At 41.4% G+C, this 144,179-nt stretch overlaps 1 protein-coding gene across 1 annotated transcript; it reads right to left on the minus strand.

The window, feature by feature from the left end:
* Positions 1-21,435: 21,435 nt before the first annotated feature.
* NOXY38 (tetratricopeptide repeat (TPR)-containing protein) lies at positions 21,436-73,790 on the minus strand. The gene is made up of 28 exons (XM_087662425.1): positions 73,445-73,790; positions 72,899-73,271; positions 72,730-72,791; positions 72,394-72,583; positions 71,997-72,128; positions 70,724-70,883; positions 29,240-29,433; positions 29,029-29,130; positions 28,800-28,935; positions 28,441-28,569; positions 27,540-28,017; positions 27,104-27,208; positions 26,897-27,015; positions 26,551-26,659; positions 26,314-26,454; positions 26,056-26,226; positions 25,871-25,957; positions 25,444-25,662; positions 25,226-25,330; positions 25,029-25,097; positions 24,753-24,911; positions 24,327-24,383; positions 24,184-24,224; positions 23,979-24,098; positions 23,557-23,866; positions 23,113-23,220; positions 22,977-23,033; positions 21,436-22,891 (listed from the first exon to the last, which is right to left on the minus strand). The coding sequence occupies exons 2-28, from the start codon at positions 73,191-73,193 to the stop codon at positions 22,355-22,357; spliced, it is 4,392 nt and encodes a 1,463-aa protein (XP_087518551.1). The 5' UTR covers positions 73,194-73,271; positions 73,445-73,790; the 3' UTR covers positions 21,436-22,354.
* Positions 73,791-144,179: the final 70,389 nt, after the last annotated feature.

The following is a 144,179-nucleotide window of genomic DNA, read 5'->3' on the forward strand; positions in this document are numbered from 1 at the left end:
AAAAATAGATATTCATAATAAAATTCATAGTAATATTGTATCCATATCTATTTATTAAATAATTTTTTTCTTTTTCAAAAATAAAAATTCCATGAAAAATTCTTTGCTCTCATTGGTCTAGAGCTCTCTCTCTCTCTCTCTCTCTCTCTCTCTCTCTCTCTCTCTCTCTCTCTCTCTCTCTCTCTCTCTCTCTCTCTCTCTCTCTCTCTCTCTCTCTCTCTCTCTCTCTCTCCATCCTAAAAGGCATTTTTGAGGCCTCAAAAGTCCCCTAATTTGACCTATTTATTTGATCATGTCCATAAGCCCATGATATGAAGCACAATCCATTCATGCCTTCTTTCTTTTCTTGAAATAACTTGACCTTTCATTAAATATCTATCTTTCACATCTTCAACAATGTTAATCACCTATCAAAATGAGGGAATTGTAGCCATAATAGGGACTTCCAAAGAAAGGCCCTTTCATGGGCAGTACAAGGAACATAGACAGAAAATCACAACAAATTATTATTGGTCCTTAAAGTGGGTACCACACATCTATTGTCTATATCCAAACTAATGTTAATTAGCAAAGCTTTCAATGTCACTAATGTCTATAATTGCACCCCCACTATCTATAACTGCACCCCAACTTCTATGATTATGCATGGTGAAGCTCCATGTAAATGTGGATTGTATTACTTTGAGATTTTGAACCAGACTATCCCCAAAGATGTTAACCTCTTGTAGATTATGTTGGGGACTATCGAGAGATCCTTCACCCAACCCTTTTTTATTCTAGGTCTATTAGAGCCTGTTAACACTTTATAATTAAGGTAGGTTATTTTGATTATATTAATTATTAGTATTATGTCTTCTTAGATTTGTACTTTCTCGCACTCTCCTTAATCTTAGAGAATGGGTTGGTATCACACTCTCCAACTTTGGAGAATCTTATTTTGGCAATCTTGTTAGACTGATCTACTTAATCTTTTTGGGGGTTAATAAACATTCCAAGGTTTTGATATTAATTAGCCTCTTCTTTAGTTTCATTTAGATCTTCTATTAAGACATCATCACAATTTTCATTCAAATCAAGATTAGATTTTTCCTTTGTCAAAACATGTTCCACCAAAAATGTTTATTTTTTTAGTCCAAAAGGGTGTCACCCTCTTTGAAGTTCCCCTAGGTAGGTCTCTGACCAGCTATTTCATTAGGGACTTCCATAAAGAGAGGTGAATATCTATTACTATTACTCTTCTTCTTTTTTCATACCTTGATCGTTAGTAGAGTTATTGTTCTTTTTACCTTTTTTCTACACTAGTTGGAAGCCATCATTAGGAGTTTTTGTGTATTCTTAGTGGACAATAGACTCCTTTGACCTCATCTCAAAGCAATATCTGATAAAGTGCTCTATTTTCATACATTTAAAGCATGCATTGGATAAGTTCTTGTAAGTAAACAGTTGTTGTGATTGTATTACCTTCAATATTCCTAATCAATAGAAAGTCAAAAAAATTTCTTGCTTAGATCCATTTCTATCATAACTTAAGGAAACCATCTAGGGTTGATAACACTAGTTGGTTGTTTGCCTAGAAGCTTTCCTAGTGGTGCTACTAATGATTGGAAAAATGCAAGTAAATCTCTTTGTAAGTCCAAAAATCCAATCTAGACAATAATCTTTGCTGGTTTATTTGTTCTAGGGTCAAATTTAGGGGTCCATTTGAATAGGGTCAAAAGAGAATTCTTGATCATCCATTGGCCTATGCCTAGGATAGTTGGAATAATTTCCTCACTTTCAAATAGGAAAAAGAAGAAATCATTTTCCATGTAATTTATTTCTGTGATTCTACATCCTAATAGCTCCCAATGATTTTTAATCCATACATGCATGAACTTAGTTGGGGAATGGGGCGGTAGGTGGCATAAACGAATGAGAGCCCTTCTTTCAAATTTGATGTTCCACTTTTTTAAGCTATTGGTAGATACTATAACACGAATTATCAATTCTTTCTCACACTCTTGGCTTGGGTTCATTTATTGATGGCTTACAATCAACAATGATATTGCTTCATTCTCTTCTAAGCCGACTTTGCCACTACCTCGCTGATTTCTAGGAGGCATTGAGTGTCCATGGTTGCAATGGCCCTCCTTGGGTTATTTATCCAATCCAAGATTTTTGGTTCTGTTGCGTAGAACTTCTTGGGGTTGACAACCTTTTCAATAGGTTGCCTAATCACTGTTGCCTCCATTCTCTAGGACAGAGGTCTACCAGATACTCTGACTCAAACTATTAGCATTGTGATAAACATTTGTGTTAAAAAGAGGGGGAGGCATTGAGTATCCATGGTCACAGTGTCCCTCCTTGGGGTTAATTATCCAATCCAAGAGTTTTAGTTCGATTGTGTAGAGCTTCTTGGGGTCGACAACCTTTTCAATAGGTCGCCTAGTCATTGTTGCCTCCATTCTCTAGGACAAAGGTCTACCGAATACTCTAATTCAAATTGTTAGCATTGTGATAAAAAATTGTGTTAAAAAGTGGGTTAAAAGAAGCACACAAAGATTCAACTATTCCTTGCCCTTCATGTGGAAATTCGTGCCTATTGATGTCATGATTAAGGCCATCATGGTGGCAAATTGTGGTGTACAAACAAATATAAGATTTGTCATGATGCCAAAAAGTGGGGTTCTACTTTCCTCTCCCCCCCCCCGAAGGGAAGAGACTAAGTTATGTTCTATATGACTTGAGCTTTGAGTTTTAAGCCAAACCGTGACAAGAGAGGGAGGGGTAACCAAGTCTTTGCATGCAAAAGAGACAAGAAGGAGATTTGAAATGGGAAAGATTCTTGTTACACTCTCAATTCTCCATGCAATTTTCTTCTCTCTGAGTCTATTCTTCCCAAATGATGTTGTGTACGAAACCTATGAGAGATTTCACCTTGTTCTCTATCACATTATTTTGATTGTGGCTAAGGGAGATCCCAAACCTCTAAAGGGTTCTCAAACCTCTAGCATGTATCCAAACTTCTCAAAATTTAAATTAAAATAACTAGACTTGAGCTAGCTCACACACTCTCTCTGATGGAACCATCAAACTCTCTGTCTCTTTGTTAATGGTCCTTGAAAGATCTCCCTTTTCCTTATTAGAAGTTATTGAAATTTCATAATTGTAATTGGTTACACAAAACATTGAGAGATTTCACATTTTTCTCTATCACATTATTTTGACTCTGGCTAAGGGAGATCAAAAACCTCTAAAAGACCTCTCGAACCTCTAGCATATATCCAAACTTCTCAAAATTTAAATTAAAATAACTAGACTTGATCCAACTTACACACGCTCTCATTGAACCACCAAAATCTTCGTCTCTTCATTAATGGTTCCTGAAAGATCTCTCTTTGCCTTATTAGAAGTTGTTGAAATTTCATAACTATAATTGCTCTATCTCTCTCTCTCTCTCTCTCTCTCTCTCTCTCTCTCTCTCTCTCTCTCTCTCTCTCTCTCTCTCTCTCTCTCTCTCTCTCTCTCTCTCTCTCTCTCTCTCTCTCTCTCTCTCTCTCTCTCTCTCTCTCCGAATAGGTTTTGGGCAATCATGTTGAGCACGAGTTGTTGGGGGTAAAGGCGCCTCTGCCTAGCGGCTCGTGTATTACTACACTGACAGTCACCGCCACTGCACACTGCAGGTGGCGGGCGTCCGTCACCGTCACTTCATTCTTTATTCTTTTAGTGACAGTTTGAATAAAGGAAGGCTTGGTCACACATTGTGGCTGTTGGAGTTCCCATTTCTTGTCTCTCTCTTTCTTGCTCTTGCTCTCCCGCCATAGCTCTGGAGTCCAAGCTTCGATTAGTCTCTCCCTTTCAACTGGTATTAGAGCTCGGCTTCCCGACTCTTGAGCTTGGTTCGTGGCATTCTCAGCTTCCCATTGACTCCCCACTCGCATTGGGTCTCCTTCCCAGCATCCATATTCGACTCCTTCGAGCTCCCGTCACTCCCCAGCTTCCCGAGCTTCTTCCCGGTCTATTGAGGCACCCTCAGGGCATTCAAGCAAAGGTATTTGATCATTTTCTTCAAGGTTTACTTCAGTTCTCTGGTCACACAGGTTGTGAACAGCTTGGGCAGCCACCATTGAAGCTCCATTGCTTCATATCTTCATTGCCCCATGCTCAAGAACCCTTGAGGCTTGGTGTGTGCCCCCTTGGGCACCTACTTGAGCTCCTACTCCACCCCAGTAGTGCCACATGGGTTGTAGGCCCCCCAAGATAGTAGCACACTATTTGCGCCTATTTCTAGGCTGATCTACATCTGCTTTACACCGGTCCTCCTCAAGCTCCAGGCCATTGGGCACTTCCACAAGCTTCATCTAAGGCATTTGCATATGCTTTGATGCTTGGTATTGAAGGTTGAGCATTGACACCGCTTTTGGCCTGATTTAGCACTATTTTGGGACTGCCATAACAGTCCACAAATAGTTTATAACAATGCTACAGTAAGATTTGATGGTTATGCTTGCCCGGCATTGTCATTTGATGCTCGGTTGGTCACGTATGATGCCTACATGTTAAGGGAATGTATGCCTATTTTTTGGCAACCATTTGGCATTGATTTGGGACTGAAATTACTCAGTTTTTGATAGTCATTTCATGCTGTAATAAAAGCGGGCTGAAGCTATTCTACATGCTTTGGGTTATGCCTATTGGTTTCGGCCTATGTCTTGGATATATGCCATGAATATTGATCTTTGGGGTACGACTTCGAGCTTGGATTTCATTCCGGATGCTTTTGGAAGAGCTTTGACATTACGTACTCATTGACATGGTTCATGCTTGACAGTGGTATATGCTTTTGGAAGAGCTTTGACATTACGCACTCATTGACATGGTTCGTGCTTGACAGTGGTATATGCTTTGACAATGATGTTCCTTGGGTTTATGCATATCCATTGCCTATTGCTTGATGCTCATGTCACGGTTGATTACCCTATGCATACGTTGAGCTTGAGTGCTCATTGAAGCTCTACCTTGGATGCATTTTGGATTATCTGGAGTTGTCTTGGATGTTACTTGGCTTGTCAAAGTTTGGATTGGGATATATTTGATGTCTTACATGCTTATGGATGCTACATACGGATGCTCTACCGCCTACATGTTCGGGATGTACTATTGATGTATTGTCTTGGACTTATGTCATTGGCACTGTGTCTTGCCTTGGCTTGAGCTCTTGAGCTCGTACATATGGCTTTTGTGCCAGTGGGAGCATTCTTGAATGCTTATCAGACATTGAGCAGGCGGTACAGCAGTTACATGCTATTGAGTAGTTACAGACATTTGAGACTTTGGGATTTCTTACCCTTTGGGATGATACATTATATGTCTTGGTTCACTGTATGCTTATGAGCTAAGTCTCAGTTTTGGATCCGTATCTTTGTGAAGTGACACCTACTTGTGTCAAGTTTTGGTAGTGGTAGGAACACTTTGCCTCGTTGAGTGGGGGGTGTGCCTACTCACTGGCAGATGTTTGTATGACATACTTGGGTATTGGATTCATGCTTATCGACCATCATATGCTTATGCTATGCCCGCATGATGGCGGCTTGGTCTTGGAAGTATCTGATTGCCTTGGGATCCGATTTTGGCACTGTTAGCTCTCTTTTACTGAAATTTGTAATTTATTACAGCAAGCATATATGTATGGACTGACGTGGATTTTTCATGCTGAAACACTCTAAAATGATGTACTTTCACTAATACTTGGTGGGCAGCAGCTTTGGTTCCACTTTTCTTATCATTTTCCCTTGATTTTGGTGATTTTTTTGTCATTTCTGCAATAAACAGCAAGCAGTTTTGAACTGTCTACAGTCTTCTAGCCTGCATTATGGCGAGTTCGTCCACTAATCATGTTATTTTCAACATCACTAAGCTTGATGGTACGAATTACTCTTATTGGAAGAGCCAGATTTGGCAGGTGTTAGTGTAGAAATCGCAAATCAAACCTTTGAGGTTGAGCGGGCATCCGCCTGCAACTATGCTAGATGAGGAATGGCTTGAGCTTGATGAGTTATGCAAGTCCACTATTGTCTTATCTCTCACAGAACAGGTTTATTACAATGTCTTTGAGGAAGAACAGAGTGCATGGCAATTGTGGGATAAGATCAAGAATCTCTATGACAAGAAAAGTCCAATGAGTCAGATGTATTGGCTGAAGCAGCTTATGGATCTGCGCATGAAGGAGAATGTGACTATGTCTGCTCACTTGAGCCAGTTCCATGCTATACTCAAGAGCTTGACTTCACAGGACATCACTTTTGCAGAGGATGTCACTCCTCTTTTCTTGCTTGGTACTCTTAATGAGTCATGGGATGTATTCTGCACTGCATTATGTGCCTCTACTGCTACCTTGAAATTATCTTATGTTGAGAGTGCTCTTCTGCAGGAAGATGTTAACCGTAAGAATTTGGATGCCTCTCGTGTGTCGCATGCTATGACAGTTAGAGGTAGGAATGATGGATATGGAAAGCATGGCAGTGGTAGTGGCCGTGGACGGGATTCTTAGAAATCTCGGTCCAAGTCTCGTGGGGAGTCACGTAGCAAATCCCGTGGCAGGAATGCAAATGTTACTTGTCACCATTGTGGGAAAAAGGGCCATATTAGGCCACAATGCCATGAACTGTGCAATGAAAGGCGCAAAGATAAGGGGAAAGACAAAGTGCAAGATAAGTCTTCTGATCGCAGCATAGTGCCTGCAAAGTCTAGTGTTAAAATTGAAGAGATCAATGTTATGCAGCCTGAGGATATTGATGATGATGATTATATCCTAGCAGCTTCTTCTAGTGCTTCCTAGATGACAGAGATACACTCTATGTATGCATAGTGTTGGCTCTTGCACTCAGGTGTGTCCTTTCATGTGACACCTTGTCGAGAGTGGTTTCATTCATACCATACTGTTTCGGGTTCTGTGCGCTTGGGTGATGACAGCTCTCTTGATATTGTGGGCATTGGTGATGTTAGGATGTAGTTTCCTTCTAGCAGCAATTTTGTTATGCAGGATGTACGTCATGTACCTGCTTTGACAAGCAATCTCATGTCAGCTGGACAACTTGATGATGCAGGATATCATGTATGTTTTGGAGACTCTGCATGGAAGATCACTCGTGGCAGACTTGTGATTGCGAGAGGTGCCAAGGCTGGCAGCCTCTATCCCTTGGTTATATCAGCTTCTTCCCTTGATCATGTTTTGTCTATGGGTTCTATCCCACATGTATCTCTTTGGCATGCTCGTTTGGGCCATATGTCTTTGAAGGGAATGAAAATGCTTTCTAGTTTGCAGTACTTACCGCCCCTTGATTATGCATGTTTTGACTCATGTAAGCATTGTCTTTATGGCAGGCAGACTAGGTCTACGCATAAGAAGTCTGGTAGGCCACTCATGAGTGAGCCCTTGGCATTGGTACATTCGGATGTCTGTGGGCCCATGCCTTGTCAGTCTATGGGTGTGGTGCAAAGTATTTTGTTACATTCAGAGATGATTTTTCACGAAAAGTTTGGCCTTATCCCATTAAGCTGAAATCCGATGTCTTGCCTGTGTTTCAGAGATGGCTTGCATTGGTTGAGAACCAGTCTGGGTCTAGGCTAAAATGCCTACGAACAAATAATGGGGGTGAGTATGTCTCACATACTTTTGAGCAGTTATGTGATGAGAGGGGTATTAAGCATCAGTTGACCACCCCCTACACCCCACCCCAAAATGGTTTGGCTGAGCGTATGAATAGAACCATCCAGGAGCGTGTCCGTAGTATGCTTAGCCATGCATGCCTATCACAGAGCTTTTGGGCTGAGGCAGTGAGTACAGCTGTGCATGTCATAAACAGATCACTCTCTAGTGGTTTGGATTTCCAGGTTGCAGAGGAGGTATGGACTGGAAAACCTCCCTCTTATGCGCATCTCCGTGTCTTTGGATGTGAAGCATTTTGCCATGTGTCCAGGGACAAGAGAAGTAAGCTGGATCCTAGGAGTGTCAAATGCATTTTCCTTGGTTATGGGGATGCAGGCGAGATGGGTTATTGTCTCTGGGATCCATAGGCGCACGGAAAGTCATCCACAGTCATGATGTAGTCTTCCATGAAGACAAGATGCATAGGCAGCCTGAGAGAGTTGTTGAGATCTGCAAGATCATGTTTCAGGAAGAGCCGAGAGCTCCAGCACAGCCAGTTGGACAGCCTACAACTACAGCAGATGCTCATGCTCAGGGCATTGGACAGGCAGCTGGGTAGGCAGCAAAGCCGGTCTACTAGAGACAGACGTCCACTTGATAAATTTCAGCCCTCGATGCATTATGTCTTGGTTACAGATGCAAGAGAGCCTTTCACTTATGATGAGGCTATGCGCAAGGGTGACAGTCACTCCTGGGAGAGGGCTATGCAGTTTGAGATAGACTCCTTGCATAAGAATGACACTTGGGATTTGGTTTCCTTGCCTGAGGCAAAGAAGGCTTTGCCATGCAAGTGGGTGTACAAGCTAAAAAGTACCCCTGGACACCCCAAGCCGGCATACAAGGCTAGATTGGTAGCAAAGGGTTTTAAGCAAGAACATGGTGTGGACTTTGATGAGGTCTTTTCTCCTGTGGTTAAGATGACCACCCTGCACTTAGTCTTGGCTTTGGTTGCTCAGCTTGACTTGGATTTATACTAGATGGATGTCAAGGCGGCTTTCTTACATGGGGACTTGCATGATAAGATTTATATGGAGCAGGCTAAGGGCTTTGCAGAACTTGGCAGGGAGCACCTAGTGTGCAAATTGAAGAAAAGTCTTTATGGCTTGAAACAGGCACCTAGGGAGTAGTATCATAAGTTTGATGCCTTTATGCAGTCATAGGGTTATAGCAGGAGTGCTATGGATCCATGTCTTTACACGAAGAAAGCCGTGATGGTTCTTTATTGATTTTGGTACTCTATGTGGATGATATGCTGATAGCAGGGAAAGCTCATGATGAGCTAGATGCTCTTAAGGCTCAGCTCAAGAAAAGCTTTGAGATGAAAGATCTGGAACAGGCCGCTCACATACTTGGTATACGCATTAGACGCGACAGGCATCATGGACTCCTCTACTTATCACAGAGGGAGTACATTCATAAAGTCCTTGAGCGCTTCCGCATGCAGGACGTAAAGCCTATTGGTTGTCCGTTGCCTTCTTATGTGAAGGTATCACAGGCTGATTGTCCGCAAACAGATGAGCAAAGGACCAAGATGGCCAAGATTCCCTATGCATCGCCAGTGAGCAGTCTTATGTATGCCATGTTAGCCACTCATCCAGATATTGCCTTTGTAGTTGGTGTTGTGGCACACTATATGGCTACACATGGCAAGAAGCATTGGGATGCCATGAAGGGTATCATGAGGTACCTGAAGGGCACTACAGATATGTGCATATGCTATGGCAGCCAGGATACAGGAGTCGTGGGGTACACTGACTCTGATTATGCAGGACATGCAGATAGTAGAAAGTCCACTTCCGGCTATGTATTCACATATGCTAGAGGTGTTGTTTCTTGGATGTCCAGGGTGCAGAAATGTATGACCCTTTCTACTACAGAGGCCGAGTATGTTGCAGCCACTAAGGCTTGCAAGGAGGCCATTTGGTTGGGTCGTTTGGTTTTTCTGACCTTGGTATTGATGCTATCCCTACACTGCATTCGGATTCTATGAGTGCTATTCAGTTAGCCAAGAATCCGGTCTTCCATGCGAAGACGAAACACATTGAGGTGAGGTATCACTTCATACGTGGGGTCGTTGAGGACAAGTCTGTTGATCTTGTCAAGATCTCGACTAACCAGAATCCTGCAGATCTGCTCACGAAAAGCCTCTCTACAGAGCGCTTTGCCTTCCTCGGGAGGTTGATGGGCGTGGGATGATATGACGTCTTTCCTCATCCTGTTGTACATGTGTACATGTTGTACTGTCTTTTTTCTTTTTCTTTTCACTCCTCACTAGGGCAGATTCGCCTTTAAGTGGGAGGTTGTTGGGGGTAAAGGCGCCTCTGCCTAGCCGCCCGTGTATTACTACACTAATAGTCACCGCCACTACACACTGCAGTTGGCGGGCGTCAATCACCGTCACTTTATTATTTATTCTTTTAGTGACAGTTTGAATAAAGGAAGGCCCGATCACACATTGTGACTGTTGGAGTTCCCATTTCTTGTCTCTCTCTTTCTTGCTCTTTCTCTCCCGCCATAGCTCTCGAGTCCAAGCTTCGATCTGTCTCTCCCTTTCACGAGCTAGCCTGATTAGGTACAAGTGGTGTCATGTGTAAAGATTAGCACAAATGCAAGTGCCTTATCAAGTGAGGCTAAGTTGTTGGGCATGATTATGCCTAGAGTAGGTGAGGCAATGTGCTTGGCTATGTGCTTAATGGTAGGAAGGGGCAACAACAATTTCATAATTGTAATTGGTCCCCCCCTCTCTCTCTCCCTTTTTATCACAAGAGAAGACAACCATGTTCACAGTCTCCATGATGGACCAAAGAGTAATTTTTGTGACAGATATGGGAGCATATGGAGCAACCATTAGTCATGATATTATGCGAACAAAGAGCTCAATTCCACATGATGTCATTAGAGTAATGATGGGGGCAACACCTATGGTGATTGAGGCCCTCCTCCGGGTCATGAATTTCTTGCATAGGTTATGGGAGTTGCCTAGAAGAGATACACATAACTAGCACTTGCTTTATCTAGATAGTTAGTAGTGAAGGGTGACAAACATTCAACGTATGTTCAAATGGGTATATGGATGAGTTTGCATGGTCTGTAGATTGACAAATCACCCCCTATGATTAGAATGTGGATTTCCCTACACTTGAGCTTAGTCGGTCATTGCTAAACCATGTGATCATAGCAAACATATTGAGATTAGATACAAAGATGACTTAGGTTAGACTCATTTTCTTAGATGACATGAGGATGGTATAGTATCGATCTATTTCCAACTCTCTAAAGATGGTTTCATCACCCAACCAACCTATATGGATACTTACTACCACATGGGTTACGTACAGTATTAGGCAAATCCACACCTCAACACGTCACTTAAGGATTAAGACAAGTATATGGGAGGGTATGGAAATTGAGTACCACATGTGCCAACTTTGTGGCAAAGAGCTAGAGAGACTAAGGAGCATTACACCCATCGATGCACAATATATTATGATATTCGAGGTAGATACCATTGTTTGTTTTGAGAGGTTTATTGCTCTTTGTGTGAAAGGTGATGCAATTTGAGGATCAAAGATTCTGGGATTTTTTATTTTGGACCTTCAAAGGTGCAAAGTTGCTATTCTATGGAATAGAAACCCACACACCAAGCATGATTAGACAAAGGACTTTCATTGATAGATAGCCAATGAGGCCAATTCATAGAGAAGCTTCACTTTTATGGGGGTATTTCCTTGGATAGAGCACCGTCACTTAATTAAGGGAGACACTCATGCCCACCTAGAAGGAGGCCCAAACACCCTTATCTTAGACAAATCAGAGTTGTCATTGAGCACCATAGAAGACATATATCAAGGCACCTCGACCATAGAGAGCTACATTTCTACTTGAGGGAGGTAATTCATTGAGGAACAAAACATTTCTATATTTCTTTTTCTTCTTTCTTGGTAGTATCACTACATCTGCACCATAGATATATTCTTACAATGTATATCACCTAGCATCTAATCTCATAGACATAGCTTTTTATCTTTTAAGATGAGAGATACATTTCTTTGTATGTTTTGTTGTAGCCTCATAGGTCACATTGGCCTCTTAGAGACATTAATACTCTCTCTCTCTCTCTCTCTCTCTCTCTCTCTCTCTCTCTCTCTCTCTCTCTCTCTCTCTCTCTCTCTCTCTCTCTCTCTCTCTCTCTCTCTCTCTCAACAAGTGGACAAGTAGTCAATAAGGCAAGTAGAGAAGCTAGTAAGTGAGAAAACCAATTGGCAACCAAAGTCATTGTAGGATAGCAAAATTGGAAAAGGAAAGCAAGGTCAATTGTCATATCTAAGATGGCATATGTGTTGATGGAGTCAAGCTTAGCAACATTAGTTGTCAAAGTCAAGGTACAGTAGGAGAATCTCTCTATGATGGGAGATAAGGTTAAGGATGTGTGTGTGTGTGTGTGTGTGTGTGTGTGTGTGTGTGTGTGTGTGTGTGTATGTGTGTGTGTGTGTGTGTGTGTGTGTGTGTGTGTGTGTGTGTGTGTGTGTGTGTGTGTGTGTGTGTGTGTGTGTGTGTGTGTGTGTGTGTGTGTGTGTGTGTGTGTGTGTGTGTGTGTGTGTGTGTGTGTGTGTGTGTGTGTGTGTGTGTGTGTGTGTGTGTGTGTGTGTGTGTGTGTGTGTGTGTGTGTGTGTGTGTGTGTGTGTGTGTGTGTGTGTGTGTGTGTGTGTGTGTGTGTGTGTGTGTGTGTGTGTGTGTGTGTGTTAGCTACAAGGTTTGGAAAGGGTCTACCACACCCTACAAGGCTAGGCCTATTTGTCATATGACCTAGCATTTAGACATGCTAGGTGGCAAGAACTAGTCATGAAGTTGGAGAAATTCATTTGGATAGGGTAAGCATGCAAGATTGTTTAATCGACGTTTTAGGCATAGAGAGGTTCAAAAAACTTTTTGCATGAGAAAAATATGACCACAATTACCCAACGTTGAAATTCTAAGACTTCCAAAAAGTGAGGGAGATAGCATTTGAACCATCGATCTCTCAAATATCAAGCAAGTTGCTTCCTAGCAATCCAATCATTTATTGACAAATAGCATTTGCACCATTGATCTCTAAGATATCAAGCAAGTTGCTTCCTAGAAATCCAGAAAGTGAGGGAGAGAACATTTAAACCATCGATCTTTGAGATCTCAAGCAGGTTGCTTCCTAGCAATCCAATCATTTATTGACATATGGCAAAGGCATTTCAAATAATATTAACTATGTCCAGACATGTCTAAAAGGTTGATAATCCTTATCTTTTGAAGAATGGCCTCCTCTTTTGGAGGAGTGTATAACCGGCCTAAAAGGCTAATAAATATTATATTTTGAAGAATGGCTTGCCGTCCAAAGGAATGTATGATTGGCTTATTATTATTCTTTAAGATGCTTGATTCTTCACATGTAATCTTCTTTGCAATCTTGTAATTACCACCTTCCCCTTTATAGAGAGAGATATATATAGGCAGTCTAGCAATCTACTAAAAGGGCAAAAGGTAGGAGGGATGAAGTTGCCAATATAGAGCGATGGGAGTACATGTATGGTACACAAGAGATGGAAATATCTTTTTGCCTTCCACGAAACATTTTGTTAATTTTTCATAGGTTGAAGCATGAATCCTGCTGTCAATCAACATAACTCACCCAACCATGGATAGTTGCACATCATGCCAACTCCTCCTCTCACCACACATGCCCCTGCCCTATGAAGGTCTAAATTAAGCATCATGTGCTTGAGCTATGGGGGGGGGGGGGGGGGGGAGAGAGAGAGAGAGAGAGAGAGAGAGAGAGAGAGAGAGAGAGAGAGAGAGAGAGAGAGAGAGAGAGAGAGAGAGAGAGAGAGAGAGAGAGAGAGAGAGAGAGAGAGAGAGAGAGAGAATAAGGGTGGTGGCCAGTTCTCTCAATACTATAATATGAATATCTAATGAATATCAATTAAATGAATTTTTGGTAGTCCATCAAGAGGTGATCAATGTAACTTTTGTTCAGAACTCCCTTGGAATAATCAAACTCTGTAATGTACACCTTCTTGAGCCTACTTACAAGAGAAGCTCCACCTCAACTACACAAGGATAGACCTGAAAAGTGACCTAAATTATTAGTATAGTCTTTTATCAACATTTTCTAGCGTTAGCTTGAGGCAACCACTCTACTATCACCCCTCAAATTGACACAAACCATTCCCACACTTGGTTTAAAGAGAGTGAGAAACAAAAGGGAGTGATACATGTCAACCCCTCTACCCATATGGTATAATCTAGATTTCAATCCCCCTAGAATGGCATTTATCATGATCTAGGATGACATGTTAGGATAGTTACTTTTCAACCCTTCCTAACTTATCCTAATCTAGTGTTTCAATTTTTTATGGAAGCCTCTTAGCTAATCAAGACCACCCTACCATAGGAAAGATTCGTCTAGAATCTCACATCCCATTTCCCTCAAGGAGTAGTTTTAGTTTTGAAATTATCCTAACACATTTTAATTTGACATATAATGCTAACTTTATTAATTAACCCATGAAATAGTATTGCTTCACATAAGTTTAAGCATTCACACCAATACAAGTGAAAATAGTCATTTTCAAAAATAAAATATTTATTTAGATTTATTATCTTTATTCTTGATTACAATAATTTTTCAATCCATCCATGTTAGGACTCTGTCAAAAGGCTTTAAAAACCACCTAGCTTGTTCTCAACTAGCATTGGGATGTTCAAGAGATCCATCCCAAACTCCTAGGAAGTAAGTTGATCCTAGAACACCTAAGGAATTAAAGCCATAGCCCCTTGGCTCCTTGGTGCCTTCTACCTAATGACAAGTCTCTACGAAGAGACCTCTTGTGTCTAGTGCGGGTCCATAGCATCTGGAGTAGTAATCCTACTCCTTGGTGAAGAGCTAGCATAACTAACCTTAGAGGGGGTCTAATGTGCACATCCAAGAATTAATTCATGATAGATAAGTTGTTTCTTAGAATCCATAAACAATTCAAACATTTGTTTCCATGTGATAAGCATTATGATAAGTACACATATACATGAGTGTTACTCTAAGCCCTGAGCCGACAAGCATAAGTTTTGGTTGTCTTAAGTCATGGTTTTGATATTGGATCTTAAGCTTGTTGATGAGACACCTTTCATTAATCTATTTTATCTCCAATCTAAGTAACAAGAGATGACACTTCTATTTCAAACATTGAAAGGCTTCCTTAAAAGACTTAAGTATAACCTAGTATCTTTTTGTTTCAATTTTGTCGAGATTCATTTTCTATCTAAGAATAAAATTCTCACCGAGATACTTTGCTAGATAGTTTGCAAGAGTCTATGTTTTTCTAACCCTTGCTAGCTTAATAGATCAATCTCTATCTACTAATTAACTTCATGAGATAATTAGGATAGTTACGAACCAATGTCCCTATTTAACTTTCTTTGAGTTTTTATCGAATGAAGAATTCCTTTCAAAGGATGGGAGTTAACTCTAATTTTTGCAAATTCTCTTATACTTTACCTAATCAATCATTTAACCATTGCAATATAAACATCCAACTTATTTAGAATTTTCTAACCATGGACTAGGTACTATCATGGGAGGGGTTATTCCTATAGGGACTTTCCTCCTAAGAGCCTTTGTTTTTGTCCACCTACTTAGACTCTCTCTTAAGTTGTCCACAAGGATCCTCGAACTCAAGTAGTTGTGTCCTAGTTCATTATCGTTTTCTAACCAATATTTCTATACATTTTATTTCTCGTCTAGCTTTGACATTCCTTTGTATTGGGACCATCTTGCACACATTAATTCTCCTACCACGTTGCTTGACTTGCTTCTCCTATGGGTCTTTGTTGGTCTTCTTAAGCTTGTATATCATGAGTCACATCTTATTGAGGCAAGAGGATAAGCTCAAAGGAAATATAGACTTGGTTAAGAAGAGAGTCTTGGCTTATAGGGAGTGAGCTTCGGCTAAGAAGAGAGTCTTGGCTTATAAGAGGTGATGCTAGATCAAAGATTTATCTGTCCTTGGGTAGATTTTGAGATGTGACAAGGGTAGGAATGGAGAGGGAGTTGGTATAGATAGTTGGGAAGTTATAAGGATTAATTTGAAAGTAGATGAATGGAGTAAGGACAATGATTTTGTGGAGGTGAGGAGATCCGCAAGTAAGTCAATCCTCTAAGATTTGGATACCAACCTCTTCTCCTCTCTCTCTCTCTCACTCTCTCTCTCTCTCTCTCTCTCTCTCTCTCTCTCTCTCTCTCTCTCTCTCTCTCTCTCTCTCTCTCTCTCTCTCTCTCTCTCTCTCTCTCTCTCTCTCTCTCTCTCTCTCTCTCTCTCTCTCTCTCTCTCTCTCATCATATAAAAATTGTGTAGCACAACAAAGAGAATCTGGGCAAGGAGTAGGAAATACATAGCAAATAGAATAAAAACTTCTTTAATTCCAAACAAAGGGATATAAAGATGGCTCTATCCACCCATGCACTTCCACTTTGAAGCTTAGATGGCGATCTAGAAAGATAATCGGCGAAGAGCTTAAGGCTGGCTAAAAGAGCTCACATTGGGTAAAAGATAGATTGATGATGGCTTTGGAGGTCTCTTCCTTATATAGCCTAAGAAGATAGTTTGGTTGGCCAATTCAACTATATTATGAATCTTCTCTAGTTGGTTGGGGAATATTTCCTTTACCATTGGGCTAAGGGCTATGCCCTCGGCATTGGACCCCCATCAGGGGGGCCGCTGCCCTTCCTAACACCCCCCAACTAGAGGTTTCCTGTGATGTCCCTAGACCCCGAAAATAGGGGTCCTTGATAACTCCCACACCTTGCAAATCGATACATTATGCCTCATGTTGCCACCAACATAACTACTCTATCTAACCCAAAGTCTAGGTCCACAAAGTTCACATTTTTGCCACCTGGATACATAGAGCTCACCTTACACATATGTTAGAATCCAATCAATTTGGGCTCACACACGGCTTCTCCTCATAATGGGAGTTTTACAACTTAGAGCACCATGGATCACCGATGGCAACTTATGAGGGTAGGACATTAAGTATATGTAACAACCCCCCCTCAATGTCCACCTACAAGTGAACTACATTCTTGGCCCAATGCAGAGTCTTTAAAGATGGACTCAAAGAAAATCCGTTGTAAAAGATTTGGTGAATATATATGCTCCATTCTCCTCCGTTTGGATAGTAGACAAAGTTCTACTATCCTTTCCTTGATCAAAATCACGTACATAGTGATATTGGATTTCAATGTGTTTGGTACATGCATGAAACACTAGATTTTTGGCAATGGCAATGCAACTCTAATCATCACAACTAAGCACTATTGAATCTTCATCTTGCACTCCTATATGCCACAAGATCCTCCTTAAACAGATGCTTCATATGCAACAAAACAAGCTACTCTACTTTGGTAGAAGATAATGCTTCTATTGGTTATAACATACTAATCCAAGAGAAGATTCCTAAATCCAAAGAGAAACAATATCAACAAATTTATTTCTTGGAATCACTGTCATCTGTCCAATTTAAGTCACAATTCCCTTCAAAGATTTGAGCACCTAGATCTTAGCTTTACACTAACTTTCTCAGGGTTTGTTTGAGAACCCACTCAAAACACCAACATAAAAACTAATATCTAGCCTAGTGTTGCACAAATAATGAGACTACTAAGCAACCTCCTATATCTCCCAAAGTCTGCTAGTGCTGATGCATCCTCAATGGATGACTTCCCATTTACCTCCATAGGTGTAGCTATCTCCTTGCATTCGGTCATGCTAAATGCTTTCAATATCTCCCTATTCTTATGAGTGGACCCTACAAGTATTGTGAGAATATTGGTCATTCTAGCAATTGGAGCAAATGATTCTTGAAAATCAAATCATTCAACCTGTGAAATTTTTGTTGCAACTAATTTAGCTTTGTACTTTTCTAAGCTACCATCAGCCTTGTACTTACATTCAAAACCCAATTGGTGCCAATAATCTTACTAATTTTTACCAAACCACTAGCTCCCAAGTGTCATTCTTCATTCTGTTAACATACTCAGCTTCCATAGCTACTCTTCATGCAAGATCACCAAGTGCTTCTTCCAAGTCCACTAGCTCCTTTCCTTCTCTCAATAATCTTAGCCACATCAAGGTCGCCTTATGTGAGCAGAAGTCTTTCTTTGCTCCTCTATTATTTGAGACCTTCTTGGTCCATCTGCCATTTCCTCAACACTTGTAGGCATAAGATTACTATGATCATAGAGTTGCTTCGCCCGTCCTGGCAATGGCTTTTTCGGTGGCATGATTATAGATTGGTGAACTTTCTCCTTATCATCCAAAGACTATTTTTCCTCCTCCTTAAGGATAGGGATAGCTCTTAAGGCAGGTTCACAATGGACCGCTTCTTTGCTTGATGATAAAGTGGAAGAACTTGCATTCTTCTCCTCCACTATATGTGGGTCCTTGAACACTACATCATGGCTCACTGTGATCTTCTTTGCCTCTTGGTCATACAATTTGTAAGCCTTTTGCTTATCACTATAACCCAAGAAGATAGATTTGGTGTTTTTTTGTTTTAATTTTTTCATCTTATCCTTTGGAGCATGTGTATAGCATTCACATCCAAAAGTTATAGACCTCATGAGAAGTTTTGCCATTAAGGATCTTTTTCTAACTTTGATTGAGAATATAAACTGCAATCTAAATAGCTTTCATCCAAAATTGCTTAGGCAATCCCTTGCCCTTAAGCATGCACCTTTCCATTTCCACAACAGTGCGATTTTGGCATTCAACAACACCATTCTACTAAGTTGTATAAGGCACTTAATTTCTTTGCTCTTGCAAAAATCTTCAAACTCATTTGAGTTAAAATCATCACCACTATCAATTCTAAACTTTTTCATACTTTTCCCTTATTCTCAACAAGTTTTAGTCATTCTTTAAACTTACCAAAAACTTGAGCCTTTTCACAAAGAAAGTACGCTCACATTTTCTTATTGTAGTTGCCGACAATAATTGAGCATTATCACAAAGGAAGTACACCCACATCTTCCTACTATAGTTGTCAACATTTAACATAAAATAAGATCCCCCCAAGAATTGTGTTGGCATTTTACTGCACAAGTCAACGTACACCCAATAGTCTATATTGATTGTAGGCGATGTGTCCTTTTATTCACATGAGCTACTCCCCATGCTAGTCTCCATGGCCACTATAGCTTTGTTGACCATAAGGTCTAGAGCTTTTGTTCTTCTATAGCCTCAACTTCTTCTTTTGCCTTATCCAGTGGTAAAGACTTTGGGTCAGGGGCATCTTTCAGCAACCCTCCCACCTACTCTTGAGCACTCACTATAAACTAGAGGGAGATCCTCACCTTCACTAAGCACCAACACAAAGGTAGCCATCCAAGAGAGAAAGTCAATGTCATGTTGATCAATTTTGTATACCCTCACCTACCCAACAATGAGCTTCTTAAAATAGGTGGGGGTGAGAGTTTTACAATGATGGCATGGTCATTTGCAAAAGGCCACCATGATGTTGATGTATTTAAGTCACAGGGCACCCAATCCTTGTTAGGATCCTCAAAGACCATAGTGTAATCTCAAAGGTAGGTAATCATGTATTCAATAGAGTGTTGCGAGTGTGAAACATGCCACAAGATGGTATCATAATAAATGATGTTGGGACAAAAGACCTAGTACATATCAAATTTCCCTACGAAGGCTGTGCCTTGGAGAAATTGGATGAAGTTGGCAAAGTATGATCCATTGAGAGGCGGAATAGGAGGCAAGTGGAATGAGTGTTTAGAATAGTAGTGGTTAGAGAGTCAGATAGGAAAAATGAGGTACCTTACAAAATGGTTGAGAATGCTTCAAAGATTATCAAAGATTAAAGAGTATCTACTAAGAATAGAGCAATTTGTGTAATTTAGACATCAAATAGGGACCAAACTGAATTTCCAAATTTGCCTCTTGAGTTGAAATAGATGCATACACAAATTGGGTCTTTTACACTTGCATGGAAGTCACTCTGGTAGATGAGCAACCCTTCTCAAATCTACTATAATTTCTTAGATTTCCAACAAATCCCCTTATTGCATGGTTGAGATTCGATAGCACACATGCACTAAAAGGAAGCTAGGGCTTGTGATATGATATCACAAAGACACACGAACAAAAGATGAGCAATGAAGTGTTGAACCATCAACATGAGACAGAATACAAGAGTATAAGGCACAATGCTCTCCAATGTGGCCTCCATACAATGCTTTGAGAGAGAGAGAGAGAGAGAGAGAGAGAGAGAGAGAGAGATGTCACTAAGCATTGAAAGGGAGTTTGCTTTCGCTTAGTGAGAGATGGTGAAGTGAGTTAATGAAATCTTCAATGTTTAGTGAGAATTAAGGGAACTCCCAAGGTAGGAGCAAATTGTTAAAGTCAAATCTCATGTTCATGTCACATGGCTTATTTTCACAAGCCAGAGACTGTCAATTATGTTCATGAAAAGAAAACCAAACCCATCTTAACTTTATCATAGTCCATCACACTTTCTAGTACTTTGGAAAAAGTCATGGTCAGATTCCTCAAGTTTAAAATATAACTATTGTTGCTTTATGAGTTGTTCTTTGGAGATGATTCTCCATGAGAAGATTACAAACATATCTAAGCCTTAACAATTAAGGCCTCCATGGCATAGATCATTAAGGCTACCATGGTAACTCTAATACTTTTGGATTTGTCTTTTAAAACCATGGACATAATAATGGGACTTTTGTGTATTGAACTCTTTTACAATGGCTTCATCAAAGTTTCACAAACGATCGTTTTAGGCTTATTTCCTACATCTTAGATTTATTACTCTACATTCTTATCTACATAACAAATGGATAGAATAAGGTACCTCATTATACAAGATGGTTCTACCCAAAGTGCATTCCTCAAGTCTTAAATCCCACCTCTGGATGCTAAGTCTATGTTAAAAGGGGCCTCCACCAATGAAGTTCAAACTTATTTGGTGACCCATCTTCTAGATATGTATGATTGAAGACATGGTTGGTTAATTTTTGGCTCGGCAATTCAATGATGCTACCTTACAGATGAGGATACAGACAATAGCTGATGTTGGAGGATGAAGCCCGACAATTACAGTAAACTATAACTGATGTTGGGATGATCTAGTATCATGCTACATCTGAGGATGTTGTACTTATTTTACTATTTTCTTGATTGAAATTTATCTCACATTACAACAAAAATACAATAAACAATACTGCATTAAGAAACAGAAAGCAATAGCAGCCGGCACAAAACTATTGTACTAGATATTTAGCTACATTTTCATTAGTGTTCACTTGTGCAGAACCACTTCAGCAGTTGGTTTCACAAGAGTCCTTCAAAATTCACTAAAATAGAGTCATTCAAAATTTTCACCAGGTTTTAGAGCTGTTCCTTTAACATTAGGAATGGACGCAACAAAATCAAGGTCAATGTAAGCATAGCTAAAGTATTGCTTAATAATACCCAACCAAAAACAAAATCATTCTATTTGCAAAAGTTTTTGCAAGAAAACCTGAGCCTCTTACACTGTCTGTAAAAGATGGCTTTTCGTAGCTCTTGCTAGGTTTCAGATAGCATTCCTAACATAATAGAAGGCTGTGGCACGACTATTAGCATAGTAGAAGGTTTCAGATAGCTGGTACTCCTGGACTTTTATGAGTTCTTCCTCCATATATAATATCCAAGTAGGAAAAGCACCAATACAAATACAAATCACCCTTCCAGTTCCAAGTGCACTTGTTCCAAGATTGATGCAATGTAAAGTAGAAATGCACCCGGACGTAGGAGTACAGATCATCCTTTGCAGTGCATGTTCTTATGCAAAGTAGATAGGCCATGCAAATCCAAAGAACGCTAAACATGATTTAAACTGGTTTTACAATCATTAGCTCAGTCATGAGACAGCTAAGCCTTTGATGAGAATTCCTTAAAAGCCACCATAGAGAATCCATCCCCCAGGATCCCAAGCTAGATAATAGAACAAATCAGTCTGGCTCAGCCTTTGTTGCACTCCTATTATCTTGGATCTATTATGTAGTCCACTACATACAATGAAGCAAAACACTATGTAATAAAGATTGAAATGAAACTGGAAAGAGTGAGTTTGCTAAAGAATAAAACAAATAGGTGAGGTCTTCGCAGAACTGCAGAAACTCAAATCTAAAACGGATACTTTTGCTCAATGGATAGAGAGATGCAGACTCTGGAAAAGAGTAACATTGATGATGCAGTGCAGTGTGAATATCCAATGCCAGGTTACATCTTCTACATCCCCGACTAGGTTTCACCATCTACAGACTTCACAACTACAAGTTCCCCATTTCCTATATTTTTCTGGAGCTTATGTATTATTCCGGCAGGGCCAGTCTTTCAATGGCACACCCAAGAAAAATAAGTGGAAAAAAAATGATGTACAAGGGAGGAAAACCTGCAAATTGCAGATCCCTTTCACTACTGTATTTTCTGCAAAAATGATGGAAGCCTAGTCCTTGCACCAGCTTCCTTGGAATGATCTACCAGAGGCTATCATGTTCCCAATCAAACAGTTCCAAAACTCTTTGACTCAAGGCTGCCTCGGATAATCCCACATGAAACTGCCATATACTTACTGAGAAGCACTTGGTGTTTTGACCTTTTGCTTCAACTTTCTTGCTCCTAGGCCTGTACCAAGCCCTTCAGGTGTCTGTTCTTTGGGCTCACTCTCACTCCTAGTTTCCACCACACCATTATTCACAACCACAGCCTCAGAGGAGGTTACACCGCCCATTTCATCTGGAGCTTTTGTCTCACTGCTAACAGTGGGTTCCTGTGCATCAATTTCAGAGCCTTTTGAAGGCCTGCTGGTGGCAACTTGATCTGCAGAGGCTTTACTTGTTACATTGTTGATTAAAGCAAGTAACTCCAGTCCAGTAGGTATTGCCTGGGCCTGTGTAGAACTTCCCTGAGAACGTGACTTGGCAGCTGCCCTTTTCCGGACCTCAGCAGCAGCACGAGCCCCACGTTCGTCCATACCTCTTGACCTAGGTAAACTCTCTCTCTCCCCAACTAGGGCAGCAGCAGCAGCAGCCTTATTGAGAGCACCTCGGGAAACACCACCACCACCAGCAGCTGCCTGAAATGCTTGTAGAAGATCTGGACGAGCCTACAACCAGGAGAAACCCTAAAATAATGAAGCATACTTGAGAGTTGAACTGTGAGTGGTCCCATCAAAATGCTAAGTCACAAACCTTCAAAACATCTGCTGCTTTTTGAGCTGCTGCCAAATTCACTGCTTGCTGTCCTTTCTGCTTTTTTGCCAAACATTTAGGAACAAAAAAAAAAAGCAAAATATTATGCTTGAAAAGTAAGTATTTGACATACAACCTCCATCTCACGCGTTTGAAATGTCTTCAGCCAGTTTGCTGAATCACGTGTCCTTGTATCCTCCTCACCCAATTGTTTGGCAAGTATGTTGTACGTACTTCGCTCATGCTGCTCAAGCATGAAACCTTTCATAAGTTCAAGCTTACAAAGCTGAACCAGTGACAATTACAGAAATGGAACCCTCTTTATCCAAATCAGGACTCATCTCCTTTCCTAATCTCTAACACAAACCTCTAATAGCATATGATAAGTTTGACAGAAACAAAAAACAATTCCATTATTGGCCCACCCTAGACTCATGTAAATATCTGTGTGGACGTTTGAGAAAAACAAAGAACAGAAGAAACCACAAACAAATGAGATAGGAGGTTGAAAGAATTACAAAAAATAACAACAGTGAAGACCCTGACTGTTAAAGCAGATGTGCTCATTCAGAAAGATCACCTGCAGAGATAGCTTGAATGCTCCGATGCAATTGAAGGCAATGGCAAGGGCATGATAACAAACAGCAGTCTGAATGTGGTCCTCCCCAAGAAGCCGCAAATTCTTTTGCAAAGCTTCTTGAAGGTATCTTAAAGCTACATTCATATTCCCAATATCCTGGTACATCATAGCTATGTTTATAAATGTTGCAGCAACATCTGGATGGTCCGGTCCACTGGATACATTAAGTAGCAACAGTGTGCGTGCCATGTGACGCAAGGCAAGCTCTGTCTGATTCAAACCGTGGTAGAACAGAGCCATGTTGCCATAGCTGCAAAGGTCCAACAAAGACACAGTTTTAATTTGAAAATGTGCGAAGAATACTCCCTGATCTTATGCAACTACACTATGAAACCTCAGAAAAAGTGGCGTTGTAAGGACACCTGTGTGCTGTGTCTGGATGATCCAAACCAAGACAACGTTCATTAATGATCAGTTCTTTATGTTGTTGCATGATGGCACCAGCCATATCTCCAGCATGGTAAAGTACCATGGCCAAGTACCTAAAGAATCAAGCCACACAACATATAGGGCAAACTGAAACTAAACCAAACACCAATAAAGTATTGTTCATAGTGATGCATTCACCTGCAGCAATTTGCAACTTCCCTGTGCATAGGCCCACACACCTGTATGGCTTGTTGCGTATGGTTAGTATAGTCTATGGAAATTTGTGTAAAGTAAATTGAAAGCTGTGCATGTCAAACAGTGGAAGACCTTATAAAGAATACCTGTTGAAGGATGCTGAAACCCTCTGTGAAGAGCTCATAGGCTTCATTAAGCTTGGCCTAAAATAAAATCAAGAAGTGAGCTCCTAACATAGTTCAAACATGGCACACCCACACAACCTCTTGTAAACACTTCTTCCAGAAGTTGAACCCATTACTATCTTGTTTCAAAACTTTATCAAAAATTAAGGGAAAGTATTATGAATCATATACATGTTTGACAGAATTTTTACTTAAGAACCCCACCTCAAAAGAGCAATACTTACCAAACAGGACAAACTGATTACTACCGTATATTGAGCAACCCAAAAGTTTTCAATCTCCTTAAAACTCAAGGTAGACCAGCCATCACACTCCCTCCCATAAACTAGCACCCTTCTGAAGGTTTGAGTGATGTTTTATGCACTAAAGCTAGAAAGATAGCAATACCTCTGCAAGCCTCAGTTTTCCACTCTCCAACAGATCACGAGCATCTGCACACATTGGTGCTGAGTGCTTCACAACTGCATGTAGATCCAGTATATCACTTATCTGAAAAGGAGCAGACTTGCTTAACTCATAGCTTCTAGCAGCAATTGTTACTCCAACCTGATTCGCACAGAACCTAGAGTTAGCTTTCACTGCCAACCTTCAAATCCAGAGAATTTTGGCAACCCACATACATCCAACACTTCTATAGATCATAAACAACAAACCCATTACCACCTTTTGACACAAGTTTCTAATGGTCGATATTTTACAAACTTTTGCCTTTACATCATCAGTCAGCTCAAACTGCACATGAGAATAGGATAACTGCATCAGGGTACAGCAAAAGCCTGGATGATCAATCAATGCTATTGCAGTCCAAAAGAAAACATGCATACTCAAGCTGAGCAAAACTGAAAAAATGTTCACTGTACCTGATATTTGAACTTTACTCCATCATGAATATCCTTCCACACCAAGTCAGAAGTGATGCAAAGATAAGAAGGACGACTTGCATCATCCTTTCCACCTCCAAGCTTCTAGAAAAGGCATCCAAGATCAATCAAATCAAGAAGTCGTGACAAAAATAGTAATGCCAGAGATCCTGCGAACTTCAACTGACAGATTAATGAATAAATATTTCAAGCCTTACTATGTCAGGACTTTCAGCAGATTTCTTGCCGTGTCCTTTATTCTTTTTCTTGCTCTTTTCTGAAGAGCCTGCTTTGGCAGAAGCTTTTGTGTTAGAATCTTCACCAGCCTTTTCCAGTTGTTCACCTGATCCTGCTGCTGAGTCCTGACCAATATAGCAGTTGAGGAAATGGGCAATGGCACCTCCTACATCATGATCTTGAGTCTCTCTAAGGATACCCTGCAAAGTGACATGATACAATTACCTAAGAATAGCTGTGTATCACATAGCATAGGCACAGTGAGGAGAAAGGAGTACCTCCAACCTCTAAAAACATGCCATGTACTCAAACTAAGACAGGTGGAAATTTCATTAGGAGGACAAGAGAGGGTACTACAAAATGAGACCTAACAGTCTGTTAAGCTTCACCCTACACTTACTCTCTCACCTTCAAAACATGCTTTGCAGTTCGTGTGACCATTTCCAAAACACAAAGGTCCCATATGTGTGGCAGTTTCTTAGATAGACTTGCCACCTACAAAATACAGATAATTCTTCAATGAGTAATGTCAGGCATAAAGCAGTTACTACACTCAATCACTAACTAAATAACAGTCAACTTATATCACTTACTTTGCCTAAGTATCTCATGTTTATCCCATGAGCATGCAGTGCCTCTGTCAAAGTCTGTCCATCCATAGGAGACACCTCCAGACTGCTGAGGTCTTGAACAAACTTGGGAAGGACAACATCAATCAAATACTTTCCAGCTCTTCTTACAGCTTCTTCATCAGCAGCTATTTCCTAAAAAAGTGGAAGCCCTTTTGTTAACCAAAAAGGAACTCCTCTGCCAGTCCATGCAAGAGCATATACACATATAAACATGAATACCTGAGGGTCACCAGCAAGTTTGAAATCCGTTAGGGCATTGGGGTTAAGGCGTATTGAAAGCAGCTCTTCTTGTAGGAGGCTCTTGTGATCGCCTTCCTCTTTCTCATCCACCTTCTCTTTCACTCTTCCTAATGCTTCTGTCTGCATGATTGTCACTACAGGAAGGCAGGTGAGGGACTGCTTTATGAGTCCAAAGACTTGTATATCCTTGTCGCAAAAGCAAGAACATCAACTCACTTGGCAGAACGCAGCTACCAGCTCAGGTCGCAGGACAGCATGCCTAGAACCTGGCCCTGTATAGTTCGAATCTCGAGGAGTTGTTCTCATGAGGTCTAAAATATAATGCCTGCAAGGACCACATACTCAGTGACAGACATAGCTTGACATTCAAAGATTTCCTAAAAAGATTATCAACCTAACAAGTCACATGTCATATGTCACAAACAGCAAGTTCAGTAAGCAGCATAGCTGCCGCCAGTAACCCAGGCATATGACTCTGCAACTAGAACTCCGATCTTAATTATAAGAACATCTTTCACTCAGCTGATCCACATGGTTACGGCACGTACGATGTCAGAGTTACCTGTCATCACTTCCAACAATACCCTTGCACTCTACAGGAGCAGCCATCTTCACCATATTTCCAGAACCATCAACAACTGTATGTTCTTTTACATGGAGTAGCTTCGAAGCTTCTAAAACCTGACAAATGCTCCAACAGTCAGGAACTAGACCTAACTAGAAGGCAGCAATACGGCACCATTTTGTCCAATTATAAACAGGTGATCACCTTCTCATGAAATTTGTCATTCCAAAATATTTTCTTGCCATTGTCAACAGATCCATACAATAAAGAGTCAGACTTGTCGCCTTGAAGAATACCGGGAATAATACTCTGAAGCAGGCCAAGAAGAATTTAAGATCTTCGCAATGAAGTTCAACATCGTTATCAACTTTCAAGAGAGGCTTTACAAATCGCATAAGTCAAGTAACAGGACAAGCATCATATCTGTGTTCAGATCTCATTCCTAATGGTCAAAAAGCTGGGCAAATATCAAAGTTTTTTCAAGGTCTCATGCCAAAATAGGAGTTCCCACCATGCACAGAGTACATGGTAACTAAGGCTTTTTTAAGAAACACTTACGGCACAATGGAACTTTGCAATTTTAGAAAATAAATATACTCACACCTACATCAATTGAAGACTTTGCAGATTTTCACTTCACCTGAGCAACAATTCTGTGACCCCTGTAATCCACAATAGCCATTGCCAGAGTATAAAGCCCTGTTATATCTGCATTATTGTAAGCCTTCGTCCCTTTCAGATCATTGTTGGCAGAAGCATACGTAGCTTGCTCACTTTCTACAACTTGGAGGGATGCACTTTCATCAATTGTTGAATCTTCACCACCTTTAGAAGACTCTTTAGGTTGATCCAGTTTATTGTCGAGAGAACTCAGCCCTGATACAGCAGCATCACATGCATCTTTGTCCCCCTCCACAGGCTCCTGAGCTCCGCTTTCAACAGACTGTTCTATTGATCCTGCTTCCAACACAGGTTTCGGTTCCAACTCAGACACAGGTTGGCCATTACTTTTCCCATCATTGCTTTCAGTCGGCTTGGCTCCTTGCTCATGCATTTGTTGCATCAGTGTGAGGTCCCCATCAACAGCAAAACTGAAAAAGATGTTGTTGTGGACATACCTTTAAAGCAGACATGAGAAATAAAAGTAAGTCTTTTGAATTATCAATGGAGTACTTGAAACTGTCAATACAGGTGTAGAATGAAAAGAATCATTCAAGGACTAGAAGAGGTGTGCAGAAGCAGCAGGCAGAGTCCCATTAAATAGCTTTAAAAACTTAAAAAGAACCACAGTGAAGCTCCTACCTACCTTCCAGGCACATACAACATGACAATATCCTCTGAACCATACATGATCCATATGATATGTGCCTTATGGCCTTAATAGAAGTACAGACCTTACAGAAAAACACCTCACCTTGATGCACCAGTTAAAAAGAATATTCCACACTTTAAACCTGAATCCATAGCAATCTCTCTTTCATCATCACTCAAAAAGGCACCTACGCTTATGGCACAAATGCCTTGTGAGAAATGGGCATTACATGTGAAATCGCTCTGGATCAGTCGGATTTATTGGAGGGATACATCGTCCAATCACTCCCTTTGCACCCTTCACTGCAGCATCTACAAAGTCACAGTTCACCTTGTAAAGTGCTCGATCGCGCATAATCCTATGAAGAAAAACACAAGCGTGGACAAACGAATGATTAGAAGAGGCAGAAATCATACACTTAGTCAAGGTTTTACAGGAGAACTTGCATCACTTCAAGTACTCATGGTCCACCCAATCGACCTTTGCTTCAAATAAAGAGACCAGATGCATTCAGGGATATTCATTGTTTGACAAAATAAAAATCTCAAAGTTTCCAGACATAAGACAATTTATTCTCCAGGACAATACCTGTCCTGTAGAGTTTTTCGAGGAAACTCCCTGCAGGATTGCAATTCTTCATTCCAATCCCTTTGCATACCTATGGTCTCTGTCCCATAGGGGAGCATTAAAGCATCCTCAGCTCGTGCAACATCCCTCTTATGAGCTAGCACAAACATAGTGCATAGGTTGTAAAAGTTTCCATGACCATTTGAATATCAGATTCCCACTATACCACAGAAGTGCTTTAAAAACTTACGAGGAGGAGGATATGGCCCCAGCCATGGATTTAATGGTAAAAGCCCAGGAACGTTTTCAAAAGGATGCCCTTGGGCTTTGCGCTCTAGTACATCTGAGAAACCTGCACGCATAAATTTTCACATATGATTCTGGGTCATATTGATATTGATAAGCTTGGCATATGCAAAACAAAAGAGACTACAGTAGAGCAAGAATGTTCAACCAAAGACCTTTGGAGAACTTTTCACTGAGTTGATGCAGAAGGCCCACTAAAGTCGTGGCTTGCCGCAAAGAATTGGACATGCGAGGGTCAAGTATGCTGCCAGAACTTGCATTGACAAAGAATCCTTTGGTATGAGCAGTCACACAGAAGTTTTTGCCTTCCAAAGTATGGATGTCAAGATATATTAGATCTCCAAGCAGCCTGTATATCAGTGTGCAAACAAATCCAAATCAAATAGCAACAGAAATAAGACTGAAGTTGATCTATTCAGCTATTAAGTGAATGACATGAAGACTGAAGTGCATCTTTCTCGAAGGAAGGACCAGAATGTGAAGATTTAAGGTTCAGTGTGCAAACAAATCCAAATCAAATAGCAACAGAAATAAGACTGAAGTTGATCTATTCAGCTACTAAGTGAATGACATGAAGACTGAGGTGCATCTTTCTCAAAGGAAGGATGAGAATGTGAAGATTTAAGGTCAATGTACAATCAATCAAGGTGTGCTTATCTATCCAAACAAAGTCAACAGAGTAATGAAAATTTTGGGGGCTCAATACAGGACAGCTTGACTGATCACATTTACTATCCTGTCAAGTTTTCCTTAAAGAAGGAAATACATGTACATGGATGAAGAATGTTTATTAAACTAGCTGGCCAAGCCTTCAAACCAAGATATGCTTATTGATCCACATAAGCATTCAAACTTCAAAAGAGTGTGTGATTAATCAAACTCCCACCTGCAGAAAAGTTTTGGGTTCAATTGTTGGACAATTCCTGGTTGATCACATTTCCTATTCTGTCAAGTTTCTTTTAAAAAGGGAGATTAATGTATCCGGAAGAAGAATCTGCATTCAATAGCTGGTTAAACCTTCAAACCACGATATGCTCATTGATCCAAATAAACATTCAACGAATGTGTGACTGTTGAAGTCCCCCATCCCCAACACTGTTGCTTGCTGCCAATGCCATCTCACATCCTGTGCCCCCTGTCCTTAAACATCGTTTCAGGAAATGATGAAACAGACCGAAACGTTTCAGTCCCAAAAACAGCCATTTCAGGATAGTTTCCACCTGTTCTCCTCAGGTCTTCATGCTCTTTTACTTTCTGCTCACTCTCTTTAGCTATTGTTCACTTCTCTTGCTGCAAATCTACTGCCGTCTACAGTCCTTAAACCCTGAATCCCTCATCCTTCAACTCCCTAATCTTTTTCTCTGCCTATCCACAGTATCCATAGCTGTTTCCCCTCAGATTTGCAATCATTTTTCATTTTTTGCAGCAAGCTATCGCTCTCCTCTCTTCACCGTTCATTGTCCACACCCATTTAGAGCTAGTTTTCCCCTCTTTTGCTGCTGTTCCTCTATATTTCCAGCAAGGTACAGCCATGGTGGTGGACACTCTTTTTAAGTCTATATGACATAATACAAGTCTATGACTATTGACATCATCATTCCATGGTGCAAAGGTTCAAGTTACACACAATATTACCCCTTCATATATGTATAATATTAAACATTCCTAGAAATTGACATAAAATCTGTTTCCTTGTTTCACCATTTCAGACTCAGGCTGAAACTCGATTTCGCGACTCCAAAACCTGTTTCCATTTTCCCACTCGCAAACTCTAGGCAACTATGCCCCTAGCACTGCCCTCACACCCCCCCTGCAACCCTCTGCACCCCCTATGCCTCCTACCCCACCTTGCACCATTGCTGCCCACCTGCTTGCTACCTGCTTTTTGCTGCCAGCCTTGCCAGACGCCCAGCTGCCGCCTGCCTGCCTGACTGCTCGCCGCAGCCTGCTTACCTGGCATGCTGCTGTCCTGTGCTCACTGTGCCTGGCTCAGGGCATGCTGTCAGTAGCCTGCTGCCAGCAGCTGACACAGCCACACCCCTCCTCTCCTACCTGCTGCCCCCCTTTCGTTAGTCTCTTCTGCTGCTCCCTTCCTTTGCAGCAACATTCCACCAGATTCAATTGGCCAGCAGCTTGCACAAGTGGTCCAACAAGAAATGCACACAATGGCAACCTCTGATGACTGATCCAACAAGGGCAAAGCCACTGATATCACCCAGTCATGCACCTTGCACATGGTCTTATGCAAGGAACAGCTTCAAACAGTTCATGCCATGGAGGAGTTGGAGGAGACATTGATCTTTGGACAGGTTGTAGGCAACTCCCCTTTCCAAACATAGCTATGAGATTGGCTATTCTGATAGGCATGATATCCTTAAGGCTCACCTCTGAACTCCATGGATGCTGCGCAACAGCTCATCACCAGTTCTGCTGCAATGTCTGTGAAGTGGGTTATCTATGGTGCCATGGTACAGCAGCCTTACTCTCTCTACCTTTGGATCTCATCGCAGGTTCCCGTGGCATCCTATCACAATCCTCTTTCCAAGCCCGGCCATAGGGTTGCCCACTGCCGGAGAACTTCAACCCTGTTTGGCACTGTCCTTCCAGCATCTTTCACAAACGCAGTGACAGGTATGGGAGTACCACAGGTTTGTGTTGCAAATGTCAAGAAAAAAGCCCAAACGTATTCAAGACTGAAGATGGGAAATCGGTCATTAACCAACAGATCAACATAGGGCAGCATGGATGGTGCCTCATGCTAGGGTGGATGGTCTGAGACACGTTGGTGGTCGTCCACAACTAAGTGACAAAGCATGTTCCCTAGTGGCTAGCAGGTTGGGGTGGGGTTGTTCTTAGAGTAGTGGCCCAAGTGCATGATGGGCATTAATTGGAGGTCTAGTGCAAAGTTTCCTCACCTAAGCATTCACCACACAGCAGTGGTGTCTGCCCTTAGAGATGAAGGAGTGGCTGCGCTCAACAGGCTGTTCAATACTACCTGTTGACTGAGGCTTGATTCACTGCTTGGCTGCTGAAGACACGCTTTGGAATTGAAGGGGCAAACATCACCCTCGTACTATGGCCACAAGGGAGTATGGGGGAGTGTTGCTCACCTTCTAGACTGTTATATTAACAAGGTAAATTACGGGAAACAGGCACAAGGGATGACCGTCCGGGGCCTTGGGCGCCCGAACGGGGTTTAGGGGAGCCTAGAATTAAAGAGAGTCCACGAATAGTAGGACTCACCAAGAAGTGACGGCTGGCAATCGGATCACGATGGGGAGTTGCTAGCAATTAACTAGGCAAGGCTGGGAGGAAAAAAACGTATCTCGTGCCCCTATTGAGAATAGGATTGTGTGGTCTTCCGTTCTCCTCATCATATTACCTCCTTTCTTCATTGAATCGCCATCACGACTACAACATTGGTATCAGAGCCACTGCTGGAGCCGTTGGGTCCTGTTTCAGCCAGCGGGTCCTGATTTCGTCAGTTATTCACGAAGTTTTTTTTTTCGGCATCGTAAAGCGTGAGAGTCATGCGACTAAGGCGTGACGGTCAGGCAACTAAGGCGAGGGTCAGGCGACTTGACGGACACGTCACCCGTCATCCATTATAACTGGCCGAGGGAGACTATAGCATGAGACCGTACTCCACATGCCACACGTCATACATGACTGTTTTGGAGAACAGTAATACAACGGCAGTCAAACCCGTTACCAGCCGACTGAAGTCAGTCAGACCTGTTTCATACATAGAAGACGTACTGATGGTTCACGTGACCATTAAGAAGGGGGATATTTAGTCCCGCTCCTTACTAGCCCTTTCTGCCAATAAGCTTCATTTCCAGCGTGATTGGCTTAGTTTGGGAAGATAAATTATCCCTCACTCTTCGGGCTTATCAATAAAACCAACAACAGTTGCCCTGTCATTATAACCAGGGAAGTACTTTACTTTGTACGCAAATTTCTTATCTTTGCTTTCCAATTCCAGTGTATTAATGGCAGAAAAAGGGAGAGAGGAGTAATGGAAGGTTCTAGTTCTGGGGACCACCCTATGGTAGATCCCCATGAAACGGAGATGCAAGAAGAACAGTGGGAAGAATTCTTTGCCACACGATAACAATTTGATGATCTAATTGCTTGTGTGCAGGCACAGGGGGTTCAAATGGAATTTTTAACTCAAACACTCACCGAAATAAAATCTCAATTAACTTTATTACTAGAAAGGGATAAAAATAAGATAGAAACCTCCGATATCCCATCTTCATCTAAAGATTTAGATGTGACTATACGAGATCCTAAGGAACCCCACCATAAGTTGAGGGATAATCCAGTTCTAAAATATATGAAACCCCCTCAATTTCACGGGGAGGAAAAAGATAGAAATAAAGACACTATCTTTAATTTTCTCCAAAAATGGGAAGATTTACACAAACTTAAAAATACTCCACCACATCTCCAAGCACTGGAGGCCAATTTAACTTTGGGACGAAAGGCATATAAATGGTGGCGAACTTTAAAGGAGGCAAATAAAATACCTAAAACTTGGGCTCAATTTGAATCCGTCTTTTTGAAAGAATTCCTTCCTAAAAATGAAATGGAAAGAAATTGGAAAGATTGGGATTATGTCAGACAAAAGAGAAGACCCCTGCTGACGTATTTGGAGGAATATCGTGAGATAATCCTCAAATTGGAAGGAATAGATGAATTTCAAAAGACAAGAGGATTCATTAGGGGACTAGATAAGGCCTATAAAAAGGAAGTAAAAAGGAGTTCACCTAAGACGCTGGAAGAGACAATTAAATTTGCATTAATTAATGAAGATAGTACGCATCCAGGTACACTCACTAGTCTCACTGGTACAAAACCCAAGTCTAAGGAATTGGAAACCTCAAAATTTATGGGCAAATTTAAAAGAAAAATGCCATTTTTTAAGAGCAAGAAACAACCTTTTGAAAAGAAACAATATGTAAGGCCAAAGTTAAGTCTAGATGACTTTGATAAGGCCAAAAAATAAAAGTTATGTTCCAATTGCCTATCCCCTAACCATGTTGCTTGGAATTGCCCTCAAAGGAAAAAGGGGGAAGACAAAGGAAAGGATAAGGATAAGGGCAAGGGAAAAGAAAAACAAATCCATGTAGTGCAGACCCTAGAATTAAAGGGGCATGAAAGGTATAAATCTTTAGAGGTATTGCACAAGGATGTACAACACAAGTGTTGTATGTCAACTTCTACGTGGCAGCCTACCTTTGGGCCACATGATTTAGTTAGAGTGTATGGATTGATAGCTGGAAAGAGGGTTAGAGTCATGAATGATGACTCTACTATCCACAACTTCATAAATTATGCACTTGTCAAAAAATTAAAACTTCCCCAACAAAAGAGTAGGCATCAATATGTTGTTCGTATGATGCAAGGTCAAGATAATAAAATATGGGATACAATGGTATCCAATTTGGAAATTGAGATCCAAGGATATAAAGATAAACTTGATTTCCAAATTATGAATATGGAAAGAGCCAATATTGCTTTAGGGAGGGAGTGGCTATGGGGATTGGAACCATCCTTAAAACGTAGTTATCATCATAATACACTGGAATTTGAAAGAGATGGTAAGACTCTTGTGATTCAAGGTGAACATGAAATATCTGATAATCCTTTGTTGTGTTTCACTGAGGTTCAAAAGCTGATAAAGAAGGAAGCTTGTGAGATATATATGTTATGGTCTCTTCCTGTACAAAACACTTTTACTTTCTGTAATATAAAGCAACAATTTTCTTATGTTTGTGAGTTGAATGTAAATAATGAATTAGGTAGTTTGTTAGATGAATTTAAAGATGTGTTTCCTTCTAATTTACCAAGTGGCCTTCCACTAAATAGGGGTGATATAAATTACCCAATTGATACAAATAAAAATACACACCCTATTTCTAAACCACCGTATAAATTAAGTGAAACACAGCACCAAGAAGTTGAAAGACAAATTAAGGATTACCTTGATAAAGGGTTTATACAACCCAGTAATTCACCTTGGGCTTCGCCAATTTTATTAGTAAAGAAAAAAGATGGTTCTATGCGACTTTGTGTGGATTATAGAGCACTTAATAAAATAACGGTGAAGAATAAATTTCCTATGCCCAGAATGGAAGATCTTTTTGATCAATTACAAGGGGCAAAATTCTTCACAAAGATAGATTTAAGATCAGGCTATCACCAAGTAAGAATTAAGGCACAAGATGTTCCTAAGACAACATTTCATACTAGATAAGGATATTATGATTTTTTGGTGATGCCTTTTGGCCTCACTAATGCACCAGCTACCTTTATGAAGCTGATGAATAGTGTGTTACGGCCCTATCTAGAACATTTTGTAGTAGTCTTCTTGGATGATATCTTGATCTTTAGTAAATCAAGAGAAGAACATTTGAAACACTTACAGTTGGTATTCCAACTATTAAGAACACATTCCCTTTATGCGAAGAAAACTAAATGTGAATTCTTCGCACAAGAGATCAAATATTTAGAGCGTATTATCTCGAAAGAGGGAATCAAGATAGATCCAGAAAAAGTAAGGGCAATTATTGAATGGCCATCTCCAAGGAACTTGGAAGAGCTGCAGATCTTCCTAGGTTTATCTGGATTTTATCGTAGATTCATTCGAGATTATGCCAAAATAGCTGTTCCAATGACAGACCAACTTAAAGGGAAAGGAAAGAGCTTTAATTGGAAAACAGACCAAAATGAAAGTTTTCAAAAACTTAAGGTAGCTATTGCTACAGCTCCAGTACTATTAATTGTGGATCCCAATAAACCATTTGTGGTTGAAGCCGATGCCAGTGATAAGGCGATAGGCGCGGCCTTATTACAAGAAGCTCGAGCAGTTGCTTTTGAAAGCAAGAAATTAGACCGTGCAAAACAGAATTATTCTGTTTATGAGAGGGAGTTGTATGCAATAGTACATGCAATGAAGAAATGGAGGCACTATTTGTACGGTGCCAAACTTTTGATCTTGTCAGATCATGAAAGCATTAAGTGGCTTAATGACCAACCGGCTCTACAAGGACGTAAAGCCAGATGGGCCGAACTCCTCCAAGAGTTAGACTATGAGATAAGATATAGGAAAGGGAAGTATAATATAGTAGCTGATACACTCAGCAAAATGCCCATCATAAATGAATTGAGTTTTACTCAGTTCACTTCCGACATGCTTGAATCTTTAAAAGGGAAATGCCAAGTTGATCCAGCATATTCCAACATATGGGAAGCAATAAAAAATGGGGATCCAAATGAAAGTGCTTCTACTAAGGAAGGAATATCTGAGGATGTTCAACAAGGAAATGGAGCTTTGCTCTAAAGAGTGGTTATCATCAAATTAGGGTAATACCACAAGATGTACACAAAACTGCTTTCCGCACTTCATACAGTCTTTATGAATTCTTGGTGGTTCCTTTCAGATTAACCAATGCACCAACCACCTTTAATCGAATGATGGAGCGCATCTTTAGAGAGCATCGACAATATGTCGATACTTTCTTTGATGATATTCTTGTCTTTAGCAAGAATGAAGAGGAGCATAATCAGCACTTGGAGATTGTTCTACAACTACTTCAACAAAATCAACTCTTGGTAAATGGTAAAAAGAGTGAATTTTTCATACATAAAATAAATTACCTTAGGCATGTCATCTCTTTTTAAAAGATTCAGATGGATCCTGAAAAGATCAAGATAATCCAAAAATAGCCTCATCTTCATGATGTACATGAGATGCAATCGTTTCTTGGCTTATGCTCTTATTACCGCCGCTTCATCAAGCATTTTGCACATATGGCTTCTCCACTTCATGACCTTACAAAGAAGAAGACCTCTTTCCAATGAAAGGAAAAAGAGAAAGCAGCCTTCACAAGGCTGAAAACAGCTCTTACTTCTGGACCTGTTCTTATCATTCCAGATTTGGTAAAGTCATTTGTGGTGGAAGCAGATGCTTGCGGTGATTGTATTGGTGCAGTGTTAAATCAAGAAGGCCATGCCGTAGCCTTTGAAAGCCGCCGTCTAAATGATATGGAAAAAAGATATGACATTTATAAAAAGAAGCTCTTAGCAGTGGTTCATGCTTTGAAGATATGGAAACATTATCTTTTAGGCAATGAATTCCTTATTAAAACTTATCATCAAACCTTGAAGTATTTTAAGACTCGAAAGCATTTGCAAGAGAAACATGCAAGATGGGAAAATTTCTTGTCTATCTTTCATTTTCAAATTATGTACACTCCAGGGAAACAAAATGTAGTTGCTGATGCACTTTCTAGAGTGCCTCGCATTGCAACTATTACAGTGGCTCATCATGAAGATTTTCAAACGATGAAGAATACTTATGACGAAGATACTGATTTTGCAGCAATTTGGTCAAATTTACAGCAAGGAGGTTCTCATCCAGATTATTCCATCAAAGACGGTTACCTTCTTTGAACATTACCTTTGTGTCACTCTTCCTATTCGATAAAAGGTGCTTAAAGAAAGTCATGAACCCCCTTATGCAGCGCATAGAGGGAGTGCAGTCACTCTAAGTGCAATTGAGCGCTACTTTTATTGGCCAACATTACAAAGAGATACACATAACTTCATTGAGGCTTGTCTAGTATGCCAAAAATCCAAGTATGATAAGCAGAAGACTCCAGGATTGTTGCAACCTCTTCCAGTGCCCAAAGATCCATGGGAATCTATCACAATGGATTTCATCTCAGGTATTCCAAGAACACCTCAAGGTCATGATATGATTTGGGTCATAATTGATCGATTCAGCAAGCAATCACATTTTATTCCATGTCATAAAATATTGAAATCCGCACAAGCTGCAAGACTTTTCATTCAACATATCTTCAGATTACATGGTATGCCTTCTGAGATCATTTCAGATAGAGACTTCAAATTCACAAGTAACTTTTGGCGTGCTTTATTTGAGAATTTGGAAACCACTTTAAAGTTCTTCTCAGCTTTTCATCCTCAAACTGACGGCCAAACAGAGGTGATGAATCTCACTCTTTTGGATATGTTGAAAGCTTATGTTAGTGAACATAAGTCACAATGGGAGAAATATCTTCCATTATTGGAGTTTGCTTACAACAATATAGTGCACTCATCCACAGGGAAAGCTCCGAATGAAATAGTACAGGGTAAAGTGATTCCTCCTCCAATTATTCGCACTAAAGATAAGATTTTTGCTGCTGATGAGTTTGTTTCAGATTTAAAAACAACAATGGATCAAGTTCGAGCCACTATCAAAGTTGCCCAAGAGCGACAAAAGAAGCAAGCAGATAAACGAAGAAGACCTTTGGCTTTTGAAAAAGGTCAATATGTCTTGCTAAAGTTTGATAAAAGCAGACTCAAACAAGGTTCCGGTCAAAATTCATCTTTTCCAAAGCTCTCTAGTAGATGCTTTGGACCCTTCAAAGTGATTGAGAAAATAAATGAAGTTTCTTATCGACTTGAGCTTCCTGCTCATTGAAAAATACACAATGCTTTTCATGTAAGTTTGCTAAAACCTTACATAGGACCAGAACCGAAGGAACCCATTACTGAAGATCCCCCAGAAGTTGAAGAAACAAAGCAACCCTTGGAACCTGAACAGATTTTGTTTCACAAGGATCAAACCACAAGAAGTGGCCTTGTGACACGAAAATTCTTACTAAAATTCAAGAATCTACCCACAACAGATGCACAATGAGTAGATGAAAAATTCATGAAGGATTACCGAGACATTCTTCAACCATATCAAGAAGCTTTTCAGCTGAGGACAGCCAAATAAAAGCCAGAGGGCTGTCACAACTCTATAGAAACAGAATTTGTATCCTTTTTCATTAATTTGTCTATACAATGATTTATTAAATTTGTTTCCTTTGAACTAATTAGATATAAAGAAAAGTGCATTGGAGCTGGCCACTGATGAGTGGTCATAGGTTATGGTGGACCCACGCGTTGGGTTAGAGAAAAGATAGTTCATACTTCCATCTATATGGCCCGATTAGGCGCCTGTGACCAGAACTCACGCATATCAGGGTTAGACTCGCACACAGAAAAGATTGATGCCTTGAAGTATGGGCTAGATCCGCCAGAACAGACAGTTGCAATCAACAAGATGGCATGATCATGAAATGCTTGTACAATGTGCATGTGTGGGCTGAAAGCCTGAAATTCACATTTCTTTGCATAGGAAAGTCACATGAAGATTCCCATACCGTTTTTGCGATGTACACGAAAAAAGCTTTCATAAGACACCCATATTGGGAGGGTCCCTAAATTTTAGGAGGTCCCTAAATTTTAGGAGCCTCGAATTAGCCTAAAAATGCTAGTCCTAAAAAATAGGATGTCATTCTAAAAATAGTAAATTCTGTACTCTGACTGTGCTTACTAAATTTGGTTGTTTCTATTCTTGACAGTATTCAGCCCAAAAAGGAAGGCCATAGAGAAGAGACAAGTGTCAAAACACTTGTCACACAAGTTTCCAAGAGTCCCACCACTTGTCACATCTCATGACATGTGGCTGGACACTTGTCTTGTGCTACTCCACTTTCCCCTTTTGTATTAGCTCTTCTCTCTCCTATAAATAAGAGCTCGTTTTTCTTCATTCAGCATTATTTTTCTTTGCTGTAAACTCATGTACAGCACCCACAAATAGCCAGAAATTGGCCCCATCCATCCCCCACTTCTCCATTATCAAATTCCTCCATATTCCCTCTTCTATCACTGCTGTTTTACAGAACAGCAAGCCTGTAAATTCATTACAGCACTTCCTTCTCGAGCTCTTTCTTCCATTTTAGCAACAAGAGGCAAGCCCTATCCATGTACTGCTGATCAACGATGAAGAAAGGCTGATTTCCCCTCTTTCTTCTCTCATACTGTAAAGAAATCAGTTCTTATCATTGCATAATAGATAATGCATGTGTTTGTAGATCTTTGCATAATCTTGTAAGTGTGAAAATTACTTCTCCTTACTCTCACGTTGATTGTAACTGAGCTCTTCCCTAAGGGACTTGGGTTGAGCAGAAATACATTCCTTCGCCGGGGGGAGTTGCCCATCTTCAACCCTCAATCTTGTCTCCATTACTTTTAAATTTTCATGGCTGTAATTTTGTGAGTAATTTTCATTTTCAGCTTTAAGTGTTCATTCTCTTTTATATCAAATCTCGAAAATAAGCGAATATCATAATTGTTAAGCATACTACGTTGTTCGGGGCATTTACATTAGCGAGTATGGAGGACATTGGACAAGAGTATAGAGTATTCTTTTTGCACCTCAGCAACCTTCTAGACACACAAAAAGGCAACACTATGTGCTAGATAGCTCTATCAAGCACATTCACAAAACTCTTTATCAATGCAAGAATCAAGCTTGTCCTAAGGAGGTGATGTAGCTAGCCATTGACTACTACAAAAAGCTATATCAGCACCAAATGGTCTTGACCACAGTCTATTTCATATACATATGTTTGAAATACCAAACATTTAGAAACGGATGGTACAAAAGTGAACCATATTTATTTCATAATTCCATACATGTATGTATATGTTGTATGGTAACATATGAAAAACTATGAAATTGAGTTGTGCTTCATTGTGGAGAGCAAGTATGGGAGTATATCCCATCTCTACTATCACAAGAACATGAAATTTAACTGCTTTGCTTAGCACTTGATTAAAAGTTATTCAAGTGTGCTAATGTGACCTATACATGAGAGCTACAAGTTACTTATTTCACAATGTGGTACCCAAGACCCTGAGATATCAGCTGATACCAAAGGCAAAATTTGTAATAAGTTATGTCTCACAAATACTAGGTGGTACCCGTTGTCAAATTTTGACCTAAACCAATTCATTGGCCACTAATGTCAATGGTAATATTAGAGACTAGACATTAATTAATTAATTAATACCACTCTAAGGATTAATAACTACTCAAGGATCCTTGGAAGACAAATTGGCCTAGACAATTTAATTATTGGCTAATTGTAGGGACCGATTAGACACGGAGATCAAGGCAAACAGTTGTTAAGCGCGGTGAGAGACAAAGAGTAAGAGAGAGCACAATAGAGAGTAAGCACGTTTTCAGGTACAATGACGAGTGTGTACCTTTAGGCATGTGAGATGGAATATCATCTTTGGGATCCGTAGGTGTGAAAAGTAATCTGCAGCCACGATGTTGTGTTCTATGAGGACAAAATACATATGCAGCCTAAGAAACTTGTTAAGATATGCAAGGTTATCTTTCAAGATGAGCCCCCTACTTCCACACACCTAGCTAGACAGCTTGCACCAGCTGATCCTTATGGCCAGGATGTTACGCAAGATGTTGCACACGATGTTAGATAGAATATTGGATACACAACACAGCCTACATTGAGGCATTCTACTAGAGATAGACAACCTCCTAACCGCTATGAGCCCTCCATAAAAGTGCTAAAGGTGTGTTTACACCCGAGCACATTTAAAAGACACGACGCCTTTATTCCCAACAACCTCCCACCTAAAGGCAATGTGCCTTAAGAGGAGAAAAGAATCAGCCTAATCTAGGTATGAACAAAGCTGAAATACATATATCTATCCAACTCCCATCATCTGTCGGCAATGAGCAAACCGCCCTACTAAAAGACCCTTCGTAAGAAGGTCTGCAAGATTATCATTTGTATACACTTTGACAAGCTCAATGCTCTTGCTGTCAAGTACATCTCTAATGAAGTGGTACTTCACATGTATGTGCCTTGTCTTTGGATCAAAGACAGGATTCCGTGCTAGCATGATAGCACTCTGACTATCACAATGGAAAACAAGTAACTCTGTGATGCCAAGCTCTCCCACCAGACGTGAAAGCCATAATGCTTCCTTACATGCCTCAATTGCAGCCACATACTCTGCCTCTATAGTAGACAATGCAACACACTTTTGTAGCCTAGAGATCCAAGAGACGGCTCCTTCTCTGAAAGTACCAACAGCAGCTGAAGCATATGATATCTTGGTCATTTCAGCCTTTTCATCATCAGATGTAGGGCTGTCCTCTGCACTAAGTTTCACATATGGAGGCAATGAAACCCCAATTGTTTTTTCCCCCTCCATATTGAAACGCTGCAAAACTTTGGAGATATACTCTTGCTGAGATAGATAGAGTAAGCCTTTCGATCTATCTCTGAGTATTCGTATGCCAAGAATATGATTTGCATCACCAAGATCCTTCATGTCAAAGCTGCCATGAAGACTTTGCTTTAATGAATCCAAGGCATGAGTATCCCTGTCAGCAATCAGCATGTCATCAACATACAAAACTAAGATAATCAGCTTGCCATCTGCTGCCTTCTTGGTGTACAAGCAGTGATCCACCTAACTTCTATGAAAGCCTTGGGACTGCATGAATGTATCAAACTTATGATACCATTCTCTTGGTGCTTGTTTCAGCGCATACAAACTCCTTTTGAGTTTACATACCATCTTTTCTTTCCCTTGTTCCACAAACTCTTCAGGCTACTACATATATATATCCTCATGCAAATCACCATGTAAAAATGCAGTCTTTACATCCATCTGTATGAGCTCCATGTCCTCAATTGCAACCAAGCCCAAAATGGTTCTCAATGTAGTCATCTTGACTACAGGAGAGAGAATCTCATCAAGGTCAATTTCATGCTCCTGGTTGTACCCCTTTGCAACCAATCTTGCTTTGTACTTTCGTGAGGAACCAAAAGTGACCTTCATCTTGTAAACCCATTTGCATGGAAGAGTTTTCTGCCCTTTAGGCAATTGCACCAAGTCCCAAGTGCCATTTTTTTCAAGAGATTCCATCTCTGATAGCATGGCTTTATACCATTCCTTACTGTCCCGTCTATCCATTGCTTCCTTGAAGTAAGATCCCCTAGACGATCTCCTAACCCAATGGTCATTGTTTACTGATTGTTCCTGCAAATTTTCATTTTTGGCATGCTATCCTAGCATTTCAGCCTGCAAATCAGCATTAACAGCTTGTTGTCCTAGCTGTTCCTGCACATGTAATGGCTCATTTTCATGGGCAATAGCTGGCTGATCATTTCATGCATTTACACGTTCATTTACAGCAAGTATTTGCTGCTGTACAACCGGTACATTTTGCTGTCCAAAAGGTATTTCTTCCTGGAATACAACCCTACGGAGCTCCTCCATCTTTTCGGGCTGTTTGTGTATGCAATCTTCCCGGAAGTTAACGTCATTGCTGAGTACTACTTTCCTTTTCTCAGGATCCCACAATCTATACCCCATTTCACCCTCATCACCATATCCTAGGAAAATGCATTTACAGGACTTTGGCTCAAGTTTGCTACGTTTTTCTCTAGGAATGTGCACAAAAGTCTCACAGCCAAACACTTTCAGATGAGCATATGAAGGTGGCTTGCCCGACCACGCTTCTTGGGGAACTCCCCCCCCCCCCCCCAAAAGACCTGTTGGTGACCGATTCAAGTGAACAACTGTCATAACAGCCTTTGCCCAAAAACCATGGGGTAATACAGCATGAGACCGCATCCTACAGACCTTATCCTATATGGTCTGATTCATACACTCAACAACTTCATTTTGGGGTGGATTATGAGGGGCAATGAGCTCTCTCTTTATTCCTTTGCTGTCACAAAATGCCTGAAAGGCCTTGGACACATATTCCCCACTATTGTCAGAGGGAAGACACTTAAGTATCTTATCTGTCTGATTTTTAACCAATGCCAAGAATTTTTTAAACTTATCAAGCACTTCATCCTTCCTACGAATGGGATAAACCCATACCTTTCGTGTAGCATCATCGACAAAGGTGACAAAAGATTTCTTTCCCCCTAAAGATAATCCTGGCATTTGACATACATCTAAATGTACTAACTCTAGAGGAGGAGATTTCAAAGAAAGAGACTTTTTGTGAGACGTCTGTGCATGTTTGCCATAAATGCAATGATCACAGTGCTCAAAATCAGCATAACGAAGACAAGGCAAGTAACCCAAACGAGAAAGCACTTTCATTCATGTTTAACTCATGTGTCCCAACCAGCCATACCACAAAGAAACGCTTGGCTACTCAATCATGGCAACAACATGGTCACGCACACTAGATACATGAAGTGGATACAACATATCACTCTTGCAACCTCTGGCTATAACCCTAGATCCCTTACAGATCTTCCATTTTTCATCACCAAGGGTGGTATGAAAACCATCATCATCTAGCTACCCTGTGCTAATCAAGCTCTTTTTGAGCTGAGGTACATGCCGTACATGCTGAAGTGTAAAGACAGAGCCATGCTGAAATTGTAACTGCATACTGCCAATACCTGCAATCTCACACGCATAGTTGTCCCCAAGATGGACAACACCATGTCGACCTCTGTATAGACGGAAAACCACTCACGATGAGGGTGACATGAAAGGAAGCACCGGAATCAAGAATCCAAGTATGCATGTCATCATCTGTATCTGCAAGTAGAGCATATGCACCAAAATATGAAGAGACAAAGAGTACATCACTCCCACTGTCACTGTCATGAATGACTACATTCACCTCTTCAATTTTTACAATGCTTTTCTTAGGCTGACTGCCCTTCTTCTCTTCCTTACAGTCATCTATCTTCTTGCCTTTTCCTTTCTCTTTCTTCCATTTGTAGCAGTCATGTTTAAAGTGACCCTTCTTGCCACAATGATAGCATTCAACATCTTTTTCACGTGATTTACTGCGTCCCTTGCCATCATATTTGCCCTTTTGCAATGATTTGCCCCTAGTATGCAAAGCACTGGAAGACTTATTGGATGCATTGTTCTGCCGATTCATCTCTTCCATAAGTAGAGCACTCTCTACATTAGCATATAAAAGAATCACATTAGAATTGCTCATAGCAGCTCTAAATGTATCCCAACTCTCTAGTAGTGTGCAAAGCAAGAAAATAGCCTTAAATTCCTCATCAATCATGAACTTCAAGGCAACCAGCTAGCTGAAAATGGAGTTGAACTCACTCAAGTGAGTAGACATTGTTGTACCTTCTTTCATACGCAAATCCATAAGCTTTTTCAGCTAATACACTTTACTTGCAACGCTCTTCTATGCATACAGTTCTTCCAGTCTTGTCCATATAGCATATGCAAAATCCAAACCTTCAATGTTGAAGAGCAAGGCATCAAAAATTGGTAGCTCTATGGTTGAGCGTGCAAGCTCATTCAACTCATCCCAATCGTCCTGATTCATGTCTGCAAGCTTTGCCCCTTTAGTTTTGATCGGCTTTGCCTGATTCTTTTGTAACAGGATATTGTAGCACTGTTTTTGCCACACTGCAAAATTATGTGTGCCTTCAAGCTTCTTTATATGCATCAAATTACTGCTGTCATTGCTGCCAGCCATGGTTTTCAGCTCAAATGTGACCAAAAAACCAATAAATGCAAGCCCAAATTGTCACCCAAGTGACCAAGGTACAAACAAGTACCAATCAGCAATAAATGACCACGCAGAAGTACAGATTTCAGATATGTAATTCAGTTTTCAGAAGCACCAAACCAAGTGCTACAGCATTATCCAACTGATTACAGCTGTTCCAAAGGGCATGTCCATCACATTACATGAGAAATCCCAAAATTTCAGCTGTAATTTCTGTTGTACGTGTACCCACGGGCATAAAATTTGACACGAACGGTCAAAAGCCCCAAAATTTTGTGCTCAAAAGCATCAAACACACATCTGCATTTCCTCTGTCATGCATAGGACTGTCCAATTTTGCCAAAATAAAGCAATTTCAGCAAAACCCCCAAATTTTACCAAGTGTTGATGTCCAAATTGCACAGAATTCAACCTGCATGTACATAAAATGACCAAATGCTGCACAAATTTTGCCCAAATTGCACGGGGTCCAATGTGCTTCAATGTCAAGAAATTGGGTAAATTTCAGCCCAATTTGTGCATGTACATTAAAAGCCCCAAATGTTGGAGGCAAGATTTCACAAATTCCTGCAATTTCTGAGACAAATGTGCTTTTCTTGCATCACATTCTCCAAACCTGGGAAAAGCCCCAAATTTTATGGGTCCAATGTTGAGAAATTTCACTCAAATGAGCAAAATTTCAATAATTTTGGCAAGATCCCCAATTCAAATGCGCACAATGTCTGCAATTTTTGACGCAGATGCCTCAATTTTGCATGAACAATACTCAGTCTGAAGAAGCCCCAAATTTCTAGGCCAAAATTGCACAAGTCTAGCCTTTTGTGCCTGGCGCGCGAAACCCCGTCAAGAAAGAGGTAGAATCTGATTTTATTTTTTCCTTAAAAAAAGGAAAACTAGGAACGTGACGGGACAGGGTTCTGCTGACCCGTGGAACGTCGTTTGAATGTAGCCCATCCCAGGCACGCCGTCAACGCCTGCTGAAGCCATCACGCGCTGGTCGCCCTTGTCGCCCGTCACGTAGCTGAGCAGCCGTCTCACCCACCACGTTTGGCACCTATCACCATGCAGCACTGGTCGCCTTGCCCGCCGTGCAGTCATGTTCCCTGCAGACTTCGCACCATCTGGTCCACGCCTGCCACGCTGTCGCTGTCACGCGACTAACCTGTTGCTCCTCTTGCTGCAATCAACTGTCTCTGCATGTTGCTCCTGTCGACTGGCACGGAGATCGAGGTAGACAAACCTGATACCAGTGAGAGAGACGGAGAGAGTGCGAGTAAGCATAGTAGAGAGTGAACACGTTTTTCAATACAATGACAAGAGTACCACTTTAGGTTTTAGATAGATATATGTATGAAAGTACAATGTGCTAACGGTGTGTTCACACCCGTGCATATATAAAAGGCACGATGGCCCTTTATTCCCAACACAAGGCATACAGTTGTTACGCGCAATGAGAGACAGAGAGTGAGAGAGCGCAGAGTAGAGAGTAAGCACATTTTCAAGTACAATGACGAGTGTGTATCTTTAGGTTTTTAGATATATATATATGTGTGTGTGTGTGTGTGTGTGTGTGTGTGTGTGTGTGCAAGTGCTAAGGCTGGGTTCACACCCGAGCACATTTAAAAGGCACAAGGCCTTCATTCCCAACACTAATGAAATAAACTTTTTGAGAACTAAAATAATTATTAAATTAATTTTTAAAATTAATATTTTAAAAATTACTTTAATAAGTTGAATAATGTTGAATAATGAAATTAGAAGGTTGCCACTTAGCAAAACTTACCCATGCAATGAAAAAAACGTTTTTAGGGGCTAGTGGAAGTTTATTCCAACCATTGTGAGAGAGGAGAAAGCTATTAGAGAGCAAGGAGAGACTATATTGAGCTAAAATAAGCATTACTTGCTGATTAGCCTCTTAAATAGCCCCAAAACACACTAAAAAATGCTCTTTTAGAGTAAAAACCTAAAAACAGGGAGCGGTTCGAGAGAGTTCAGTGGAAACCCTAATTTTTGGGGCACCCTTCCACATCTATAAATAGACGGGCTGCCCCCATTCAACCTCATGCTGTTTGTGCAGAGTTCAATCATCAGCCTCCTCCCACGTGGCTATCCAGCCCTCGAGACTGCTGCCACTCCATCCATCTTTGCTCCTGCTGCTAGCGCCTTCATCCATGCCGACATCAACTGCTGGCGACATCATCACCTGCTGCGATCTAATCATCCAATCATCGCCAGCCACATCAAACATTGTTTCAGCCTGCTGTTTACAATACCTGTTTACAACAGACTGTGCGCAGTTTCCAGTCTCCGATCTGTGGTACACTGCTGCGTTTACCAGTTTCCAGCCTCCAGACTGCTGCGTTTTGGTTACCAACCTGCTGCCATTCACTATTCAGCACTCCTACACTTCGACTGGTGGTCACAGACTTGGGATCCTTCTCCGGTGGACGTCACACTCCGACATTGCCCTGCCCTTGAGCACTCAGTACACTCTTTTACATTCATTTACAGCATTCATTCACATCAGAGTTGTGTTCTCTCTCTCCCTTCTTCTGTTTGTGTTTGAGTTTCTGTGTTTGAGTTTTGAGTTTTGAGTTTTGAGTTTAGGGTTTGAGTTTTGAGTTTTGCGTTTAGGGTTTCAGTTTGCCCTTTGTGTCTGTGCCTGTCTCTTTGTGTTTCTGTCATGGTCGTACACTCTGTGTGTCCTCAGCGCAAACCCTAGCAATTTTCTTCACATGGTATCAAAGCTGGTGCTCTTGTAAAGAGTATCCTGCGGATATTGTGAAGAGCTAGTCTTTGTGCGAGGCACACAATACGACTCGTAACTGAATCACAATGTCCCGAACACCTTCTTCACCAATTCCTATGATGTCTTATCAAGCTTCTCCATCATTGGAGGCCCTGAGACGGCATTATGGACTCGGTGAGGAGGACGGCACTCTACTTCCACCTTCACTAGATTTCACTAACATAATAAAGGACTTTGAGGAGTACTATCGCAACAAGTACAATGATGTTTACACCCCTCCTACCAGTTTTGCTACCATATTTGGACCGGTTGGTGAGACTGGCCACCTCTCTAATCATGGAGAACATACGGCATTCGGAACGTCTGGCGATCCATCATCATCATCTCAGTCAGGTCCAATGCCAGGTTTGTACAATTCTTTTGTGTTGCATGAATCAAAACCCTCGCCTATTTCTTCTTTTGAGGTACAAGATCCGGATGGCTTTGAGTATGCAAACTTCAATAGAGGGGGCTCACAAAATAGACGAAATTCAAGTACATCTACAGCTTCTGTTTCATTTGAGCATTTTACACACAATTCTCACTTCCCTCCCATCCCACCCTCTTCTATATCACACCTTGATCACCTCTCATCATCTTTCCAAAACCTCGGATTACACTCCACATCTGCATCACACACCCTAGGGGTTGGATCTTCCATCTTCGCTCCTAGCACCTTTTCCTTCTCCACCCCATTCTCTCTCTCTTTGTACCATGGTACTTCGTTAGGGGGAATGCCACCCTTTAACACAATGTCTCTCACCTTTCAGCAAATGGGCACACCCATAACTCCTAGGTCAACTATGATGGGCATCCCCCTCACTATCCCCAGCTTCACATCTCACATGACCACTCATACGCAAGGGTTTCCATCCTCAGCTTATGGTGTGTTTTCACACTCTCCTTGGGTTACACCTACGCAGGGATTCCCCTCTTCTGCTCCTCGTGTTCCCATCCTACCTCATTGGGTTCCTCATATGGCTACCATGCCCATGCCTAGTCAACCCATCGCTTCCTATGGATCCACCTTGCGCACTACCCACATGCCAAGTGGGCACTCTGGGACCCATTCCCAAGTGTACTCCACTCCCCCATCCTACCCCCACTACACTTTTTCACACTATCCATCTCCGAGCACTACCACTCCTGTTGCAACGGCCAATAATGCCTTCACGGACAAGACACATTTTAACGAGTCATATTTCACCACTTGGTCTAAATTCATGCAACAAATGCTTGAGTCTCAGGGTCTTTGGGACCTCGTCATTGGTCTAGAGCCTATGTGGGACCCTCGATTAGCTCACCCTGATTATATCCGTTAATGGAGAGCTCGCAATGCCACAACCAATGTTTGAGTTGATCCAGGGATTGCTTCCTGAGTTTCACTCTCAGTTGCAACACTTCTCGCTCGCGTCAGAGCGTTGGAGTCACCTTCTCAACCGCTATGCGGCTCGTGATTGTATTCGGCACATCAATCTCAACTTTGAGCTTCAAGAGTTCTCTATTAAGGAAGGGGATGATCTGAAAGTCAAGCTGGCTGAATATAGGCGGTTACTTGTCGAGTTCGCCACTACTAGCTCTTCAGAGTTAGATGATGATCAGGTTACATTCTTCTTGAATAAGTTGCCTGAAAAGTGCCAGTTATTGCATTACGCAAGGTTGCATGATCAAGTCCACAAGAAATCCTCATCACAACCTTATTCAAAGCAGAGACGGTTGGTTGCCTCTTCTTTGGAAGAGAAAACCACCAATGGCAAGAACTCGCCTGATGTGAAGGCAAGCCAATCAAAGGGTGACTCCTCTTCCTCAAATGGAACCAAAGAATCTAGACCTATTTGGCTGCAACTTCCTAAGAAAAACCGATTTTGCACACACTGCTAGAGAGCACGCCATGTGGACGAGGAGTATCGCTCCAAGGCCCAAGGTCTTGCACCTAAAAAGCCTCAGCAAACCGCTACAATTGCACAATCCAATGGGGCTACGCCTTTCACTCTTGCTTCATATGCTCCTTTAGCACCCGTTGTTACTGCTCAACATGTGGCTCAAGTACAGCTTCAACAGTCCATCTCTTTCACTACTCATAAGGGATTGACTGATTGATCTGCAGGTTCTGATCCCATTGCACTTCATGCATCTATCTCACCTTTCTCCTCACCTCGTCGGGCGCTCCCTTGACAGAGCCCTGCCACTAGACGTACACGATGGTGGCCACATTCTTAGACTAGCATGTCTCTAGGTCCTTTCGGATACCCTAGGTCAGTCTAGCGTTCATTTTTTGCACTCTTAAAGTCGGATCCATGGGATTTATTGTCCTTAGCTTTTCCCTTCTTTTGTCTTCCGCTGCATTTACTCACACATACACATTCATTGCATTTATTTTGAGTTAGATTTTCTTTCTGTTATGTTTTCCTTTGGAGCATCTCACCACTGACCTCTGTGTTTGCAAATTCTCCTCTCTTTTGCATGGGTTTTGTCTTTCAGTGTAGGGCTAACTTGCAAACTACTTTGGTCCTACCTGGGCCAGAGACATGGGGATGCGCACCGTTGCTTTCATGGTTTCATCATCCTAGGAGTACTTGCTCTTTTTCTTCCAGCATGGCAGTTTCCCCTCCTGAAGCGGATCGAGTAACATCTCTCTCGATGCTATCATAGCGGTGACTTCTACCTTGCTCTTCTAAGGGGATGCTTCATCCACTTCCTCTTCTTTCATTCCTTATGGTTCTCGGCACCATAGAAGACCGACATCGGGCTTCTCTTCCTTCTTCGGCATCTACATCTAAGTTGAGAGGAGATTCCTACCATTCTTGGTATTCTACAGGCTTCAGCACTTTGTCTTCGATATCGCTTCTCTCCCCTGTTGTACCTTATCCTTTGCATTGCATGATTTCATCATCTTTGTACTAGGACACTTGGGCAAGTGAACAATTTCCCCATGAGGGACATTGTCCAAGTGGCACCTGCTACATGAGCATTCTTCAACATGTACCATACTTTGTATCTTTGCACATGAGCATTCTTCAGCATGTACCATACTTTGCATCTCATTGTGCAAAGCACCACTTGAGTGGATTCTAAGTTGTTTCCATCGGCGGAGATGTTACCACACCACCATCTTCCTTCATCACATGGACACCTCATCACCTATTTTTCCTTGTCATCAACACCCTGAGTGGATAGGTTAGCTTGTTCTATTTTGTGATGTGTTGGGTGTACCCACTCTACTCCCGTCTTCTGGGTCACTATTACTCAATCAGCTGCATCCCATAAAATTTACCTCACTTATTCAAAAAAAAAAAAAAAATCAATGTAGTTCTATCTGCCTTTGTAGGGCTTGGTAGACCACTAAGCAGTAGACGTGCACCCTTTGTCCGATGCCCTGCCCTCTCTAGGGTGACTACTTGGAATCCCTTAGAAAGATAACTATCACCTCTGTAGTCTTGGTAGGCCACTGGGTAGCCGACGTGCACCCTTTGTCCGATGCCATGGCTACTTTGGGATGGGATACCTTGGGGTCAATAAACATCACAGTGGTTGGCCTAACCTTTCGGCTCAGTTTTGGGTCTGAGAGGGAGTGTTGAGCTAAAATATGCATTATTTGTTGATTCGCTTCTTCAACAGCCCCAAAACACACTAAAAAATACTCTTTTAGAGTAAAAACCTAAAACGGGGAGCAGTTCGAGACAATTCAATGGAAACCCTAAAACAGAGAGTGGTTCAAGAGAGTACAGTGGAAACCCTAATTTTTGGGGCGCCCTTCCACATCTATAAATAGACAGGCTGCCCCCATTCAACCTCATTCCGTCAGTGCAGGTTTCTCACTTCACATGCAGATTTCAGCCATCAGCCTTCTCCCACGTGGCTGTCCAGCCCTTGAGATTGCTACCCCTCCATCCATGTTTGCTCCTGCTGCTGGCGACGACATCATCTGCTGCGATCTAATCATCCAATCATCGCCAACCACATCAAACACTGTTTCAGCCCGCTGTTTACAGCAGACTGTGCGTAGTTTCCAGTCTCCGATCAGTGGTACACTGCTGTGTTTACCAATTTCTGGTCTCCAAACTGCTGTGTTTTGGTGACCAACTTGTTGCCATTCACTCTTCAGCACTTCTACACTCCTACTAGTGGTCACAAACTTGGGATCTGTCTTCGGTGGACGTCACACTCCGACATTGCTCTGCCCTTGAGCACACTGTACACTCTTACATTCATTTACAACATTCATTCACTTCAGAGTTGTGTTCTCTCTCTCCCTTCTTTTGTTTGTGTTTGAGTTTCTGTGTTTGAGTTTTGAGTTTTGTGTTTAGGGTTTGAGTTTGGCCATCTGTATCTATGTATGTCTCTTTGTGTTTCTGTCGTGGTAGTACACTCTGTGTGTCCTCAATGCAAACCCTAGCAATTTTTTTCACAAGGTATTGTTGTGATTTGCAACCACCAAGGATTAGTCCTATAGCATGTGACAACAATTTTGAGCCCTCAAAGAGCAAGTGACAACAGCCCAAGGTTCTTCTGATGCAAATGACAATATATAGAAGGGAGCAGTAATCTCTCTAGTGATCCTAAGTTGTAGGTGACAACTTCCATGGCTGTTTGAGCAAGACAGCAATAGCTTTTCAATATTCCTCGCAATAAAACTCTGAAATTTCTCTCTACAACATTCTCTCTCATCACCCAACCATCTCAAGTTATCTTAGCATTATCCAACAGCTTGAGCCATCAAAGAAAGAGATTTCAAACATCTCTACAGTTAACCCTAATGTAGGGTAGAAATTAGGGTTTTGACAACCGCTTTGGGATAAGTGCTCAAAATTAAGGGCCTAAGACTTGAATTCCAACAACTAAAATTGAGGAATTTCAAGGAGATTCAAAAAGTCAACAAGCGAATATCAAATTTGGGTCAAAATTTTCTTTCAAAGAGTAGGGTGAAGACCAATCCCCAAGCAAACTAAGAGGCAAATTAGTTTGAAGGCTTGCTGGTTAGTTTAGACGGCAAGAGACACTTGGATTAGCGAAGGAGATCAAAGAATCTCAATTATACCCCTTCCATTTGCAATATAAGATAAAGAAATACCATAGGGTGTCCAATGTCCAAGATTTAAGTGGTAAAGTGAAACTGGTCTATGACTCACATAAAGCAGTAGTCCCTTCAATTAATACCTGGTCTTTTCACATACACACAAACAAAGATCCCACTCCCTCGCTCAACACCAGATTGACCCCGAAGACCAATGCCCCTCTCGGCATTTCTTTATCAGTTAAAAGATGAAAGGTTACCAAAAAAAAAAAGTTCCAAAGTACAAAACCTGAGAACAGTTGGCTTTCATCTTTTCTGAGTAAATTTCAGCTACTTAAGGACAGTACAGCATATCTAGAATAACATCCCTTTCTGAGTAAATTTCAGCTGCATTAGGACAATACAGCATATCTAGAACAACATCCCTTTCTGAGTAGGAAAACACTTTCTATGAGCATAACTCAATAATTCAAGTGTGTAATTACAATCTGCAGAACTTTGTATTTTACTGTTTTTCACCTATTTCTTGACATATTATCAACCTTATTCCATTCCAGATCTGTTCCATACCAATTGGAGTACAAACCCTTTGACCCTGACATCATTCCAACACTAAAACAGTCCCACAAACAACACTAAATCAGAGCTGAAAACTCTGTTCCTGTATGGCGTGGTCATCACTTTCTTTAGTTCTTGCATTGGAGAAGCAATCAGCTACTCCTAAACCTGGACAGTTAGTCTCTTACCTCAACAGAGGTGTAAAGAAAACACAGAATTGTGCATTTGATGGAATCAGTCCATCATGCAAAGCATTTTCTCTGAGAATAGAGAGAGAGTTGATCAAAGGGAACAAGCTCTATCTCCATACAGGAGTCAGAGACGACGAAGTACTCTCCATAGCTGATGTACGTACAACAATCTGCCCTTAGCCCCTGAAAACTTCACGCTCTGATTTGCCCCTCCTGCCTATTACGTTTTTTTTAATGCGCTCTCTCTTTTGGGAATTAATGTCCAAATTGTGACACATGGCATACATGTAACAATTTTTCCATTTAAACCTTCCGGTCCAAAATTCTCCGTGATCGGTGCAAAATTTGATCTCAACATAAACCAGAGAATCAATTCTCGCACAAAAACGAAGATAATGACACAAACAGATTTTGGGGTCCAAAAATAGTAACTCCCTAAATTTTAGAGATAGTGACCCCAACATTCCTCAAGTTGTGCTGAGCAACTTTTATCATTGCAACCATATCAAAAAGTGTAATGTAGCTCAATTACGGTGACTTTTATTCCGTGAGCATTCTCACATGTGTATCTTCTATCTTGGCCAGGCTCAATGTCCTACACCATCTCCAGTGGCTAAGCACACAATCCCAAACCACCGGCATTCTATTCTTCAATGCGCATTCAATATGGAACCGATCCCAAAATTGAGACAAACCATTAGTCCAATTTGTCCCAATGGCTACCTCTTCTGGCCATGCAAATATTCCGGATTAATCCAATAGAACTCTAGGAATAAAAAGTAACAACAACTAAAGAAAATAAAAATAAAATATTATATAAGTAAATAAGAAAAGCAACTGCAAAAAGTATCACCATCCGGTGATATAAAGTGTGCATATTCAGTTTATGTGAATTTTATGCTTGCTATAATTAGTACTTAATCAAGTTGTTTACCGCCCTATCCGAGGAGGAAGGCTAGTTTCATCTACCTAGATGATGGGCACTCAATCCTTATTTACTAAGCACGAGTTATTTCATGCCTTCTACTCAAAAGATGTGCAAAAGTGTCTATGAGAGAATAGACTCTCAAGGACATTCTTTACCTTCTAAGAGGAGATCAAGGATCCCTTGTGATGAGCCTAATCAAGAGATCTTCAACTCAAGACGAATGCCGTGTAGGTTGTCTACTAAAACTCTCCAAAAGGGGTCTCAACTATAGCTCACCTAATGGTATCCAATCACCTTGTAAATAGCTTGTAAGGCAAGATGAATGCCACGTAGATTGTCCATTGAAACTCTCCAAAAGAGGTCTCAACTATAGCTCACCTAATGGTACCCAATCACCTTCTTGTAAATAGCTTGTAAGGCACTGGCCAAAAGATCAATAGCAAACTTTACTACCTCCTTTCAAACACCATTCAAGACACCTAAAAGGACAATGCTACAAAATGAGCCAAGCACAATGGGCAAAAAATTGCAAAGCTCCTCTTGGATTTTGAGAAGGCCAATCATAAGGTTGATTAAAACTTTTTAAAGGATACAATGGCACGAATGGACTTTCCATAGTAGCATATCAACAAGGTCTCAGCAACATTGGACAAGTTGACTTGTAACATAGTGATCAAAGGTGGAAAAAACATTGTTGAGTTCTATCTAGAGCATTAGTCAAACCGAGGAGTAAAGATAATACGACCTTATATATCAAGAATGATGAGCTTATGCTAGAGAGTGACATTGATACAAGAGATATTTTACACAATATGTGTAAAAATCAATCGGTTACCAAAATGAGAAATTGGATTATTGATTAGTTAAAATGTGGCTCTAATTTTGGTACTTCTAGCTTTTGGCATGCAAGAGAATTCTGCTACAAACCCTAAATTTGAACAAATATTAGGGTTTAACAACCACCTTGGGACCCATGCCAACAGGAATGGGCATCATACACTAAAATCAACACCTGAAAAAAATCATAGAATTGACAAGGATTTCAAATGCTAAGTCATCCAATGTAAATTGGGGTGGGATTTGGCCAATTGTTGGTTCCATTTGTGCAATTCTTGGGTGAAAATCAAGGGGCAATTGGCCCAACTTGGTTGCTGATTGTATTACAGCAAGAGGTTTTTCGATCAACAAAGGAGATTGTGAAATCTCAACTTCTACACTATCCATTAGCAAATAAAATAACAAAATACCAAAAGGAATGTGAGTTTTGGGACTAATCGAGTGTCTATTGTCCAAGATTGTTAAGATAATGTGTGCATTTCAATTTATGCTCAGTCATAAATTGCAATAATGAAGTGCTTGATTTGGTTTTACCACTCTACCCAAGGAAGACTACTGTTATGGTTCCATTGCCAAGATTCCACTTAATCCATTGATTTGGTGGGCTCAAGGCACCTAATTGCAAGCCAAAGTTGATGATGTCTCTCACTATGAACACTCGCATGGGGAAGACGGAAATGTAATGCCTAATCTTGGACAAATTTCACATCATGAACAGCAAGCTGAAAATGTTACTATGAGGCAAGATGCACGGCCTTCAAGGCACAATAAGACTGATGACCAACAAAGTGAAGAGGAACTAGATGACTAATTCAAGAATCGAATGAGCACAGCAACAAATCTCTTTACTGAATTGACAAAGGATCCTCAATTCACCCAGTTTTCAATGCTCCAAAAAAAAAAAAAACAAGGGCAAGAAGAAAAAGGCATCTTCTACACCTTCAGCATAATAAGGTGCATCGAAGGAAATGCCAAAGCCTTCATTTGAAGCTCTTAAAGATGCTATGGAAGCAAGATGATTAGTACCTATGGGGCAAGGAACGCAAATGCAAGGCCATCATAGGAGTGCCCAGCCAATGGATTTTGAACAACTAGACATGCATGGTATGATGGGGCGACCAGGATACTTTGGTGGTAGCACGATTTTTCATGCTATGGTTGTACAGGGACCGCATACTAGAATCTATGACACGAATCCGTATGGTATGCAATAGCCATTGTATGGTGTGCAAGGCTCAATGTATTCAGATATGGCTAGAAATATGCAAAACCCTGTGTATGTGTATTGGCTTCGTGCTTGGCACACAAAGTAGTATGTTTTGTAGTGTATTTGCACCTCCGAATGCTTATGGGGCTCAAGAAATGAGTAATGGTCACGCAAACGCTTTATTTGGTGTTGGTTTTGATGTGAATTCAACAAATGCATCCTTTTTGCAGTAGCCAATATATGGCAACTTGACACCCAAAGGGGTAGCAAAAGACTATGATGAGGGTGGAAAAGCTGTGAAAGTTTTAATTCCTTCAATGGTGCATAAGATAGGCTGAAAGCTTTGACTTTCATTCAAGAGGAAACTTCACCGAGTCCTGGAGTTCGAAAGCTAGCCACTTTCTTGAAGGGGAATGCATTGCAATGGTGGTTCACTCTTTTAATGCAAGGTACAGCACCATCAACATACATACAATTCAAGCAAATGTTGGCATCAAATTGGTTGACAAGTACCTTTGAGATAGACATCATGGCAACTTGGAATAAGTTGGATGCTAAGCAATGTAAGAATTTGGAGCAATATAATAAGAAGTTTTGGGATACATTGTTGCATGTCTGTTCTTATAGCCCCGGATCCTTTCATGAGCAAGTGGAAAAATATGTTTGTGGGCTGCCCAAAGGAATCAAGGATTTTTGCATTAAATCCACCATGTCTAACATGTCTCAACTCATAGAGACTGCTGCTACAACAAATACTTTCCTACATGGGAAGAATTCAACCTTCTTAGAGAGTGGGAAGAAGCCAAATAAAAAGTTGTTTAAGGCTAAGAAAAAGGGCAAATATGAAAATCGACTTAAAAAGAGGCCAAAACAGCAAAGAAAGGACTCAAAAACATTGGCCCAACATAGGGAACTGATGGCTGCAAATAAATGCTTCATTTGTGAAGAGGAGGGTCACATTGCAAGAGACTATACCAATAGGCAGCAAGGTGGAAAATCAGAAAATTGGGGAGCTCTTAACGAAAAGAATGGGGAGCTCTTAACGAAAAGAAGCCCAAAACATCAGTGGGATTGGTACCTGATGTTATTAGTGATCAGCCCAATGATGATACTACTGAGTTGTGCAAAGCATGGAGCAAAATTAGGGATCAACATGCATTGATTTTCTTTAATAATGATACACGAGCCAACTTCATCTCTATTGACATAGCAGCCTATCTAGGCATCAGAGAGAATGAGATGGGACCCATGGGGAAAGTTGAAATGGCACATAAAGGCCATGCAAAGCCTATCACACCACTCATTGGAAAGCTTCGGTTGCATATACAAGGATATATGGACAGCGAAGAGTTTTCCATTGCTCCACTTGAAGATTGTGATGTATTGCTTGGAACGCCATGGTGTCACTATATACATGCAGTGATTGATTCTCCTACAAAAGAGATCACTATTTAGCCTAAGGGAAAGACATTTACACTTAATGTAAAATTGAAATGTGAATATGTCCTCATTGTATCTACAACTGCCATTTCTAAAGTAGTGAAAAATCATCTTTTAGTGTGCTTAGTTTTTACTAAGGATAAAGATGATAGTGAGAATGTTGGAAATATGTCTAAACTAGAGGAGGATCATATGTCATTTCTAAAAATATATGTTGATTGCTTCTCTCATTCACTTCCAAGGCAACTACCGTTTGAAAGACCAAATGATCATTGCACAAATCTTATCCCTCAAAGTAGCATACCTAATAAGCCACCCTACAGAGTCGTGCAACCTAGTAGAAGGAGATTACGAGTCAAGTGAATGAGTTGTTAGAAAAAGGATTGATTCAGCCCAACTCATCTTCTTTTTATTCTCCAACGCTTTTGGTGTAGAAAAAGAATAGTTCATGGCATATGAGCATTGATTATTGTGCTCTAAACAAAATCACGATGAAGAATCGCTTTCTGATCCCTTCGATCAATGATGTTATGGATAGATTGCAAGGGCAGCCATATTCAACCATATAGGTTTGAAAAGTGGGTATTATCAAATACACGTTCGATTGAAGGATGTGGCTAAGACAGCTTTCAAAACATCTTTTGGGTTATAAGAGTTTCTTGTCAAGCCTTTTGGGCTTACAAATACTTCTACCACTTTCAATCGGATGATGGCTCATATTTTCTATCTGGGTAAAAAATTTGTGGACACTTTCTTTGATGACATGATTGTCTGTTCAAAGAATAAGACAAAACATAAAAGACACTTGGACATTGTGTTCAATGAACTACATGAGCATAGGCTGGTTATCAATGATAAGAAAAATGAATTCTTTTTGCATGAAATCCACTTTGTAGGGGCATATTGTATCGGTTGATAGTATTCGTATGAACCTTGCAAAAGTTGAGCCAATTGTTCTTACTACATGAAGTATATACATGGGTTTGCTAAAATTGTATCTCCATTGCATGCCTTGCAAAAGAAGGATGTGCCATTTAGATAGACAGCTGTGGAAATTTCAGCATTCAAAAAGTTGAAGGATAGGATGACTTCAGATCCTATGCTTGTATTGCCCAATCTAAGGAAGTCATTTGTGGTTCAGTGTAATGCTTGTGGTAATATCATTGGAGTTGTTCTTATGCAAGATGGCCGTGTTGTGGCTTATGAGAGCCAAATTCTCCAAGGTGTAGAGAAAAGTTTGCAAATCTATGAGAAAAAGCTCTTGATTGTAATTCATGCACTGTCTACGTCGAAACATTATTTGTTGGGAGCTAATTTTACAATGCAAACAGTTCATCAAACTTTCAAGTACTTTTCGACACAGACAAAGTTGTCAAAGAAGGATATGAGATGGGTGAATTTTCTCTCTATGTTCCATTTTCAAATTGTACATATTAATGGTGTCACATAAGCTACAAATTTCAGCCATCAACATGGTTTATCACACTAAGTTGAATGCCATGAAAGAGTAATATATTGTTGATTTGGACTTTGCTAATATTTATGATCAGCTTTGCAATGGCCAGAGACACGAGCACTTTGTGCTTAGAGATGGATTTCTAATGATACATGGACGATTGTGTGTCACAAAGCAATTGAGACCTAGAGTTATCACGGAAAGTCGTGCTCCTCCGTATGCAGGACACAAAGATATCGATGCCACAGTCAAGGAAGTGGAGCATTTTTTTTATTGGCCAACTTTGCGGTGTAATGTAGAGCAGTTTGTCAAGACATACATCATATGTCAAAAGGTAAAACATGATAGGCAAATGATGTCTTGTTGGAGCCCTTCCCTATTCCAAATAGGCCTTGGCAAAGCATTACAATGGACTTTATTTTTTAGCTTCCTAGGACACCTACAAGGAATGATGGGATATGGACTATCGTTTGCAGCTTTAGCAAACATATCCATTTCATTCCTGTGAGAAAGAAAATAAAGAATGATCATATGACACGCTTGTTTTTGCAATATATCTTTAAGTATCATGGTCTGCCAGAGTTGACCATCAATGATTAAGACCCTCGCATGACCGTTTATTTTGGAAAGAGTTGTTTGAGAACATGGATACCACGTTGAAATTCTCATCGTCCTTCCATCCACAAACACATGGTTAGTCTAAGGAAGTGAATTCCACAGTGTTAGATCTTTTGAGATACTATGTCTCAGACCACAAAACATAGTGGAAGTAATATTTGCCCTCAGTTGAGTTTGCTTGCAACAACACAGTGCACAGTTCCACTGGCTGGCAAGCTCCATTTAAGGTGGTTGAGGGTAGCAAAAAGGTACCACCTATCTTGCAGACTAAGATAAGATGTCAAGGCAGACCCTTATGTGGAAAACTTGATTGTAGCCTTTGCAAAAATAAAGTATGCACTTCAAAGATCACAAGAAAAGTAAAAGAAAACAACTAATGGTCATAGACATGCTTTGCAATTTGTAGAGGGTGATTATGTATTGCTACATTCAAAAAGGCAAGGCTAAAAAAAATGAAAGAAAGAGAGAGATTGCATCTGAAGTTCTGAATGAGATACTACGGGCCCTTCCAAGTGTTAGAAAATACCAACAATGTGGCATATCAAATGAAATTTTCTCCACATTGATAAATATACAATGCCTTTCATGTCAGTTTGTTGAGGCCTTTTCGTGGTGATGTGTCACAAGATATGTCTATTGAAATTCAGCCTGAGGTTAAAGAGCTGAATGAGATTTTGGTACCTGAGCAGATCTTGGCATATAAGAAAAGAAAGGTTATTCACCAATGGATGCACAATGGATGGAAAAGCATAGCTTGGCAAACAATCCTCAATTGTTATAGCTTTACCTAGATGCCTTTCAAATAGAGTCGACTTCAATTCGGGCTCAATCTGATTCAGCAAAGCAAGGATCTAGAGTATTACCTGATGCTCAAGAGGGAGGTAGCACTTCCACTCCTCCAATTGTGGAGAGCTCTTATATGTAGTGGATCTCAAATGTATTCAAAATTCATCCAAAATACTGTACTGACAATATGTCTGTCATCGGGTCACTACTCAATGTACTAGTCATTATCAAATGTATGCAGATAAGTATGGTTGTTACCGCAACTTTGAGACCATACTTTTACATCAATTTGGGATCAGTTCATGATCAGCTAGTTGCATATAAGCTTTTGCCTTAGTTTTGTAATCAATTTCAGCTCAATTTTTTATCAGTTTGAGAACCGTTTATGATCACTTTTGGAATCAGTTTTGCATCGATTTCAGACCAGTTTTTGCAATCAGTTTGTGATCAGTTTCAGGTCACATTTGCAACAATTTGTGATTATAGTTCTCAAATCAGCAAGTGATCAGTTTATGATCACATTATGCTCAGTTTTCAATGGTTTACAACAAGTTCAGTGGACAGCAACATGTTAGTAAATGCCATTGACAGTTTCAGCCATGGTTTCAATTAGAATATGCTTTACTATGGTTGTGGAATCATTATAGTTAAAAAACATGAGTAATGGATGCATCCAATGGGTCTTTAACAACAATTCTTCACTAATTTTCAATATTATCTGATTTTTATGTTGGCTAGAAATTTTCAGCAAGGTTTGGGGCATGTGGCATGGTTAAACAAGAGTGGCTAATGTTATGACTATGATGCCTTATGGAAATTCTAGTGCAGTGTATTTTTTTTTTGCACAATGCAGTGCAATCAAAAACAATTGCAAGGATTTCAAGGGGGGAGTCTGTCATAGGGACATAAGATTTTAAGATGCTCTTATCTTGCCGATAACATTTAATTAAGTTATTAATCAAATGTGCAAGATTGTTTAGCACATGTGATACACATGGTAATTATCTCACAATAACAGCCCAAGGACCTCAAGGATGGAATAGATGTCAAAAGTAAAACTTGTGATAAGCTATATACCATTTGGGCTTTGGGGATCAATTTTGACCCTAGCACAATTGTTTGGTCAAGAAGTGTCAATGGTAACACTAGGAACTAGCACTAATTAATTAATTAATGACAATCTAAGGGTCAATATAGGGTGAGGACTACTCCAAGTTGCAAATGGCCTAACCAATTTAATTATGGATGGACACATTTAATTTTGGGCATGATCAACAAGGCTGAAATTAATTTTCGTTATGATTTAATCTTAAAATTTAATTAAATAGCCGGATAATGCTGAAAAATGGGTTTAGAAGGTTGCTACTTAGTAAAAATACTCATGCAAACTAAGAAAACGTTTTTGGAGACTCAGTCTCAACCATTCAATTAGTTTACAAACTAGGAGAGAGAGAGAGAGAGAGAGTGGGGAAAGCTACTGATTCATTTTTTTATCAACAAAAAAAAATTGCTATAGAAGACAGCCATTATTACATGCAGGACCTATCCGGAACTCTCTTCTGCCGGTGCCCCCACTGTATTCTATGGAAAACGAGCACGAGAGCCTACTTCCATTCTCCCCCCAACCACGTCTAGTAAGTTGCTGGCTAGAACCCCTCAAGTCGTGACTCTCCTGCCAACCGTCCCCTTCAGGTGAGTTATACTATTATTATAATTCACTCACTTCCTAGACTCCCCTTGACCCCATTCGGGTGCCCAAGGCCCCCGAACGGTCATCTCTCGCACTTGTTCCCCAATTAGTTACACCATAAATGTAACAATAAACGTAACATTTCCTTCCCCTTAAGAATCGGTTTCATCCTCCAAAACGATATTTGGAAGGTCCAACTGTGAATTGGACAACCTTTTCACTAAGCTACTTGCTTGCTTCCATGTTGAGCTTTCTTCTGAACAATCTTTGCATTTCACCACATATTCTTAATAAATAGTATTCCTCGTTCGTCTATTACGAACACTTAAAATTCTTTTTGGTTCATGTGGAATAGATTGGTCACCTATTAGCTCCTCAATGTATCATTAAAGATTATATTATCCATATCACCCAGCTTTTTTCTTAACTTACTTACATGGAAAATTGGATATGTTTTACTACCAGTAGGTAGTTGGAGCTTGTAAGCTTGTTTTCCCACCCTCTTAAGTATTGTGAATGGACCACAATACCTGGGTGAAAGCTTTGGACATCGTCCCATTTTCATGGTTTTAGTTTGTTCAGGCACCCTAAGATAGACCAATTCTCCTTCTTCAAAGAAGATGTCTCTTCGGTGAGGATATACATAAGCTCTAGCCCGATTTTGAGCTTTCTTAATATTTTCTTGAGCAAATTTTAACATACTACTCATATCCTCCAAAAAATCCTTTGCTGCCTAAACCTTTTCCTTATGCAATCCTACTGCATGAGGAGCTATGGGCTGAAACCCATACATTAGCATAAATGGGCAATATCCAGTGGAAGAGTGCTTGGCATTATTATATGCAAACTCTACTATCGGTAATTACTCTTCCCAATTAGTTTTCCTTTTACTTGCATATGCTCTCAACATATCTTCAAGGATTTGGTTATCCAATTTCCTAAATATAGCACGCCAAAATTAACTATCAAATTTTCTATCCCAATCAGAAACTATATTTTCCGGAAGGCCATACAATCGGTATATGTTCTCTATGAACAATCTAGCCAATTCTAGCGTTTTAGCATCAGTTAAAGTTGAAATAAACCTAGCCATTTTGGTTAACCTATCCACAATCACCCACACAGAGTCGTGCCCCCTCTGTGTTTTGGGTAATGCAGCAATAAAGTCCATGGAGATACTCTTCCATTTTCCCGAAGGAATCTCTAATTGATGGAGAAGTCCTCCCATTTTCAATCTTTCAGCTTTATTAACCTGGCATTTACTACATTTGACCACATAGTCAAGGACGTCCTTATTCATTCCAGGCCAATAGGACTACCTTTTAATAAGACTATTAAGTCTTATTAACTCCTGGATGTCTCGCACTAGGGGTAAGTATCTGGCGCCTTATTTCTTCATCTTTCGGGATACATATCCTACCCTTGTAGAGTAAATAACCATTATCAATGGTAAAATTCTTCCACTTGAATCCCAATTGAGCAACCCCTCATACTCCATTTCCTTGTTGAGCATCCTTAGATGTTCCTTTCTCAATGGAGGCCCTTCCATTTGAATCCCCATTTTCTATTGCTTCCCATATGTTGTAATATGCCGGATCAACCTGGCATTTCCCTTTTAGATTTCAAGCAAATCGAAAGTGAATTGAGTAAAACTCAATTCATTTATGATGGCCATTCTGTTGAGCGCATCAACCACTATATTGTACTTCCCTTTTCTATACCTTATCTCATAGTTGAACTCTTGAAGGAGTTCGGCCCATCTGGCTTTACGCCCAAGTAGATCCGGTTGGCCATTAAGCCACTTAATGCTTTCATGATCCGACAATATCAAAAGTTTGGCACCATACAAATAGTGCCTCCATTTCTTCATTGCATGTACTATTGCATACAGCTCCCTCTTATAAACAGAATAATTCCGTTTTGCACGGTCTAATTTCTTGCTTTCAAAAGCAACTGGTCGACCTTCTTGTAATAAGACCGCGCCTACTGCCCTATCACTAGCATCAACTTCAACCACGAATGGTTTATTGGGATCCACAATTAATAGTACTAGAGTTGTAGCAATGGCTACCTTAAGTTTTTGAAAACTTTCATTTTGGTCTGTTTCCCAATTAAAGCTCTTCCCTTTTCCTTTAAGTTGGTCTGTCATTAGAACAGCTGTTTTGGCGTAATCTCGAATGAATCTACAATAAGATCCAAATAAACCTAGGAAGGTCTGCAACTCTTCCACGTTCTTTGGAGATGGCTATTCAATAATTGCCCTTACTTTTTCTAGATCCATCTTGATTCCCTCTTTCGAGATAATATGTCCCAAATATTTGACCTCCTGTGCGATGAATTCACAGTTAGTTTTCTTCGCATAAAGGGAATGGGTTTTTAACAATTGGAATACTAACCGTAAGTGTTCCAAATGTTCTTCTCCTGATTTACTAAAGATCAAGATATCATCCAAGAAGACTACTACAAAATATCCTAGATAGGGCCGTAACACACTATTCATCAACTTCATAAAAGTAGCTGGTACATTAGTGAGGCCAAAAGGCATCACCAAAAATCATAATGTCTGTATCTAGTACGAAATGTCGTCTTAGGAACATCCTAGGCCTTAATTCTTACTTGGTGATTGTCTAATCTTAAATCAATCTTTGTGAAGAATTTCGCCCCTGATAATTGATCAAAAAGATCTTCCATTCTGAGCATAGGAAAATTATTTTTCACCGTTATTTTATTAAGTGCTCTATAATCAACACAAAGTTGCATAGAACCATATTTTTTCTTCACCAATAAAATTGGCAAAGCCCAAGGTGAATTGCTGGGTTGTATAAACCCTTTATCAAGGTAATCCTTAATTTTTCTTTCGACTTCTTGGTGTTGTGTTTCACTTAGCTTATAAGGTGGTTTAGAAGTAGGGTGTGTATCCCTATCTATGTCAATTGGGTGATTTACATCACCCCAATTGGTGGAAGGCCACTTGGTAACTCAAAAGGAAACACATCTTTAAATTCTTCTAACAATCCACTTAATTCATTATTTACATTCAACTCACAAACATAAGAAAATTGTTGCTTTATATTACAAAAAGTAAAAGTGTTCTGTACAGGAAGGGACCATAACATATATACCTCACAAGCTTCCTTCTTTATTAGCTTCTGAACTTCAAGGGAACAAATCAAAGGGTTATCAAATACTTCATGTTCACCATGAATCACAAAAGTCTTACCATCCCTTTCAAATTCCAATGTATTATGATGATAACTACGCTTAAGGATGGTTCTAGTCCCCATAGTCACTCCCTCCCTAAAGCAATATCGGCTCTTTCCATATTCATAATTTGGAAATCAAGCTTATCTTTATATCCTTCGATCTCGATTTCCAAATTAATCCAAATTGGATACCATTGTATCCCATATTTTATTATCCTGACCTTGCATCATACGAACAGCATATTGATACTCACTCTTTTATTGGGGAAGTTTCAACTTTTTGACAAATGCATAATTTATGAAATTGTGGGTGGCAAAGTCATCAATCATGACTCCAACCCTCTTTCCCGCTATCAATCCGTGCACTCTAACTAAATCATGTGGCCCAAAGGTAGGCTGCCACATAGAAGTTGACATACAACACCTGTGTTGTACATTCTTGTACAAGACCTCTAAAGATTTATACTTTTCGTGCCCCTTTAATTCCAGGGTTTGCACTACATGGATTTGTTTCTCGTTTCCCTTGCCCTTGTCCTTATCCTTTCCTTTATCTTCCCCCTTTTTCCTTTGAGGGCAATTCCAAGCAACATGGTTAGAAGATAGGCAATTGAAACACGGCCTTTCTTTTTTTACCTTATCAAAGTCATCTTGACATAACTTTGGCCTTACGTATTGTTTCTTTTCAAAGGGCTGTTTCTTACCCTTAAGGAATGGCATTTTTCTTTTAGATTTGCCTACAAATTTTGAGGCCTCCAATTTCTTAGTCTTGGGCTCCGTATCAATGAGACTAGTGAGTGCACCTGGATGCATATTATCTTCATTGATTAATGCAAATTTAATTGCCTCTCCAAGCGTCTTAGGTGAACTTCTTTTCACTTCCTTTTTTTAGGCCTTATCTAGTCCTCTTATGAATCCTCGTCTTTTAAAATTCGTCTATTCCTTCCAATTTGAGGATTATCTCACGATACTCCTCGAGATATGTCAACAAAGGTCTTCCCTTTTGTCTAACAAAATCCTAATCTTCCCAATTTCTTTCCATTTCATTTTCAGGAATGAATTCTTTCAAAAAGACCTATTCAAATTGAGCCCAAGTTTCAGGTATTTTACTTGCCTCCTTTAAAGTTCTCCACCATTTATATGCCTTTGGCCTCAAGGTTAAACTAGCCTCCAACGCTTCAAGATGTGGTGTAGTATTTTTTAATATGTGCAAATCTTCCCATTTTTGGAGGAAATTAAAGATAGTGTCTTTATTTCTGCCTTTTTCCTCCCCGTGAAACTAAGGGGGTTTCATATCTTTTAACACTAGGTTATCCCTTACCTTTTGGTGGGGTTCCTTAGGGTCTCACATAGTCACATCAAGATCTTTCGATGAAGATGGAATATCTGAGGTTTGTACCTTACCTTTATCCCTTTCTAGTAATAAGGCTAATTGGGATTTTATTTCGGTGAGTACTTGAGTTAGCAACTCCATTTGAACCCCTGTGCTTGCACAGGGTCAGTTCGATCATCAAATTATTCTTGAGTAGCAAAAAATTCTTCCCATTGTTCTTCTTGTATTTCCGTTTCATGGGGATCCAACATAGGGTGGTCCCCAGAACTAGAGCCTTCGATTACCCCCTCTCTCTCTCTCTCCCCTCCATCTATACACTAGAATTGGAAAGCAAATACAAGAAATTTGTGTACAAAGATTAGGTACTTCCCTGATTACAATGATAGGGCAGATGTCGACAGCCTTTACAGCTTAGTGATAGAAAAAACGCGAGGAACAATGCAACTTTTCTCCAATCTGTGTAGGTCACGTGGCAACAAAACCTATCGGCAGGGGCATTGGGTAAGGGTGTGATTAAACATAACAGCCACGTTGTGTGGACCCCTCTCTCTCTTTCCCCTCCATCTATACACTAGAATTGGAAAGCAAATACAAGAAATTTGTATACAAAGATTAGGTACTTCCCTGATTACAGTGATAGGGCAGATGTCGACGGCCTTTACAGCTTAGTGATAGAAAAAACGTGAGGAACAATGCGACTTTCCTCCAATCTGTGTAGGTCGCGTCGCAAAAAAACCTATCGGCAGGGGCGTTGGGTAAGGGTGTGATTAAACACAACAGCCACGTTGTGTGGAAACAGGGTCGTGGCCAAAGTTATAGTTAATATGGCCCGTAATAACGCAGGACGTAACCGTTTTGACTAGAAATGAGGCATATTTGTTTCGGCGAGACTTGATCATTTCGGCGGAAAACAACCCGGCTTGCAAACGGCACAGCATCAACGGCTCCATTGGTGTGACCCCAAGTGCAGCCTCTAACACGACGTGATCAAAATCGCTCTGATACCAGTATCACATGCATGACCTATCTAGAACTCTCTTCTACCGGTGCCCCCACTGTATTCTATGGAAAACAAGCACGAGAGCTTGCTTCCATTCTCCCCCCAGCCACGTCTAGTAAGTTGCTGGCTAGAACCCCCCAAGTCGTGACTCTCTTGCCAACCGTCCCCTTTACGTGAGTTATACTATTTTTAAAACTCACTCACTTCCTAGACTCCCCTTGACCCCGTTCGGGTGCCCAAGACCCTCGGAGGGTCATCTCTCGCACTTGTTTTCCAATTAGTTACACCATAAATGTAACAATAAATATAACAGCCATCTAGGGGCCTCAGCAAGCAAGAGACAGCAAGGAATCACCTTCCACGTGCCTAGCAGTAGGACTGCATTAAATGCAAGCTGGAGTAAGCCACAGGAGATTTCAAGGTTTTCTTCTCTTTCATCTTGGTTTTCTCTCACCTTCTCCAATAATTTCTCGAAAGATCTCAGCATTTCTCAACCATTCTCAACAAATCCCTGCCAAGTTTGGTGGACAACAAGAGGATTTCTACTGTAAACCCTAAAATTCTACAAAAATTAGGGTTTAATCACCACCTTGGAACCCATGCCGACAAAAATAGACATTGTACATTAAAATCAGCACCTGATTCGTGGAAATGACAAGGATTTCGGATGCTAGGTTATCCAATGTAAATTGCGGTGGCAATTGGCCAATTGGAGGTTCCATTTGTGCAATTCCTAGGTGAAAATCAAGGGGCAATTGACCCAACTTGCTTACTGATGTGCAACAAGGGGCTTTTGGATTAGCAAAGGAGATTGTGGAATCTCAACTTGTACACTATCCATTAGCAATTAAAGATAATGAAATACAAAAGAGGTGCCAATTTTGGGGCCAACCGGGTATCTATTGTCCAAGATTGTTAAGGTAATGTGTATATTTCAACTTATGCTCAGTCATTAATTATTGTAATTAAGTGCTTGATTAGGTTTTACCGCCCTATCCAAGAAGAAAGGCTAGTTTCAATCCTCAAGCCAACTATGCCACAATTAAAAATGTGGGACATAATTACTATATATTTGGAAAGTCTGTTGCCAATCGATCTTCAATAGTGAGAGAGAGCCTCTTAGAGTATGTCACTTTGATTGAGCTCTGGCCATCCATCACCCACTCCCTCAAAGATTGTTGGGAGTAGCTTCAAGGGGACTCTACCATAAATGCAAGAGCTTCCGTACACTTGGACCATCATAGCCTATTCTTTATCCTATAGGCCAATAAACCCGAGCGGTGTTGCACTCCACCATTGTTTCTTTCCACCATACTCCCTAAAACATCCTACAAGAAAATCAACCTAAGAGGTGTTACACTCCATGGTTTCTTTCCATCATATATATGTATATGTGTATCTACACCTTTTTTTGCGGAAAAATAAACATTCACCTAGGCGCTATCTTTTTCACAAGAGGGCATGCATTCAAAAGAAACATTAACAATCAAGTCGGAATCTGTTCAATAATCCAAAGTCTTTAAAAAACATTCATGCATATTTCTTCACAAAAGCCAAACAGCCTACTCCATGTCAAATCAAGGTTGTGCATGTTACATAAGCAAACAAACACTAAGCAAGTAAAATAAAACAAACAAGACTTCTCAAGCCAATCGCTTGTATAAAACTTACCTCATGCAGCTAAACTATTCATGACTCAACTACGGAGAGCCTAGCAAATGTAACATTCTGCTTATTCACACACACACACACCCCAAACCCCCCCCCCAAAACACATACATACATACATACATACATACATACATACATACATACATATATATATATATATATATATATATATATATATATATAGAGAGAGAGAGAGAGAGATGCATATATATACAAACATACATATGTATGTATGTATGTATATATGTATGTCCCAAGTGATAGACAAAACTCAGAAAATGTATTGAATTTCAAAAATAGCATGCTCCACCATTAGGATGATCAAAATGTAACACAAGCAATCCAAAAAAGACATCTGTTTGTAAAGAGCAGAGTATGCGCAGCCTAGCAGTGTGTAGATTGCACATGCAGCATGCATGCACCAAGAATAAAATTAAAAGGACTGACAATAAAGTGCACTCTTCAGCAAAATGCATGCTTTAAAGCCAGTGAATAACCAACCATCACACACCTTCTGAATCCAGGAACAGGATTAAATGAAGAGAATGCAATGCTTTCAACACATTTTATCTCTTGCAAATTGGGAGCAGTTACAAGATTTCCTAGCTGTCCCATTGAATCTTCCATAAAGCCCAGGCCTTCTAACTCAGGTGCTTCCGACTTGGTAATTCCTGCATTAAATTTTTTTAAAAGAGAGAGTCAGCTCACAGATATTCCAGTTTGTTCACAAAACTTGAACTGATAGGTCTACACTTTTCTGAAACTTTTTCAATTCAATCAAAAAGAAACATCATCAAGAACATTAACACTCAAAATCATCTCAAAATGGTGGTAAAGTGCTCTAGTATGTGCAAAATCTTAAATGACATGAACTCCACTAAATCCAGAAGAAGAGAATCATGTCATTCAAAGCCATACAAGACCAAATATAACACATCAACTACACCTTTGCTGAATAAACAAAGAGCTATGACGAGAACAAGTTAGGCAGTAAGAGGGAACTTGTATCATGATGCCTTTGAAGTGATGGACTAATTGGTCAATTAAGCTAGAGCTTTCAGCGTGTTTCTATAAGCAAGTTTCATTTATGGCTAGCTTTATGAGTATACTCACCAAATATCCGATGCCTGTGCTAGAAAACAGACACAAGTGCAGGTACCCATGTAGCGACAAGACTATAAGTATGCATCAAAAGGGCAGATTCATGCACACATTCAGGTAGATTCGTGTCTAGAAGTGTGCTCATGCAAACCACTAACGTTTGGAAACTTTCAGTAGCTTCACCTTTGAGGCTTTTACACTCAAGCAACCATGTGAGACTTCTCTTAACCACTCTTCTGTTCATCTCAAGCACGCCTTTCTGAAACCCCTACACTTAAGAGTAACTATGCGACACTCCTCTCAGCCACTCTTCCATTTGTCGCATATACTCAGATAGCAAGGCTAGTTAAGCACTATCGTGAGAACACTCAAAACAGATCTCGTGTACACGATTTATTAATAAAACTGGTTATAGAATCTGACTAGCCATTGGTGGGTATCCAGGATAGTTTATTTCCACTGCAAGTGTCCAAAACTGGTAATAAAAACTGACAAATATGGTCTAGTATGTACTATTGGTAGGTTTCTAGGATAGTTTATTACCCTGCAAGTGCCTAAGAGTAATGTGTACAAAATTAAAATCAAGTTGGTGAGTGTGATACTATTGTGTACAACACTTTAACTTCCAGCACTGATTCTAACACAAAGGCATGATCATGTGCACTAGCCTCTACCTAACACACCTGCAACAATTTGTTTCTTGGACTCATTTTCCATGGCTAAAGCTGTTGAGAAAGAGGAATGAAAACTTGTTGTGCAAAGAAGATCTCTTGTCCTCCGCAGATGAGTCCTCACAGACCTATCATCATACAAAGCTGCAAAATGAATGTTGTCAAAACAGTTGAAAAGATTAAACACCAAGACACATGAATGTGAAGGACTACAATGTCCCTTCACAGCCTTTATTTCAAGACTTTTTTCACGGAAAAAAGTCATCATATCAAAGAGCACATAGTGCACCTTACAGCACCAACTCCATACAGAATTAAGGATATAACTAAATTCCTGTTGCGATTTACAAATTAGAGTACATGGATACGAGAGCTGGGAAAAATGCTCATCATTGAGTGAAAGACGCACCATTCACCATCTCTAATGAGCACTGGCCAGAAGTCACATCAGCAACATCCCCAATTTCATAGAAATCAGCTAACTGATGTCTGGTGCCATCTGGTGCAACAAGGATCAGATCATAGCAGGTGTAGAAACACGTCTCTGGTGCATCCAGTAAAAACTGCCGCAGTTCTATCACAGAATCCACTGGATTCACCTGAAACGGGGCAGCAGATAGTCAAGCTTGACATGTATTTTTGCAAGCACACCAGAGCAATCACACCTCTAGTTGACTCAAGCGAGTGTACCATATGGCTTCACTAAAAAGACCATATGTGATTGGAAAGCAATTGTTCAACAAACCTGCAAATCAAGCTTTTCTCCAGACGGCCCTCTCACAGCCATAGAATACAGTCGTAATTCTCCTGAGAAAAGTATCAGTCAAGCTTTAAAAGTACTGGAGAGTAACTGATCATCTTAGTTGATAATTCTAAGTTCCCCCAAAAGATTAGCTCACAAGTTCAGCCCATACCATCTGAATGGCTTTCAGTTTCAGACAATGGAGCTGCGGCATCTTTACTATCTTTCTTAGCTCCATTGGATTTTCCTACATTATCACCTGACGCAGACTCTGAACCTGCTACTGCTGTGCTGTCTTTAACATCTTCTTCATCATTAATGTCAACTACAGCCGATTCATTGTTCCCTGCTTCGTTTGACACAGAGTTATCTGCTGCTATAACATCATCAACACCTCCTGATGCATTCTCTGCTGAGGTAGCACTAGCCTTTCCTTTATTCTTGTTTTTATTTGCCTTTCCAGCCATGAAATCTCCAATTGAAGCACTAACAGCAAGTACTTCGATTACCTAGACCCCTCGTATAGCATACAATTGAGAGCAAACCTGCATTAAGAAAGGTTAGTCAAGCCCCGCTTGAGCTAATGAAAACGGAGACTCTACCAATTTCTGGCAAATGCATCCAGCACCGGAAATGCACAAAATTTCACTATCAGGAAAGGAATGCCGTAAGAACAGAAAGCAATATTTTCCGGTTGCAGTATCAATGGTGAAAAGACCTCAGCTGCCAATGAATTTGCGCAATCGCCAAAGAACTTTGCATTCCCTGAAGTAAACTTGCTCGATGCTACAATGTCAGCTGCAATGCAGTGATTAAGAGCTGGCAATCCAATTTGAGGCCAATAAAACCTGGTGTGACACTGAAAGGCAGGGCCGTGTTGACGCTGCTGAAAACCCTAACGGCAGGGAGCAGAAACACGCAGGAGCGCCCAGAAACCTCGGCTCGTGTTGAGTAAGTAGCTCTTCCTTATAGCCGGAGCTTAAACCCTAGGCGGACAGCGGAGGAGGAAGATGGGTTTAGGTCGATGTAAACCATCCCCTGTGGCATATGTTTGAGGATGAGGTCTGTTCCCCTTGTATCGTATCGTAATTATTATTATTATTATCATTTGTCCTCATTGATGATTTAGCATTTCTCCTTATTCTTATTATTATCGTTATCATTTCCACAAAAGCAAAAGCATATTCCAATTTGATTGTGTCTTAGGCGGGTCCAAGACTCCTTTTAGGTTACGTTGAGGGCAGCAAATCCAAAACGTAACTTAGGGCAGTTTCACAATGAGTGACGGATGCCCAACCATTGCCCCAAATGTGGGCCGATACTTTCTGAATGTGGGCTTGGACATAGGCACCATTACATGCCAAAAAGGACACACTACAAAAAAACCAAGAATGACTTCTTCTTTTTTGGCCACACATGCAAAAAGTGCACCCTTGTCCATCACTTTGTAAAGTGGGTAGAGGAGACTCCCCATCCAAAAGTAGGCGAGAAATCTACCAAAGTTGTAAGTATACAACAATTCACTTTCTCTTTAAATGTACACTTTCATTAGTTAATAATTGCAAAGTGGGTGTTCGTCACTTAATGTATAACCAACCTTGGTGCAATAGAATGTTATTGGTCGATTGGCTCAATGTATCTTATTGCTTCAAGAGTCTGAGTTTTGGGTTATTCATCAACCAAGTGTTCAGCATGTGGTTGTTGATTTTCTTTCTCAGCTAGATTCCAATGAAGTTCTGATCGGTATGGTTGATGGTTTTCCTAATGTTGAGCTCTTTGCCATTGCAATAGCTATCGATCTAGCACATGGACCTATGAATCCTCCCTCATCTTGGTACGAGGAGATGCTTACTTTTTTAACAACGGCCAAAGCTCTAGATCACTTGCCAATGGATCAACCAAAGCGTTTGGCTCTTCACTATTGGTGCTTTGAATGTATTCTAGGACAACTTTATCATCAAACTTTGTCTAAAGTAAGGATGTTGGTTGGTGTGTTTGTTTTATGTATTCGGTCTTTTATATGTATCACATATCTTATAACCACATTAGGTAGAAATCAAAATGTATAATAATATGTAGTAGTATTGCATAAGTGATAGAGTCGCTACAATGAATGAGCAATATTCAATCTTTTCCACTAGAAGCATGCAAGGATATTGGTCTTGTGAAATTTAGTGGAGCAAATGTATTAGCAATTTGTTTCATGCTATGATAGTCTTCACTTATGAGACCTATCCTTAAGAGGAGTAAGTGTGCTTAAGACTTCATGTCCTGTAAGGCAATTGCTAAAATGGTAGAATCTAAAGCTAAAACTTTAAGTTTAGACCATAAACATTGAAAAGATCAAAACTTCAAGTATTGCATTTCATTGTACACATGCCTTTGAGAAGCAATTGGAGAATGGTGACAAAATCTCACTCTTGATTTTTGCCCTTAGGTAGAAATCAAAATGTATAATAATATGTAGTAGTATTGCATAAGTGATAGAGGCACTATAATTAATGAGCAATATTCGATATTTTCCATTGGAAGCATCCAAGGATATTGGTCCCATGAGAGACTAAACAAGGGTTTGGGTTCCCTTCCTGCATGCATGCAATTGCTCAAGCGAATAGTCGAAGTCGATTAGAAGGGAGCTGAGAAGAACGCTAGAATCAATGGCAACACAATGGAGCTGGATTTCGTTAGGCAGTGCAAAAGCAACAAATCAATGTGACAGAGATCAAGAAAGAGTCTTAAAGAACACAATGAAGTTAGGAAGAAATCGCTTAGAGAAGGAAAGAAAATCCTACGAGCCTCAGAGCCTTTAGCCTACCTAAGCTCAAGGCCAAATTCACTCATTTTGATAATGCAAGTTGTTTTTCTATTTTTTGGGGCCTCATTCCTATTGAATCTAAGTTCATCAAATGGTTTTCCTCCACCTATTAGGCAAAGGCATATTTTGTTCAATATCGTTTTGTCAACTGTGGTTTCTACTTTGCTTAACTGTGGTTTCTACTTTGCTTTGTTGGATAATAACTCTAATAGAGACATGGTCCTAGGAAGCACGGTCGCCTTTGCCGAGAAATTGCTTTATGCAGTACCATGGTCGCCAACCTTCGATCCAGCAGGAACACTCAAGAAAGAGTACCCAGTGTGGGTACACTTCCCGACACTACCAGATTGGCTAGATAGCAAAGTGCGTGCAATGGCTAAATCTCTAGGCAATGTCCTCGATGTGCCGCCAAGCCTTCTAGGAGAGATCAGAGCTCAAAAGAGAGCTTGTATCCTTTGGGATAGGAATAAAGAAATACCCCACTTCTTGGAGCTCTTTGATACCAGTGGCATTGAAATCTATACAAAATTCAAGTTTTCAGCTTTCTCGACTCATGCTATATTTCTAAGGAATGTGGGCACTTTGCCAAAGCATTCCCCCAAAGGTTGGCCAGCAAACCTCAGCCTCAAACCCTCAGTCCCCCTGCCTATTAGGCAATTACTCAGTAGTCATCAAAGGCCATGCCACAAGTGAATGCAAAAGGGAAAGAGCTGATTAAGGAGGTCAGTGCACCGTCGAGCGTGCAAGCAAAGCCAAATCCTAAATACTCCACATCCAAATCGAGCAATGCCTTACCATCAATTCCCATCGCTGATAGTAGGAGCAAAGTTAAGGATGACATCAATAAAAAAAACGAGGCACCAACTCAAGCCTCTAGATTGGCCCATATGAAAGGTAGGAAAAAAAAGTCTTAAATCCCTTGGCAAACAGCCTTTGGTGGTCAGGAATGTATTTGCCTCGATGGCAGATGAAGAAAGTGGCCAAATGGAAGAGGAAGATGAATAGGCTATTGAAGAAAATCAAAATATTGTCATGGAATGTTCGGGGCTTCTGTAATGAAAGGAGGAAGACCTTGTGCTTTAGGCTAGTTAAAAGGCACAAACCTAACATTACAGCTCTACAATAAATCAAAACAGGCAATGATCCATTAGAAGCTTCACCAAGCTACCAAATCTACATTAAAGCAAGAACTAAGGGCAAAGGAGGTACTACCCTATGCATCAAAGGCTATCTCCACCCGATGGTAATTTGGCAAGATCATAATGGTTCAGCAATCTTAGGGCTAGAATGAAATGGGACGGTGAGGAATTAGTAGTCAACTCGATTTACGCCCCCAATGTGTCTGCTCAGAGGGCAAGGCTTTGGCATTGGCTCCTCAATCAAATAAATGCTTCTCCAACCTTATTAATAGGGGATTGGAATATGACAGAGGATAAGGATGATAGGTCACATGCAGCACTATGATCGAGGATGAGCAACATTCATGGTCGACCCTGGTGGCTCGAAAGGGACTAAAAGACATTGCCCATCATTTCTATATTCTAGTACAATACACATGGCATAATCACCACAGGGCACAACATGGAGAGGAGCTCGCCTTGACCGATCTATGGCAATAACAATGTTTGTTGAAGTGCTGGCTTCTACACTTACATGAGGTGAAGGACTCCAACCATATCCCAATTGTACTCTGTTTTAATTTGATCTGCTATAAAAAATCTTCTAGTGGCCCCCCTTTCAATTTATATACATCCTTTTTGCAAGAATTGGCATATTGCAAGGCCATCCAAAGGATATGGTAGGAGACCTCCAACCCGCTTGAGGACTCCGGTATCAATTGGGCAAGGTGCATTGATGCTTTCATGAGCTTCGCTAAAGGATATGATCGCAACAAAGCAAGGAGAAGAAGACAACTAGAAGAAGTAGTGGTATAGAGGAGGAATGACCTTCTACTAGCTCTAACAAAATCATCGGATGACCAGATAGTGAAGCGATTGCTTGGCAATGTTGGGGCCTTCTTGCAAACACAGGAACAAAGGAGGATTGAGGCATTCAAAAATCCAACTCGAGCGCAAGTGGGCAATAGAAGGAGAAACCCCAAAGAAATTCTATTTCGATGTCCTGAAATCAAAGTAGAAGCATGACATGGTAATCTCTATGCTCAAGAAAATGGGGAGCAATGCATGGAGGATTGGGAAATAGCAATGACCTTTGATAAATACCTTGAAGGCATGTGGTACACCTCCTAATCTTTCTCAGGGAGTCATGCATAAAATGGCCGAGCTCTTGGGGTTAATTGATAAGAAAATACAAGGGGAGTAGAAGTGCAAATTGAAAAGTCCATTCTCGATGGCCAATGTCACTAAATTGATAGCTTATTACGCATTCTCTGTTTTAGTAAATTTATGTCAATAAATTAATGACTCACTTTTCTTTAAGTGTTGATGATGATCTAGCATGGCCATGAAACCATTTAGAGACCAGTATTCCTAGTGCATCACTTAATGGGGTGATCAAAGCACTGTGATGGGGATATCTGGTACATGGAGGTACAAGTTATGAAGGGGGAAGGAAGTGTTTGCCAAGTGTAAGAGTGTACACAAGAACCAGGGAGTTACACATAAATGAAGATGGATTGAGTTTTAAGAAGAGGAATTGCATTAGCATTGTGTATATGTATTTTTGTGTGTATCCGGGGATGCCTGGGAATGTTTACTTATGTGTAATGAGCATTGCATTCATTTGGGGTCATCCTCTCTCTTACAAGTCAAGGTTTAAGGTATTTTCTCTCTTAATGAATTAAGAAGATAAATAATTATTTCACTAAGAAAAACGAGAGAGGTAATTCTCTCACTAAGAAAGACGAGAGACGTGATCCTCTGGAAGTGAGGAGAGAAGTGATTTTCTCTTTCTAAGGTCTAAGATGACACAAGCTTTTATGGGAAGTCAATCTTAAGGTTGAGGCCCAAGGAAATCTAATGAACTCTCCTTATCTATGGCTCAAGGTGGTTACATGGACCATAAGTTAAGAGTAGAGTTTAAAAAGCTACTTTTCTTAAAATAGACATGGTAAATCCATTTTTTAAATATCTCACGATAGAAAGCTGATCTCTAAAAACAACCCACTAAGGTTATCGGAAACGGCGAGATCTACAACTTTTGTGTTGGACATTTTTCCATCCGAGCAATGCATAGAGAGATATCTCGAAATTAGGCCTGCAGAGTAGGTCCTAGAACAGCCACATCTTGCATGAAGATCAACCTTTCCAATCTTGGCACTCAAGTATCTCTCCAAGAAAATAAGCTCTTGAAAGCCTAGAAAAGAGAAGGCTCTACTTGGGTGTGGAAGAGGTGAAGGAAGCATCACTTTGCATGCATCCAAGAGGAGAAGAGAAGGAGCAAGTGCTGCAGAAGCTCTACTAAAATCAAGTTCCAAGAGGTGAAGAAAGCACCGCTTTGCATGCATCTAAGAGGAGAAGAGAAAGAACAAGTGCTACGGAAGCTCTGTTGAAATCAAGCATGAGGAGAAGAGAAGGAGCAAGTGCTATGGAAGCTTTGCTGAAATCAAGTTCCAAGAGGTGAAGGAAGCATCACTTTGCATGCATCCAAGAGGAGAAGAGAAGGAGCAAGTGCTGCGGAAGCTCTGTTGAAATCAAGTTCCAAGAGGAGAAGAGAGGTGCAAGTGTTGCGGAAGCTCTGCTGAAATCAAGCTCCAAGAGGAAAGCCCTACACATATTGTGTAGGAGAGAAGGAGAGACTCAAGAAGGATCAAAAGGTGCCAACTTCCAAGTTGTGCAAGTGTTAGTTGGTTGTGTACCATGCAAGGAACCGTGATCTTGTTCCCAAGATCTACAAGTTAAGAATTGGTTTATGTGTAATGGAGGAGGAGCTTGCTCCTTGTCAATAATACAACTCCACAAGGGGGGGGCGGGGGGAGGGGACTGGCCCATCTTCTAGTCCCTAGTGTGTTGGCAATCTCTCTGTCTTTATTTGCATCTTTATTTTCTCTCATCTATTCTCTCTCTGCGCCAACATAATATTCACCATATATATTTTAAGTATATAAGAAGGTCGAGCGTGTATCTCGAGTCTTATAACAGCCAAACTAGAGCTAATAGTAAGCTTGAAGCACAATAAATCCCTAGGTCCTGACAGCCTCTCGGGAGAATTCTACTAGTGGTTCTAGTCATTTGGAGAGGATCTTTGTAGATTTTTGAATAGGGCTCACAGGACATGTACTTTAGATCATGCCACAAACAAAGGACTGATCAAGCTCCTGCCAAAGTTACTAAAAGAGCATCCCCATCCAATTGGAGGCCAATCACAATGCTAAATACATCATACAAAATCTTGTCCAAAGATTTGGCCTCTAGGATCAAATTTGTGTTACCCTCCTTGGTCAACCCTCAATAGTTTTACTTTCTTTTTGGGAGAAGAATTCACTATCCGATACTAAATCTAATCCTCATTCTAGATTGCGCCCTTCAAGCTTAAGGGAGCTTTGTAGTCATCAACATGGATTTTGAGAAGGCCTATGATAGGCTCTCTTGGCATTTTCTTTTGGGAGTTGTCCAAGCGATGGGATTTGGACCTAACTTCCAAGGAGTGGTGAGTGCCCTATTCTCAAACGCCTCTGCTTACATTCCCATCAATAGTACGTTATTGGAGGGGCTTTGAGCTCTAGAGGTTAGTTAGGAAAGGATTTCCCTTTGGCACCCCTACGCTTCGCCACAGCTATCTAACCACTTCTGAGAGCCATCTAGGTCAAGGCTGATCGAGGGCTAATAAGATGTATTTTTCTCCCCGATAGCTCATCCTTTGTCTTGCAGCTTTTTATTAACAATAATACCAATGTGATAGAAGCTACTAAAGAAGTGGCACAGAATCTCCTTGAGACCTATGAAGATTTCTCTCTAGCCTTAGGCTCAAAGATAAATAAGACCAAAATGGAGGCTATCTTCCTCTCATGGGATCCAACCCTGGATTGGGTGAAAGAATTAGGTGGTCAACTAATCTCCTTCGGGCAAGTGTTTAGGTACCTCAAATGCATGATTGGCTTCAACATTACTGCATCTAAAAGGTTCCAATGTACTAGATAAAATCAAACTAAAAACGAACAAGGTGGTCTGGTTTTACAGGTGGTTTGGCAAGAAGGTTGGTGTGGTGATTCAATCCATCCTCATGTCCTACACCCTCTTCATTGGTGCGGTTCTCCCATTCAGCAAGTCAAGCTAGGAAAGGCTAGATAAACTCTTTAGAGCATTTCTCTAGTGTTGTAGAGGTAACAAGACGTGCCCCAAGGTAAGATAGTCCCAAGTGTGCTCCCCAAAAGACAAAGGAGGATAGGGATTAGTGGAGGTCAATTGTAGAGCAGTAAGAATCTCTTTCTCATTGCTTCAAAATATAGACTAGAATCAACCCTGGCACTCCATCATCAGCTTCTTTCTACAGCAAGCTCAATGCTCCCCCAAGATGCAGGGCCTAAGTTTCATAGAGATCCTGATGGGAGACGAGCTTATAATCAAAATTAAAGGCTTTGAAGTAGCTAGGAACCTACTGCTCTATTGGAAGTACTTTTTAATAGTAGAAAATTGGAAAGAGAACCCCAAACGTGACCCCTCTATGCTCCAGCCAATTTGGTCTTAGAAAAGGGCCTACAAGGGCAATTATTGTCCAATTTTAGTCAACAAGCCTCTATCCTCTAAAATAAATGAGAAGGGGCTAAGCCAATAGTTAGATTATGGAATGCATATGAAGCCAAATGGAAATCATGCAAGGAACTAGTATAGGAATTCTCCCTTTCAAATGAAGAACTTGCTTGGGTTGTAGAAGTTTTTGGACACAGAAAGGAAGACTCGCCCATGGCCTCTCTCCTATCATGTCCCCCCTTGAGAGTGCCCCAAACCCCATCAAGTGTCTGCCTGGAAAAGGCAAAAAAAGGAAACACTTTCACAACCCCTTGCCTATTTACCTATATAGGTTGAAAACTAGATGGTCCAACATGTTTTCCTTTGACTCAGTGGAAAGTTGGGACAGAAGAGGTAGAAGAGTTTGGAATGCCACCCCCATCTTCCAATTCAATCTCTTCATGTGGAGGATTCTATTCTAGACCCTCCCAACCAAGAAAAAGACCATCTCTTTTCGCGCTTCAAACCCCCTCTGTGCGTTCTACAACAAAAGTGAAGAAACCATCCCACACTTGTTCTTGGAGTGCAGTTGACTAGGGAGAGTTTGGAAAAAAGTGGAGAATCTAATGTTCAGAGCTGGCTTCTTTAGCACCATTAACCTTAAACAAGATCTTCTAGGGGATCGTGGCACTATGATTGAGGAAGCTTGCTAATCTAGGGCCATGATTAGAGTAGTGGTCTGCAACAATATTTGGAGGTGTAGGAACAATACAACCCATGGAAGATGGAATTTCAGCAAGCATGACATTGAGAATGTGTATGGGAAGATAGTAAATGATCTTTTAGCTCTTTTCAACTCTCTAATGAGAAAGAAGCATATCTACCAAATTGCAATGAAAGCCTTCTCCAAAGTACAAGTGCTGTCATAGTTCAATTTTCTTAGCCGTAATCTCTTTGAGATATAGCCTTCTCCCACTCTCTTTTTTGAGAAGGAGGTTGTAAATTTCTCTTTTATAACATAGCATATATTCTTTCTATGACATGCACATTTTTTAAAAAAAAGTATCACCAATTGTTTCGTGCTATAATAGTCTTCACTTGTAAGACCTGTCCTTAAGAGGATTAAGTGTGCTTAGGACTTTATGTCTTGTAAGGAGATCATTAGAATGGTAGAATCTAAAGCTAATTCTGTCCTACGCTCCCCATCGCCGCCTCTCACGGGTCCAATGGTTGCTGGACATGGAGATCATGTTCTAGTCTTTCTCATGGTGACAAAATCTCACTCTTGGCTTTTGACCTTTTCCATCCCGACAACCTATAAAGGAAAAGAATAAAATTCTTCAAAATCCATATTTAAAGACCAAGAAAGAAGAAAGAAAATTGTCCATGGATTGTGGATGAAAGCATGTGAGTAGGTGAATCAACCTTTTGCAATGAAAGGGAGCTTGTTTGTGTTCACTCTAAACAAACATGTTGAATACAAGAAAAAAATGGGGTGAAACATGACATTGCCTTCAATTTCAATGACAAGGGGATTTGTGAACTTTGAGGCTACTAGTTTGTGCAATCAATAGTAGTTGATTGGCTCTAAAGAGTGTGGATTAGTGTTTGGAGACAAGACAACAGTGAAAAAAAACCAAAGATTGCCAAGTCGTGGGGGGGAAAAGGTAGTCGTCACTTTTTTTTCTACTAGGTCAAAGAATGTCTTTTTTTAATGATTAGCATATTTATACACCCTTTTTGGGGGGAACTCTATAAGACATTTGAATGGCTCATGCACTTTCGAAGTAAGCCTTAGATTTACCTTGTTAGGCGAAACAATGAATAGAATACTATGAAACATGAGAGATATGCATTCTAGACACGTCACAATAGTTTATATACCACACTTGTTTTTAGGTGAAGATATGTAAATGGCAATTGCTTTAAAAAACACTTAGAGAATGCAAATACTTTCACTCGCTCTTAACTCAACATATCAACCGACTTTACTAATCTAAATAGGTGATACTAGCACATAGTGAAACATATAAAAGCAATTTCCTTAATTAGCCTATTAAATAGGTTTATTACATGTTCTTCAATACAAAAACAATCCAACATAATTTCAAAGTAACTATTTAATTTCTTTATTCACATGCTCTTGATCGAGATGGGGAATTGTGCCCTTGACTCATTGCTGAGTCTAACTCAACTTGGAGCCTAATTCACTTGTGTCAAAATTTGGGTCTTCCAAGATTTATGATGCCATGGCAACTCATGTCCCTATCCTAGGTTAAAACCATTGAATTTTTGCACCATAAGCATGAATAAATTGCATATATTGGCCTTTTCACCACTCAACCTTTAGCCATTGTCCTGGGCAATGCCCTTTTAGAAGTTTTGATCACCTTTATTGGTAGCATAACTAGTGGACTTAGGATGGATCCATTATCAAATGACTTCCGCTCACATCTAGCTTGTTCATAATCCTCGAATCGAATCACAACTTTCCTCCTTTGGTTGTAGACTTCCATTGGATCCATGAATATTCTTAATTGTTACTAGCATACAATCAAAGGAAAGCCGATCTAAAATGGGGAAGACAATCCTTTGCAAATAATTTGTACAAATATAAAATCAAGGGGGAAGCAAATTGAAGATGTAGAAGACAGTCCTTGTCTTTATTCCCTAAGATCTTAGCAACTTTATTTATTATTTACCCTTATTGAAGAACATAAATACCATGTTGAAGATGGGCCCAAAGCCTTTAAGGTTAACCTCAAATTTGGGGGGTTTTTGGCCTTGTAATCAATGTTTGCAAGACCCATCTCCTCCTTTTTAGTGTTTTAAAAGGGATGAGTTTAGGCTCCAATGTCTTAACTTGAAATATAGGATTTTAATGGTGATTTGAGCATTATCCCCAATGTAATTTGAGTTTCATCCCTAGTGTATGCTTTGACCTCTATCCTCTTCTCTTAGCAAGGTCCCCTTTATATTATGCGATCATTTTTCCTTGCACAGTTTCCCTATCCATAATATTTCACATTTTAATGTAAAGGAATGGTAAATTGTAATAAAGACTAACTACATTCTTCGTGACAAAGAAGGCTTATAACTTAAATCCCAATGATTTTTCATGGTTTAATGTAAAGGAATGGCAAGTTCTAATAAGTCCTAACTATGTCCTCGATGACAAAGAAGGCTCATAGCTTAAATCCCAATGATTAAAAGAGTAAACCTATGTATGACCTTAATGATGAATAAGGAATTGTATAACATATACATAACCTCTCAAATTCATTATTTGATGTGCAAATCTATGTAGTTGTTAACAACAAATGTGAAAGTCAAAGACAATCAAAGTGCGTGTCAATTTTATTTTATGGTAGATTGTTATTTTTGGAGAATTTCAACATATTATTTTTTGGGCACTTGTATTAATTGTGGTACTTCATGGACGCATTATTATTGTTGTGGTTATATTTTTCTGTGAGAAGCGAGCTCGTTGCTTTTGTGCACGTTGTATTTGTTACCTGAAGTTGTATTTCTCACACCCATAACTATTGTTTGGATTGCGCAGATGGATTTGTTACCTGAAGTTGTATTTCTCACACCCGTAACTATTGTTTGGATTGCGCGGATGGATTTGTAATTAAAAAAACATAGGCTAGGTCTAATTAGGTCAAGGTACAAGCATGCTTCATGGCTTAGATCCCAAGTGGATATAGGACATCCAAGAGAGGGTGCAAACCCTAATTCACTGTTATGGAATCCCTAAGGGTGGGAGGTCTCAATTGTATTGACCCTTTTCATGCATCCATGCTACGGAAGCTCTATTAGTGCAACTATTGGAGAGAGAGAGAGAGAGAGAGAGAGAGAGAGAGAGAGAGAGAGAGAGAGAGAGAGAGAGAGAGAGAGAGAGAGAGAGAGAGAGAGAGAGAGAGAGAGAGAGAGAGAGAGAGAGAGAATGTATGGTTGGTTGGGTCATCAAACTATCGTTGAGCCTTTGAGCTTTCAAACTATAACACAAAAAGGTAAGTTAGTGAGTTTATTACACCTTGAAGCTAATTTGTGTTCTTCCTTTCTATTGCATGTTTAGCCTAAGATTTTGGTTCTATTGCCAAGACAAAGGACGGTGCAACTATTGTTGTTGGATTGAGATTAGAAAGATTGCATTTGATTAGATTAGGAGAAAACACAAAACACAAACTTAAAAATACAAGGAAAACCCTAAAAAACATTTTTCAAAGGAATAGAACACTCAAAATGTAAAAATGCAAGAATACAAAATGCAAAACTTAAACCTTCTTACTTAAGCAAGTGTGTGACATTGTTGAGACTTTTAAATGCATCTTAATTGAGATGGAGGGGTAATTATGTATGCATTGAAGGGAGCAGAGTATATAAAACTCAAAAATGTAAAGCATAAACTTAAAATCCTCAGGATGACAATTGCTGAACATCATCTCGATTAGAGATTCAACATTGCCACACACCTTAGGGTCTCATGGCTCATGATTGCATTTGAGAGGAACATAAGGGTGACATAAAGAGAAACAATGCATGGATGCATCATTTCTCTTCTTGCTTGCTATTGGCTTAAGATGTACAACTCAAAATACAAGGGTTCAACATCATAGCAAGCTTAGCTATTTTATGGTTACATTCTTGTGAAAGGGTATAGGTAAATGACATGGGGAAAGTTTAGTAAAGGAGGACAAAGAGAGTTCACCATTTGCAACAACAAAGGAAATAGTACCTATGTCCTCATCAGGGCATTTTGCATCATTTCCAATTTTCATAATGATGCATTCTTGTAGAGGCTAAATAGAATTATATAGACCTTTCTTGTTGGTCATGTGACAAGAGAGGCACCACTATTTAAGAACTGTGTAGACTTAAAGCTGTAATAATTGTGAGTTTCATTTCTACTTATCTTCCTTAAAGCTCACTTAAGCATGTTGAGTGACTCATTATGGGGTGTAACAAGAGAAGGGTCAAAAGGTTAACCTCCTCTTAGCTATTCCCAATGGCATCTCACTACGCTCTTAGTTGAGTTGGCATTATGTGAGCTTATCACAACTAACTTGGATGCCATCATTGATAAAGAAAGCATATGGCTACTTTTGTCTCAACTGTAACATTGGTTGACTTTTCAACTTCCTAGTGCCACTCCATGCTAGATGGTGACCCTTTGACTTTCTCGTCTCACTAATGTGGCCTAGCTCCTTGCCATTGCATTTGGGTTGCCTACATTGGCCACCAACAACAATTGGATTTTTGCTTGCTCTAGGATGTTGCTAACTTTGATTTGCCACCAACAAGCTATGCCCTCCTCAATGTTGCCATGTAGGAGTCACATTAGTGTAGGCAAAAGATTAGTTGCATAAGAACATCATTAGCCTTGCCGTTATAATGTTTGTTGCACAAGTTATAGGGTTAGTTCACATGTAAGCATCCACTTCCAATGCACCCGTTCACATTAGTCACACATGCCCTTGCACCCCACTAAATGCACTACACCTACACATAGAGAAAACTGATCTAAAAATACTTTTCCACACTCCTACCACTCACACACCAAAACTATGCACTAAACTTACCCAAACACACATTCATACGCATTTAACAAATCACTTACACATATTAAATGCACTAAACATGCACATAAAACCCGCACAAACTCACACACACATCAAACACGCATTGTTTATGCACTTTACACACCACATACACACTCATGCATACACATTTATACCCACCAAATACACCCTAATCACACATAAAGAATGAACATACCCATTTACAAACTTATACACTTTACCACTCAAACACTCATTAAACCCACATATACACCACACCTAACACACTTAACCCATCTACTATACCCTCACTCCCACACTGTCCCACTCGCACACTAGCACTTCCACATTATCCACTTGCATGCTAGCACTTCCACACCATGACCCTCACACTCCCACCCTATCCCACTTGCATACTAGCAGTTCCACATAGTAACCCTTGCACTTCCACACCAATAGTCCCACAATTGAGTAGCCATACAACCTTGCTCACATATTAACTCCAATTCCCACACGCATGCATGTACCATCTAGTCCACACTTGTCCTAGCATTCTTGCATTGGTCCTTGCATTACTGTGCTCCCTTGCTTAAGGGGCATCCTCCTTTTATTAAGGATATGAGTCTTTCACCTCAAGGGTATAGGGTTCTCTGCGTACAAGTATATTAGAGTATCAAAATGTTGACATGAGTCTTTCACCTTAAGGGTTCAGGGTTCTCTACGCACAAGCATATTAGAGCATCAAATTGTTGACATGAGTCTTTCACCTTAAGGGTACAAGATTCTCTACGCACAAGCATATTAGAGTATCCACCACCTACAACCACAATAGGATCCCAATCCCTTGCACTAAGTGCAAGCTACATCCTCTTTGCACTTCCATCCCTTAGGACTTGCCTTTGGATTAGTTGGGGACCTTGGTTTCGACTACAAGTGTCTAACACTCATTCCATAGTAACATTGGCATCTACACATACATGTAGACTTCACCCTTAGGGCATTCCACTCATAACCTACCTGCAAGTTACCTTAGAGAGTGTACACATGTAGACACATCTACTGACACACTTCAACCCTCTAGGTTTAGGTCCTAACTACTTGGATTCGACACACTTGATCACATCTAGGTTTAGACATAGAATCTAATTCAAATTGCATTATGCACAACCACTAGGCCTAGGTCACCCATGTTGCATTCCACATCATTGTTAGCATTTAGACTCGAGTTGGGGGAGTGCAACCATGTTGTTGATTGAGTATCTAGAATTTATGTCATTTCAAGTCACATTCAAAAAGAGTACATTGAGAGCAAAGAGCTATGAGGAGAAGTTGATAATCTGAGCCAAAAACTTTCCACATTATCAGTCCTAATTGACCATGCCTTGTTTTCCTTGATCCAAATTCAAGTGAGTTTCACTAGTTTATTAACCAGAAGATTAGTTGAGAGATGTGCCTTTAAGGTATTGACATAGGACCTTAAAATGAACTTCAAGCAATACACTTGATTGCTCATTGCTAATTCTGGTTAAGACAAATGTGGTCTATCCAAAAAATTGAAGTCCCCCAAAAACAAAGAACCTTTGTCATCTGAAAGGAAAATGAAATAGTAGAGCAGCCTACTAGTGTAGTTGTTCAATCCAAGAAAAAGAATCCACAAGGGATGATCATAAAAGCATCCAATAATCAACAAAATTTCGATTGCCATCATTAACCCATCCACTAACTTTGTAGTTATTGCTTCCAATTTTGAAGTGGAAACCACATAATCCCAACCCTTGGTTGTGAGCAAGATTGTCACTTCAGCTAAGGCACAAGTCTCTAATGCTTCTGTCTCACAAATGAATGTGAACATTAGCAAAAAGCCTAATAAATCCAATGATTCGCAAGTCATTTTCTTCTCAACTTGAACCCCCAACGCATTTGAAGCCTATGATTCGCAAGTCATTTTCTTCTCAACTTGAACCCCCAACGCATTTGAAGCCTAAGCAATCTCTCATGAAGAAGGTGGGTAAGAAAATACAAAAAGAAGATTGATTGGAGCTAAGCATTGAAAGAAAATTGAGGACATAATGTTATCACTTGCTCACATATATGTTCATGCCAACATTGGAATAATTGAAGAGCATGAGAAGCTCCTAGAAAGGCATTTCATATGGGCAGAGCAAGCACAAATCTGTTGGTGTTATCCAGTAGTTGTGGGAGAAGTCATGAAGCAAATGACCAAGGCGCAGAGCAAGAGAAGCATCACTTGATTCTCTTATTCCACACTAGGGATTGCAAGGCAAGCAAGGAGAAAGTTTATGTTGTAGCATTAGCACAAATGGGTGTTTTGCATTTGAACAATAACAATATTCTAGTCCAAGTCTAATTGCACAATTTGGCAGTTGCCTCGAATGGCACTCTAGACTTCAATGCACGATCCAATATATGTAGCACCTACATCCTTGAGAGTGCTCATGGTTGTATGTGGTGTTAACCTTTCTAAACTTGCCAAGAAGATCTCTTATGTGGGAAACTCCTTTCTAGAAGAAGAGCTACATGTTGCAAGTCAATTGGGACAAGGCATCACGATGCTTGATGTCATTAGATATACCTTTTGCCTCACTTGAGATGCAAAATGTTCATACCTATGCTTCTCTTTAATACAATCCCAATTTCCAAAACACTTCATGGGAGGTTGCTCAAAATCATTTGCAAATCAATGCCACAAAACCTAAATCACTTGCTCATTTGTTAACCTCAGCACAAGAAGAAAGTGAGAAAAAAAAGGAAAAGCGCAAGGTGGGACCTAAGAGAGGTGGCCTAGGAGGAAATCAGACATGATAGAAGAGGCAGGAAGGAGAATGACTAAAAATGCAAGGGTGGCCTCAAAAATCAAGTCAAAGGCAAAAGCACATTTTTAAATACAAGGCGCCCATAAAATTGTTGTAAAAGAGAGCACCAGGCTCCCTCCTATGCAAATTGTAAAGGTAGATGGGCAGTAGGAAAGAAGCTAGAAAGATAGGAGAACAATGGGCAAAAGAGCCTATAGACCATGACTGGCCATGTAAAAAGGGGATGACCACCCAAGGGAAAGAGGGCATGTATATAAGCCAAAAAGTTAATGGAAACTCTCATTCTTGGTGTGTGGCAAAAGGCTTCTTCTTCTTTTTCTCTTCTTCTTGCCTTCTTGTGTGTGCTTGAGTGAGGGAGTGTGAGAGAGTGAGAGAGTGAGTTTGTGAGAGTGAGGGATTGAGGAGAAGAATCTCCCCATCTCCTCTCTACATCTTCTTTTCTTTTCTTCTCTTCTCTTCTCTTGTCTCGTGCAGCTATGGAGGATGGATCTTAATGGAGAGGGATTAAGGTTGCTTGAGCTTGCATTGAGAATCATGGAGCTACCAGTGTGCAAGAAAGGGGAGGGTACTTGATCGAGCATCAAGGTAAGCTCACTACACCCCATAGGTAGGGAGAGTGTGTTGGCTATGTGAGAGGTAGCCATGGCCTCTTAGCTTGAAATGCTTGACCAATAAGCAACCCATAAGTCTCGGGGGTTGAGCAAGAGAGCTCCCTTCATTTTGGTTCCATTGTCGGGAACAAACGGATTTGAGCTTGGAGCACTGCGCACTTTGAATCGAGCATGGAAGTAGGGTTTCATCCCTGAACCGGTGCTTGAGGTAGATAGGAGATTTAGACATTTTAATTTTCGAGACAAGTATTTTGGGTTTTTGATGTGTAATTGAGTAGATTGATTCAACCCAAGCATTGTCTTGTGATTTCTGTTTGCATTAAGGTAGGATAGGACCAAAAGATTGTGAGAAAATAGTAGGGTTTTGCTGCTGTAAATAGGGCACAACCAGGAAAAGAGCTAAAAAAAGATGGGCTTTCACGCCTAATGACTAAGCAAGGTGAGTTGGGAGGTAAGGACTAAGTAAGGCAACATCCTAAAACCCCAAGGATAGGGGGAAAGGGCTCATTTCTGCACACTGAGAGTGAAAGAGAGAGCGAGAGAGAGAGAGAGAGAGAGAGAGAGAGAGAGAGAGAGAGAGAGAGAGAGAGAGAGAGAGAGAGAGAGAGAGAGAGAGAGAGAGAGAGAGAGAGAGAGAGAGAGAGAGAGAGAGAGAGAGAATGTGGATCACAAAGGAGATCATGTGCTTTGATTTTGGTATTTTCAGCTAATCCAGGTATCTAAGAATCTTCTTTATATGCCATTGATGTGATATGGAAGGTATGATAGGGGGCTGTGACGAGCACTAGGAGAAATTGGCCAAAAATCATCACGTTGCACCATTGGGCTCACAATTGAACCACTGTGTCCTGGTCCGACTCCCAGAATCAGAGAGTCGGATCATCCAACTAGTGCAGTCGGACCACCCATCAATCGGACCACGTGGTTCGATCGAACCTAAACCCGATCCGATTGATAGGTGGCCCGACTAGTCTAGTCGGCCATTAGTCTAGGGATCATGTGGTTCGATCGGACCTAAACCCTGCGTCAATCGGACATCCAACAATCCAATCCAATTGATGGGTCTAGTTAGATTGACCTTATCCGAGAATTGAAGTTTTTCTCCCCACCAACCAATCGGACAACTTGTCCAATCGAATAGCCACCTAAATCAGACCAAACTTTGAGTTGGACCAGCCCGGTCTGATTGGACGCTCTAGTTGGGACTATTTGACTCCCAAAGTCGGACGACCACCCAAAATCGGACATCTGATTCTGGGAATCAGACGAGTTGGGCAAAAGACAAAAACCTAGGAATAGGATCACCTCCCCAGGTTGGGACCAATTGGGACACATTCCCAAACATCCTTAGATGCTCAATTTGGCTTGTCGAAGCCAAAAGCTAGAGAAAACCACAACTATATAGCCTAGAAGCGACCTCTCTTAGAGCAAAAAACTAACATTTATATGGTAACCCAACCTTTATAGAGCATAGAGGGAACATCATAGACCCTGGACAATCCTTAGGAGCGACCAGAGACCGCGCTTAGAGCCATACTAGGTCGTAGATAAGCCAAGGGGATAGCCATACCTGTATGATTGTTTTGTTTTGCTTGCACACCCCACAATGATTTCTTTCACATGAGTGCACTAGAAAAGGACAAAAAGCCTGATTTTGCACCATGTACAATAGAGCACCTAGCACTGAGTGTACATAAGCTGAGGATTGTTTTTAATAATAAGGAACACACTCAAACATAATAACTTGAAGGAACCCACCAATAGAAGGAGACCCCATAACCTAGTTGGGTGCCCTAGAGCCCCATTGATAGGAACTTCGGGGATGGCAACATGGTTAAAAGGACAACAAGATTGAGGGTAAAGCACTACCATAGCTGCTTAGACTAATCAACAACCTCGTGGAGCGAGAAGCAAGAACGATGTCAGGAGCAAACGTAGACCAACGAAACGATCCGCTGGACTTGGGTGAATTCCCAGTTGTCACGGTTCAAGACATGGTCCAAGAGTATGACCTGCTAACCAAGATGGTAGGCCAGTAGAGGAGGTAGTGGCAAGCCTAGAGGAAGAGAGGAACGTGGTTAATAAAGCGCTATAGGACATAGTTGCCTACAACCACAAGTAGAGAGCTAGGAAGCTGCAACATGACATAGATGTGCACGGAGCTCGACACACGCTACCCTTAGCTGGTAGAAGCTCTACATGTGCCGATAGAAGCAAGGCAGGACCAAACATGGAGGTAGAGAGAGCGCTAGAGGTAGACCTCACACTGAGCGAGCTTGTGACCAAGTGGCTCATAGACAAGGGGCGAAGAGCCAATAAAAAATCCCTGCAGTAGCTAAGCAACTGGACAAGTACCAGCCTAGTAGCGACCCATGTAGCTTCGTACATCAATTCAAGAAAGTTTGTGAGGCCAATGATCTCACGGACCTTACACAACACTCCCAGGATTTTGGGCTTTGCTTAGATGAAAAAACTAGGACATGGTACACCAACTTAGACGTGGTGGAGTGAGCGAACTTTGCCTGACTAAAAGATCTCTTCATTAAGAGATTCTTGGAAGCGCAATATTGTGACAACCTCATAGTCATGACTGATGAATGCTAGTCAAAAGGACAAGCATGACATAAGAGACTACGTCACTCATGTGCGTAGCCTCTTCAAGAGAATCCCCGCGAACGAGCAACCCAATGAAAGAGCTATCTCCACCATGTTCATAAATGGAATTCACAATGAGAAGTTGTACAAGGCTTTAACGAGCAACTCTAGCTTGTAGCGAGATGTGTTAGATAAGGTTTTTGACAAAGCAATTAGGGTGGATGACCAGGTGAGAGAGAGAAGCTCTCGAAGTTTGAACCACGACAACTCCAATCAGGGGACCCTAGAGAGGACCACAACCTATAGTGAGGGATCAACCCCTAGCACATAGGACAAGGGGAAGAGTGTAGTTCAAGGCCAGGAGCTAGCCGAGGTGAGAATGGAGCTAGCATGACTACAAGAATTGGTGAGGAAACCAACGCGATCGCATTGTGGCAGCAACCACCTCCTAGCCAAATGCCAGGATCCTAGATCTAGGCCTTGCATGAATTGTGGTAGGTTTAGCCATGATGCCATGCACTGTAGGTTGCTTAGGAGATTCCCCTATGTCCAGTAGTACAATTCACCATACCTAGGGAACATGCTACCAAAATTCTTTGGAAGAGGAGCCCAATTGGTGCTCCCCACACCAAACGATGCAAAAGTAGCCATCCCTAAGATGGAGATCAACCGGACGGGCATGTCTAGGTCTTTAGGACCCTACATGACCCGTCCACCGAGTGATGCTCTAGTCCATTATGTGGAGGAGCCTAACGAAGATTAAGCTTATGTGAGCCCTTACATCTCGTATGACGATGAGCGCAATCCAATCCTTATGGACTATCGACCAGTACCGGGGTGATGACATTAGGTAGAGGTAGGGGTAGGGGATTTGCAGGGGCACCTAAGATTCAATCTCTTGTTGGACTTGTGGTTATCCGAGCCATATCTCATCACACTATCTAGAGAGAGAACAAGTAAATAGGGAAAAAGCCAACCTCAAATGGGTCGAGTGCGGCATCACTCATCTCTTCATCAATTGCCCTAGACAAAAGCCATGCTCTAGCTCGGCAATTGTGCCATCAGTGCCTTTGGGGCTATTTGGAGTCGAGACATTTGATAGCGAGGACATATCCATCCTGCTGCATGTCATGACCAGAGCACATATGAAGCAAGCAGGCATATCAATGCCAGGGCCTAGTAACTTAGAAGCAGCTGCAATAGGAAAGAAGAGCCAAAGGAGAAGAAAGAAAAAGACTAATGTAAAGGTCACACTTAAGACTAAGGATGTGACAATGCTAATGATTGGTAAGAAGGTCACGGATGTAGAGGTAGAGACCACTGATCCAAAGACAATAGAGAAAGGGAGTGCCAAGGTAGGGGAGTATCCTCACCCTAGGTGCCAACTCAAGGCAATAGCCAAAGTCAAGGAGTGGGTAAGGGAAGCCCAGGAGCACCTCAAGGACACTGAGCCTATCGTAGAGGACAAGATCGAGGATCTCTCTAGTGTGAGCACGCCAGTCTCACCTGCATGACCAAGGTCGCAAGAGATGCACCCATGCCACACGTGGTGCCACCTAGGCTAAGTTTAGATGTTGCAAGCCAGCCAGTCAATCAAGACCAATGGCCAACAAGCGCAAACCTAGGAGAGAGGCAAGCAAGCAACAACCTCCTCGTGATGTTAGTGACCACCCCAGTGACTCTGAGTTTAGGAGACCAACTTGGGTAGCACCCATGCTATGGCAGGAGTTGAAACATTGGGTGGAAGAACTGATGGAGCATGCCACTGACTTGCAAGATCATGATGTAGTCACATAGATACCTAGTTTGATGCTGCACTCAATGCCAAAGTCACTACACATTAACACCTTTTGGCAAGGCACTGAGATGCATGCAGTCTTGCCTATCCTAGCCCTAGGAGATGTAACACGGAAGGAAATCATAGATACTGGGGTAGAGTGAGTGTGTTGAGCCATACTCTGCTCCTAGCTTGGGAAAACCCACCTGTCGAAATCGCTAGGTTCAACATCACTCTAGCTAACGCAACGAAAGTAAGGCCATTTGGAGTCTTAAAGAATTGGCTAGTGAAGATTGTAAGTGTCCAGTTCTCTGTGAACTTCATCATCATGAAGGAAGTGGACTACGACATTCTGCTAGGCGACCCTGGATGAGGAACACTTAAGCAATTGAAGACTGGGACAACAGTCTAATATTCTTAGGAAACTGAATGGAAGCAGTGAGGGTCGAGATGGACACTTGGAAGACAACCCCATTGACCTAGGTGCCATCTCTGCCATGCTCAGAGGCGATGCACCAATAAGGAAGTCTTATGGACCTTTGAGCAAATACATCCCTTGTCCTGAGGACGAGAGAGATTTGGATGCACGTCCTAGCAACCATCAATCTCCCATTCTTTGGCGAAGAAGAGACATATAAACAGGCTGCAAAAACTACGAGCGTGTCAAAGAGGGAGCCCAGAGTGCCACTCTGCATGATGGCTAGGAGCTCAAGCAGCCAACCAAGGCCTATCTCTTTCCATGTTCCTAGCAACAAGGTGGAACTTCACAAGATCCTTGAGTATCTAACATGCAAATTGACTAGTGACACCGCCGCTAATCTCAAGCCCCTCAGGAACCTCTTAGACAAGAACCTAAGTGGAATGGACTAAGGTGCATTACCTGAACTTAATTTATAATTGGGCCTTAGTCATCAACGAGGGAGAAGCTAGAGATGAGAGTTTAGGAGATGATGAGTGGTCAGAAGATGATGCTTCTTGTTGGGGGTAAAGGCGCCTCCGCCTAGCCGCCCGTGTATTACTACACTGACAGTCATCGCCAGTGCACATTGTAGGTGGCGGGCGCCCATCACGGTCACTTTATTCTTTATTCTTTTAGTGACAGTTTGAATAAAGGATGGCCCGGTCACACATTGTGACTGTTGGAGTTCCCATTTCTTGTCTCTCTCTTTCTTGCTCTTGCTCTCCCGCTATAGCTCTCGAGTGCAAGCTTTGATCCTTCTCACCTTTCAACTTGTATCAGAGCATGGCTTCCCGACTCTTGAGCTTGGCTCGTGGCATTCTCAACTTTCCATCAACTCCCCACTCACATTGGGTCTCCTTCCCGACAGCCATAGCTCATTCTCTTGAGCTCCTGTCACTCCTCGGCTTCCCGAGCTTCTTCCTGGCCTATTGAGCCACCATCAAGGCATTGACATTGAGGTATTGCTTCATTATTTCAGAGTTTTACTTCAATCCACAGGTCTAGGTAAACAGGGTTTTCACAGGTTGTGGGCAGCCATAGCTCACACCTCTTGGAGCTTCCTTCACCTGGATCTTGCTTCTAGCCTATCAAGGCTTGCTGAGACTTGGTGTAGGCCTTCTTTGGCCCTCATCTATGCCCTCTTTGGGCCCATTGTTGACACGTGGGACAGCAGACCCCCCCAGCCAGCTCACGTTTTTTTTGCACCTGTTTCAAAATCTGGCAAAAAAATCACTCTTTTTGTCATATCTCGGGCATTCGAAACTCGATTTAGGAAAGATAAGAGTCTAAGTTGGGGTTTTGACATGCTCCAGACGTGATGGTGATGTCAAATTTGCCAAATTCTAATGATAAAATATTCTACAACAGATTTCAGGTCTGAGACAGCATGTATTTGTATGGCTATGGCTTATGTGATGCTTCTATTGATGTCTATTGATACCGGATCACTTGTGGATGCTATGCCTCTTATGTTTGACGCATTTGGAGCTGATTTAGCTCAGCCATTAACTGTTTTGAACAATCCCAGATCTGTCCAAAACAGGGCAGCCACCTGTTACTTCAATTTTGTGCTTACAAGTCTTGGCATTTGATGCCCGATTATGCCCGGTTGGTGCCTATACATACGGGAATGTATGCCTATGGTTTGCCTATGGATTTGAGCTTGGATTGAGCACTGATTTGCTCAGTTTACAGAGGTTATATATTGCTGGAAACTTCAGGACTGAAGTTATTTATGCTATAGTTGGGTTATGCCTATTGGTTACGAGGTGCTCCCAGCTACTTGGTATGATGTCATGATGTATTTGGACTATGCCACATCTCTTGTTTATGCTCTGGAATGCTTTTGACCTGGGATTAGAGCTCGATTTGGGTTTGATTGTCACTTCTTTGTAGCTGGCATTTCATCTATGACATGGTTTATGCCTAGGCTACCCAGTACGGGTTATGATGTCTTGGTGAATGCTTTATGCTTTGGCTGTGGATAGCAGTTGTTTTAGCTCGTCTCGACATTCATTTGAGTATTCCCTTGAGCAGTTGGACATTGACTTGGATTTTTCCGTTACGACTTGGCTTTTTCCATTACAACCTTGGATGCTATTGCGGCATTGACTTGGTTACCTGTCTTTGGTACTTTGAGTTGGTTTGCTTGAGCTATTGAGCTCGTTTATCCGCCTTTTGAGCCAGTGGGAGCATCTTGTATGCTTGACCGACATTGAGTAGAAGGTTTATGCTATTTGATCATTTTGCAGATACTTGAGACTTTGGGATCTCTTACACTTACATGTTGCATGGCTCATGCATTGATATCTTGGAACTGATTTTGACCTGAGCTTGGGCTTTGCACTCTAGTGAGCATACACCTACTGGTGTCAAGTCTTGCCAGTGGTATGTATACTTTGCCCTATTGTCCAGGGGGTATGCCTACTCACTGATGGATGCTTTGGCGACATGTTTGGGTGTTTGCTCAGGGTCTTGATGACTGTTTGGTGCTAATTTATGCCCTTTATGACTGGTCATGTCTTGGTTGTCATTTATTGACTTGGTGCAGTTATTTGGTCAGCAATTGACTTTCACAGTACCATGCTGTCATTTATTACAGCAAGCATATAACTCCGGACTGACATGGATTTTTCATGTTGAAATATTCTGAAATGATGTACTTTTAGTAGTACTTGGTGGGTAGCAGCTTTGCTTACACTTTACTCGCCATTTTCTCTCGATTTTGGTGATTTTTTGGTCATTTTTTGCAGTAAACAGCAAGTAGTTTTAAACTATCTACAGTCTTCCAGCCTGCATTATGGTGAGTTCGTCCACTGATCATGCTATTTTCAACATCACTAAGCTTGATGGTATTAAATACTTTTATTGGAAGAGCCAGATTTGGCAGGTATTAGTGCAAAAATCGCACATCAAACCATTGAGGTTCAGCGGGGCATCCGCTTGCAACTATGCCAGATGAGGAATGGTTTGAGCTTGATGAGTTATGCAAATCCACTATTATATTATCTCTCACAAAACAGGTTCATTACAATGTATTTGAGGAAGAACAGAGTGCATGGTAGTTGTGGGATAAAATCAAGAATCTCTATGACAAGAAAAGTCCAGCAAGTCAGATGTATTGGCTGAAGCAGCTTATGGATCTGCGCATGAAGGAGAATATGACCATGTCTACTCACTTGAGCCAATTCCATGCTATAATCAAGAACTTGACTTTGCAGGACATCACTTTTGCATAGGATGTCACTCCTCTTTTCTTGCTTGGTACTCTTAATGAGTCATGGGATGTATTTCACACTACATTATGTGCCTTTACTGCTACCTTGAAATTATCTGATGTTGAGAATGCTCTTCTGCAGGAAGAGGTTAACTGTAAGAATTTGGATGCTTCTCGTGTGTCACATGCTATGACAATTAAAGGTAGGAATGATGGATATGGAAAGCATGGCAGTGGCAGTGGCCGTGCACGGGATTCTTAGAAATCTTGGCCCAAGTCCCGTGGGAAGTCACGTAGCAAATCCTGTGGCAGGAATGCAGATGTTACTTATCACTATTGTGGGAAAAAGGGCAATATTAGGCTACAATGCCATGAACTATCCAAAGATAAGGGGAAAGACAAAGTGCAGGATAAGTCTTATGATCGCGGCATAGTGCTTGCAAAGTCTAGTGTTAAAATTAAAGAGATCAATGTTATGCAGCCTGAGGATGTTGATGATGATTATATCCTTATAGCTTCTTCTAGTGCTTCACAGATAACAGAGATACACTCTATGTATGCACAATGTTGGCTCTTGGACTCAAGTGCGTCCTTTCATGCGACACCTTGCTGAGAGTGGTTTCATTCATACCGTACTGTTTCGGGTTCTCTGCGCTTGAGTGATGACAAATCTCTTCATATTGTGGGCATTGGTGATGTTAGGCTGCAATTTTCTTCTCGCAGAGCAGTTTTGTTATGCAGGATGTACGTCATGTACCTGCTTTGACACGCAATCTCATGTTAGCCGGTCGGACAACTTGATGACGTAGGTTATCATGTATCTTTTGGAGACTCTGCATGGAAGATCACTCGTGGGCAGACTTCTGATTGCGAGAGGTGCCAAGGCTGGCAGCCTCTATCCCTTGATTGTATCTGCTTCTTCCCTTGATCATGTTTTGTTTGTGGGTTCTATTCCACATGTATCTCTTTGGCATGCCCGTTTGGGCCATATGTCTTTGAAGGGAATGAAAATGCTTTCTAGTTTGCAGTACTTACCGCCCCTTGATTATGCATGTTTTGACTCATGTAAGCATTGTCTTTATGGCAGGCAGACTAGGTCTATGCATAAGAAGTCTGGTAGGCCACGCATGAGTGAGCCCTTGGCATTGGTACATTCGGATGTCTGTGGGCCCATGCCTTGTCAGTCTATGGGTGTGGTGCAAAGTATTTTGTTACATTCAGAGATGATTTTTCACGAAAAGTTTGGGCTTATCCCATTAAGTTGAAATCCGATGTCTTGGCTGTGTTTCAGAGATGGATTGCATTGGTTGAGAACCAGTCTGGGTATAGGCTAAAATGCCTAAGGGTAGATAATGGGGGTGAGTATATCTCACATGCTTTTGAGCAGTTATATGATGAGAGGGGTATTAAGCGTCAATTGACCGTCCCCTACATCCCCCCCAGAATGGTTTGGCTGAGCGGATGAATAGAACCATCCAGGAGCGTGTATGCAGTATGCTTAGCCATGTAGGCCTACCACAGAGCTTTTGGGTTGAGGCAATTGGTACAGCTGTGCATGTCATAAATAGATCACCTTCTAGTGTTTTGGATTTCCAAGTTCTAGAGGAGGTATGGACTGGAAAACCTCCCTCTTATGCGCATCTCCGTGTCTTTGGATGTGAGGCATTTTGCCATGTGCCCAGGGACAAGAGAAGTAAGCTGGATCCTAAGAGTGTCAAATGCATTTTCCTTGGTTATGGGGATGTAGGTGAGATGGGTTACCGTCTCTGGGATCCGCAAGCGTGGAAAGTTATCCGCAATCATGATATAGTCTTCCATGAAGACAAGATGCATTGGCAGCCTGAGAGAGTTGTTGAGATCCGCAGGGCCATATTTCAAGAGGAGCCGAGAGCTTTCGCACAGCCAGTTGGACAACCTACAGTTGTAGCAGATGCTCATGGTCAGGGTGTTGGACAGGTAGCTGGGCAGGCAACCGAGCCTGCCGTGAGACGGTCTACTAAAGACAGATGTCCACCTAATAGATTTCAGCCCTCGATGCATTATGTCTTGGTTACAGATGCAGGAGAGCCTTTTACCTATGATGAGGCTATGCGCAGGGGTGACAATCACTCTTGGGAGAGGGCTATGCAGTCTGAGATAGACTCCTTGCATAAGAATGAGACATGGGATTTGGTTTCCTTGCCTGAGGGCAAGAAGGCTTTGCCATGCAAGTGGGTGTACAAGCTGAAAAGTACCCCTGGACACCCCAAGCTGGCATATAAGGGTAGACTGGTAGCAAAGGGTTTTAAGCAAGAGCATGGTGTGGACTTTGATGAGGTATTTTCTCATGTGGTTAAGATGACCACCTTGCACTTAGTCTTGGCTTTGGTTGCTCAGCTTGACTTGGATTTATACCAGATGGATATCAAGATGGCTTTCTTACATGGGGACTTGCATGATGAGATTTATATGGAGGAGCCTAAGGGCTTTGCAGAACTTGGTAGGGAGCATCTAGTGTGCAAATTGAAGAAAAGTCTTTATGGCTTGAAATAGGCAGCTAGGGAGTGGTATCATAAGTTTGATGCCTTTATGCAATCACAGGGCTACAGCAGGAGTGCTATGGATTCGTGTCTTTACACGAAGAAAGCCCGTGATGGTTCTTTATTGATTTTAGTACTCTATGTGGATGATATGTTGATAGTAGGGAAAGCTCATGATGAGCTAGATGCTCTTAAGGCTCAGCTCAAGAAGAGCCTTGAGATGAAAGATCTGGGACAGGCCGCTCACATACTTGGTATGCGCATTAGACGCAATAGGTATCAGGGACTCCTCTACTTGTCACAGAGGGAGTGCATTCATAAAGTCCTTGAGTGCTTCTGCATGTAGGACATAAAGCCTATTGGCTGTCCGTTGCCTTCTTATGTGAAGGTATCAGAGGCTGATTGTTTGTAGACAAATGAGCAGAGGGCCAAGATGGCCAAGATTCCCTATGTAGCTGCAATGGGCAGTTTTATGTATGCCATGTAGCCACTCGTCCAGATATTGCCTTTGTAGTTGGTGTTGTGGCACGTTATATGGCTACACCTGCCAAGAAGCATTGGGATGCCATGAAGGGTATCATGAGGTACCTGAAGGGCACTGTAGATATGTGCATATGCTATGGCAGCTAGGATATAGGAGTCATGGGGTACACTGACTTTGATTATGCAGGATATGCAGATAGTAGGAAGTCCACTTCCGGCTATATATTCACCTATGCTGCAGGTGCTATTTCTTGGATGTCCAGGGTGTAGAAATGCACAACCCTTTCTACTACAGAGGCTGAGTATGTTCCAGCCACCACTGAGGCTTGCAAGGAGGCCATTTGGTTGGGTCATTTAGTTGTTGACCTTGGTATTGATTCTATCCCTATATTGCATTCGGATTCTATGAGTGCTATTTAGTTAGCCAAGAATCCGGTCTTCCATGCGAAGATGAAACACATTGAGATGAGGTATCACTTCATACGTGGGGTCGTTGAGGATAAGTTTGTTGATCTTGTCAAGATCTTGATTGACCAGAATCTTGTAGATCTACTCATGAAAAGCCTCTCTACAGAGCGCTTTGCCTTCCTCAAGAGGTTGATGGGCGTGGGATGAGATGACATCTTTCCTCATCCTGTTTTACATATGTACATGTTGTACTATCTTTTTTCTTTTTCTTTACACTCCTCACTAGGGCAGATTCGCCTTTAAGTGGGAGGTTGTTGGGGGTAAAGGCACCTCCGCCTAGCCACCCATGTATTACTACATTGACAATCACTGCCACTGCACACTGCACATTGCAGGTGGCAGGCGCCATCACCATCACTTTATTCTTTATTCTTTTAGTGACAGTTTGAATAAAGGAAGGCTCGGTCACACATTGTGATTGTTGGAGTTTCCATTTCTTGTCTCTCTCTTTCTTGCTCTTGCTCTCCCACCATAGCTCTCGAGTGCAAGCTTCGATCCTTCTCACCTTTCACTTCTTACAATGAGTATGCAAATTGCCTCTTTGTTACTAAGGAAAGTGAAGAAGAGATAGACACCATAGAGTACGACATTGAGGGAAGAGTGATAGAGTAGATAAGAGCGAACTCCAAACCTAAGAAAGGGAGTGCTTACAAGATCGAGAGAGGAGTCATGCGGATGGAGTGCGATTGCTCCTGGTTGGAGCACATAGGAGCAATAGATTATGAACAAGCAAGGATAGACCAACCACCCACAACACCCTTGCTTAGGACGAATGCACCCACCGAGATATGACCACCAGGGGAGACTCCCTCCTCTAGTGAGGATTGTGAGTTTAATTCTGAATTGGAGGTTAGTACGGAGAGTGACCCAGAGATACCCCAACCTCCTAGGACCAAATGCACCAAGGGGGACCTGCCAGTCCACCTGAGGCATAGGCAATTGAAGGAAGAAAGGAGAGGACAAATTAACAAGTCAAAGACAGAATAGCAGAAGAAACCGTAGGACCTACCGAAACACTTTATGAAGTTCAAGGTAGTGATCTTGCTAGGGGCGAAAAGAAAAGGACACACAAGTGAGCCAATCGAGGGAGCCACCAAGGTCAAGGAAGTCAACTTGGCAGGGGAAGGCGAGAAGCCTCGACCTATGTTCATAGTTGATGACTTGATCGAGGGGGAAGATGCCATTCTCATTTCACTCTTGCAAGAGTACGTGGACGTGTTCGCCTGGGTCCTTAGATGAGCTCAAAGGCATGGACCCTAGAGTGGTGATGCATAACATACCAATGGCCCTTGATGTTGTGTCTGTAAAACAATGACCTTACCCTATGAATCCAAAACATGCCCAAGCTGTGAAGGAGGAAATCAATAAGCTAATGAGGGCCTGAATTCCCATAGGAAAAGCCGTTGGATAGGGCATAGTTGACGATTTGCTGGACGCTCATCTTTTTTGGCCTGTCTAGTGAGAGATTTTTTTAAATCCGATCTAACGCTGTATTGGGCAGATGATATAGTCCACGTGCTAGAGCACAGTCTACTCGAGAGACCTATCTAGAAGGCCAAGCTTAGAAGACTTATTTTGAAAATTCAACATTACCAATTTGTAGCTAGCCAACTTTATAGGTTAGGGCAATACAAGTTGCTATGATGATGTGTGTGCGAGCACGAGGTGCACGACGTGTTGAGCGAAGCGCATGGTGGGATTGCTGGAGGGCACTTCAACAGGGATACGATAGCCCATAAGGTGCTACAATTTTAGATGTGGTGGCCACCCTATTCCATGATGTTGCTAAGTTCGTAAAGCATTGCGATGAGTGCCAGAGGACTAAAGTTCCACCATGAAAGGATAAGATGGAGTTAACCCCTGTGATTGCATGACAACCCTTTGAAAAGTGGAAAATCGACTTCATTGGACCCATCAATCCCGCATCACAATACTCACAGGGTAGATACATCATCGTAGCAACTGACTATTTTACAAAATGGGCCGAGGCATGAGCCACTAGGAAGAACGACACTAGGACCACAATGAAGTTCTTGTGGAAGTAGGTTATCTCACAAATTGGTTCCCCTATATCGAGTTAGTAAGCGACCAAGGCACTCACTTCATCAATGAGGTGATTGCTTGCCTGCTCTCAACCTTCTTATTCATCCATAGGAAGTCCTCACCATACTACCCTCAAGCTAATGGCCAAGTAGAATCCACGAACAAGATCTTAGTCAATGTCCTTACAAATGTAATTTCTACCTCATGAAGTGACTAGGACAACAAACTTATGGCAGCATTATGGGCTTATCAGACAGCCTATAAAACGGATGTAGGACAAACAACCTTTAGGCTGACCTACGGGACCGAAGCAATCTTGCCATTAGAATTATTTGTCCCTAGCTTGAGGATAACAATATAGGAGAGATGGGAAGAGAAGGAAGCTTGGATTGACCACCTCATGGAATTGGAACGACTCTCTGAGACTCGTCGGCTCATAGCTACCCTTGCCCTAATTTGTGAGAAAGCATGATAGAAGATGTGGTTCAACACGCATGTCAAACAACGTGATTTTGAGTAGGGAGACCTTGTCTTGCTCTACTCGATAAAAGGCCACAAGCAGGAAATGAAATTCTGAGGATTAGGATCCTTCTAAGTACACACCATTAGTAGGATGGGCAACATAGAACTTGAAATCCTTGAAGGTGAGGGCATAGTCTTCTTTAATAGCAGTTGCATGAAGAAGTACTATCCTCCCACACATCCATTGTGTGAGCCCCCGATGTGAGAAGCCCCTGTCAATGTCCGCATAGCCACCATCACCGAACTAGAGGATGAGGATGAGGAGGTAGTAGCACTAGCATACTTGTGCATCATGGCCACCGCCCGATGCATGCACACATTTGATGCCTTGATTGATGAGGAAGTTGACTTCAACGTCTTGACTTACACTCATTAGATCCTCATTGGTTAGCCACAGTTAATAGCCCACCAATGCTAAACTCAGCCCATTCGGGGGCAAGTCATATGCACTCCTTGGGAAGTGCAAGAGCATAGTCTCTATTGAGTTTGAGAGCCTACCCAACAATCATCTTCTATGTATTGCTAAATACAAAGGATGCAGGTCAAGAATCACTGTTAGGATGCACTTTCAAGAAGGAAGCACACTACAACGTGGACTACAATCTGCAATGTATTCACCTTTCCAGTGGCAATGTTCAAATCGTGACAGCTTTGAGCAAGGGCAGAAAGGCTTCACCAAAGCATGCTATGCAAATCAATAGAGCTACCTAGGACCAAGCCTAAGGAGGGGGGTCGTGAGTCATCACAACCCATCCAGACTACAAAACCATCACCAACTAAGACCATCCCCAAAGCCACAGAGCCCATGTTTAAATGGGTGCCAAGGCACAAAAAGCAACCTACTCATAGCAAGCAAACACAACCCTGCAAGGGAATAACAACTATCATTTGAAACCTAAGAGACTGACTTGACGCTATCGACATAGGCACACAATCAAGCTACGATGGATCCCCAAAGATCTATTGCGAGCCCGAGGATACTACGAAGGCAACACCTGGATATGGGTGCCCAAGAAGGGGAATCCTAGAAGCATAGCCCAACCACGACCATTGCTTGCCACCCCACCCCCACACTCCTGCTAAGGCAATGATAACCCACGAAACGAAACCCAAGCTGCAAGACCCACAGAATCCACGATGGTTGCGGTCAAAAAACCCCAACCAATCTATCGACCAACGCAGCAGCCTTATACCCCAGAATCATCTAAGTCCAGAGAGTTGAGCATTCCAATGGCTACGCAAGAGGAAGGCAACGCATCATCTGTGCCACTGGAACCACCCTCAGTACCCCAAAGTAGCACTGGACACACGGATCAAACTACAGAGCTACCCTTAGAAACACCACTGTCTAGTCTACTACCATTAGAACCATCACTATCTAGTCCAATTCCATTGCAACCACTAGTAGGTCTTAGGCTTGCCTACGAGTGACGTTCATTTCTATCGATCGCTAAGGACCTTGCTGAGAATACGGGAGATGACTTGGTGACTTGCATCAAGCTCTTGGACAACACTTTCACCATGTTCTCTAGGAGCTATGAAAGACTTGACCTCGCCTTGCTTGATAAACCCCTTGCATCTGATGTTCATTCTTTATCCTACACTTGGGAAGAATACGAGTTCATGATCGTAAAATTCCCCAAGGTCACAAAGGAGTTGATCAATAATGGTGAAATCTCAAAAGAGCACACGCTCATTAGACTGCTAATAACATCATATCGCAAGCCCTAACGGTTTGCGTCATCAGTCGAGCTTGAGGAACTCACTTGCCTTGCTAACTTTGACTCATTGTTCTTGCAAAAATGGTGTAACCTACGTCTCTAATGGGAGAAATGGGGCTGCCAAGTAATGACTAATGCTAAGCAGCGACATGTGATTAAAACAATTGAGTATGACCCAACTTATGTAGCATCAACATCTCTCAAGGTCTTGGTGCCCCAAGAGAGACACCAAGGAAAAAGGGTCTCTACTGCAAGAAAATCTATCTTGTAACATCAACAAGCTTTTGTTTCATTCTTTAGAGAACCACAACAAGGAAAAGAAGAAATCTTCACGTAGCATCATAGTAGATATCTCCCATAGATTTGATAGAATCAACCATAATCTTCAATATCTTCATAGAATCCATAAAAACTAACAAGAACGTAAAAGAATACACCACTTTTGAATGGAAAATAATCACATATGATTCATCTTCATTGTCTTCATAGTTCTCTCTCTCAATCTCTCATAGATAGATACATTGTTTTAATAGAATTGGCTATCTCTGACTCTCTCTTTCTCTCTCAATCAATAGTACATCATCTCCTTACTACAACACTCAATAATAACTCATAATAATCCTTCTTAGGTATGGATTCCCCTTCCAAGAGATGTGTTTGATATGAAAGGTCACCATAGCCACTACAGTGACTCTTCATAGCTCACTATTGTCACTTCACTCTAGTCTTCTCTTGAGTCTTCAACAGCTACTTCTTCCACTTCCTTGAGCTCTTTTGAACGTACACTCACCTCTTTCCAAGGCTAGAAAACTTCCCCAAAGTCACACATACATTACACAGAACACTTACAGAAGATCTACAGAACAGAATAGAACATGAATAGAGCAGGAACAGAAGCTCTACAGAAACTCAATAGAGGGTTACACAGAAGGTCAATAGAAAACATCAGAATCTCATAACTCATACTAAAGCCATTCAAAACTATCAAAAACTATTCAATAAGCTTTCAAAATACCTCAACCTTAATCAATCATCAATCCATGCTTCATACAGAAGAAAATCAAAACAAAATAGAAGCTAAACAGAAGGTATCGGAACTAATCAAAACCTCAATAGAACCTATCATAACATCACATAACCTCATATTTCTATTGAGAATCATCATGAGCTTCCAAAACATAATCAATATCATCCAAAACACTCTCAAACACTTCCAAAACAACTAATCATCACTCAAAATCCATCAAAAATCAACCATTCATGCCTCAAAAGCAACAAAAAGCAACAAAAAAAACTAGTCATTTCAGCATTCAACAGGTCTTGGCCATCACCCGAAACAAACACCTAGATGACCAAGTCTTGGCCCACCCTTACATTGATCGCATCCTTACGGAAGAGGAGCCACATGTGGCTAGCCGCATTAACTTGGGTGATTTTCGAACCGATGTCCTAACTTACATTACCAAAGTATGCATTAGCCCTCGTAATCTCAATCGTCATGCCCACTTGGAATACAACCCTGATTTTTATGATTGGCTTATGCCAAAGTAGATAGCACCATAATGTGCTCAATTGCCCTTGCCTCTCCCATGTCTAATCCTTGGAAGGATTCTCCTCGTTTGCTGAGGGGAAAGGGGGTAAGGTGATTAGGAGATTAAAAAAACATAGGCAAGAAGGAAACGAAAAGCTTAATCAAAGTTAAAAGCAGGAAAGAGTAAAATAAAGAGTTGAAAAGAAAGTGCCAAAAGTGTTTTGGAATGAATAGGCTACTGTTCAAAAATTTCATGTCTTTAATTCAACTTGTTCATTCTCTTCATGGAAGAAAAATCAATTTCCTGCTTACTGAAAAGTCATCTAAGGAATACTAATGTTGGACTATGATGAATGACAAGTATCCACAATGGCAGGCCAAGATAAAGGCGGCAAGCTCCCTTTCACGGAAGAAGAGCAGACTAGGTACGGCCCAAGTGTCGAGACAAGGGGCTTTAGCCATTTCACCTTCAAACATACACTAAACCTGGACGAAGCCATCCTAGAGGAGCCAACTATAAAGTAGTTGGTGGACAAATGTGCCCTTCGGAAGTACGTGGAGAAAGTAGGGCAAGTAGCTGACTACAGCATGTACGTAGAGTTCCTGAGAAGTTTTGATGATGCAAGGAATTGCGGCACAGTAACAGTCATGACAGGAGAAGAAGAGCGTCAAGTGGAATTGCGGCACAGCACCAGCAGTAGGAGGGGAGTCCCTAGCCTCACTAGCTAGGTCAGCATGCAAGAAGTCTGCCTCCAAGGCCTCCACAATAAGATTTGCTGTGGTCACAAAGCAGTGAGGAAGGTAGAAGGAGTTGAGGAAGAAGTGGGAGAGACACCCCATCCATCACCTCGCCTTGAGGTAGAGCAATCAAGCAAGTGAACCATTAGTGAACTGGGGAGAGTAGGAGGTGTAGACGACCTAGAAGGAGGCCAGGGCACAAGAGAAGAAGAAGGCCACAAAACCCTAGCAGTAGAGGAGGGAGGAGATTACAAAGGAAGAATGGGTGGACTTGAAAAGAGCCCAAAAAGAATCCAAAAGGGTGGAAGAAGAACGAAGGAGAAAAGAGGAAGAAGAAATGAAGAAAGTGAGGAAAGAATCACAGAGAGCCGAGTAGGAGAGAAGAAGGGGAGCAAAAGAAGAGGCTGAGGAGTTAAGGAGAAAGGAGGATGAAGACATGGCAGAAGCCATGTACAGGTATGTAGAGGAGACCCACAATGCTGAAGAAATGGCCACCTTGAGCCCATGGCATGAATGCGAACTAAGTGATAGCGCTAAAGCAACCCTAGTTGTTGTAGGAAAGGGCAAAGCTGCACTACACCCCCTCCCTTCAGCTCTCACACCTCAAACTGCCACCACCACCTCTACAACACAGGAGCCAGTGCGTGCCCCATGGACACCACTCAGCTCATGTCCATGATGCAGTTCCTGGTCACGAAAGTACAAGAGATGGTACCAAGGGCAGGAGCAAAAAAGGTCAACTGTAGCAGACGTCGAGTCAAGGCAAGACCCAAAGTGGCAAAGGTTGGAAGCATCCACCATCACAGCACTGCCAATAATGCCCTTGGTTGTGGACTATGATGCCTATTTAGTTGAACTCCTAGCCCAGTTGGAGAAGGTTAAGGAAGAGAAGAAGGCCTCGGCTACAGTGGGGTGGATCTTGGAATGAGTTCCATTTTGTGATCTACATCCCTTTTGGGTGGTAGGCCCTTTGGTAGCTCTGCTAGCATTACATCCTTGAACTCCTCAAGTATTTCTGCTACTTTTGTGCTGTTGGTTTGGGTTTGGGCTTCTTGGTGATCTCCTGCTCAATGGGTCGAATCATGCATATATAAACCATGTCCACTTGCTTAATTGATTTCTCCACTTGCTTGGCACTGCACATCATGATGCATGGCCTAATAGGTTCACTTGACATGGTGGTGCTTGGGTTGGTACTCCTGGTTGGTTTGGACTTGACTTCACTGTTTGGCATGAGACTTTAGGCTTATTCTCTTTCATTTGCACTTTGATTGGTGTTCGGCCTGGCAACTGCATTCTTTCACAGGGTATTCTGACGCCTTCTCCTTGCATATCCAACATCATGTCATTGACTCCCTTTTCTAAACATTGCGATGACATATTTATCATGGAATTCCAAGCCTAGGGTAACTTCAAAATCATCCATGGGGATTACTAAGAAGTTGAGTTTTGCTTTCCATTTCCTGTTGTATTGCAAAGACTTGTTTCACTTCCTTGGCCTCTCCTTGTGCGAATGTTACTGTTAATCCTTATGGGGCCTTAGACAATTTCAATCCATGTTTGGTTGTGCACTTTGGTGTGATAAAGTTCTGGGTGGCCCCTGTGTCCACCATAATAGCTTGATTCCCTTCGCTCACTCTGCCCTTGATGTATAGGTGGTGGATTGTTGCTACTCGAGCCGCCATGCATTAAGGTCACGCACTGACTGTCCCCATTCTTGGGTGGTCCATGCTTTCATCACTTCTGCTTGGGATTTCTTGGATGCACGGGGGTTGCGGTTCCTCTCCTCCATACGCACTAGTGGTTGTCACCCTCAATCTGCTTGATGAGGCTGTGTCTTCCATGGGGCATTTGTTTTGATAGTGTGGTCCCTCGCATTTGAAACATCTGATCCCTATGGTTGGGCTTGGGGGTCTCCACCATGATGTGTTTGATCCCGTGGGACCATATGATGAACTTGGGGTTGGCCTGTAGTGGTTGTTCCCCCTTCTACCAACTACTCCTCTTGGTACTAAGGCAGATTGTGATGCAGCTGGGGTTATGCTTGAGGTCTAGCTCCATGTCTCCGTGAATGGGACCCTAGGAGCATTGGGTCTTGGGGTCCATGAATTGTTGTTGAGGTTGGTGTTGAATCTATTCTGGTTCCCATGGGTTGTCCTCCTACCTTCTAGATCCACAAGTCTTTTAGCCATTCTCATGGCCTTGGCTAAGCTAGTTGGCTACCGCCTCTCTACATCTCTTTTGGCACATTCTTGCATCCCAAATAAGAATCCATGCAATTTGGTGTCAGTGTCCATGTTGGGTAGTTGTAGCATGAGTTGCTTGTATTTGTTGACATGCGCTTTTATCTTCCCTTGTGTTTGCTTGAGGTTTCTCCATTCATCTCTGACTTTGAATTTCTCCATCTTTGGAATAAAGCAATCTTTGAGTTCCTCTTGGAGTTCTTCCCATGAAAAGATGGTGCGTCCCTGCTCTTGTTCGAGCAAGTACCAACTAGGAGCCTCCTCCTCCAAGTAGATTGTTGCAACCTCTCCCTTCCTATCTTTAATGATCCTAGCATACTTCAAGTATCTGTCCACTTCTGTGACCCATTTCTTCAGGACCAACCCATCCCTCTCTCCTTTGTACTTGGCAGGTTGGGGCATCTTGAATTTTTTGTAGTCATCTTCTGAACTCTCACTATCCTCCTCTTCTCTGTGGTTGTGTTTTTTGTCCTTCTTCTTACTTCCTACTACCTTCTCCATGTCTTTTCTTGTGTCTTGTGCCCTCCTAAAAGTCTTTTCTCTCCCTAATCTATCAATCTCCTGTTGTATTTTCTTAATTTTCTCCTCTTCTTGTTGTTGTAACACCCACTCTCTATAGCCCTACTCCACTTCTAATTTTCTTCTCCTTTCCTCTTCTCCTTCATCTGCATGTTCCTCCAAATTGACTCCAGCATGCTTGACATGCCCTCCAATTGCCTCTCTAATCCGACTACCTTCTCCTCTTGGGCTACTCTCCATTCTTGCCCTCTACTCTTCTTCCTCTCTTCCATTGTTGGGATGGGCACATTCTCTCTGTCATCCTCCATGCAGTCTGGGGGGAGTCGTGCCTTGGCTTTTGGGGATGTTGATGTGAGGAAACCACATTTTGCCTTTGGGTGGTGGTTGTGCCACGGGGAAGCCATGTCACGTCTTTAGATGGTGGATGGTGTTGGGGTCACCGTGCCACAGGTGTCACGTCGGGGTTGACGCAACGGGGTTGATGCAATGTGGGGCGACATGACATGGGTTGTTTTGGTTCATTCTCTTTGGGGCACTAAATCTTATCTCTTGCTTCCGTGAGCACTCCTTCTCTTTGAGCAAGAGTTCTTCTGATACCCACATTCACATCCAAACCCTTACCACTCACACTCACTTCCATAAATACTCATTACTCACACTCACATTATAAACTCTAATCACAAGCACACCCACAATCACTCACACTCACATTAATACACTCACATTCACATGGGCCACTTTGGATGGACATTTCTCAAGTCTTTAAAATCTGTCCTTTATAAAGCACGTGCCACTTTATTACTTTGCACTACTCTTGTAATTGTCATCAATATTCTATTTCCTTTTACTCCAAGGATTATGGGCATGTTGGTACCACCAAGCTAGATATTATAACATGTATATACTTGAGAAAACAATTGGCTAAAGGCCTTCACCACATACCTTCAAAAGCATTTAATCATAGTAAAGCCAAACAAGCCTTAATCTGAGGTTTTACTGATTTTCTCAAACTCTTGGGATTGAATGTCCATAAATATCTAGCTAGATTTGAGTACTTCATTGACAACAAACTACAAGGTATACCTATCTTGGAGCATTTCATCCATGACATTGGTCATTACAAACTCTTAGATGACTTCTATATAGCTGGCATAGATAAGGGTGGTAATAAACCCTCATTCTTTTGCAAGAAACCAGTGATGCTCCTTGTGGAGGATAGATTCAATTGCCTAGACTTTCTAAGTGTGAACTTTGACATGTGTGCATTTATTGATGAGATGCAAAGGATATCTAAGTCAGTAATTAGCAATGACTATAAAGCTAACCTTTCCTTTCTTATGTGCACCTTTAAGGCACATAAAAATGAATTTCGGCGGCTCACCAATGCTGCTAGCTCTATCTATAGTGATGGCACAAATAATGTTACCATCAGAATAGAAACTTGCAAAGAGGTCATGATGAATCTAGTTGGAATACTTAACAAGTAGATTTACTTATCTTATTGTGTACATATTCAGTCCTCTTTGCTTAATAATTCTGTGCAAGAAGCTTTTATCAAATTTCCTAATACTAATTTTAGTTGTTCGACTGATATTGTAAAATGCTATGAGAATATACCACATCATCGGGAATTAGGACTATTATATATAATTGGGAAAATTATTTATCTAGCCTTCAAGCATTGCAAGGCTAAATTTTTGGCCATCGACCCAACACGAAAAAAAGGGTGTAGGACAAGCCAATATAAGGAAAACTAGCTATGCTTCACTATTGAAGATTTGCTCTACCTAAACTCTTGGATTATAGATAATACATATATCCAACTATCAGGGACTATCAAGACAATGCCATGGTATACCAATGGGATTTAGCTATTCAACCATGTGGTGTAACCTTTATCTCTGCTTTTCTGCGTACAATTTTTGTAAAAGTCTTGCCATGGAAAATAGACTTGATATCTTGAAGCACTTCTAGCATGCATATAGATACTATGATGATCTGCTTCTAATAAACATTCCTAACCCCACCATCTTTCTTAATCAACAACATACCTCAATATTTTCTATTTACCCTGGTGTCCCCTTAAAATTTGACATCTTAGAGAATTCCTTTCATTTCTTCCCTAGTGGGCACTTCATATATTTGGAAACTCACTTTGTGAATATGCTTATTAATTCCTCACCTAAGGCTCAAGTCATTGAAACATATCACAAAAAGAAAAACTTACCCTTTAATTGTATTCGCTACATTCATAGGAGTAGCAACCGACCATTAGACTGGTCACATGAGGTGATAATATCCCAAATTGGCCATATTATCTATTCAAACAACCTAGCACATATATATTTAAAGGGTACACATCAATACCCTAATGCATAGATTTGCTTCTGATGGCTTTGAAAAAGCACGCTTATGGTGACTTATAGTCTATATTTAAAGACTGATCTACCATCACTTAAGCTAGATTTGCCTCAGTTAAGAGCACTTTTATAAGACCATAATTAGCATGTACTTGTGGTCATTGCATATGATAGTTGGACTCTTATTACATCTCATCTCCTTGTCGTAACCCCAATGATGGTTGATGGTTGCATCTTTATTATAAGCTTCAAAGCTTTCAAGGCTATGGGATTATTGTAGTTGTTGCAATACATCATGTTGATACTCTTACCTCTCCTTTATAACTATCATGGTATTAGTTACCCTAATGATTGATGACCTAAGACCCCCTTGGCTCTAAATACGTAGTATATTACCATTGTCCCCACTATTTTCCACTATTATTGTTTAACATTTCAATTACATTATAAATCCCTTGATTGATAAAATAACACAATGGTTTGCTAATTCTTTAAACTACAAACTAGTATCACATATTTTATTATAATAGCTTGTTTGTTAATGATAATGTTGAAGTCTTAGTATGGCTTAATAATTTAGATCTCATGGTTAATATAGGCGATTCTACCCTCTTATAAACCATAGCAATAATTTGTTGTTCTTGACCCTATGATAATATGACATTTGATGTAATCCCATACATGCATACCTTTGTCGGATCCCAATAACCCTAACCCTCAGTGGCTAATTATAAAAAGACCTCCTTAACTCATTAGTCTCTCCCTCTTTTGGAACTCCTATCTCATGGTAGCCTGCTTGGCTACTCCCCACCTCCCCCTCCTGCTATATTATTTGTTTACTATTGATGTCTTGGTTGCGATATAGAGCCACCCTTGTCATAAAGGTAAATATGATATGCTTATCTCTCATTTACTAATGAAAATCGTTTTCCCTACCGACATGCATGATACATCCGGTTTTGGTGGGATGATTTTTTGTAGTAACATCATGGCTTGGACCCATGGCACTAGCACAACTTCTGTAACGTGGGCCGCTTGTTGTTAGACAGAAATGGTAAGCTCCTACCATGAGTCCATGATGATGTATTCTGCACAACAACTATTCTCTGCATGCCTTGATCTTTCCCCTAACCAAAAGCTTGTTACTTAATCCGAATATCTTAGCTTGGGGATATTTTCTTAGTACTCTATTTGGCTTTCGTGGCCTCAAAACTATCAATGATCCATAAATTGGTTATGTGGCCTTTAAAAAGTGCTTTATATGATATATTTTTATCCTAAATGGTTTTAGTTTGTTGCGAGGTTGATATAAAATTTCCTCCCCTCTGGTAGAATTTTTTTGTTTAATCCATTAGGGCTAATCATCCCTTTGTTATATATGTAACCTTTTTTTTTCTTTAATGTATGCTTTAAAAAAATATACACGGTTTATATCTATTATAGTTTGATTTGGATTCTTTACATAATAGGAAAATTGATGCAGGTACGTATTTGGGATTTTTTAATACATGACTATATTAGGCCATGATGGGGCTTTAATCACCTTTCGTCCTTGTGAGGATTGGACTTGGCCCTCTTAACAAGTCTATGATATGACTAGGTCGACTTATCCTTTAGCCCACTTCCACAAATGCTTCCTCTCCACTAAATCATGAGTTCTTGTTGATAATCTGTCTTAAATCCTGAACACATAATTATTGGACTATGATGGGGTTCTAAGTACCCTTAGTCCTTTTACAAATTGATTTTTGTCTAATTAGCAAGCTTAATCTAGTGCATGACACAACCAGATTTATATTCCTAAGTCTTTAAAATACTGTTTGAAAATCAACTCTTATGTAGTTAAGACAATGATAGGGTATCTTGCTACCCTTAGTCTTTGTAAAACTTGATTATATTTTCACTTACACTAGCTTGGCTCATGATGTGAGTATACTATTACACACAAACTAGCTTTATTTGTGTATGGTTTTCTCCTCCAACCTCTCGTATATTTAATTGATCATGATGGGGTACCTCATAGCCCCTCATCATATATATGTCAAATTCAATCTCCCTTTACTTTTTTCATGCTCATGAGATAAGATAAATTGTAATACACATAACCTATCTCTTTAGTGTTGATCTTCTTTAATTTATGATATAGTTCTCCTCTACAAATACTTCTCCTTGACTCTGTAATAAATATTAGTTGAAAATCAAGCTCTAATGCCAAATCCATTAGACCATGTCCCTTTTATAAATTGAAGTTCGTCCATTTAGCAAGCCTAATTTCACTCATGACGTGACTAGAATTGTGTACCTATTTCTCCAAAATGATGTTTGATAATTAGCTCTTAACATGTCTTATTATGGAATGAAGATAATGATAGCGTACTTCAATATCCTTAGCCGCCAAAAAAATTGATTTAATATTCCATTAGTACCTATTGTGGCTCATGATAGGATTGGTTTAATACTCATAAACTAGCATTATAATATAACTTTTTTTTTTTGGTTCCCACTTCTTATATGGTTGACCATAATAGGCTACCTCATTGCCCCTAGGCATATACTAATTTGATTCAATTCTCCCTTCACATGTTTCAGGCTCATAATGGAATAATACATATAAAATATCGCTATAATCTAAACCTTCTCTAATATATTTTATGAACCTAGCTTTAATGGATATTGTTTTCCTCTACTATATGCCAATTATACCTAGTGAAAATCAATTTTAATAGTAAGTTTTCATCTAAGGCAAGGATGAATAAATCTTCTCCCTCGCCCTCCAATAACTTAAAACCTAATTCTTCCTTTACACGTTTACAATAACTATATGGCCAAATCGATGTATCTTTCCACCCCATCTTAACTAGATTCATATGCAACCTTAAACTCCCCCATGTTGATTATAATCCTACCTAATCCTTTTCACTAGCCCACATATTTAACAAGAAGTGAGATTATATTTATGAAACTCAATAAGCTCTCCTTGCTTGTTGCCTAATGTGGCTTAAAGAAGGAAAACTTATCCATAGCATTACACTACTCCTTCCCATGAAGACCCATCTCATATTCATAAGTTGTCTTTTCTCATTTATGGCCTATATAAACTACTTCTAAGGCCATCTCATTCTCAACCATCTTCTACAACTCGTACCTTTGCATACTTTTAGCTCAAAGGATGAATAGCTTTCATCAACACAACTTGAGAAGTATCATGGAGAGAAACAAGCACTTGTTCTATGAGGGTGATAGGGATGGCAATTGGGTATTGCCATTGACACTTCCAATGTAGGACTGTTTATTTAGTTCTTACTAATAGGCCACCTATTTGGTTTTGCAAGTAACATGCGATACCCTTCCCTCATGAACCCATTATTCTTGTCTATGTCTTAATATGTCATGATGCACGTATCACCTATTCGAAGCCTTTGCTAGCTTGATGTTATGGTGACTATGTGTAAACTCTATTAGAGTTAAAATATACTATGATTCATCCTTTTTGATTGATTAAATTAATCTTGTAATCCACACTCACACTTGTAAATCCATAAACCATTCACTCATACTCACATAGATCACTCACACTACCCTTCACTAAGCTCAAGCCTCCATCCATAAACCCTCATCACACATGCCTACCATACACTCACACTCACACCAACAATCACTAACACTCACACTTATAAACCCATAAATCATTCACTCATACTCGCACTTATAGATCACTCACACTCACATCCATAAACACTCATCACTCACATTCATACTCCCCATTTACTCACAGTACTTTTCACTCACACTCACACTCCACTCATGGATCACTCACACTCACACTCAAACCAATAATCACTCACAGTATGCTTCAAAGTTCACTCACATTTGCTCTATTCACTTTCACAATTTGACCCTCTTGCTTTAAGTATTTGCATCAAAGTGCTTCTTCCCTTGCATAACAATGACCTACCTCTTGGACGCATCCATACTTTTGTTCTCGGAGCCAAGTCATTACTTGCCATATTGTTAGCTTGACATGATTGTAATACTTTGAGGAATTGCTTGCACCCATGCACATTGCATTTGAAAAAAAGAAAGAAGGATTTCACACTTCTTACTTCTTTTGAATTCGGAAATGGAAATGATGAAGAGAATGTGTTGCATTTGATCAACATTAAGAGAACCCTTAAGGTACTTGGCAATCCCACATGATAACTAAACAAAAAAAGAAACAAGGAAATTTCAAAACATTTGACCCATTGCTCATTAAGGACCATAGCCAAATATTGCACTCCAAGGCCTAGGCTAACCTCTCACATTGATTTTGTTGTATGTGCTTGCAAAATGACAAGGTGATCCTCTCTCCTACCAAGGAGTGGAGCTCTAGCATCAAAACTCTTTCTATCCCAATAACCTTTACAATGGATGAGGCAACATTTCTTGACTCTCTCCCATGAGCTGTTCGAGAGTCCTTAGATAGCTACCAACAAGCTACATGCTTTGATCATGCCCAACTCTCCTCTACAGACCTTAAGGAAAAACTTTTGGCCCTCAAAGACCAATGAACTAGTACTTTTAGCAAGATCCTCGAACACGCCATGGACACAAAGCAATAACTTTTAAACATGAGATCCAAATTAGATGGGATCAAGAACATGTTGTTGAATGTGGGAACATCTAGACCAACCACTAACACCCTAATGGACCTTGTTCAACGTTGGCTCTTTGATCACACAGATTTGCTCATTGTAGGAGCTCATATGGCACAACCATTGCTGGCTAGGATGGGTAACACATCTACCCAGTGAGACCAAGCTAAAGTATCCCTCGTGGCCAAGTGACTCGACAAGTATCATGTTGAAGATGACCCATATAGCTTCATAGAGTAGTTTAAGCAAGTTTGTGAGGCCAATAACCTTCTAAGTGATGCCAACAAGCAGGCTCAATCCTTTGGGTAGCTTTGCATGGGTGAAAAGGGCCATACTTGGTTTACTAGCCTTGATGCCACTGAGAAGGCTTCCTTTGTAGCTCTTAAGACTCCCTTCATTGAGTGATTCATAGAGGCAGGCTATGGGGACAATTTAATTGTCCGACTCATGAACATCGAGCAACAAGATTAAGAGAGCATGCAAGACTATGTGTCTAGATTGAGAGGACTATAGAAGAGAATCCAATTAGTAGAAAAACTAGCTGCTACCAAAGCAATTACGAAGGCTTTCATCAAGGGTATCCATGATAAAAAGATCTATGAGGCACCGGCTAGCAATTCCATGCTAGATTGAACAAATCTCAATGGAGTATTAGATGAAGCATTTCAAATAGAAGTCCAATACAAGGAGAGAACTCAAGAAAATAAAGGAAAGGGCCTATGAATCCCAATCCAATAGAGAAAAATAGGAGATCGGCACTACCCAAACTCAAAATTTCATGGTGGCTGATGTGATGAAACAATAACAAGAGCTCTTGAAAATGATTGACTCATTTAGGAAAACTCAACCGTACCATCAAAACATACAGTGTATACAATGCAATAGTGATCAATTGGCATTTGAATGCTCTCGACAGAGTAAGACCTACACAAACTATGGGTGGTTTGGTCATGAGGCACCTATATGTCAAGCCCCTCGGCGATTTCCCTATGCCAAACCTTATGTAAATCGGGGGCTCCCATATTCCTTGATCACAACAAGTGGCTCTTCCCGCTCCCCTAGAATAGAGACCTACAACTCCTCGAGCTGGCATTAACCCATTTGACATCCCACGATCTCCGAGCACAATCATAACTCACCCACCTAGAGATGCCCTAGACCATTTTGTTGAAGAGCCCATGGAGGAGGAAAATTATACCAATTCGTATGTCTCATATGATGAAGAAGGAAATGCAGTGCTTATGGACTATAGAGCAGTCTCGATCATGATGTTAGGGTAAGGTTGAGGGTGTGGCATGATGCAACCTTGTGAGACCCTTGCCTACTTGTGGCCAACTTGGTCACATCTCCACATGGTGCCCTTAGAAATAAGAACAACCGAAGGAGAATGAAGCTAACCAAAGGTGACTTGAACGTGGAATCTCTCACATGTATCCCGATTGCCCAATATAGAAATCTAGCTCTAGCAAAGCTATAATACCCACTATTCCCTTGATTGTCTTTACAGTCAAAATGCTAAATGTGAAGATATGATACTCATTCCAATTAATGCCATTACTCGGGTGCAAACTAAGCAGGGTGGAGTTAGTGTCCCTAGCCCATCTTTGACTACTCGTGGCTTAGTTGTTGGAAAGAAGAATGCAAAGAAGAAAGCTAAGGATGCCGTTCTTGAGCTCAAGAGTGATGGAGAGGCTTTTGCTCCCACAGTTGCTTCGAGTGTCCTGAGAAAGCTACACTTGCTCCACACACTAAAATGCTTGCATAAACCAAAGTAGGTGAATACCTAACCCCGAGCATCAACTTAAGTTGATTAGCAAAGTGAAGAATTGGGTGGAAGAGGCTCAAGCTAAAATTAGGGATGAAGAAGCCAATGGCAATTTGCAACCACATGGCCTCAATAACACACTTCCCTTAGCATCAACAATTGGACCTAATACCTTTGGAAAACCCTCTACTGAGCTTGGAGCACAACTGCCTGTTAGAGCCAAGAAAGTTATAGTATCAAGAAGTAGACCCTAGGCTTTTATCTACCTTAGCCTCTATGAGTGTCTCAATACCATTGGGTATGCTCTTCAAGAACAATCCCACCATTTGGACCACTTTCAAGACTTGGATTAATGGAAGTAAAGAGACCTAGCCTATTGATTAAGGAGAAACCACAAAATCCATTTCCTAGCTTCCCATCTACCCCGTACTTGGTGCTCTCAGAGTTGCCACATTTTGGAAGGGTGTTGATTGAGCAACATGCCATTTTTCCTATGGAAGCTCTAGGTGACTCCACGAGAAGAGGCATTATTGATATAGGAGCTAGTGTTAGCATTGTGAGTCAAGCAGTTCTCAAGACTTGGGGCAACCCTCTAATTGAGCCTATTCTCACTATCACTGATGGTTCTAAGATCTGACCCCTATGTGTATTTAAGGATTGGCTAGTGTCAAGTTCTCTGTCACATTTGTGATCATGAAAGGAGTTGACTATGACGCTGACCATAGATACATGCATGACTTTTGAAGATTGGGACAATGGTCTAGTCTTTTTGGAAAATCATACTAAGACTGTGTGCATTGAAATGAATAATTGGAAGATTACCTGAATCGACTTGGATACTATTTCTAGCATGTTGTAGGGTGACAACATCTGTCCCCCACCAGAGATACCCTTGAACAAATATGTTCCAGGTGTGAGGATGAGCAAGACCTGTCTTCATATTCTTGCCACCTTGGAGTTGCCATTCACTAAGAAAGGAGAATACAAAGAAGCCAACGAATGTCTGTCAACACGAACTTAAAAAAGCCTCGATAAACAAGCTTGATATTCCTAATGAACTTCTTGCTACACCATTGTTGATGATGCATGTTGGCCCATTCCAAACATCTAAGCCCAAAGGCTTCAGTGCACCCACTTGTAGACTGGAGCTTCGTAAACTCCTCTTGTTATGGAGATCAGCCCTTCAAGAACCTGTATGAGGCTAACCTAATTCTTGAAGAGCTCTTAACATGTCCCATATGTCATTGGACTGCATCCATCAAGTTTTGCTTGATTATCACAACAAGCTTTTTATCTCCATGATGCCCCCTAATGAATCCAATGCAGAGGATGATAGTGACTTTGAAGATGAATCAATTAAGTATGCAAGTGCTATAGATTTTGATGCAAACTATGACTCTGATGATAGAACAATTGAGCAAATCACAAGTAACCAAAAACCCTCCAAACACCCCACATTGCGCATTGATGCTGGCCTTATTCATGTTAAATTTGACTTAGATTGGTTGGAGTACCTAAAAGCCATGGATTATGAGTAGTTGGAGTCCCATACTTTTGATCCCACTTCCAATCCTAATTTTTTCACTACTGCACCCTCAAAAGACCTACCCTTTGATGCTCCATTGACATCCTCAGAGTCTATCAAAAGCTAGCATTGACTCAGATCCTAAAAAAAAAAAAACCTTAGCCTATCCCAGCTCCCCATTCTGAACTTGCTGACTCACTTAAGAAGGAAGCATCTTAAGAAAGTTTAGAAGAACCATGACTATGATGTGCAGGCTCTCAACATAAGCCCTAGGATCTTCCTAAACACTTTACTCAATTCAAGAAAGGGGATTCGATTGTCATTATACTTGGAGGTAAATGACAGGGTGCAATTAGCAAATCTATTGAAGGCCTAACTAAAGTAAAGGAAGTTGACCTTGTTGGGGAGGGGAAACACCTAAACTAGACATTTATTGCTAAGGATTTAAGTAAGGAAGATGAGGAGGTGCTCATCCTATTACTCAAGGAGTTTCACGATATGTTTGCCTAGAATTACACATATATCAAAGGAGTGCCACCTCACATACGTACTCACACTTCCCATGTGGCTAGATACTAAACCTGTCAAGCCTATCCCATGAATCCTTGCTACGCTTAGCATGTGAAGGAGGACCTAGACAAATTGTAGAAATTAGGATTCATCTATGAAATTGAGCATACTAATAAGGTATCAACCCTTGTTGTGGTACTAAAAAAGAATGGCAAAATTTGAATATATGTCAATTATAAGAAGGTCAATGTCGCAACCAAATGCGACCATTATTTGCTGCCCTATATAGACCACATGATTGAGAGAGTGGCCAGGAAGGACTGTTATAGCTTCCTAGATAGATTCTCTAGATACAATCAAGTTTAGGTTCACCCAGATGATCGGCATAAGATTGCTTTTGCCATTAAGTGGGGCATCTTTGCTTACATGGCCATGCCATTTGGGCTAACCAATTCACCTGCCACCTTTCAATGATTGATATGCACCATCACTAAAGACATGTTGCGTAAGTGGCTTGAAGTCTTTTCTTGATGACATTTGTGTCCATACCAGTTGAGAAGAACACTTATTCAAGCTTTGAAAGATGTCGGTAGTATGAACTTTCCCTAAATTCACTGAAATGCCATCTAGGTAAAGGATGACATTATTTTAGGATATGTTGTGTCCAAGAATGGCATTGCCAGTAATACAACTAAGATCAAGGTTATTATGGAGCTTCCACTTCCTACTAATCCAAGGGTATTCAATCTTTTCTTGGGCATACTGGCTATTATCATCACTTTGTTCTAAACTATATTGCTATTGTGAGGTCACTTTATAAGCTTTTGGTTGTGTGGGAATGGGCTGCTGAATGTCAAAATGCCTATGAGACCTTGAAGAAGGCCCTTGTCTCTACACCCATTTTACGAGCCCCAGATTGGACAATCACATTCCATGTTCACATTGATGTATCCAAAATTTCCATTGGAGTTGTCTTGTGCCATTCATATGAATTATTCCACTATACAGAACGTGAATGTTTAGCAATGATTTATGTAGTTAAGAAGTTTTGATATTATTTGCTTGCCACTCCATTCACATTTTTAATTGATCATCAGGCTCTACTTTATCTTGTGAACATCCATGTGCTACAGGTAGAATTGCCAAATGGTTGTTGCTTTTGCTTGAGTTTGACTTCTCTATGGTTGTACAGAAAGGAAAGCAGCATTACATGGCTAACTACATGTCTCAATTGACTAGTGGAGAAAAAGTAACATGCATCTATGATAATTTACCTAATGCCCATTTGTTTCGACTTCAACAAGAGGCCCAATTGTTCAAGGTTGACCTCACACTCTATTGGGAAGATGATATTATTGCTATTTTAAAGAATGGAATTCTTGAATGTCTCATTGAAAAGGCTCATCTCACTCGCTTGTTGATTAATACCTAACCCTACCAAATGGCTGGTCAACTTTATCGACTAGGGCATGACGATCTCCTTTGACGATGAGTGTGTGAACATGACATGGAGCATGTGCTCCAAGAAGCCCATGGAGGCATTTTTGGTGGATATTTTGATGGTCAGAGGCTAGAGCATGTAAGGTTTTATAGTCCCAATTATGGTAGCGCACCTTGTTTAAGGATGTGGCATGCTTTGAAGTTTGGTGCCGGCACACCAAACTTCCTATTCACAAGGGCAAGATGGAGCTATCACTTATCATTGCTAGACAACCTTTTGAAAAATGGGAGATTGACTTTGTAGGACCTATCACTCTAGTTGCCCAATATTCACAAGCATGCTACATCATTGTGGCAACTGACTATTTGACTAAATAGGCTGAGGCATGAGCCATTTGCAAGAATGACACCCTAATAATGGCTAAGTTCTTGTGGGAACAAGTGATTTCTCACTTTGGCTGCCTGATTGAGTTGGTTACTGATTAGGTAACTCACTTTTTGAATGAGATCATTGACCATTTGCTCTCTACCTCTCTAATTATCCAATGCAAGTCATCTCCATACTATCCTTAGACCAATGGCTAGGCTGAGTCTACCAACAAGATTTTGCTTAACGTTTTGACCAATACTATTTCTACTTCACACTCTGATTGGGATAACAAGGTTATGGCTGCCCTTTGGGCCTATTGTATAGCTTTCAAGACTACAATTGCCTAGACTCCATTCCAACTTACCTATGGCATTGATCCTATTATGCCAGTTGAGTTTCTAATCCCCAGTCTTTGCATTGCAGAACATGAGAGTTGGGAAGGCACTAGTGCTTGGACCAATCGCCTTGTGGAGTTGGAACGCCTTGAACCTGGCAGGGAGCACCTAGTGTGCAAATTGAAGAAAAGTCTTTATGGCTTGAAACAGGCACCTAGGGAGTGGTATCATAAGTTTGATGCCTTTATGCAGTCACAAGGCTACAGTCGGAGTGCTATGGATCCGTGTCTTTACACGAAGAAAGCTCGTGATGGTTCTTTATTAATTTTGGTACTCTATGTGAATGATATGTTGATAGCCAGGAAAGCTCATGATGAGCTAGATGCTCTTAAGGCTCAGGTCAAGAAGAGCTTTGAGATGAAAGATCTGGGACAAGCTGCTCACATACTTGGTATGCGCATTACACGTGACAAGCATCAGGGACTCCTCTACTTGTCACAGAGGGAGTACATTCATAAAGTCCTTGAGTGCTTCCGCATGTAGGACGTAAAGCCTATTGGCTGTCCATTGCCTTCTTATGTGAAGGTATCGCAGGCTGATTGTCCGTAGACAGAAGAGCAAAAGGTCAAGATGGCCAAGATTCCCTATGCATCCACAGTGGGCAATCTTATGTATGCCATGATAGCCACTCGTCTAGATATTGCCTTTGCAGTTGGTGTTGTGGCACGCTATATGGCTACACTTGCCAAGAAGCATTGGGATGCCGTGAAGGGTATCATGAGGTACCTGAGGGGCACCGCAGATATGTGCATATGCTATGGCAGCCAAGATACAGGAGTCATGGGGTACACTGACTCTGATTATGCAGGACATGTAGATAGTAGGAAGTCCACTTCCGGCTATGTATTCACCTATGCTGGAGGTGCTGTTTCTTGGATGTGCAGGGTGCAGAAATGCATGGCCCTTTCTACTATAGAGGTCAAGTATGTTGCAGCCACTGAGGCTTGCAAGGAGGCGATTTGGTTGGGTCATTTGGTTGTGGACCTTGGTATTGATGCTATTCCTACACTGCATTCGGATTCTATGAGTGCTATTCAATTAGCCAAGAATCCGGTCTTCCATGCGAAGACGAAACACATTGAGGTGAGGTATCACTTCATACGTGGGGTTGTTGAGGACAAGTCTGTTGATCTTGTCAAGATCTCGACTGACCAGAATCCTGCAAATCTGCTCACAAAAAGCCTCTCTATAGAGCGTTTTGCCTTCCTCAGGAGGTTGATGGGCGTGGGATGAGATGACGTCTTTTCTCATCTTGTTGTACATGTGTATATGTTGTACTGTCTTTTTTCTTTTTCTTTTCACTCCTCACTGGGGTAGATTGCCTTTAAGTGGGAGGTTGTTGGGGGTAAAGGCGCCTCTGCCTATTCTTGAAACATCTCTTATCATCTTACCTTCCTTAAGGTGTATCCTTGATTATTATTATTTTGTTTATAGCACCCTCAATCGTCTTTCCAATAATCTTGAATCTAATTTTTTATCATTTACTTTCATTTCATGCAAAGGTCCAGACTTCATTTCAAAATAGGTTTTGACCCACGGTCATGATTGTCTTTTTGAACTCGGTATTTTTTCTTTTTACAACTCTTAAATTTGAGCTATTGATTTTTTGTTATTAATATTTAAAGTTTTTAGTAGTCTTTTTCATACATTTTTTATTTTTTATTCCCACATGACCAATCGGATTTTCATTTTGTTGTTAAAAAACACTTATTATGAGATTTTTAGTCTCTTCCTATTTCAAATGTGTGCACCATTGTCCTTTTCCCATCTGTTAACCTCAATTTGAGATGGTGAAAAAATGAAGAAAAAAGTGGAAAAAGGATAGAAAAAGAGCAAAGGCGTAGAGGCAGCCCCTAAAGCTAAACTGAGGCAAAAAGTGCAATTTTAAATGAAAGGCACCTCAAAAAACTCTAAACACTCTTGTGAAAGAGCATCAAACTCCCTCTTGTGCCATTTGTAAAAGAATAGACGAGTATAGGCTCAGGGCATGAAGCAAGAAGAGGGAATTCGCAAAAGGGACCTTGCCACAATGGCCGGTCATGTAAAAAGGGATGGGTGCCCATGGGATTTTAGGGTTTTGTATATAAAATTGAAAAGTGAATGAGAAGCTCATTCTTTGGTGTGTGGCTAACAAGAGTCCTCTCTTCTTCTCTTCTTCTCTTCACCTTGCTTGTGTGTGTGCTCTTGAGAGAAGGAGTGTGAGAGTGTGAGGGAGTGAATGAGTGTGTGGGAGTGAGGGATCAAGAGGGTGAAGCTCTTCACCATCTCCTCTTCTCTCTTCTTCTCTCTTCTCTTCTCTTCTCTTTTCTCGCGTGCGCAGCTATGGTGGATGGAGCTTGGAGATGGAGGAAGCTTGAGGATGCTTGAGCTAGCATCTAGGATCGTGGAGCTACCGGCGTGTGCAAGAGAGGAGGCAACTCGTTTCACCATCAAGGTAAACTCACTACACCTCGAGAGGATCGACGGCGCGTCGGCTAGGTGAGAGATAGCCATGAGAGCTTGCTTGAAACGCTTGAAACAATAAGCTGTCTGTGGGTCTTGGGCAGTTGAGCGTGAGCTCCCACTACATTTTGGTTCCATTGCCAGGATCAACAGACTTAAGCTTCAAAACTTGCGCGCCTTATATCGAGCATCGAAATAAGGGATTCATCCTCGAAACGGAGCTTGAGATAGGGAGGAAGTTTGGGTTTTTTAAATCTTTGAAACAAGTATTTTGGGTTATTTTGTTGGTTTGATGATTGGAAAAGATGGACAAATCATTTCAATTTTTTGCCTTCGATCTTTATTACATTTAGCATAGGTTAGGATTAGAAAATCAGATAAAAAAAGCATAGGGTTTGTTGCTATAAAACAGGGCAAAATAGGGCACAAATCATGCAAAAATGGAAAAAAAGAGTGCTTGGGATGTTTAATGTCAGCAAATGAGTGATTGGGGACATCAAAACTTTACCTAGGAAGGGGTTTAAGAGCCAAGAAGTCAATGAAGAGCTCATTTCATACCTTGACATTGAGAGAGAGAGAGAGAGAGAGAGAGAGAGAGAGAGAGAGAGAGAGAGAGAGAGAGAGAGAGAGAGAGAGAGAGAGAGAGAGAGAGAGAGAGAGAGAGAGAGAGAGAGAGAGAGAGAGAGAGCTCTTGAGGATTCGATTCGATCTTGCCGCCAGGGAGTCTATCGCACGTTCTAGGTATATCAAGCCCTTTTCCTTATGCCTTGGTACTGATCTAGAAGCTCCTGTGTGATATGATTGCATGTGTCGCAAGATTTGAGCAAATTAGTGCTTTCATTGTTGTCATCACGCGTCGTTCAGCCCGTTCGAGTGGCCGATTCCTGGGCCGAGTCCCAGAATCGGCCCTTGGCCCACTTACTCTCGACTGACTCAACCCATTAGTCAATTCAGCCAGTCCAAGAATATCACTCGGCCCTCAGCCAATCTACCCCATTCGGCCCTCGGCCATCCGAATGAACCAACTTGGCCAAAAGCTCAATCGGCCATATCGAAACTTGGCCCTCAACTCGGTCCAAATAGACCCCCTCGGCCCGTTCGAGTAAATCTCCTCGGCCCATCTGAATCACCCCGTCCGAGTCACCTTGTCCAAGCTTCCCATTCGGCCCTCGACCGCGACAACTCGGTCTATCTGAGTGACACACTCTCCCCACAATTTCCATTCGTCCGAATCACCTCATCCGAGTCACCCTATTTGAGCTTCCCATTTAGCCCTCAGCCACAACAACTCAGCCTGTTCGAGCGACACACTCGGCCCACAAATTCCATTCGTCTGAATCCATCACTCGGCCCCTGCAATTTGCACGAGTTGGGCCGAGTCAAGATTTTTCCAAATTTTTAGAAAATTAGACCAGACCCAGCTAGAGTTCAGTCGAGTAAACCTTCATGAGTCCTCCCGACACGTAGAACTTGATTCTAGCATAGGGAATAGGCAAATTCGTAGGACATAGCCACTTAGCAGCTCGAGTAGGCTATTGTGAGACCCAGAGTCCTAGCGACAACTAGCTGAGTCAAAGACCCTAAACAAACCTAAAACAGGTAAGATAACGCAGCAAGAAACCCTAAAACCTGACAAGACGGCTAGAAGTGGGTCAACAAGCCTATCAGGCCTAAAACGAAGCGAGAGTGCGTAAGCTGCTTAGATACTTGTTTTTTGCACTCACCCTGAATTTTTGCACTTGAAATACACTTAAGGACAGCTGAAATCCTGATTGAGCACAAGTGCACGGGAAAGAATACACACACATTGAGTAGAGATAAATTGAGCATTGGATGAAATAAGTTAAGGAACTCACTCAGATAAACACCTCAAGGAACCCACCAATAGGAGAAGATCCCAAGACATAGACGGACGACCAAAGCAGAGAGTAGGACCAAGCAAGCAGTGCTAGAGAAGTGGATCTGACCAAGTTGCTTAACCTGATCGACAGCTTGGTGGAGCACGATAACGTGATCATGACAGAGGAAAGCTCAGACCGCAGGCCGAATGAGGAACTCGAGTTAGGAGTTTTTCCAGAGGCAATTCAACAGCTAGTGAGCAGCTATGATACACACGCTCGGTATGAGCACCGTGGAAAAATGACAGAGACCATCATAACAGACTTGGAAGAGGAACGAAAGCTAGCCCACAAGGCACTGCAAGGCATAGTGAAATACAACCAAGATCAACATGCTAGGAGCTTAAGGCAGAATACAGAATTGCACAAGGTATAGCGGGTGCTGAACCTAGCAGGTGGGAATCGGACCCGGTCGTGAGAGAGGAAGGAGACTTGACAGTGAGTGAGCTTCTCATGAAGCGACTGCTTGATAACACAACATTGGAGCAGAGTGTTGCAGCACTAGCGACATCATTACTAGCAGGATTAGGAGCAAACCAAGGCTCTAAGGGCCAGTCTAAAATCCCAATTGTTGCAAAGTAACTTGATAAGTACCAACCCCATGACAATACATATAGCTATGTAGAGCAATTTGAGCAAGTCTACGAGGCCAACGGCCTCACTGACTTGGCTCAACGCTCTCAAGCATTCGGGCTTTGCTTAGGCAACAAGTGTAGGACTTGGTACATGAGTCTAGATTCCAGAGAATGAGCGGACTTTAACAGCCTCAAAAACCTCTTTGTCAAGAGATTCTCTGAGCCCAAATACTCTAACGTTTTGCTAGTAAGACTAATGAATGTCAAGCAGAAAGAGAAAGAGGACATCTGCAACTATGTCACCCACGTGAGAAGCCTCTTCAAGAGGGCGAATGACCTACCAAAAGAGCAGTGTCCACCATGTTTATCGATGGATTACGAAGTGAGGAGCTATATAAGGCCTTGGCAGGCAACTCGAGCTTGCAGCGAGACTTGCTAGCTAGGGTGTTTGAAGAGGCCATTCGAGTAGACGAATTGTTGAAAGAGCAGAGCTCTAGGAGCTCAAATTCAGAAGAGACCAACTCGCGGAGTTCAGAGAGAGCGTCAGCCTCTAGTGAGCGATCAGGTCCAATGGCCCAGGACAAAGGGAAAACCATTGAGACAAACCAAGACTTGGCTTAGGTAAAAATGGAGGTAGCCAAACTGCAGGCTATATTGAGACGACCAACGCGCCCACACGTCCAATGCATGTACTATGGCAAAAACCACTTGCTGGCTGAGTGTCAAGACCCTAGGTCACGACCTTGCACTAAGTGCGGGACATTTGATCAAGACGTCGTGCATTGTAGATTACCGAGAAGACTTCCGTACTCACAACCATACAACCAGCCATATCTAGCGAGTAGACCCCAACAATTCTTCGGAAGGGGAGTCCCATTGGCCCTTCCTGCACCTAACGACGTTAAACCGGCTATTCCTAGAATGGACATAAACCCTACAAGCATACCTAGACCGCCTAGTCCCTACGTGACTCATCCACCAAGTGATGCTCCAGTGCACTATGTGGAGGAGCCAAATGAGGAAGAGACTTACGTATACCCATACGTCTCAGCAATGAGGGTAACACAGTCCTTATGGACTATCGACCAATACTGGTGATGGCATTAGGAAGAGGCTGAGGTAGAGACCTAGGAGGGCAGACGTAGGATCCAATCATATGTTGGACTTGCGGTCATCCAGGGCACATCTCATCACGTTGTCCCAAAAGGGAGCAACTAAATAGAGATAAGGCAGACCTAAGGTGCCCTGATTGTGGAATCACTCATCTTTTCATTGACTGTCCCAAGCAAAAACCATCCTCAAGTTTAGCCAACGTGCCATCTGTCCCATTAGGGTTGTTCGGTGTCAAGAACCTCAATGGGAAAGCCACACCTATCCCATTGCGTGTCATGACCCGAGCACAAAAGTAGGCCAACATATTGTTGTCAGGTCCTAGCAACCTTGATGCAACCTCGATCAGGAAGAAGAGCCGTAGAGATGGAGAAAGAAGAAACCCGAAGCTAAGATCATGCTGAAAACTGAGAGTGCCATGACTCTACCTGCTGGAAAGAAGGTCACTGACGCAGAGGTAGAAACCTCAGCTCCTAAGATGGCTGAAAAGGAAAGTGCTAAGATAGGGGAATACCCGCATCTGAAGCGCCAACTAGAGGCTATCGAGAAAGTGAAGAAATGGGTAAAAGAGGCCCAAGAGCACCTAAAAGATACTGAGCCCATCCTAGAGGACAAGATCAAAGATCTCTCCAGCATAAGCACACCAGTCTCACCCCCTCGACCAAAATCGAGAGATGCGACTGCGCCGCAAGTGGTACTGCTTAGGCAAAGCCTTGACACTACAGGCCAGCAAATCAGTCACAGCCATTGGCCAAGGACAATCCGGAATAGGAAAAAGACGAGCAGCCAATGACCTCCTTACCACGCTAGTGACTACCCCTATGACGCTGAGCCTCGGAGACCTGCTTAGGCAGCATTCCACCCTATGGCAAGACCTAAAGCAGTGGGTTGAAGGATCACGAGAGTAAGCTACTACAAACCTACACGACCATGATGCAGAGACACAAATACCGAGTCTAACACTACACTCTATGCCTAAGTCCTTGCATATTAAAGCTTTCTGGGAAGGCACCGAGATGCATGCGGTCTTACCTGTCTTAGCCCTAAGCGACACAACGAGAAAGGGGATTGTAGACACATAAGTGGGGGTTAGTGTATTGAGCCATGCAGTGCTTCAAACTTGGGGAAACCCGCCTATCGAGATCACCAGGTTCAATGTCACATTAGCAAACGGTATGAGAGTGAAACCATTCGAGGTACTTAAAAATTGGCTGGTGAAAATCGCAGGCGTCCAGTTCTCGATTGACTTTATAGTCATGAAGGGAGTGGACTATGATATCCTATTAGGCCGACCCTGGATGCGCAATGCCAGAGTCATCGAAGATTGGGGTAACAACTTAATCTTCCTTGGCAATAGAATGGAAGCTGTGAGAGTAGAGATGGATACTTGGAAGACCTCACGAGTCAACTTGGATGCCATATCTGCGATGCTTAAAGGTAATGTTCAAGTCAAGAAGTCCTATGGGGCCTTGGTCGACCAAGTATATCCCATGCCCGGAGAATGAGTGAGACTACATGCATGTCCTTGCTACGATCGACTTACCATTCTCAGATCATGAGGCATACGAGCAAGCCATCAAGACAGTTGGCAAGTCAAAAGACACACCCTCCATACCAGTCTGCATGATGGCAGGAACCCTTCGTGGGCGACCAGGCAAATAACAAGAGGAAACTCCAAGAGATTCTGGAGTATTTGACTAGCAAGCTATCTGGCAATCCAGCAGCAAACTTCAAGCCACTCCAAGATTAGTTAGATGAACCAAGGTGGCAATGGACCAGGGTGCATGACTTAAACCTCATGTACAATTGGGCCCTAGTCCCTGATCAGAGACAAGAGATATACCAAAACCTAGGAGACGATGAGCAGACAGACAAAGATGACTCAAATGACGAGTACGAAGATTGTCGTTCTTTTAGTGACAAAACTGAGGGTGAGATAGACTCGATGGAATACGACACTGAGGGACGAGAAATAGAACAGATACAAGTGGACTCCAAGCCACAGAAAAAGAGTGTCTTTAAGATAGAGCAAGGGGTCATGCGCATGGATTGTGACCACACTTGGTTGGAACACGTAGGAGCCATAGATTTCGAACAAGCAAGCCTAACCCAACCAGGTACGACACCAGTGCTTAGAACAGAGTCACCCTCTAAGCTGCGACTACCAAGAGAAACCACCTCTTCTAGTGAAAATGGCAAGTTCGATTCTAATTCGGAAGTAAGCTCAGATAGTGACCCAAAACAGCCTAGGGACATGCAAACAGAAGAGCAAAGAAAGCCGCAGGATCTCTCCAAGAGATTTACAAAATTCAAGAAGGGTGACAGGGTAGTAATCCTGTTGGGTGCCAAACGCCAAGGGCAAACGAGTGAACCCATCGAGGGACCAGCCAAGGTCACAGAGGTGAACCTAGCACAGGAAGGGGAGACACCCTGACTGGTCTTTATTGCCGATGACTTGACTGAGGAAGAGGAGATGAGTCTTGTTGCTCTCTTGCGAGAGTATATAGTCGTGTTCGCTTGGTCCTTAGAAGAGCTTAAGGGGGTAGATCCAAGTGTAGTGACTCATAACATACCTGATGCAAGATGCAACGTCGGTCAAGTAGCGACCGTACTCGATGAATCCAAAACACACTCATGCAGTCAAAGAGGAGATTGACAAGCTGATGAGAGCAAGATTCATTTACAAAATTGAGCACATAGACTGGGTGTCGCCCATAGTCATAGTGATGAAGAAAAACGGAAAGATTAGAGTATGTGTCAATTACAAGAAGGTGAATGTTGCCACTAAGAGAGACAACTACCCATCATTGTATACCAAGCGCATGCTCAAAAGAGTGGTGGGCAAAGAGGCCTATAGCTTTCTAGATGGCTTCTCTGGATACAATCAAGTGCAAGTGCATCCTGCCACAACAGGCATAAGACTGCCTTCACCACTGAGTGGGGCATCTTTGCTTACATAGTCATGCCCTTCAAGTTGACTAATGCCCCAACCACATTTCAATGCCTCATGTGCACCATATTTAAAGACATGCTTTGTAAGGAATTGGAAGTCTTCGTGGATGACTTGTGTGTTCACTTGACCTAGAGAGAACACTTAGACAAACTCCGAGCAGTCTTTGAGCGGTGTCGCCTATATCGTCTCTCCCTGAACCCCTTAAAGTGCTAGTTCTGGGTGAAACATGGATGTATCCTAGGGCACGTGGTGTCAAAGAACGGCATTGCCATTGACTTCTTGAAAGTCAGGGTTATTGTTGATCTTCCACCCCCAATCAACTATAAGGGAGTTCAATGCTTCTTAGGCCATACAGGATACTATCGATAGTTTGTGTTGAACTATGCATTGATTGCCAAACCTTTGTACAAGCTGTTGATTGTCTTTGAGTAGACTGAAGCATGCCAACGAGCATATGAGAAATTGAAAAAGGCTCTGACTACTGCACCGATTCTATGAGCCCCAGATTGAACCATTACCTTCCACGTGCATATTGATGCTTCGAAATTCGACTATCCAGTGAGCTTTGCTAGCAAACGACTCATTGAGACTGAAATGAAATACTTGACTGAGAGAGAGGGTTTAGTCATGGTATTTGTTGTAAATAAGTTTCGGCATTATGTGTTGGCTATGCCTTTTACTTTCTTTATGGACCATCAAGCCTTCCTATATCTAGTAAACAAACCCTACGCTACAGGATGAATAGCTCGATGGCTCCTTCTGCTTTTAGAATTTGACTTCTCTGTGGTTGTACGAAAGGGAAAAAAAGCAATACATGGCTGACCACATATCACACAACCCTACAAGAGAGGCCGCTGGACAAGGCATTGCTGATGAATTGCCAGACGCCATCTGTTTAACCTTTCCAGTGAGAGAGATTTATTCAAGGCTGATCTAACGCCATATTAGGCAGATGACATCGTCCAAGTGCTGGAGCACGGACTACCTGAGCGATCGATAGAAAAAGCTCGACTTAGACAACTTATCCTCAAAATCCAACCCTATCAGTTGATAGCATGCCAACTATATAGGCTAGGGCAAGATAGGTTGTTGCATAGATGCATATGCAGATCCTTGTAAATATCTTGACCAAAGTAGTCTCTGCTTCATGCAGCGACTGGGATAACAAGCTTATGACAGCCTTGTTGGCTTACCGTACAGCTTATAAAATGGCTGTCGACCAGACTCCCTTTAAGTTGACCTATGGGACTGAGGCAATTCTACCAGCAATGCCTAGTTGAACTTGAATGCCTCTCAAAAACTCGCCTTCTAGCCACTCATGTGCTCATATGCGAGAAGGCACTATGCAAGAGATGGTTTGACAAGCATGTCAAGCAGCGCAACTTTGAACAGGGCGACTTAGTTGTCTTGCACTCAGTTAAAGGATACAAGCAGAAAATGAAGTTTAGAGGTCTTGGGCCTTTCAAAGTTCGTGCAATTAGTTGAACTGGCAACGTTGAGCTCGAGAATCTAGACGGCGAGGGCATAGGCTTCTTCAATGGCAGTCGCATTAAGAAGTACTACCCTCCCACGCATCCATTGCATGATCCACCAATGTTAGAACCCCCTGTCAAGGTACAAGTCGCCACAATCACAGAAATTGATGATAAGGATGAGGAAGTCATAGAACCCCCTGTAAAGGTACAAGTCGCCACAATCACGGAAATTGATGATGATAAGGATGAGGAAGTCATAGAACCCGCATACCTCCACATCACAATCACTGCCAAGCAAACATGCGCTTTCAATGCCTTGATTGACGAGGGAGTAGACTTCAATGTCTTAACTCACGATCATTGGACCCAACTTGGTAAACCACCATTACAGCCCACTAATGCCAAATTAAGCCCATATGGGGGCCGCTCACACGAACTTCTTGGCAAGTGCAAGGCCGCTGTTGCTATTGAGTTTGAGACTATACCAATGATCTTTTACATGTTGCCAAACACTAAAAACGCAGGCATGGAGCCGCTACTAGGGCGAACCTTCAAGAAGAAAATTCATTGCAATGTCAATTATGAGTCAGGGCGCATCCACCTTGCCATAGGCAACATCCACATTGTTACAGCCTTCAGCAAGGGCTGCACGACCTCATCAAAGTCTACAAGGCCATCAGCAGAAATACTCACACGCAAGTCTATGGAAGGGGGTAGTGCTTGGCCACCATCCACCGAATCTCACAAGCTGCCGCTCACAGTAGCAAAAGCTAAGTCCCAATAGCCTAAGTTTCAATGGAGGCCTAAACAACCGCAACCGCCACCTAGGAGTAGACGCTCACATCCTCGTAACACAATAAACTCTAAACCTAGGAGGCCAAGACGCAGTTACAAAATCGAAGCAGCATGATCAAGCCAAGATGGGTTCCTAAATCCCTCTTGCACACACAAGGCTACTATGAGGGAAATGCCTGGATATGGATCTCTCAGGCCTGAATGACCCAAGAAGGCACTACTCACACGTTGCCCTCAAGCTTGATCACCCCGAGCCCTGTAGAACCTCAGAACCAGAAGCTACAGTGCTTCTAGGACTCGCCTTCTACAAGCTCACCCATGCATAAGCCTAGAAGATTTGAGCAAGCCTATCAGCCCAAACCACAAATGCCTTTATACACTTCAACCCCTGTTAGTGCCGATAAGACTTGCCAAACCCAATCAGAGTGTAGTAGCCCATCCATAGCAGCTACTACCCCGACGCTCATCCACGAGGCTCAACCACCGCTTCGTGGGCAACTAGCACCATCTGCCGCTAAGCCTTCTAGCCCCATCAAACCCCAGCCACGTGTTGCAGGCCTTAAACCCTCCTATGAGCAGAAATCATTCTTCACTCTGGCCATAGACCTAGCCGAAGACATAGGGGATGACATTATTGCTTGTCTTAGATGCTTAGATGCCACATTCATGTTGTTGGCTCTAAGTTATGACCGCTTGGACTTAGACTAGTTGCAAGATCCTTTAGCAACTAAAGTTCGCACAATGCCTTGTTCCTGGGAAACATTCGAATTCACATTTGTCAAAACACCCCACTTAGTCTGTTGAGTTTCTACACACTGAGATATCAAGAGAACAAGCCATCAAACAGCGCCTCGTTACATCCTACGATAAGCGTGTGACTTCTTCCATCACTAACAAAGAAGTTGAGGAGCTGAAAGCGTTAGCTGACACCGACTACCCATTTTTACGAAACTGGTACACTCTGCGATTGCAATGGATACTCGAAGGATGTCAAATCATGACCAACGCTGAGCAGTGCCGCGCAATCAAGACATCAGAGTATGACCCAACCTATGTCGCACCCACCTCATATAGAGTGTTAGTCACTCTTTGTGGCCGACCCATGGAAGAGCATGTCAAAGGACACCCATATCTTGATCATTTCTTGACCAAAGAAGAGCTACACATCGCTAGTTGTGTCGATTCTGGCGATTTCCTAATGGATATCGTCACTTACATCACACACGTAAGTACTCGATCCTTCGATCTAGAGCTAGAGTATAACCCATAATTCTATACTTGGCTCATCGCAACTAACCCTTATATCTGAATGTTGAATGCCCTTAACCTCCTAACCTTCAATCCTAGGAAGGATTCTTCTCAATTTGGAAGGGGAGGGGGTGAGGTGAATCAAATTAAAACCAATCAAGATCAAGCAAACGCATAAACACATAAGAAACTGGTGATGTAGGAGGAATATCATAAAAGGTAAAAAGTCTAAAGGGAAGAATCTATGTTGGATCTTAATGCTTTCATTCAACAAACACAAAGCCTTTCTTTTCAGCAGATTATTATTTTTAAAAGTACTAATGGAAATTATGGTTCATGACAGGAACGAAAGATATCGCAACAAGACTGTGCCCACTGACTCCCCTTCACGAAAGAGGAGAGGACCCAGTACGACATCTCCTTGGCAAGTCGTGCCTACAACCAACTAAAATTTCAAACCATCCATAACATCAAGGAAGTAGTGGCCAAGGAGGAAGCAGCCAAGAGGGTCGTAGAGCAGTGCAACCTCACTAAGTACCTCAAGAAGTTCGGACAAGAGCCTAACCACACAAAGTGTGTGGAATTCCTCAAAACTTACAACCCAGATCAGGAATGTGGAACTGTAACAATGGGAAGGGGGGAGAAGGCCAAATAGGTATAAGTACCCTTGAACCCAGCCTTGGTTGAGAAGGCACTAGGGTTAGAGCATAATGTGGAAAAGGAGTAGAAAAGAGACGTCTATGCCATGCTTAAGATGAAGAGGGAAGAGGTGTTGACCAATGATGGCATCAGCGTCCAGGATATCCCCGACGCTGAAGTGCGCATGCAGGAAAAACTGGTGCACTCACTGTTCTCTAACCAACACTACAATTTCCTCATGCACCGGATCAGCGTGCCTATGCTGGAGAATGTGGTAGCTCACACCCTAGATGAGGTTGACTGGAATGGCTATGTGTGCAGGACCATAGACCAAGCAGCAAAAGCACTAGCCTTGGAGAGCAAGACATTAGGCCGAGAGTCCCCAACCTCCAAAAGAACTGAGAGGAAGAAAGCCTCATCCAAAGCCTCTTTCATCGACTACGGAAGTGTTTTGACTGCCCTCATCGAGGAGGTAGTAAAAGAGGCATAGGATGTAGAGGAAGGAGAAGGAGAAACACCCGACAGATTGCCCCCTCACCAGGACCAAGAGTTGTCTAGCGACAGGACCGAAAGTGACGAAGAAGGGGGAGAACAGAAGGAACAGTGAAGAAAAAAGCAAGCAAAGAAACCTAAGAAGAGGATGACACAAAAGAAGAAGCAGGACGAAGGCCGCAAAAAGGAGAAGGAGGACTTAGAGATAGCAAAAAGGAAATCCCTCAAAGAGGCAGAAGAGAGGGAGAAGAAGAAGAAACAGGAAGCAGAAAAGTCAAAGGAAAAAGCCAAGAAAGCCAAGAAGGTGTCAAAATAGGAGACTAAAGAGAGGAAGAAGAAAGAAAAAGAAGAAGTAGATAAATTGGAGGAAGAATCTAGGAAAGCATAAGAAGAGAGGGAGAGAAGGGCTACTGAGAAAGAGGAGGAGCTAAGAAGGAAGGAGGAGGAAGACATGGCCGAAGCCACACGTGGGTCCATAGAGCAACAAAACAGGGAAAATGACCTAGGAGCTCTGAGCCCGCCTAGGGAGGAGGGGCCAGGCTCAAGCACTCAAGTGCCAAAGATCATACCACCAACCATCACTGAAGGCAAGGGTAAAGCCCCCATCCACCGAAGCAACCACCCTCACCCCAAGCATCCCCACTAGTGCCGAGGTCTCAGACTTTGTGGCATGGATGCAATATTTCATCAATAAAGAATTAGCCCAATGGAGAGCATGGAAACCATGACCACGGGGCAAAAGAGGCCAGCCACAGACGCCGAATCTAGACAAGATCCAAAATGCCAGAAAAAGTGGAGGCCTCAACCACTCCAATCCACACAACGATGACACCACCAGCTAACTATGACGAATACGTTGCTGAATTGCTCTCTCAACTAGAGAAAGCTAAAGAGGAGAGGAAGATAGCTGTGGTTGAGTTAGCTATGGAAAAAGAGTCGGTAACTACTTTTCAGCTTGAAAAGACCTGACAGATAGCTATGCAACAAAAGGAGATCTTTGATCTCAAACAGGAGCTAAAGGCTAAGGACAACAGGGAGGAAAGATGGAGGCAGCGGCTAGAAGATGAGAATCAGGAGTTGGTAAAAATGCAGAGGGAGTATAAACTCTTGATCATGCAACATGAAGAGCTAACCACAAAGACTGATCAGATCGAATGAGGCATGGAAAAAAAGAAAAAAAAGAGCTGAAGAATGGGTGGGACCGAATGAACGGAGGATGAATACCTTGGCACGTCGCCTGGCTCTCGTGGAAAAAGAGAAAATCCTCGTAGAGAGCAGAGGAGAGGCCGTCCAAGTAGCCTTCAACACTCAACAAAAAGCCTTCTTGAATACACTAATGGATACCACCCACTCATACGAAGGGGAGTCCCTCAAAGGTGGCAAAGAAGAAACTAAGCATAGCCCGCAAGGCCCTGCAAGCAGGACTACACATGCCACCCCAACCCGATTTCGTGGGGTTGAGCCTTGATGATAAAAAAAAGTACTTATTGATGGTGGCTGGCGTAACCCCCTAGGAGGTTGATGCACCAAGATTTGAAGAGGAAACACAGCAAGGAGACCAACAGAGGGGTGAAGCTGAACTCCAATTTGATATGGGCAGATTTAAAGAAGAGGTGATCCCACAACCCCCCTCGCCACATTCCCAAGAGCAGCCACCCACCCATCAATTGACACATCTGTGGAAAGACAAGCTGCCCTCAGGGAAAGAAGAAAGAAATTGGTGGAAGAAACCAGGAAACAAATGAGAGCCAAGCTAGTCATGCAACCATCCGCACCCTTATCACCATGCATAGATGACCTCCTAGCAGGTTTCCATGCTGAATTAATAGTTTAGGAGCAATAAGAAATGGACAAAAAACCCTTCTCCTTTAGCTTTCTTCTACCTAATAGCCTGAGGAAATTCATGCCACTCAAAGTAGTGGAGGAAGTGATTGCGATTGGAAGCTGACTAGGCCAGCAATGGCTAGAAGAGAGAGAAAATAATCCCACTCTCTAGGGGATCGAAGAGGCAACCTTTTGGTAGAATAAGGTCTTCAAAGTGCCACGTTCTATACAAGGTTGTAACTGCCAGCCCATGTGGAGGAGACGTGTGTGCGACATTAGCATGCTCGCCTAGATGGCCTTTTGCAACACCTTACCCTACGAGAGAAACAACCCCACATTTATGGCGTACCCTCGTAGGGTAGGAGTGGATTTTGACGCTACCCTCCATGGACGCTATGACTTCCCCATTATCTATAATCTTGATTGTGCCTCTTTTGAACAAGCTCTCACCTTCATCTTTGAAAGCCTAGACGTTTCCATGACCCACTTCCTCGTTGCCGACTTTTCCTCTTGCTCCGATCTAGCCTTCATAACCACCTGTAATTACCTTAGGCTTCTTAAACTCTTACTTAAGCAGGACCCGACTCCACAAGAACGTGGCCTCCCACCCCTCTTTTTTTATCCTAACACTATCGATAGCTACGCCATGACGCGCTCGATGATGAGAGCTAGACTTCTACCTTCTTTTAGCCTAGCTCTTCTTGAAGATATGAACAATAGCCAGTTCACTCGATGTAACCACCCCTTCCTCTCCACCACTTCACTCCATGTTCGCATGAATCTCAAGGGATACATGCAAAGCTGGCAGTTTTTGAGCAAATCTATCTGGCCCCCTTCTCCACCTCACTATGACGATGAAAGTTAGAAACTGGCAGCTCCCACTACAGCATCCTTGCATATGCACCGGTATACACACTCGTATTGGATGCCTCTCTCTAAATTAGTCCTTTTTCCAACACAAAAGAAAATAGGATTTTCCAACACAAAAGAGAAGAAGAAAAGTAACTTAATCACAACCAAATAGACCTCTCTTTCAAACATACACCAATGCAAATAAATAAATAAAGAGAAATACAAGTATCCTTCCCAAAAGACACAATTATCTTATTCTTGTCATTCATAAAAACTTACATTATAGATGTGCATATATAAGTCCCTTTGAATCTTTTCAAAAAAAAGAGCAAAGCAAGGTTCCAACTCAATATCTTTTTCATAACAATGGCCATGATTTAAGCCACTAAGAGAAAGGATCTATTATAACATATAATTGAGGGATCTCACAAACCAATATATGATCATACATGGAGATTGTGGAGTGCTCCCGAGCCAAACCTCACTTTTTTTCACTTTCTAAAATTTTTAAATCATGGGTCATAGTTAGCTGGTAGCATCAGCATTAAATCCCTCCTCCCTCTCTTCCACATGCCTTCTCTTTCACTCTCATGCATGCACACACACACACACATGCCCCCCCCCCCCCCTCTCTCTCTCTCTCAAACAAGCATGTCCAGCATACATTGTCAACCAACTATGATGGCAACCGGTGCACCTATTGAGCACTTGTTGCAACAATAATCGTAGCTCACAATTCGCAACACCCATAGGAGTAGTCAAGCGAGACCACCACCCATCTCCAATGAGTCGTGATAGATCCCAATCCCCTCCCTCTATCGTTTTGTCTATGTAGTAATGGCATGGACCCCACAAGTAGGAAAATCGAGCAAGAAGGTAAGGGTAAAAGTTAAATGTTTAACTTTCTCTCCATCCCATGTTCTCTCATATTTATTAGCCATAATCAAAATTTTTTGAATAAGGGAAGCAGGATCACATTATGACTGTTAGATTTTCCACATACAGTGTCTCTCTCTTGCTCTCTTGCTCCATCTACCATAGTTATTACTTTGCTTTTGCTTGCACTTGAGTGCTTCCACTCAGGCTCTACTTTTCAACAAGTATCAAAGCAAGCACTCGAGGAGCTTCTTCATCCTTTGCTTTAACTTGAATTCAAAGATTCAGCTCAAGGTTTCATGGCAACCATTTTGTTTCGTCCTTCCAAGGTTTGCATTGAGTCTCGGTAGTTGCTACTCGGATATCCATGGTAGTGGGATGTTTCTTTCTTGGCTATTTTCTCATAGTTGGATTGATATATTTCGTTGTCTTTATTTTAGCATTACTATAATTACAAATTTTTAACACTATCTTAGAGAGTAGACATTGTACTTTAGCAATCTGTTACTTACAATTGGTGGACAACTCTATACTTTGGTATTCCTTCCTATTTTTCCCTTGTTGCCCTTGGCTGAGTTTTGGGGGCTGATTTTTCATCATTTACAGTAGTCCATTCTCTTGGATTTTACATTGATATATTATCATTATGGTTGGTTCTTTGAATGATTGTGCTATTTTCAATATTAAAAAGTTTGATGGCACAAATTTCATGTATTGGAAGAAGTAGAAATGGCAGGTACTTGTTTAAAAGGAGTAGATTAGGCCTTTGAAAACCAAGAGTGTAAAGAATGAAGACATTCATCATTGTATAAGCTCATAGATTTCGCAACCAACATAGATGTATGTAGACCATTTACAATCGTAGCCTTCAATTGATGCTTGCATATGTTTCCCTTCATAGCCCATTCACAATCTGCATTTTGAACTATGTACTAATACTCATTTTGGCTTTGGCTTTTTACTCTTGCAATCTTCTTTTCCTTGTCCATAAATTGAATGTGGTTATCTAGAATTGCTTTTGCGTGCTCCAATGAACTTAAGACAACCTCAAGAACATTAAAATTCTTCTTGAAACCGGCCTCCTTTAACATGTCATGATACCATTAATATTAGTGGCAAGGACCTAGCAGTTTTTGAATCAACCAGTCCAATCAATGACCATGGAGTGTCTTCTTCCCAATCAAGAATTGGGACTTTAGAATGCCATGATAGGATTCTATGCTCCCATTTGTCTCTTGATTTGCATAGGGCAATATCCTTTTTGCACGTACCCACATGCCTAACCAATTTTTTAACATTAGTATGCATTCTAATATATAATTTCAAGGAAAAAAATGTGAATTACATTAGTTTGTACCTATTCTCCCCATCCAATGGTCTTTAAAATACTCTATAAAGGCAGCTTGTGTTTTGTTTGTCTCTACAAACTTTTGTGGTAGATCTTTTGCATCTTCTTCTTTGCTTGGTGTTGGATTGCATGTGTGCATATTCATGACATGACCAAGAGCTCTAAACATTGTTGCATGAGTAATATGATCATTTACTTTTTTAATTAAATTCTTGAGCCCACACCTTCATACATGCCATAGACATAAATATATTGGTATACCAAATACTTCCCTATAATGACATGTTGAAGTATTTAATCCATACAACTAAAGCATTTGTGTGTGACATATGTGTATTTAATCCATATAACTAAAGCATTTGTGTATGACATATGAGAATATGAGAAAATTATATAGTTGATAGCCTAAATCACAGCTTGGGCATCATCTACCATAAATGCATTTGCTTCCCATGATTTGTTGTGATCCAAAATGCAATTTCCTAAGGCAATCAACTAAAGTTCAGTGACCTCAACTATCGAGGAGGAGGTTACTATCCATGCATTGGTACACCATTGCAATGTGCATCAAATACTAACACAATGTAAAGACAAAACTACATATAGTTTATGATAAAACAAAGATAACATCAAGATCACATATTAAAAGTAAGAGTATTAGCACAAAAATTGGAAATATAATTTATATGAATAAGAGAAACATACCTTATATTTATTAGTACCAAAAGTTGCATCCATTGCCAATAAACTATTGTTCCCATGTCTATTGAGCACCTCCAATTACCAAGAAGCTTGGATGCCTAATATAAATAGTTGATCTTTTGCCTCATCATATACTTGATAAATAAATGCTTGACTTTTATTAGAAAGCGGCCAATAATGGACACTACGAGCATCATCTTGATGGGCTTGCAAAGTCAAAAGCCTCATGTTTGCTTCTAATATTCAAAATATCACATAGAGTAACATGTCATAGACCTAGGATCTCATCTCCTATGATAGCCATGGTTCAAAGAATATATTTGCGGAAGTTTCCCCTATATAATGTGGTCCATGACATACATTGCCATGAGAATCAACATGGTGATATTCCACGTAGTTTAGACGAGCTATAGAAGGCCATAAATATGGTTGTGTTATCACAAAGTGACATTGACATCCAAGTCAATGTGTTCCAAAATACACCCTTCTCTTCTTGAAAGTTGTGGAATTCATGTTTTCACGGGCATCCTTAGGGCCAAAGGCACACCAATATCTATAGAATGAAAGATTGACCAAATATTCAATTATTCATACTAACATTAGTTGCATGAGAATTAGAAACTCTTAGGAAAGAGAAGGCTTATGCCACTAATTTTATATAGCTATCTTCGATAGGATGGGTAAAGAACCATGCAACCTTTTTTTAGCCCACTCCACACGAAAATTTATGGGTGCTTTTGGTCTTTTATTTTTACCATGGATGAAGTCATTTACATGATTCCATGGAATGTAGGCAAGATGCAAAGCATTGAACTTCAAAAGGGGGTCTTATCATGTTTCCCAATGAAAGTTCATGGTATCAAAAAGACCTAGTGGAGGAATTTGAAGATTAATTCGATAGCCTTCTTGAGACATTGCAAGTATAGAACTATGAGAGA

Source organism: Lygodium microphyllum, chromosome 22 (assembly GCF_053477565.2).
Source record: "Lygodium microphyllum isolate KBCC chromosome 22, Lygodium_microphyllum_v1.1.10, whole genome shotgun sequence".
Taxonomy (NCBI): Eukaryota; Viridiplantae; Streptophyta; class Polypodiopsida; order Schizaeales; family Lygodiaceae; genus Lygodium; species Lygodium microphyllum.

Excerpts from the sequence above, each read along its gene's own strand:
- NOXY38 (XM_087662425.1), bottom strand. The coding sequence starts at position 73,193 with ATGGCTGGAAAGGCAAATAAAAACAAGAATAAAGGAAAGGCTAGTGCT. Across the intron at positions 24,225-24,326 it reads GTTTCAGCATCCTTCAACAG|GTGTGTGGGCCTATGCACAG; the intron begins GTATTCTTTATA and ends CAAGCCATACAG. Across the intron at positions 24,099-24,183 it reads GAAGTTGCAAATTGCTGCAG|GTACTTGGCCATGGTACTTT; the intron begins GTGAATGCATCA and ends TTGATTCTTTAG.